Source organism: Sceloporus occidentalis, unplaced genomic scaffold (assembly GCF_023333645.1).
Source record: "Sceloporus occidentalis isolate IW3139 unplaced genomic scaffold, rSceOcc1.0.p SCAF_60, whole genome shotgun sequence".
In the NCBI taxonomy this organism is placed as follows: Eukaryota; Metazoa; Chordata; class Lepidosauria; order Squamata; family Phrynosomatidae; genus Sceloporus; species Sceloporus occidentalis.
In genome coordinates, this window is record NW_028317040.1 from 17,491 (window position 1) to 130,413 (window position 112,923).

The 112,923-nt window shown below is 41.0% G+C and overlaps 1 protein-coding gene across 1 annotated transcript; it reads right to left on the reverse strand.

The window, feature by feature from the left end:
- Window positions 1-16,955: 16,955 nt before the first annotated feature.
- On the reverse strand, window positions 16,956-89,248 carry LOC149287446 (ectodysplasin-A-like). Its single transcript, XM_089492813.1, has 10 exons — window positions 89,002-89,248; window positions 76,266-76,287; window positions 74,071-74,116; window positions 58,162-58,267; window positions 33,623-33,652; window positions 24,307-24,486; window positions 24,196-24,230; window positions 23,468-23,519; window positions 21,240-21,370; window positions 16,956-17,207 (listed from the first exon to the last, which is right to left on the reverse strand). The coding sequence occupies exons 1-10, from the start codon at window positions 89,246-89,248 to the stop codon at window positions 16,956-16,958; spliced, it is 1,101 nt and encodes a 366-aa protein (XP_089348939.1).
- Window positions 89,249-112,923: the final 23,675 nt, after the last annotated feature.

Genomic DNA, 112,923 nt, shown 5'->3' on the forward strand with positions numbered 1-112,923 from the left:
GTAAAACATTTTTCCTATAGGGTCGTCTTATATTCAGGTTTTTTCTTTTTTTCCTAAATTAATATTCAGATTTTGGGGGGTCGTCCTATAATCAGGGTCGTCTTATAATCGAGCAAATACAGTATATATATTTATATATATATTTTGCTATTGCATTTTTTGTCCAATTTTGGTGTGTTACTTACTTTTAATAAAAATGGTTAACACACCAAAAAACATTAAATAACAATATTATATATATATATAATGTCGAACAGCAATCACACTCCTATCATGCCCAGGCAGCCAGCACATGCTAGAACCCGGGCATGATAGGAGTGTGATTACAGGCTCTCTATGCCATGCCATCCCACACACACACTCATATACTCATTCATTTACAGATACTCACTCATTCCCTTAATCACACATACTTGCTCATACAAACTCCCCCACACCCCCTTACCTGAATTGCAGATCTTTCTCAGACTACTGCAGGGGCCCTGCTGCTTCCTCTCGAACAACTTCTCTGGCCACGCCCCCAGGGGAAGAAGGAACGGAGTGCATTCACGTGACTCTACGAAAAATCTAAAATTCTTTGTTTTGCGCGTCTTTGTCTACGTTTTGCCGCTGCCATGTTAGTTTCTTCATTATTCAGTTTGAGAAACAAAAACGCACTATTCGTGTTCGTTTTCATGCCCGCCCGAATACGAATACACAAGTCTAGTTACCATGTATCAATAGCAAAAGTTTTCAATTTCTAAAACACCAGAAGAGCTTATGTGAAGTACTGCAAGAGAAGTCGAATAACAAAAGTCTGTGGTATAAGAAAAAACTCAATTGAAACCAATATAGAATAATGAAACACTCTTTCCATGAGCAGAATGATGCTGTAAATAATTTTTAACCTTATCTTTAACTAGATATTAGAAATCATGTATGTAAAGGAAATTATTAAAGCTCAAGGAGTGGAGATGGAAATATGGAAAAACAGAATAGATGAGCTGAAAGTCCTTATCTGCCACCAAAATGCCGTGTTTCTGTGTTTGAAATGAATAAACCTGATCTAAATTCAAGAAATGAAGACAAATTTTAATTGCCATGTAGAGGTGCTATTCTATTTAATCTATACATCCATTGTACAGTATATGTGGCACAATTATTGGCACCCCTTTAGTGAACTTTTTTTTTTATTTATAAACCTGTGTTGTGTTTGCATTTTGTGTATATTTCAAACAATAAAAACAATTATTCAAAAGCCTTCTTTGCGCATAAATACCAAGGATCCCAATATTAGTGGAGGGCATTGTATTTACAGTTTCAAAAGAAACTGAAAAAAAAATCTATAAATCTATTTGTGTAATTAAATTAAATGAAGGTAATTATGATTGAAAACAAGATAGGAATATAGCAAAAACTCAATAATTAGGGGAGGTGTCCATGTAGTTTTGGTCCTATAGTACACATTGAAGAGTTAAAGGAACAGCCATGTAATTACTTTTTTACATGACTGTTTCTTTATATTACCCCCCCTCCCCAATCTTCTCTTTGCTCTGCAGAGAAGTTAAGAGCCACCACTTTTGGCACAATGCATAATAATCTAGCAATCTATTGGCTTGGTGCTGGCCAGGCTCTTTCTAGAACACTGCCACAGAAGATACCGTTTAGATCTGCCTCACCCCCAACTTAGCAGCAGCTGGGAAATCCAAATAAAAATATAGTAACCTTTCAGTCTATTACAATATACCAAAGGAAGTTTAGATAATGCTTTAATTTATGGCGGTCACAGGTGTGTAACTAGGGTAACATTTTTGCAGTTTGGACTTTGCGAGATTTCTTTAAAAAAATTAATCCTGTTATAAATTTTATGGAAGGGTAACCTAGCATCACTGTAAATAAACTTGGCATGCATAAAGATCAAAGACATTAAAAGAACAAACCATGTAAGCCCTGAGGGTACACTTAAATTAGATGTGAATATTATCTGGCAATTACAGCACATATGCCCTAAAGCATGTTATACATACACATACGTCCACAATGTAAGCTGGAGTACTTTGGAACAGACTCTGAGAATGTGACACAATTTCCCAGCCCGAAGCAAGGAATCCATGCAATCTGTGCGATCCCTCTGTAAACAGAAACCTTGCATTAATATGTTGGACACTGGACTTTCATCTTTTTAATTCCTTAAGTGGCATAATTTCAACGTATTCTATTAACGTTTTTTCTGTATTTCTAATGTCCTTTCTCATTACACTGCCTTTCAATGCCCTTCCAAAAACAGCCCCTTTAACCCCTTAAGGACAGAGCTAATTTTTTTTTTATTGTTTGTAATCTACATGACAATGGCGGTTTTAGCATTTCTGTGGTGCTCATGTTTAGCTGTAATTTTCTTTTCTCTCATTTAATATACCCACATAAATTATTTATTGGTTTTTTTAGGACAAGAAGGGCTTTCTTTAGATACCATTATTGTGATCATATTTATTTTACTATAGAAGACATATATAAAATGATGAAAAATAGATTATAATATTTGTTCTGAGTTTAGAAACATCCAAGTTATAGGGCAATAAGTAGAAGAAGCATATTGCTATGTCAAACCTTTTAAAAAAATCTAGATATTCTGCCTCCATGCCCTACTTGGGACACCTTTGAAGCTGGTATGTTCAATTTCCACTACTAATCCTACCACGAGCCTTTGTCAAACTTTTTTGTGTTTCTTCCACACTCATTGTATGTATTTACAGCTCCTGGTATATGCCACAACCAAACAACACACCAATATGAGTTATCTTCCTCTCACATCACTTTGCTAACGTCTCTCCCCTCTGTCAGTCTCTTCACTGGCTGCCAAAATCCTCACTCTTACTTTCAAAGCCCTTCACAGCAGTTCCCCTACCTACATCTCCTCACTCATCTCTAAATACACTCCTAACTCTCGACGAGCATGGTTCAATGCAGTATCTGTATTCAACCTGGAGGGGGAGCTCAGAGTTCTCAGGAGGGTCTGGACAGACCCTCTTGGGAACTTGTTTTTTAGTGGGCACTGCCATCTTGTAAAAGGCAAAATCTCTCACTATAGTGTTTGTGGCTGCTCTCCTGATAGGTCACAGTGCGTCCTGGGGTGGGTTTTTTGGAGTTGCTGAATTCCTTGATAGCGAGGCATTTCAATAACACCATTTGATTGCCTCCTAACTTTTTTTAAAGCAGGCTTCTTGCACCATATTTAATATGGCGCACGTTGACATGCCACAATGGTTTGATACAATAGTATTGTAAGGATCGTCTTACCAGAAGGAATCCGGGATGCAGGAAAGGAACACGCTTGCTCAGTAAAGGACACGCACAAGGGGCCTGAGGTGGATAACAGGGCACTTGGCGGTGTTACTGTAAGCACGGGTGATCAGGACAGCGCCGTTAAGCAGACCAGGGTCAGGATACCGGAGGTTCTCAGAGTCGTTAGGAAAGCCAGGGTCAGGATACCGGAAATACACAGGAGCCGAAATGGAAAGCCGAGGTCAGGATGCCAGAGATACACAATAACCGTTTAGCGGACCGGGGTCAGGATGCCAGAGATACCCAAAGTCGTAAGAATAGCCAGGGTCAGGATTCCAGAAGTTCACGATAGCCGTTGAGCAGACCAGGGTCAGGATACCAGCAATAGAACAAGATACAGGTAAAAATACGAGGGGCTCAATAGGTACGGAAGCACCAGTACAACTGAGCACCGGTGGATAGGTTTGGGAAGTTTAAATAGCCCGGGGAGGCGTTCCCCGGCGTCCCTGACATAACCGCGTCCACCGTCGCCATAGCGACGCAGCGGAATCCAGGCGGCGGTCAGCCGCATAAATATTCATGAAGTGGCAGCGCGTGCGAGCGGCTGCTTCATGTAGCAGGGAATGATGCCGGCGTTTCTGCCGGGAGGACGGAGAGGAACTTCCCCGCGTCTGCCAGGTAAGTGCCTTACAGGATCCCCCCGCAAGACGCGACCTCTGGGGGCGTGGAGAACCCGGCTTGAGAGGATGCAGCTTGTGGAATCTGCGAACACAGACGGGGGCATGCACCTGATCTGCCGGTTCCCAGGTTCTTTCTTCTGGGCTATACCCCTTCCAGTGTATCAGGTATTCCAAGTGTCCACGATGGATCCTGGAGTCAACAATTTTTTGTACCACATACTCCTCCACCCCATCGATAACAACAGGAGCAGGCGGAGGAGGTACACGACCAGGAAAAGGGTTAGCTACCCATGGCTTGACTAGAGATACGTGGAACACGGGATGGATCCGACATGTAGCGGGCAGTTTCAGCTGCACTGTTACTGGATTGATGATCCTGGTGATGACATAAGGACCGATAAACTTGGGTCCTAATTTTTTCGATGGCACCTGCAGGCGCAGGTTACTTGTGGACAACCAGACTTTGTCACCGCAACGGTAGGTTGGTGGGCTGGATCTATGACGATCTGCATATAATTTGTATGTTTTACGAGCCTTGATCAGGTTCTCTTTCAGGGTTCGAAATTGTCTGGCGAGAGCGGTGACTCGGTCCGTAATTCCAGGAACCGTAGGTCCGGTGGGTAGGCCCGGAATCATGGTAGGATGGTAGCCGTAGTTTGCGAAAAATGGTGACATTTGTATGGAACGTTGTTTTTGGTTGTTGTAGGTAAATTCCGCCGGGGGGAGGAACTGGAGCCAATCATTCTGGAGGTGAGTGGTGTAACATCTCAAATATTGTTCCAATATTTGGTTTAAACGTTCTGTTTGACCGTTGGTTTGAGGATGAAAGGCCGTGGACAGCGTGGGACGAATGTGCAGATTTTAGTAAATCTGTCTACCACCACCATTATTGTGTCGTGTTTCTTTGAGGGTGGTAGATCCACAATAAAGTCCATAGAAATTTTCGACCAGGGGACCGATGGGATAGGTAATGGGCGGAGGAGGCCTACCGGTTTCTTGCGTGTGGTCTTGGTTCGGGCACAGGTGGTACATGAGCGGACAAACGAGGTAACGTCTCGATCCACTGAAGGCCACCAAAAATGACGTCGGACGAGATCTAGGGTCTTCTTAATGCCCCCATGTCCAGAAAGGAGGGAGTCATGACAGGTTTGTAATACCCTTAGACGGGCCAGTCGTGGTACAAATATCATGTTACGGTAATAGAGAAGGTTCCTGGTACGACGGATAGGAGGATGTGTTCTTGGTATTGGCACGCCACGGGATGAAGTACGGATGTAGTCTATAAGGGGTGGTTGGTGAGTGAGAAACAAATTGGATGGGAGAATGGTATCGGGTGATGTGAAGTAACTGGTATTCGGGACAAGGCATCTGCTTTAATATTTCGGGATCCAGGGCGGTAGGTGATATGTAAATTAAATCTTGTAAAGAAGAGAGCCCACCTTGCCTGTCTCGGGCACAACCTACGTGCAGAACGAAGGTACTCGAGGTTCCGATGGTCGGTATAAACCGTCACGGGGTGTATGGTACCTTCAAGAAGATGACGCCAAGCTTCTAGTGCCTGCTTGATGGCCAACAATTCTCTATCCCCCACACTGTAGTTCATTTCTGAAGGGGTGAGTTTGCGAGAGTAATAGGCTACTGGGTGTAGACTCTGTTTTTCTCCATGTCTCTGAGATAAGATTGCCCCTACGGCTACATCCGAAGCGTCTACCTCCACATAAAAGGGTTCAGCAACGTTGGGTTGGATGAGAATAGGAGCCGTGGTAAAATACTGTTTCAAGATGTCAAACGCCTTCTGAGCGTCAGGTGACCATGCGAAATGAGAGGACTGGCGAGTAAGTCTCGTGATGGGTGCGATGACATGAGAGAAATTTCGAATGAATTTGCGATAGTAATTCGCGAAACCGATGAAGCGTTGGATCGCTTTTTTATCAGAGGGTATCGGCCATTCCAGTATTGCTGACACTTTCTTAGGATCCATTTGTAGACTCCCTGGCGTGATAATGAACCCCAGGAATTCCACTCGGGAGGATTCGAATTGGCATTTCTCTAGTTAAGCATAGAGATGATGTGAGCGTAGGCGTTTGAGGACCAGTTTAACCTGGTTCCGATGTTCAGACAAAGTTGATGAGAAAATGAGGATGTCATCCAAATAGACTACCAGGAAGATGTCAAGGTAGTCCCGGAACACGTCATTTAGGAAATGTTGAAACGTCGCGGGGGCGTTACATAAACCGAAAGGCATTACGAGGTACTCAAAGTGTCCATAGCGACTTCGAAAGGCGGTCTTCCACTCGTCTCCCTCCCGTATGCGAACTAGATTGTAAGCCCCCTGGAGATCAATTTTAGTGAAGATGTGTGCATCTTTCAGTCGGTCCAGAAGTTCAGGAATAAGTGGCAACGGATATCTGTTCTTTATAGTGATTTTGTTTAATTCACGATAGTCGATGCAAGGGCGTAAACTGCCATCTTTTTTTTCTACAAAGAAGATTCCTGCACCGGCGGGGGAGGTAGACGGACGAATAAAACCCTTGGCTAAATTTTCTTGGATATAGTCTTTGAGGTAACGTAGTTCAGGTTCCGACAACGGAAATATTCTGCCAAAGGGAATGGGAGCTCCTGGGAGAAGATCGATAGGACAATCATAAGTCCTTTGGGGAGGAAGAGAGTCGGCTCCCTTCTTATCGAACACATCACTGAATTCTGCATATTGCTTGGGGAGACGTAGGACCGGAGAAGAGGATGAATCGTCAGGGAGTAGCAGGAGTGATTGGCGATTGGAGAGACGAGTGCGACAAAAAAAAGATTGGAAGGAGAGGGTGCCTGTGGCCCAGTTTATCGTAGGATTATGAAGCCTCAGCCAGGATAGTCCGAGAATAATTGGGAACATAGGTGATGGGATCAAGTCATAGTTCAGATGTTCCATATGATTATTTCCCAGTAGTACCTGGAGTCGTGGTGTTTCTTGGGTGATGGGTCCAGAAGATAGCGGAGTGCCATCTACTACTTGGATATGTATTGGAGCTGCTTTGGTCAATGTTATTATGTGCAATTGCTTGGCAAAATCTTGATCCATAAAGCAGCTACTGGCACCGGAGTCAATGATGGCAGACACTGTAGTAGAATTACTGGTCCACTGCAAAAACAAAGGAATGGATTGGTGAGGAGACCCGTCTCTAGGAAAGGAACTCAAGCAAACTGTAGTATGTGTGGGCTTACCCTTAGGAGGGCGTCGAGGACAGGAGTGGATCAGATGCCCGGGTTCGCCACAGTATAGGCACAGATTGTTCCTCCTCCGACGGGTTTTCTCAGCTTCGGATAGTGGGCCGCGTGCCAATCCGATCTGCATCGGTTCCTCCGGAGGGGGCATGATCGCTGGTAACTGGAGAGGAGGAAGGGTAGGAGCCGTAGGAGCAGTATGAGCCACAGGAGGGAAGTGGCGTCTCGGGGCAGGAACGGCTGAAGCTGCGCGTTCCAGGCGTCTTTCCCGAAATCTGCGGTCAAGCTGAATAGTCAGATATATTAAATCCTCTAATGAATTGGGGATACCCACACGGGCCAGTTCATCCTTTAAGCTCTCGGATAAACCCAGACGGAATTGGTCCAGAAGTGCTGGTTCGTTCCATGTACTTTCAAAAGCCAGGCTCCGGAATTCTGTGACGTATTCCTCCACAGGTCTTTTGCCTTGGTGTAACGCACGTATGGCTGCTTGTGCAGAGGTGGAACGAAACGGGTCATCAAACAAGGTATCCATAGCATGACTGAAATCAGCCCAGGAATTCAGGACGGAGTTATTAGTGTGAAGCAGATGATGGGCCCACAGTTGGGGTTCACCAGAGAGCAAGGAGATCACAGTTCGTACTTTAACATGGTCAGAGGCGTACGTTCTAGGTTGTAGTGAGAACAGGATCTGGCAGGATGTCATGAATGTGCGATAACGAGTTCTGTCCCCAGAGAAACGTTCAGGTAAAGGCACCTTAGGTTCAGGAGCAGTAGCACCGATTTCCTCCATCACCGGGGGCGGAGCTGTTCCAGAAGGGGATTCCCCGGAGGCAGGTAGACTTGTCTGGAGTTCATGAAGTTGACGCTGCATGTGTGCGTGGCTAGTTTGGAGGTCTTGAAGAGAACGAGTGAGGGAGGCAATTTGTCCCGTGAGAGCCGAGAGGGCGTCAGCAATTCCTGCGGATTCCATGTCTTGGCTCAGTTGTTCTGTAAGGATCGTCTTACCAGAAGGAATCCGGGATGCAGGAAAGGAACACGCTTGCTCAGTACAGGACACGCACAAGGGGCCTGAGGTGGATAACAGGGCACTTGGCGGTGTTACTGTAAGCACGGGTGATCAGGACAGCGCCGTTAAGCAGACCAGGGTCAGGATACCGGAGGTTCTCAGAGTCGTTAGGAAAGCCAGGGTCAGGATACCGGAAATACACAGGAGTCGAAATGGAAAGCCGAGGTCAGGATGCCAGAGATACACAATAACCGTTTAGCGGACCGGGGTCAGGATGCCAGAGATACCCAAAGTCGTAAGAATAGCCAGGGTCAGGATTCCAGAAGTTCACGATAGCCGTTGAGCAGACCAGGGTCAGGATACCAGCAATAGAACAAGATACACGTAAAAATACGAGGGGCTCAATAGGTACGGAAGCACCAGTACAACTGAGCACCGGTGGATAGGTTTGGGAAGTTTAAATAGCCCGGGGAGGCGTTCCCCGGCGTCCCTGACGTAACCGCGTCCACCGTCGCCATAGCGACGCAGCGGAATCCAGGCGGCGGTCAGCCGCATAAATATTCATGAAGTGGCCGCGCGTGCGAGCGGCTGCTTCATGTAGCAGGGAATGATGCCAGCGTTTCTGCCGGGAGGACGGAGAGGAACTTCCCCGCGTCTGCCAGGTAAGTGCCTTACAAGTATACTTTAAGAAACACTTGGACACACAGCATGTTCACCAGTCCCTGCTTTGGCCTGCCTATTAATTATTAACAGCACAAATTTATTTTAATTTCCACAAAAATATGAGGCTTCACTGCTAATGTAAGGGTATTACTGAAACACTAAGGAAACTTATTTCAAGAAATGACACTACACGTGCACAGCCCCCCCCCTTCCTGGCCCGACAATTTTTTTTTTAAAGCTTGCAATAGTGGAGTTAACTCTGCTGGACACAAGTACAGTTGGAGGACCATTTGAACACACAGCATATTCGCAACATCTTTGCTTTGGTTTGCATATTAATCATTATTAAAAACAAACTTATTTTTACAAAAACATTAGGCTATTCTTGCAGTGTAAGTGTATTATTGAAACACAAGCCAGGATCAGTATTTCAAGAAATTACATACTGCTTGTGCACAGTCCCATGCCCTGGCCTGCCTCATTTGTTAACAAAATTATCTTGTTGTTTTAAAAAAATAGGTTTTGCTAGTAGTGTATTACTGAAACACAACTGACGAACAGTATTCCAAGAAATGGCTTTTAATTTTAAAATTAAAGAGTCAAAATAATTATCTAACAGAAAATGGAAAAAAAAAGCCTTCAGCTGCATTCCCAGTAGGACCATTTAATGAACTAGTAGTAGGTGTACAGCTTCTAAAATGTACTCTCTCAGTTAATCTGCATTAATAGTACACTGCCTGTAGAATGGGAGATAAGCTTCAGTCTTAGCTAAGTCCAGCACTCTCTGACACTTCTAACTCATCTGTTTCTGGCTGCTACGGAGTTAAAATGCCTTGGCCATTTCCCCTTATTAAATATACTGTTGGATTTAACATTTCTATAAGAAGACAGATTTCGGTAACAAAGCAAATAATGCAAGGCAGAGCCAAAGAAAGGGGGTGGCTATATGTTTTCAAACGGAAGTACTGATGTACTTTTTGGAGGAATTAGTAGTAGTGTTCCTGCATTCTGTTCCACGATTAAAATTACTTGAGCATGGCATGTTTAACTGCTGGAAAACCATCCCAACTATTTTCAACCACCATGTGTAGGCCTGTCATGAAACCCCTCAAAAAAAATATCACAAATTAATTGGCAAATCACAGGATAAATAAGATTTAACAGCGTTTATTAATGCCAGGTTATTCTCACAAATGTACTGAGAGTAATTCTCGTGAGCCACACTACCAATAGCAATTTTTGCATTTAGAGAACATCATCTTTGTACAAAGCTAATGTTCTTATACCAGGGCTCAATGAATCCCCGGCGCCTAGGTCAGGGGCGTCCAACGTGCGGCCCTGCTCACGGTGCAGCATGGTGCGTACACCGAGCTTTTGTGACGGGGAACCAACCAGCCAGCACCAATAGAGAGACAGGGGAGGGACTATCTTGCAATCTACCATCTCTCTCATTCTCCCAGCCACTCCCCCGAGTGTCTCTGTCTTGTGTGATAGGAGTAATGAAAGTGAGTTGCGATAGGTCTGCTGGAAGTGAGGTTCGGCAGGTCAGTGTACCAGAGAGAACTTTACTAGGGCTGCAACTAACGATTATTTTCATAATCTATTTGTTTTTTTGTTTATTTAAAATAATTTAAATGAATAAATTGGGTGAAAAACAAAGAGCCGAATAAAAAAAACCTTTGATTTAATTTCTTGTTTTTATGCACATCTAAGCCCAAGCTTGCAACACTGCCTCCCTGATATGCCTTATAATCCCCATATATGCCACTCTGCCCCCGATATGCCTTATACCAGGGCTCAACAAATCCCAGGTGCCAGGTCGCCCTAGGTCAGGGGTGTCCAACGTGCGGCCTGCCGGAGTTCAATGTGCGGCCCGCGTGAGCAAGGCCAGACTGGCCCTGCTCATGGTGCACCACGATGTGTGGCAGCCGGCCGCCTAATAAAATTACCACCTCACCCCGCGGCCGCACCACGTGAACGTTGGTCTGCAGACCCCGTGCCTCAGTGAGGCTCTTCGTCCCGCCCCTTTCAAGACGTGACACTCAAGGGGGCGGGCTCACAGAAGAGTTTCTCGTGGCAGGGAGAGGGTCGTCACATTGGAGGAAAAAAAAGAAAAGCGAAAATGTATTTAAAAAAAATAGGGGTTTGAGGTAACCCCTAAGGGAGAGGGAGAGTTTTCCTTGGGGACATCATTAATTTTTGTCGTTGAAAATAAAACTTTGTAAGTTAAAAAAAAATCCTGGCTCCTAACTTTTTAGCTGGCTCCTAGATTCAAAACAAATTTTTCAAGCCCTGTGTTATACGCTTATCCATAATGTTCACCTACTAGGAAGTTATCTCTAATCTTGTAATCCATACTGTCCATTGCCCGAGATCTGCAGTGCAGTCAGGCATCACATGGAGTTCAGAAAGTCAACTGTTATCCCAAAGGTCCAAACGCTTGGTATCAACATAGCAAACATCAGAAAGAACAGTATTTACATTTACTTTAAATTAAACTTAAGTAAAAGATGTACATTAAGTAAAAATGAACATCTTACTTGTTTATAGAGCATCATCTTTTCAAGATCTGGCTTCCCTAAAATGCATTCAAGACATGTCAGCTTGGTGTATACATTTTAGCATAAAATCACCCTGTCTTGCACAGCTTTTTTAGTTTGCATTCTCTTGAGGTTCAATTGTGGCCAAGTTATTGGTATAAAACATGCAGCGTGTGTAGCAGTAATTGATACTACTGGTCCTATACGCACAGAGCAAGGATGGAGACAAAAATCTCCGGCTCTGCATTTGCAAGATGACAACTTGGTTATAGAAATCACAGGACAAAAAAGCAAGATGCCAGGGTGATTACTTATTTTGCATTGTAAACTTCTTTCAGAGCTATGCATCAAGGACAACTTGTCCGTAATAACAGGTGTATCAAAATGTTTTTACACCAATCTACACCAATCCCCCCAAAAATAATCTGGCAGGCTTTTGGTAACGTTGCGTTAATAATATAATAATCAATGAAAGTTATGCGGACACAGACTGACCTCAGAACATAGTTTGGAATGTTGATGAAAATGAAAGCTTTATTTGCAAGTCAAACACACTCAATTTACATAAACTTACATCCTAGTTTATATACACTATATATATATTTACAGATGGGTGTCATAATGCTGATTTAAAAAACAGCATTACTATAGCTTGTTCAGCCCATGAAAAACACAACACTGGAATATTTCACCTTTGTGGAAAATCACTACAGCGAGGATGAAAATCAAAGTGTAGTATTGTGAATAAAAATACTATAACACTATAACCCTTTATCAGCATGTCTACGCAGTGGTACATTACAAGGCAAATTTATATTGATATTAATATTGATTATACGTTATCAGAATTTTTAACTCATGTTCGTTTTGTGTTTTTTACCTCTCCAAGTAAATATCAGTCTATTTCAGATGTTTAACTGCCTGTATGGTATCTTACCTGATGCATGGATGTTTTAAACCATATACATAATGTTTAAGGTCAGAAATATGCTTTCCTTGGCCTTGGAAATCATCTTGTAAATTTGTAAAGCTCTCTCAGATCATACATGTAGTAGCAATACATTATTTGTGTTCATTCATCATCAACTTATAATAGAAAACATTAGTACCGTATTTGCTCGATTATAAGACGACCCCCAAAATCTGAATATTAATTTAGGAAAAAAAGAAAAAAGCCTGAATGTAAGACGACCCTATAGGAAAAAAGTTTTACCAGTAAATGTTAATTCATCTAAACTATTTTTTTTTAATAAAAGCTATGATTGCGAAAAATATTTTGGTTTTATTTCCTTCTATTTTCCAACCTGCCCCCCAGTTATGAACATCTGCCCCAGAAATGCCTTATACCCCCCTATATGCCACTGTGCCCCATGATATGCCTTTTAACCCTCTAACTGCCACTGTGCCCCATGATATGCCTTTTGACCACCTATGTGCCACTCTGCCTCCAGAAATGCCTTATACCCCTATATGCCACTCTGGCATCTAGAGGGTTAAAATGCATATTATGGGGAAGAGTGGCATATAGGGAGGTTTAAGGCATTCAGGAGGCAGAGTGGCATTAAGCGGGTTAAAAGGCATTTCACAGAGCACTCTGCCTCCAGAAATGCCTTATGCCCCCCATTTAACACTCCCCCGCCCCCCGCCAAACTTACTGGTGCTTCTGACTTCCCTGTCATGTAGCCTGGGGCAGCGTGTAGATCCCACGCACTTACGCTGCAGCCGGAAGGAGGCGTGGCTAGCAGCGGGGGTTGTCTGCGTCCATCGCGCAGACCTTTCCCGACTGTCAGAGATCAGAGTTCCCCACACCGGGGCGGGGGGGGGGGGTTGCAGGAGGATCCAGGTCTGGATCTTAGGCGTCTCATAGTCATACCAGTGCGGCGAACTCTGATCTCTGACAGCCGGGAAAGGTCTGCGCGATGGACGCAGACAACCCCCGCTGCTAGCCACACCTCCTTCCTGCTGCAGCGGAAGTTGTCTACGCGAATCACGTAGACATCTACACGCTGCCCCAGCTACACACCGGGGACTCAGAAGTACCGGTAAGCAGCTGCGGGGGATCTGGATCTTAGTCGTCTCATAGTCAGACCTTATAACTAAGGTCTAATTATAAGACGACCCGATTATAAGACGAGGGGTATTTTTCAGAGCATTTGCTCTGAAAAAAACTCGTCTTATAATCGAGCAAATACGGTATTTTTTTGACCATCAAGCTGGAATTTGTTTTACAAATTTTACAATTTCTTGTACAATTTAACAATTCAAAATACATTTTAAATGTTTTTTTAAATTGTCATTTAATATGCAAGATGAGAAATACAGAACTGGTATGTAATTTTATCAATGTACTTTGTACAGAATGAGCCAATCAGTCCTTGTTTTGACTTCCCTTATAACAATGCTCTTTTATCACAGTAAAAGCACAATACAACAAACGTCTTTTCTTCAACAGAAATTTCAAGTTTCTAGGACTAATAGGACACGGTCTCCATTCTTTGTTGCACCCAAAAACTATGTTTATTTTTAATGCAGAGGTTTGGTCCCCTTCAGTTAAAAATCTCTGCTATTACTAACATTAGGGCAAACATACATTTGCATAATCAAATAGCAAAATCAAACTATACGGCAGGTTAGTTCACCTACATTTATTTATAATATCGTTACTACCACAGTTTGATAGAGACACACACTTTACTATAGTTCACAGAAAAACCTTATTTTAACATGCTTATTAATTTTTAAATTATAATAATTGAAGGGTGAATTAATCATTGGACATTTCAACTTACAGACTTAATTAAGCCCTGCATAATGCAGTCGCTCAAGTATCATTCTGACTTTATGATTTATAGGGGGGCAGGTCAGACCTTACAAGACATGCTGCACTACATTAACACCCACATTTCTTCCTCATCCTTTCACAAAAGGGATGAAGAGGGGATCCTAACAAACGCAAAACAACCGCTGTCCATATCCAAAATGTGAAGATATCTTGCTTTAATCCGCTAAAACATGACGCCTGGAGAAAATTCACCTTTCACAAGGACAAAAGGTAGCTCTATCAAATATGTGGGGTTGAATAGCAAAACTTCAGTATTTCAATATACTAGTATACAAGTGTATACTAGTGCACACGCACTTTATTTCTGCTTACTCTTGAGAATATATTTTAGGTTTCACTAAACCAACCACACTTCATGTTTGTGGAAACATAAAATCGGTTTTCCCATCAAAATGTGTGCCTTTCTGACAGGGAAGAAAACAAAGCGAGATGCAAGACAGAGAGAGAACTGTAGAGGATAATTTAAAGTACCGTATTTGCTCGATTATTAGTCCCCCCCCCTCGTCTTATAATTGAGGTCGTCTTCTAATCAGACCTCAAATGAGGTCTGACTATGAGACTAAGATCCAGATCCCCCGCAGCGCTGCAGGGGACCCGTATCAGGGAGGCAGAGTGGCATATAGGAGGGTATAAGGCATTTCTGGGGGCATATGTGCATAAGTGGGAGGGCAGGTTGGCAAATAAAAGGAAATAAAAACAAAAAGAAATATTTTTCTCAATCATAGCTTTTATTAAATAAGAAAAAAATTGTTTACATGAATGAATATTTACTAGTAAAAATATGTTCCTATAGGGTCATCTAATATTCAGGGTTTTCCTTTTTTTTTCTAAATTAATATTCAGATGGGGGGGTCGTCTTATAATCAAACAGATACGGTATATTTTAACAAGTTCTATGTAGGTTTAAGTGGAACATCTTTAGTACACAATATGTTCTTTCATGTTCCAGGAAAAGACATTTTTCCTTAAACAAAAGGTCATGTATTTTTCTTACAGTGAAGAATGCCATGCTTTTTGGTATGTGCTTTTAAGAGATATAACTGAATGATGCTCAATTTATGTTTGATACATATGCCTCCGGGATTGCTAGGCATTTGCATATGACACACCTATATAAACAGGACACAAAATCACTATGTAATCCTTATACATTATTATTATTATTATTATTTTTTTTTTTAACGTTTATCTGATTGTTTATAAAGAAACACCAACATAAAGACCAAGGGGTTGTATACACCATAAAACCTGAGTTGCTAGTAGACTTGGGATGATGCATTCTCAATTTACTAAACAGTATCAAAGACTGATCCCCCCAGTTAATTCCTCTTTTAAAAGATTGGCCTTTCTGGTTTAGACAATGTTTTTGGGATAACACTACACAGGAATACACACAGTGTAAGCTGGAAAATTTATAAAATTGCACTATTTATGGTAGTATCTGGGAATAAATATATTTTTAGAAAAAAATAAACATTATTGGACCATTAATAATGGTTGGATGAATGATGTCCACTATACAAAGTATATTCCAATTAAGCACCATAAGAAATATTCTGGTATCGCAGCAAAATTTATTAAAATCAACCAAACCTAGTTATTACTCCAAAGAACATGCATGACCTTTTAAATCTCCTTGTGGAAGGATCTATGCCAAGAACATCTAATACTGCCATTTAATTGTTATTTTATGAGATTGTAAAATCACGTGCACATATGTACCCAAGCATCGCTGTTTGGCTTCGTACCAGGCAAGTTTATTCATGTTGGTCCAAATTAAGTTGTTAAAATTAAAAAAAAAAAAAAAAAGCTGGCAGTCACAAACAAACCTGTCGCTAGGAAAAAAATGCTTCTCTGATGGCATCTGAAATAATAAAAATAGGATATTTTGAGTTTTGTTAACGTCATAGTTAAATATGGTTCTTAACCCATCTCATAAATGGCAGCAGAAATAATTACAAAAAAGTATGATCACAATTGATAGAGCCTTTAATTTGATGAGGAGAAAAAAAATAAGACGTTAGGCCCAGTAGATTATGTTGGGTACTGCCTTAGACTGGGACCTACCACTGCTTTTTACTGAGCACCATTTGATGCAGTGCTCTTCTAAGAAGGATGAGATAGCGTAAAAGAGGCTGTGTTGGCTAAACAGAGACCTCCATAGTATAAATAGGCCAGTTGGGAGATTGGCGATTTTACCTGTAATTGTCAGTAGCACATCAATACAGTTGATGGCCATGATAGGTCCTGGTTTGGAGGAAGGTCTGCTGTCCTAGACTAGAATGTGCCACTCATTATTCCCCAACACATATAATGTAAATTCTCATTTCTGTAGTGTATATATTAAGCACTTCAACTAAACATACATTTAGCTTTTTCCATCTCTTTTTTTCTTAATAATCACCAGCTTTCATATTCTCTTTGCTGTTGGTGACAGCCAACAAGTGCAAAAACATCCTAGTATGTCTTTCACTAAACAGCCCTGTGTCCACAGGAATAGTTCTGCCCCACTGCTTTGAATGATTTCACTGTCATAGTTCAGTTGGAACACTGTAAATTAACCACAACTATCAAGTGTTCCTCTCTGTATCTTTGGCAGGAGTATCTGTATCTTCATATTCATCAACACATCGCACGGCTGTAAGAAGACGACTGGCATTTCTCCTGCTGCATTTTAGCAAGCTCCAAAAACAACCAATGTGTTTCTAGCAACACAGTGCAGGTCGTAATCAGTATTATGCTTATGAGCCAGGTGCTTCTCCTAAACGGATGACGCCAAAGAATGTTGCATGTTTGTTCATGTTGATGGAGATGTCTGCGTGGACCATCTTCACTGCAATCTTCTGCTTGGCTTTTAAGAGGCAAACCCCGGCTGTGTAGCATGTATTGAAGTTGGTCTTTCCAGGTTCTATGCTTCGTGTGCACTGCAGGAAGGGCTTTTCATCCACAACCACCTCATAGCTGGCAAAATCTGTGAAGTTGATATAGTAAACCTATAAAGGAAAACAAAAAAAGTCACCACTGAACATGCGTACTCTTGCAAGGCTAAAATGATCACAGTTAGTATGTGGCATGACATTAATTAGGAAAGATGGTTTCAGAATCAGGATACTGAAGGCTAGCATTTGCTAACAGATGAAAAGCCATGCTTGCAATAGAACAATGCTATTCTGTACTGTTATGACATAAGAAGAAAGGTATCCTGGGTCAATCCTGTCAACTTTTTGATCTTCAGCACTGTGGATGTTCATAGACTCACGTACCACATAACAAACATTATGAGTCTTTGTGCATCTTAAACACAATGTTTAAGTGGATAAAAAAAAAAGGTTTGGAGCAAATGGTGGAGCAAACAATATCTACTACATTCATTGTTGAGGGGAGGAAAAAAAACAAAACACTGCTTCAAGTATTTTTAGTTCTGTGGAGTTACCTCCATGCTCGTAGACCCACAACAGTATAGTAACCCCACAGAGCTCACAATACTGTCTTGTTTTTCATCACTTTGTGATGAAATTATGGTATTTGATAGATGTCACTACACAGAGCTATTGTTGTATATTTAAACTTAGACATCTGGTATGTCCTGCTCTTTTCCATTAGGTGGTGCTAAACTTCATGATTTAAATACACCTAAGCAAAGGTACATTACCAGTCGAAACGTGTGTTTAGAAGCACTTCAAATTGTTATAATACTACTGATAAAAAAGACAAAAGCTTTACTGAACAGATTACCTGACTCTGGATACCATCAACTGAAGAACAAACAGGGGAAACAAAACAGTTTTTCTTGATCAGAACTCTGCCTTGAGCTACTCAAAACTGCATCACTGTCACCAATAAAAAGACATGGTAAAAGTGTTCTCATTCACACAAAACAACTTTTCTCACTTTCTCCAAAACATGCTTTATGTATGTGTATTAAAGAGGTATGAACTGTGCTGCTTGCGAGACTGACTCTCTAACAGAGAAACAATGATGTACAACAACTATGTTGAAGTTTCAATTAATACTCTTTGGGCAACCTTTTAGCTGTAGAATGGCTACACTAGAAGTTTTCTTAACCATTACCCTATATTCTCATATTTAATGGTAGCAGAAAGAGTTTAACCTGCAGTAAAATATCCATACAGGGAAAGACACACAGGGTTCTCCCAGGATCAGTTATGTGTTCAATAACTACATACAAATAGATCACTAAATGAACAAAAATCTTTAACATAGTTATCTACTAAATCCTACAGCCAAAGCTTCATTACATACATCAGAATACTTTTGAAACAGCATTCTTCATTTTATGCATTTATTTGTATACCACTTGAAAAATCTACACTGATGAAAAAAATTGAGAATATAGGGTATTTAAATGTGTTTACTCAAATAAAAACAATGGTAAGGTCTTTCTTTGAACTTTGATTCTCAATGAAACCTTTGCTGTAGTATCCTCTGATTTGGTCTACGCACAATTGATGCAGATGAGGCTCTAAATCAGGGGCATCCAACGTGCGGCCCGCGGCACCTCGGGGTGCGGCCCGCGTGAGATCGGCAGCCAGGGCAACCGGGATCACAAGAGCCCGGCTGCTTACCTGTGGGAGGGTCTTTTGTACTGCACAGAGGAAACGGAACCCAGCAGAGTTCACGTGACATCACATGACTCTGCTCCAGTTCTGCTTCCTCTGTGCAGTACAAGAGAACGAAGAGGGAGGCCACACCCCCTGCTGAAGTCTGTGAGCGGCATTTGAGAGAGCTGCAGTGCAGGTAAAGGGGTGGGGGAGTGTGTTTGAATGAGTATGCGTGATTGAGGGAATGAATCTGTGAATGAATTAATGAATTAGTGTGTGTGTGTGTGATGTGATAGCATGGATGTGCTATCACATCCATGCTGTTGGCAATCACACTCCTATCATGCCAGTACATGCTGAAACCTGGCTAGCTGCCCCCCTTGTGTATTGATGCTGCCAGCAGTATGGGGTCTGCACATCAGTTACAGCCACCCTGTACCAGCATCTACGGGCTGACTTAGCAATCACACTCCTATCATGCCAACAGCAATCACAGTCCCATCATGCCTAGGTTCCAGCATTTACTGGTTGCCTGGGTATAAAAGGAGTATTGTTGATTTTTTTGACCAATTTTGGTGTGTTACTTACTTTTAATAAAAGTGTGGTTAACACACCAAAATTGGACAAAAAATACAATAACAATATTAATTTATATATGATTGTTGACAGCAATCACACTCCTATCATGCCCAGCCAACCAGTACATGCTGGAATCTGGGTATGCCTGAGATTGCTGTTAACAATCATAATATATATATATATATATATATATATATATATATTAACATTGTTATTAGATTTTTTTGTACAATTTTGGTGTGTAACTTACTTTTATTAAAAGTGTGGGATTTTTTTTATTATTTTTAAAGGTGGTGGTGGGGGGTAATTTTCAGTTTCGGCTAAGTGAACCCTGAATTTTCAGTTTTGGTCCAGAATTTTCATTTCAGTGTATCCCTAGGATAAATAGAACTATTTAATTTTTACTTATCCAGAATCCTGAATTTGTAGTCACAAAACTTTCTAGGTCCAGACATCAGTGAGAGGAAAAGTAAAGGTTTTGTGTCATTTACTTTACTTTATTTTAATCTGCATATCTTATTAAAGGGCATATTTTCTCATAGAGAATAATGAGTGCGGCCCTCGCACTTATACAATTCTGATGAAGTGGCCCACTGCAGAAAAAATTTGGACACCCCTGCTCTAAATGGTTTGATGCATTTTCAACTGTCTTTGGTAATAGGTAGACATATAATGTAACTTGTTAGAAATCCCAAAAGAGGAAACATTTGCAGCAGCTAAATCATGACACATTAGGTTCACATTTGGTTTAAAATTGTTAATTCAGCTCTCATTTCAAAAATGGTTGATATTAAAATCCTGAAGGGAAACATGCATGTTCTATCGGCCTGCTTAGTAATAATAATGTGATACAAAATTGCAGTATTTTCTGATTATCTTAACCTCCTTCATGACTAAGACTATCTTATACCCTAATGACCAGAGTCTTTTGGCATTTTTACCATGTTTGATTAACCATGAATCTCTCCTTTCATGGTTAAGTGCACCCACAGAACAGGGCAAAAAAGACTCTCCTTCGGTAATACATATATATATATATATATATATATATATAACAATATATATATATATAACAATATTTAAAGCTGAAGTATACAAGTGGGATAATATAGCACATTTTAAAATTTGGCTCAGAATCTCCACAGTACAGTAATAAACCTCATGCATTTTTACAACTCCCTTTTTGATTGATGGAAGGGTATTTTTTTAGGTTTTTTTATTGTATATTTTTGTCTAGATGAGGGTATAAAATGTTTGTGGAGGGTCTTTTATGCTTAATGTAAACAAGTAAATACAAATTATTATTTTTGAAAGAGACCAGTGCCACATGACTTGAGGTCCCAGGGATCCCTCTGTAACCAGAGGATGTCATCACTGGGGCTTGTGCAACTACCTTACTCTGGATGCAACAGAACATCACAAGAGTGGGATAGCGTTAATCATGACAACCTTTTGAAAATTCCCTGAACACATTACTTCAACCCCCGAACAACTAACAAAGATACTACAGTTGCGATGGTTAAACAGAGATTTGTAATCAGACAGTGGCCATGTCCAACCAGACATTTGATGTAGGAGTGTGGTCCATTGCTTACATTTTAGAGAGGTTAAGGAATCTATGCAACACACAATCTTTCAACAAGACTGGATCCATGAAGCCTATTTACACGCAGTGAGATTTTGATGACTTTTTAAAAACTTGCTGAACAATCGAACTAGAAGCAATCTTTAAAGAATATGTTCATATACATCAACAATAGAAAATATATTTTACAATAATTTAAACTAATAGCATAACAAATTAATGACATGAAGGAATCAAAACAAATGGCATACAGCTGATCACATTTGGAAAATAGGAGCTGGGCCCAAGACCGTACTCACTTCTACCTGACTATAGATGAGGTAGGTACCATCCACTAGCACCTCCAGTTCACCACTGCGTGTATGCAGCTTAAACACCCTGTGATTCATGGCAATCCGGGACCAGTCATGTAGGATTCCACCTGAAAGATCTCAGTGTGAGAGAATGGCAGTCACTCAGTACGTTATCTATAACAGCTGTGATATCATTGCAAATAGGACATTGATGGCAGCACAAATGAGTATACAATTTGTACATGCAACATTAACATTAATGGGTTTTTTGTTGAATATTTGTTCAAATTACTACTGAAAAGGTACAGATGAAGTGTGCCCCATAATTTCACAGAAGACCAAATATTTGCTGTTCTAACAGCTATTGAACACCCACTGGAAATATGTCAATTTTTTAACAAGTAAGTGTAATAAACCTTACATAAAGTGAGTAAGAATGTAAAAACCTGATGTACTATGGCAGCACCATAGCGCCTCTTACAATCCAACATAACAATGCACATCAATACAAAATTAATACAAAATAAGTCAACACTAAATGTAAATCATATCAGTATTACTTGGCATACCTAGGGTAGTGCTGACTGTGGCTTGAACAACCCCCCCCCCCCCACCCATCTGACTCTACAGAATACCTACAGTTGTTAAGATGCTTTAATTTTTGACTGGCCTGTACCTTTTATTTATACACACAATCTCCCAAGGGAACACGATTAAAACCCTCATCAAGGCATAACATTAGATATAGTTACAGACACATACACGCAGTACTGTGCAAACGTTTGAAGCAGGTATGAAAGAAATGCTGTAAAGTAACAATGTGTTCAAAATAGACACGTTAATAGTTTATTTTAGCTATTTAACAAAATGTGAGTGAACAGAAGAAAATCAAATCAAAACTAAATCAAAGGAATACTTGATCTGACCACCCTCTGTCTTCAAAACAGCATTAATTCTTCTAGGTGCACTTGCACAAAGTCAGGGATTATGTAGGCATTTAGTTTGTATGTATGGTTAAACAACTATACCAAACAGGTGCTAATGATCATCAATTTAATATGTAAGTTGAAACATGATGTGTAGGAGGAATAAAACTGGTTGGGGAGCAGCCAAACTCACCAACAAGGTGAGGTTGCTGAAAAATGTCAAAAGTCATACACCATGGCAAGACTGAGCACAACAACAAGACACATACTGCATCAGCAAGGTCTCTCTCAGACAGAAATTTGAAGGCAGACAGGGTTTCCAGATGTTCTGTCAAGGCTCTTTTGAAGCACAACGGCAACGGTCAGCCAAGGAAACTTATTGCAATCGATAAAAGACACATCATGCTTACTCTTCGCAATCTGAAGATGTCCAGTAGTGCCATCAACTCAGCATTGGCAGAAAACCGTGGGATCATGGCACACTCATTTACTCTCCAAAGAAGTCTGGTCAGAAGTGGTCTTCATGGAGACTTACGGCCAAAAGGCCTCCAACACAGAAACGAGAGCAAGCGACTTAACTGTTCACAAAAACACGTGAACTAAGGTGCAGAAAATGGCAGCAAGTGCCCTGAACTAAAATTTGAAATGGGCTGGAGAGAAGTACAAGAATGAGTGTTTGTAGGCAACAGTGAAGCATGATGGAGGTTCCTTGCAAGTTCTGGGCTACATTTCTGCAAATGGAGTTGGGGATTTGGTCAAAATTAATGGATCTCCTCAATGCCGAGAAGTACAGGCAGATACTTATCCCTCATGCAGTACCATCAGGGAGGCATTTGATTGGCTCCAAATTTATTCCGCAGCATGATGACCCCAAACATAAAAAGTCATTAGGAACTATCTTATAAAGATAAAGAAGAACAAGGAGTCCTAGAAGTGTTGGTCTATCTGGGATAGAGAGAGAAGCAACTGAGGCTGTCTAAATCAGAACTGTAGATACTGGTACAAGCTACCTGCCAAGTTACTTAATAAACTGTGTGCAAGTGTAACTCAAAGAATTTATGCTATTTTGAGGGTGGTCACACCAAATATTGATTTGATTTAGATTTTTCTTCTGTTCACTCACTTTGCATTTTGTTAAATGATAAAAAAATAAACTATTAATATGTCTATTTGTGAAAGTATTCTTACTTTACGGCATTTTTTCAAACCTACACAGTATACATATATAGTTTACACAGTTTATATATACTATATATAAATTGTAGGTATATAGAGAATAAAGAAATCAAATTGCTTTTTGATTCTTACCATTTTTTACTTGGATTGCAGATCCTTGCCCCTGAAGGTGCACCACAGCAGGCTAAGAGTGAAACAAAAACAAACAAAAAAGCAGAATAAGGTACATAATTTGTAAAGTTTAGCATATATATAGAAACAAAATAAAGTAGTGAATACTCATAAGGGAGCTTTCTATTACAGCACCCATTATGGATTAGTTCTCAACAATGCCGTTTGTATTAGATTGTTATATATACACACACATATATATTACATTGCAAAAACTATGTAGATGCCTGCTCAAACAGCTCAGTGTAAAGTCATGGTCAACAATATTTGTTGTTTCTTTGCTGCCTTAACACAGTCCTCTATCCTGGGAAGAATCTCCACTAGATGTTAGATCACTGCTGCAGGGATATGATTCAGCAACAAGGGCATTAGTGATATTGGGCAGTTGCTGCACAGAAAACAGCGATGGGTGTGGAAAGGGGTAAGTAATTATGGGGATATCATGGTAACTTAAGGGACCTCTCAGCTATCATATGCATTACAGTACGTATGACAGGTGAAATTTCCCTTTAAGAGGGGGAGGGTTCACATATTGTGGAGTTCACTTACTGCTCATACACTCTTTATACGAAATCTATATTTTGCAGAAAGTTGAATTAGGTATTGATTACTTTGATTATTAGACGGGATCATGGGTAGTGATCATGGGTTTGTTTTCTATTCACTATATGAAGATAAAGGAAACTAACCTGAGTTTCTCTGGGACCTGTCTTCTCTGTTGCACCTGAGGGGAGAAAAAAACTTTAATAAAGTTTTAAGTAAGAATTCAACTGCTTGTTTGATGGTTTTAAGACACGTACCTGTAGGTCCCTGAAGGCCTGGTGGGCCTTGAGGACCTGGCGGTCCAGGAGGACCTGGAGGCCCCATCACAGTTGTTCCTGGTATTCCTGGGATACCTGGAATTCCTGGAGGTCCTGGTGGTCCAGGAGGTCCTGGTGGTCCCGGTGGTCCCAGAGGCCCAGGAGGTCCAACTTTCTTGCCTGAAAAACAAAGGCATCTGTTCTGTGTTGGATACAATTTAAGAAATGAACACAGAAATAGGTTATGACTGAAGGGTGCAATCAAAACATAAAATGCAGTTTAAACCACATAAGTTCTAGGGCACAGTTTACAAATTATAAACACATCAAAACTATGTTTTACTCTTTAATCATAATATTCAATAACATTTTGCCAATCCTTGTGAAGACAAAACAATTAAGTAATTATTTTCATAATATTTTAACTTAACATTTTAAATATATATAGTATAGTGCTCATAACGTTTCATTTATGGGACTATACAATCTTTAGCTTATAAAATGGGGTTTCGTTCCTGTCTATAGTTCCAAAATCTCAAATAGAAAGAAAAGAAAAAAAAGTTTAGTAATCATCCTTGGAAAGCTCTAAAATGAGAATAATTACCTGTACTCACAACTCAAACTGCAACATTTACTTTTATTTGCTTTGGCCTTTTATGCCTCATACCTGAGGTTTGTTTTAATTTTAATGGACACATTATGGTCTGATCATTCTCCAATAACATTAGCTGTTCAGGAACAATACCATACTACTATTACTATTTAATGTTTTATACAGTACCATCATATTCTGCAGAGCTGTACAATACTAAGGGAAGAGGCCTATGGAAGCTCAATGATAGCCTATTAACCAATCCTTCTATGAAGTTATCTATTGAAAACCACCCTACTAATAATAAATAATACCTTAAGCATAAAACACTGTGTTGTATATAGGAATGTAGCTTAGCACCTACAGAAACTTTTTCTCATTTTGCTTTGACCTGAAGGTTGTCAGAGCAAAATGAATTATCCTCAGTAGCGACATTTTAGGAGCCTTTGCCTTTACCTTTATGTCATTAGCAATGGAGTCCTGTCTATACAATGAAATTATTTCTTTCATAGACTTTCATAAGTCTTAATGTCAGGATGGGTAAATTAACATTCAGCCATTCTATTGTTTACCACAAGCTATATGGTAAATAATCCAGATTTAGAAATTCTTTCAGAGCATTAAAGCTATTTATTACTGCCCCTGTAGTAAAGTCCAGGGGGTAGGCTTGTTATTTCCATCTTTTAAAATATCAAAGTCTGGGGTTCCCCTTGCATCTGTTATTGTATGTAACGGCCTTAGAATCATTAGGCAACACCCATACATTATAGGATATTGCCATTTGAAAAGTCATCAGAAATAAGGGTGTAACATTCCACCCTTCGCAGCCCGGAATACACACAACCTTGTGCTGCTCATTTCTGTCAGCATCCGCTAGTGGCCGCCCTTGTCACTCTGAACCACTCAGAGTGATCATGTACAGCTGCACCTTGTTACCCCATCAGCCTGCCTATATAAACCTGCCCAGTCCTTAAGTCAGGGCCTTTGCATTGATGTTAGTGAACCATTTTGCTTTGGCCATGTGTACCTGTTCCTGACTTCTATCTGGCTTCCTGAGTTCCTGATCCTGACTTGTCCCTGCCTTGAGCTACCTGTTGTGTGCGCCCCATCCAGAGGGCTACCTGTGGCGTGCGTACCCAGGGCCGGCCTTTGGGGTGTGCGACCGCACAGGGCGCCACACTCCAGGGGGCGCCGCCGCCGGGTCCGACGCCATCGTAGCGTACCGCTGCCGTCAGCAGCGTACCTAGCGGGGGGGCGGTCCGCACCGGGTGCTGCTCATCAGGGGGGCACCCGGCACCCCTCCAGAGACAGACAGTAATGTCCGCCGCTGGAGGAGCAGGCTCGCAAAAGAGCGGTATTGGAGGTCTTTAACAGACCTCCGGCTCCCTTGAGTGATTTTAAGCCGGTTCTCTCCGCGCGGGAACAGCTGCTGTGCGCCGGGGTTTGTTGTCAGATCCCGGCGCACAACACTGAAGCCGTGCCCACCGCTGTCCGTGCCCTCTGACCCGGAAGAAGACAGAAGAACTGAAGAAGAGGAGCGAAGAGAAGGAAAAGGAGCTGTAAGGAGAAAAGAGGAAAGGTAGGAAAGCATTCAGTGAGAGTGAGAGTGGATTGGTATATATGTGTGGATTGGTATACGTGTGGATTGGTATGCGTGTGGATTAGTGTATGCGTGTGGATTAGTGTATGCGTGTGGATTAGTAAGTGTGTGAAAGTGATGGGTGTTATGCTGTACCATTTCCAATGTCTTTTTCATGATCTAATTATGCTCTAAAAGTACATCATAACTCCCATCATTCTATACTGTTCCATACAGTGGCAGAGCTGGGAGGCAGAGGCCTTGCACCCCCACCACAGGACTCCTGAAAGGTAGGTGAACTTCAAAGAGGGAAAGGGTAGATAGTTAGGAGGGGGTAGATAGGGAGAAGGGAGTGAGACAGGGGAAAGGGGGTAGATAGGGAGAAGGGAGTGAGAAGCGGTAGATAGGGCAATCATACTCCTATCATGCCAAGTCTGCGAGTACATCCTGGAATCTGGGTATGCCTGGGCATGATAGGAATGTGATTGCTGTTAATCATTATATATATATATATATATATATATATATATATATATATATATATATATATATATATATATATATATACACACCGGATTGGCTCGGATATAGGCCGCCCCCGTATATAGGCCGCACCCTAAAAGTTTGGTGCTTTTTTAAAGAAAAAGTTTTTTTCTTTAAAAAAGCACCAAAAAAAACATGCTGCCACTCCGAGATATGCTGTCACTGTCCTCCCTCCCCGAGATATGCTACCACTGTCCCCCCCCCCGAGATATGCTGCCACTGTCCTCCTCCCTCCCCGAGATATGCTGCCACTGTCCTCCTCTGCCCCCCGAGATATGCTGCCACTGTCCTCCTATGCCCCCCGACTTACCGGAGCTGACTCCCGGGTGTCTTGCGAGGCCGGCGGGGGACATCTACGCAATACGCGTATACAACTTCCGGTACCGGGAGTCTGCTCCGGTAAGTCAGGCGGGGGGCCAGAGGTAAAACGCATCGTGCGGTTAGACAACCGCACGATGCGCTTAGACAACCTCCCGTGCCGGCACCCCCCCCCGTGGGAAGTGCTGGCAGGGGAGGCTGTCTGAGCGTATCGGGGAGTAGGATGCAGGTCCCCTGCACCGCTGCGGGGGATCTGTATCCTAACCCAGCTGCCTGCCCGAATATAGGCCGCACCCCCACTTTAAAGACGTAAAGTGGGGGGAAAAAGTGCGGCCTATATCCGAGCCAATACGGTATATATATGTATATATATAATTGTTATTTAATTGTTTTGTCCTATTTTGGTGTGTTACTTACTTTAAATAAAAGTGTTAGATTTTTTTATGGTGTGGGGGGGTCATATTCCGTTTTGGCCAGGTAAATGCTGCACTTTCGGTTTCAGTCCAGAATTCGTTTCGGTGCATCCCTACTACTAAGCCAGACAATGAAGTGGTAGGCCTACACCACATCAATGTTTGGCGTAGTATATAGTGATTGGGGTTTTGTTACAAGTTTTGTTACAAGTTTTTATTCCTTTCTTTTTTTGGGATGGGGGGGCGCCAGAGGAGTAGTCCGCACAGGGCGCCAGAACACCTAAGGCCGGCTCTGGGGCTACCTGTCACGTGCGCCCCATCCAGAGGGCTACCTGTCGTGTGGGCTCATCCAGAGGGCTTCCAGCTAAGAGACTTACCACCTGTACCTGTTATTCCTAACATCTGCAATACAGATTTTATCTACATATTCTGTCTGTGGTTTATTTCCTGCGCCTGTCTGTAACAACCCCAAGCCACCATGCATCGCAGGGTACAGACGGAGCCCCTTGTATCCCCTGCACCTGGGTGCCTACCAGACCTGTTTACCCAGTTCATGACAAAGGGTCTTTTTGCAAATGACTTTTAGTAGCTATCACCCATGATTACTATACCTAATCTATTGCAGATAATTTAAAAAAATTGTCAAATTGTCAATTGTCACAAAACACCTACAAATCAAATTCTTGATTTAGGATATTCTTTGCTGGTAAGAACTAAAATTTCATTCAATTGGGCACTTTATTGTAAAAACAAACCAAACACAAACATTGCAGACTTAATATCATTCATTATTCCTACTTCGCCCCCGATGTAATTTGACAATAAACGTCTGCAAAAGGGTGGAGCTTCTGGGCATAGCCTCTAACCTGTTCCTCCAAATCGGGGGAGTATGTAAGCCTGGGAGCTCCGTTATATTGCACAAGTTTACTTGGAGGTCATGTTATGTTATCCACATACATGCGGACTAAGCAATAAAAAAAAAGAGAAGACAGAAGAACAAGAGGTTGCAAGATAGGAAGTGGAGCTACTCAACACAGATGCAGTGGGAGGAGAAGTTAGGGAGACATTCCTAGAGAGTGTAAGAGAGTGAATGAGTGAGTAAAAGCACCAACAAAATTCAAATGAAATTTGGAGCTCTTTGCTTCATTTTCATTTGTTTCATTAAGGGGGTCCCTTCACATTTTCGGATGTTCGTACAAACTGTTGAAATAAAAAAGCACTTTAACCAAAGTAAGGAGAAGATCTTGAGTGAGTGCAGTCACACTTTATGGCTAGGCCACTTACACAAGATTTGGTTCAATTACTGTGCCTTCCGTGTACCAAAGGCCTGTTCCTCGAAATTATCAAAAAGATAGTATAAAAAGATAGTATTAAAATATGTCGTTTATATTCCGTTGTCTGCAATTAAGGCCAGTTACATTCATGGACTTGTGCTTCCTACAGTTTAAATAGCTGATATTTAAAATAATGTTGTAGGATAATTGTCTAATACACTAATAGTTCAATACTAGATGAAACTAGATACCTTAAATATAACAGTGAGGTTAGTGACATATTAGATTAATATTGGAATTCACTGCCATGAAATGAGAAATCTGAGGATGTGCCAAAGAAATTGGGGGAAAACTCAACTCGGGACAGCCATTATTTGATCAGGTATTTACTGAGGTCAGGTAGTTGCCCATTAATCATTATCTAAACATTAAGTTTAGGGGTGTACTCACTTTTGTTGCCAGGGTTTACACATTAATGGCTGTGTGTTAAGTTATTTTGAGGGGATAGGAAATTTACACTGTTATACAGGCTGTACACTCACTACTTTACATTGTCATTTCTTCAGTGTTGTCACATGAAAAGATTTAATAAAATATTTAAAAAAATGTGAGGAGTGTACTCACTTTTGTGAAATACTGTATATCGAGTATGTTGGATGAAATTGTGGACACTGTTGGTCCCGAAAATGCAGGCAATGGTGATTTTTTAAAGACTTTATCTCTTTAAGGCTAGGTTTCCACTTGTTTGTTTTTTTTTTGCTAAAAACGCCCATAAAAACGCCAATTCAGCCACACGGTGTTTTTTTAGTGAAAAAACACTGCAGCCAGATGTTAGCTGTTCTTCAATAGGAAATCGCACAATGCCATATCCACTTGGCGTTTTTCTGTTTGGCGTTTTTTTCAGTCCTCTTTGGCGTTTTTCTGTTTTTTTGGGCTCTGTGGCAGTTTTTCCAAATCGCAGCATGTTGACACTCTGGGGTTTTTTGCAAGGAAATCTTGGCGGTTTTCTCCAATAGAAGTCTATGGGAGAGAAAAAACACCATGAAAAAGCCATGTGGGTTTTATGCCTTGGCGTTTTTTATGGCGTTTTTTCCACAGTTACAATGCAGAGGATGGACCCAGTATCTGTGTGTCCTACGAGAAATAGGCTGGAAACAGTTTCACACAAAACAAAGTTCACATTGAATTTTACACCATTTGGAACAAACATGCCATTACAAACAAACATACCCAACTGGATCCTGCATGCCAAAAGCAACAGCAAACAATTTGCACCATCATTTGGGGCCAATCTTCCTAGAGGAGCAGACATTCGGAATAAGCATGCCTTACAAACCACAGAAAAGAGACAAAAGGGTCCGCCGGGGGGTGTTTAAGTAGAACTCTACCAAGTAAATGACATCAGGAGGGGGCAAATACTTGCCATTTATCCTAATCCCTTTTAGCTGGGTGAAACTTCTAACTTGTAAAGGCTGGAAAACCTGCCTAAGGTCAAAAAAAGCAATTTCCACAGAAAGGCTAAAACGCCAGAAAAAACTCCAGAAAAAACGCCAAAACGCAGGTAAATGCAGTGGCAGTTTTCTTGGCGTTTTTCATCAAGAAAAAAAACGCAGGACAAAAACCCAAGTGGAAACCTAGCCTAAGACCAAGGCAATTGTAATATATTGGTGTCGCAGTAAATCACCTTATCCAAGTTAAGATGATATGAATAGAAATCAAAACTGTGTTGTGATGTATAACTAGTTCAGACATTTAAAACAGATCATGTAAAACAATAGATGGTCATGTGCCTTTCCTTAACATTCAACCCCCCCCCCCCCAATACTCAGCAACGTGTGCCTGCATAAAATACTGGGCAGAGCAACAGGGTTCCCTCTCTATTGGCTTGATGACACATTGGTCAGATTAGCAGGCTATGGTAACAATGCACTGGGAGTCTCTGAATGTGCAGGCAGTGATGGTGCATTGAAATTAGCCAGTACACATTTGTCATTTAAATAATGTTTAAATTCACTTATGAATGCCGAAAAATAAAACCCTTTTAGAGAAAAATCTCTTTGAAGTTGTTTTCTTAGCTGTTATTTTCACCTCTGTCTCGCTTGTTTTAATATAGATGTTTACAACTGCAATGCTCAGTAACTCAAGTAACAGCAGTTGTATATTGCCAACATCCCACCAAAAAGCAGTGTTTTGTTTTATGCAGTTATTTTGACTGTGATGGGGTCTGTGATACATTTCAGTTGCAAGTTAAACTGTAGGGCACCTCCTAGCAAACACTTTCTAATATTTCACTTTTGGCATGAAATTAAATAAAAACCCATCAACCACAGACACGGACGATTCCACAATTATGACTACTTTTGAACACATGTTTTCTGCAGATTGTTATTTCTAAAAAGAATTATTGAATCTGACAAGTTCCAGTTGGGTTGCATCATTGACAATGCAGATGGGAAACATACTGATAATATCTAAACAACAGAATCATTTCCATTCAAAGAGGACTCTATCAGTGCAATTATATAGGGGAAGGGGACAGCAGGTCCACCTACAGCTTCAGGGATTTCAGCCTAAAAGAGTTTTAACCTAAGTATGCAGAAGCACAGTACGAGGCTTAAGATTTGAGTTTAATGAGTGCCAAAGTGTTTACAGGTAGACTCATCAGGAGGAATTTCACAACATCTGGAGAGCTGTTACACTGGCCTGCCTAGAATTTGGACCACCTCCAGATTTTAATGTTCGCAAATACACGGCATTCTTGGCAATAATTAATTCATAACAAGGCAGGTATCACAGCAAACTAAGGCTGCAACTATTCAAATATAAAAGAAAAGTATAGTTAACTATACTTTTCTCATGTTTTCTCAACTAACATGGTACAAACCCTTTTATTAATTTTAAAATATAAAAAAATTAAAGCTGTTTAACCCCTTCAAATCTCCTATGGACGTACCAGTGCGTCCAAAAAACGCATTCCAAGAATCCACTATGGACGTATCGGTACGTCCAGCCCTTCTTGCAGCGTCAGGGACACATCCCTGCCGCTGCACGGGAGATAAGGCTGTCCTTTGACAGCCTGGACTCCCCCCCTGACAGCAGCTGGAAAGCTGTTACATTTCAAACTGCCTGATCTCGCGATCGGGCAGTTTAAAATGCCCGATCACGCGATCGGGCATTCCCTTCTGGGTTGCATCACTGCTGACGTAACCAGGAAGTTCATCTGCAGGGGATATCCTGTCCTCTGATGAGGCACAGATGCTGCAATCTCTATGCACGTCTGTGAGGACCTGCATAGAGATCACAGTGTGATCGGTGCAGGGGGATCGCGGGGAGGGGAGTGAGAAACCATGTCTCTCACGCCCCCTCCCATCCTGAAGCAGAGAAGGAGAAAAAAAAACGTTATTCATTTATAAAAAAAACAAAAAAAACATTAAATAATATAAATAATAATAAAAAAAATTATAATGTGAGCTAAGTGATGTCATTGTGACATCACTGGCATGTTCAGGAGGTCCCTAAGAGGACCTCTAACCATTTAAAAAAAAAATATATATATATATATAAAAAAAGATAATCATAAAAAAATTTAAAAAAAACTTACATCCTGTTGCCCTAGCATAACATCTACCCAGTATAACCCTCCTGCCCCTGTTCACAACCCCCAAACCCCTTAAGCCATAAGCATAAAAATACTACAAAAAATGTACACTTTATAGTATGTTTCCTGGTGCTGGGAAAGTATGGAAAATTTATATAAATTAGGTATTTCTGAAATCAGGACACCTGAATTGATAAACTTGGAGGGGATTTTCCATCACCTAACTTTGTGAGGAGTCAGAGGGAAAATTTTAAAAAAAATTAGGTGTTCTTTTCTAATTTTAGCTAGTTTTTACTAAATTTCTCATTCTAAATTTTCAGCTAATCATCCAACTACGGTATCAAAAGAAAGCGCTATCTCTCCTTGAAAAAACAATATATAGTTTACATGGGTACACTATTCACAGGAAAAGAGAATAATCGCTGAACCGACATAGCGCAAAAATGGCAAAATTGCTCTGGGACTTCAGGTACCAAAAACCCCTGGGATTGAAGGGGTTAAATTGGGGGGGATTTCGCACTAGGACCCTTTGGTTTCTAATTATACCCCGGCATTCTCTATGTATTTGTTTAATCATCATCTCCCTTTCACTTGTTTATTACTATTTTATATTGCACCACCATATTCTGTTGCACTGTACAATGGGTAGACAACACATAGAAATTTGACTTACAAAAATAAGTGAGGAGGGCCCTGCTCAAACGAGTTTAAAATCTGGGATTAGACTACCCACATTTACACACGGTTTACATTTTTTTTTTAAAGAAATCATACTTTTACTGACTGATTTTGTTCCATTTTTTCCTCGCTATACTTTAGGAGCCACTTGGGATGTCTAGCCTCATCTTGTGGATGTCATCTTCAGGTCATCTTTTGTTATTTGTAATATATTTAAAATAATTCCTTTCATGTGTATTTGAATATTTACATTGGTCTTTTGTTTAACATTTGTCATTTTACAATTAATTTTAAGAACATAAAGGCATAGCTAAAACTTACCTTTCTTTTTATTTCTGCTAGAACTTGGACCTGCAAAAACGAAAAAAGAAATGAAATTAGAAAACATCATTAAGCTAGCTCACCCGCTGTCAAATTTGCGAAGGCATCATTTAGGATTGAGGCATGCTATACATCTAAGTGAAAATTTCAATGAACTACTAATGTAACGAGTTAATTTGGCTTGTTAAAAAATACAAATTTAACCGCTAAACCATTCAACCAATAAATCTAACAAAATGAAACAATTGCAGTAACTGTTCTTTGTTGCATACAAACAATTATATCAGTTAAACATTACATTATAATGGTCCATGTTTTGGGTTTACTACTTCATGACAATTTCATAACCCAAAAATCAAAGCTTTCATGACGTTTTTTTTGTTTGTTTGCGGTGTGTTTGTTCAATTATATTTTCCTCTATCTGCTGTACTGTATCCACACAAAACAAAGAGGGCTATTTTGATGCTACATTGCTATATGTATGTAACCTATAATTTAGTTTAAATAAAACAAAGTATACATTAAAGACTGTTAAACTGGCACTGTTACACAAATGGTGGTCTCAAAACTAGACATTTTTTTGTAGCAACACCACCTCAGTACACCAATGCCCCACATGCACCACCTCTGATGTTTTAGGGAAGGTATGGGCTCTAGGTTGCAACCTACCAACCTAGAGAGCAGATCAGTTGGGGGGCACCTCCTCTACGGTGGACTACCGGCTGCTGGAGGAGCAGGGCCGGTTGGGGATATCATGGATCTTCCTCTAATGAGTGGTCCACCTAACCACACTGCGGAGCACTGGGATAGAACATATGTCAGCACTCAGTGTTAATCACAGGCAGCTTTACTCCCTTGCGATGCTGCCAGAGATTAATGCTAAGCACTAGGATATGATATCATAACCAGATGCTCAGCAGTGAGGTCCGGCGCACCACAATGGAGCCTGCAAGAAATAGACATCCTCCAACCACAAGACATTTGAATTTTTGCCCATTCATCCAGTAGAGCATTTGTGAGGTTGGGCACTGATATTGGAGAAGAAGGCCTGGCTCACAATTTTTTATTTATTTAGGGCCAACAATTTACGCAGCGCTTAATACAATACATATACTCAAGGGGTATGACAGGACTACAATTGACAGACTACGACAAACCAATACATCAGGTGGAGAGGGCCCTGCTCGCAAGCTTATAGTCTTGAGGGATTGGGGTGACAAACATAAGGCGCAGAGAAAGGGTAAGAGGTAGCGTGGGGTTGTATCAGTGACAGGGAAGTTCCAGCAGCTAAGATGGTGCGGCTTCTCTAAAGAAGTGGGTTTTGAGATGTTTCTTGAATATTGGGAGGAAGGGTGAACGCTGAAGGTTTGGTGGAAGTAGATTCCAGAGATACGCGGCAACCCAGAGTGAAATCTTGTAGACGGGAAGAGGAGAGCCTTAGCCCATGAGAAGAACATAAGGATCGAGTAGGAGAGTATTTGCTTTTGGAGGGCAGAAATGTATGGAATAGCAGTATTATGAAGGGCCTTATATGTTAGTACCAGGATTTTAAATTTAATTCTAAAGGTAATAGGGAGCCAGTGGAGGATTTCAGAGTGGGGAAGCAGAAGAGGAGCGGCGTGCAAGGAAGATCAGCCTAGCAGCAGCATTTACGACAGACTGCAGAGGAGGAGAAAAGAGTCGAGCCAGTGGAATGCCAACCAGAAGAGTGTCGCAGTAGTCAAGATGGGAAATAAGTGAATGAACCAGAGTTTTTGTGGATTCTCGGGGGAGGAATTCCACATACAAGACATTTTGGACAATGTTATGCTGCCAACTTTGTGGGAACAGTTTCTATTCCAGCATGACTATGAAGCAAGGTCCATAAAGACAAGGTTAGATGAACTTGAATGGCCTACACACAGTCCTGACCTCAAACTCATCGAACACCTTTGGGGTGAACTGAAATGGAGATTGCAAGCCAGGCCTTCCTGTCCAACATCAGTGCCTGACCTCACAAATGCTCTACTCGATAAGTGTTGCTTAGGAAGTTTTGCCCACTCCAAAATCTTGTGGAAAGTCTTCCCAGAAGAGTGGAAGCTATTATAGCTGCAAAGGGGGGACCGAGTTCATATTAATGTCTATATATTTAGAATGCAATGTCATAAAACTCTGTGTTGGTGTAATGGTCAAGTGTCCCAATACTTTTGTCCATATATTGTATGTGTTTATAGGCAGTGTGTTTATGGGCAAGCATTTACAAGGGTAGTACCGTATTTGCTCGATTATAAGACGAGGTTTTTTTCAGAGCAAATGCTCTGAAAAATACCCCTCGTCTTCTAATCGGGGTCATCTTATAATCAGACCTCAAATAGAGGTCTGACTATGAGCACCGCTGCAGGGGACCTGGATCCTTCTGTCTCCCCCACCCCACACACACTTACCGGTGCTTCCAATTTCCTGCTGTATACCGGGGCAGCGGGTGGACGTCCACGCGATCCGCGTAGACAACTTACGCTGCAGCCGGAAGGAGGTGTGGCTAGCAGCGGGGGTTGTCTGCGTCCATCGCGCAGACCTTCCCCGACTGTCGGAGATCAAAGTTCCCCGCACCGGTGACGGTGCCGCACCGGTGCGGGGAACTCTGATCTCTGACAGCCGGGGAGGTCTGTGCGATGGACGCAGACAACCCCCGGGGCTAGCAACACCTCCTTCCGGCTGCAGCGGGAGACAGAAGGAAGACTGCTGCCCCGGTATACAGCAGGAAATTGGAAGCACCGGTAAGTGTGTGTGGGGTGGGGTGGGGAGTGTTAAATGGGGGGGGAGACAGAAGGAAGACTGCTGCCCCGGTATACAGCAGGAAATTGGAAGCCCCGGTAAGTGTGTGTGTGGTGGGGGAGGGTTAAATGGGGCATAGGGCATTTCTGGAGGCAGAGTGCTCTATGAAATGCCTTTTAACCCCCTGAACGCCACTCTGCCCCATAATATGCCTTTTAACCCCCTAAATGCCAGAGTGGCATTTGGGGTATAAGGCATTTCTGGAGGCAGAGTGGCACATAGGGGGTTAAAAGGCATATCATGGGGCACAGTGGCATATAGAGGGTTAAAAGGCATATCATGGGCCACAGTGCCATATTGGTGTGGCACAAACTGGGGGGCAGGTTGGAAAATACAAGGAAATAAAAACAAAAAAATATTTTTCTCAATCATAGCTTTTATTAAAAAATGTAACAGTTTACATGAATTAACATTTACTGGTAAAACTTTTTTCCTATAGGGTCATCTTATATTCAGGCTTTTATTTCCTAAATTAATATTCAGATTTTGGGGTCGTCTTATAATCGAGCAAATACGGTATATAGTTGTTTAATCTGGACGGTCTATCCATTACTGTTACTCTGTTGGGCCTTAAGGGTATAGAATGAATAAAGGGTGCGCCTGAGGCAGACAGAGGAGACGTGAGCTTTGGCTATTCTTGTAAAACATTATGCACCCAAATACTTATTTTTATTTGTATAAACTAGCATTTAAAGGCTATGTAAAGCATTTTGAAACTGGAAGTGATTATAACGATTTAGCAAATTATTTTTTTATGCTTAGAGCAAATCCACAAACACAGTTTTAGAGGTGCAAGAGGCCCTTTTTAGTTGGAATCACAAATGCCACACCTAAAGAACACAAACTGTAAAATACAATGTTCAGAATTCTTGGTGCCCGATGATTGCTTTATCACCCTCAAGAGTACTATTCCGAAGTCACTTATTGAGGAAACAACATGCTTGTATAGTTTTTAAATCACAAAATATAACGTTTTCATCAACAAAAATGTGTTTTTGTTTGAAATTCCAGCATATTTTCCTTTTTATGACTGGATTCAATTTATGGGAAAATTCTCTAGATAATACTAAGCATCCAATAAAGTAACTAAAAAGCAGAATAAATTATACAATAATTCTTAAAATCCAAAGAATTTTTCCAAATAAATAATTCGGGAAAACAGCAATCTAAACCATTTAGAAATAATTTAGTAGAAATTGTAAGTAGAAAATCTCAAACGTTTTTACTGGCCTGAAAAGATCTGTGCATGGTTGGGGGGGGGGGGGGAGGGCTGAAAAATATTATGCTTAGCTGGGAAGAAAATTTCATACAGCTAGAAAAAGACTAGGTCATACATACAGACCAAACATTCTTACTACTTGCATGCAGCACTGTCTGCATAATATATATATCGGGACATTAGATCAGCAAACACTGCACAGAAATAATAACTTTCCAAAGCAAACATGTGTGAAATGGATGGAACCAATTAGCTTCAAAGACCAAACAATTAGGATGAAAAACAAATGACAAGTCACTGTTTATTGGTAACAATTCAGCTGTTGTGTGCTATGGGGGCAAGAAACAGTAAAAATAAATATAAGCATTGAAAGCAGAATGAATGTGAGTAATAGATGTGCTGTTTGGTTAAAATAACATTTGGCATAGAAAGTCAGCATTTTGGTCTTGATGCTCAAACCTTTATGTCTTTGGAAATGCAGCAGGCTTTACAACTACATGTTCACGTTATATGTTGCATGTTAATTATTTGATTTAGACTCCCTTTAATCAATATAGGAAAGGGGCAGATTTTTATGGCAATACTGAAGTAACAGACACAAAGAAAATGAAGATCTATGCCCCAAGTAAAGTATAGTATAGGAAGGGATCAGAGGCCCCATCAGCTTCCCTGAGAAGGTTCTTGTAATCCAATTTTGGCTGTCTGTGTTTTTCAGAAAATTCACTTCCCGCTGGGGAGGGTGGGACGATTTTCTAAAGACATGCGCATATTATTTAAAAAGGCCCACAACTCTGTTGGTCACAGGATTGGACTTGGTGGACACACAAGTTGCCCTCCATCAACATACAGTACTGTGAAAAAGTATTTGCCCTTTCCCAATTTTTTCTATTTTTGCATGTTTTTCCACACTTACATTTTTCAGATCAAACTAATTTTATTATTATACCAAGAAACACAAAATAAACACAAAATGCAACTTTGATTTCATGTACAGAATGAAAAAAACAGTAAAACCAACTATCTAGAAACAGAGAAAACTTGGAACCTTCCCAAAAGTGGCTGGGCTACCAATAGTCCTCCAAGAGTGCATCAACAACTCATTCAGGAGGTCACAAAATAACCCAGACTAACATGTAAAGAACTTCAGGCCTCACTTGCCTCAGTTAAGGTCAGTATGATTCAACAATAAGAAAGACTTTGCAAAAATGATATCTATGGGAGAATTGCAACATGAAAACCACTGCTGACCAAAAACACAATGGCTCGTCTCACATTACATCTGGAGTAAAGCTAACACAGTATTCCAAAAGAAGATCATACCAATAGTCAGACACGGTGATGGTAGAGAGATGGTCTGGGGCTGCTTTGGTGCTTCGGGACCTGGGTAACTTGTCAAAATTGATTGATTGAGTGAATAGTGCCCAAATACCCCTGATTCGATAGTCTGGGTTGTCTGCTTTACAGAAATATACACTTTTGTGGGTATTTTTGGTTTATTTGTTTAATGTAAATGTAAACATTCTACAGCTTTGTAAAGAATAATGTACACCTTATAGTATGTTACCTATAAGTGCTGGGAAAGTATGGAAATTCTATAGTTTTCGCTAGTTTTTACAAAATTTCTCATCCTAAATCTTTAGCTGATTATCTAACGATGGTATCAAAAGGAAGCCCTTTCTCTCCTTGGAAAAAAAACCAAACAATATATAGTTTACATGGGTACACTATTCGCAGGAAAGGGGAATAATTGCTGAACCGACATACCACAGAAATGGCAAAATTGCTCCGGGACATGAGGTACCAAAAACCCCTGGGACTGAAGGGGTTAAATTGGGGGGGGGGGATTTTGCACTAGGACCCTTTGGTTTCTAATTATACCCCGGCATTCTCTATGTATTTGTTTAATCATCATCTCCCTTTCACTTGTTTATTACTATTTTATATTGCACCACCATATTCTGTTCCACTGTACAATGGGTAGACAACACATAGAAATTTGTGAGGAGGGCCCTGCTCAAACGAGTTTAAAATCTGGGATTAGACTACCCACATTTACACACGGTTAAAATAAGTTAGCTTATGTGAAACATTTAAATGTAACAAAGAAAAACAGTAAGGGGGAAATACTTTTCCACAGCATTGTGCAAGACTGAAGTGGATCAGAGGCCCCATGACAAGGTCCCAAAGTGTGATCTTGTAATCCAATTTTGGTTTGTGTGTTCTCCAGGACCCAATGCTGAGCTCAGTCAAAGCATTCACTTCTTGCTGCAGTACTCATGTGCAGACCATTCACCAGAAAAGAGGCCTGGAAAGTGGGCTTTGCTGATTTTTCTAAAGACCTGTACATATTTAAAAGACCCACAACTCTGGTGGCCACCGGATTCAACTCCGGCACATTATTAGTTTAAAGGCATGTCTGCTGGAATTAAGGAGGAACTACCTTAAAGAGGACTCGAGAACTTAATTGCCCAGGTCAGATTGCCAGTCTCCTTGTACAGCAATTTCATTAGGGACTTTACAAACAATTAACCACCTACACGCCAGCTGCCCTCTGTGACGGGACGCCCTATAATGCGACTGGTACTCCCGCCAAACGTTGCTTCCTCCTGCTGGGACACCAGCGTTTAACCCCTTCAGCACCAGACAGAACCAGCGTTGTAGAGAGAAGGGGTGATGTAGTTGTATCGGAGCTGAATTGGAACTGTGGCTAGCCGAAGCTTAGCTACACAATGTGCAGTGGCGGAACTACTGGGGTTGCGACTGCGACCGGGCCCTGAAGTTCTCCCACTCAGGGGGGCCCAAGCAGGGCCGGACTGGCCCACAGGGATACCGGGAAACTTCCCGGTGGGCCCGACACTGAGCGGCTGGGAGCGGCATCGTAAGCCGCCTCCAGTGCCAGGGGCAAGCTGGACAGGGGGACAACTGCCCCCCAGGCCGGCCGAAATCTAATCTAAACGGCCACTGCGTGCTGATGCCGCCGGCCGAAGCTACTTTAATACTTTTTTTTTTTTTTTTACATGGCAAGCCGATCCGACATATTAAAATTAAAAAAAAAAAAAAAAAAGGATTCAAGCAGCTCTGGCCGGCGGCATCAGCACACATCGGCAGTTTAGATTTACATTTCCAGCAATCTGATGGCCGCCTAGTGATGAAGAGAGTGAGAGCAGGGTGAGGGATCAAAGCTCCGCCCCCTCGCACTCAGCCTGCTGGAGTGCCGGATGGAGACCCGACATCCTGTTAGCATAGAAAACGGCGGCCTGCAGCTACCAGAGGACAAGATGAAAAAGTGGAAGAAGTAGGTCAGTAAACGAATTTATTTTTTTAACAAACTGTTTAATATTTTTTTTTATTTTTTAAAAACAAAAACAATCGGTATGTGTGTGTATTTAACCCCTTCGTGACAAAGGCTGATTCTATTTTTTGTACCCTTCGTGACAATGGCTGTTTTATCGTTTCTGCGGTGTTTGTGTTTAGCTGTAATTTTCTCTTAACCCATTTACTAAACCCACACAAGTTATATATTGTTTTTTTCAGGACAAGAAGGGCTTTCTTCAGACACCATAATTTTTTATATATGATGTAATTTTCTATAATAAAAATAATAAAATATGACGAAAAATTGAAGGAAAAAAAAAAAACATTTCTCACTTTTATTTGAAAAATCTTTTATTCATCATAAAAAACTACTGAAAAAACCTGCTAAATAGATTCTACTATTTGTCCCGAGTTTAGAAATACCCAATGTTTTTATGTTTTTTTACTTTCTTCTACACGTTATGGGGCAATAAGTACAAGTAGCGTTTTGCTATTTCAAAACCATTTTTCTCTGAATCTGGTAATTCTGTCTCCATGTGGTATTTGGGGCATCTTTGAAGCCAGCAAATTAAATTTACCCCACCAAACCATATATTTTTGAAAACTAGACACCCCAGGGTATTTTAGATGCTGATAGTTTAACCCTTTCCATGCACTAATCCTACCACCAACCCTTGTCAAAGTTTGTGATAGTAATTGTTTTTGCTGTTTTTTAAACATACTTTGTACTTCAGGTGTAAAATTACAGCTCCTGGTATGTTGTTGCTGTCACACAACACCCCGATATGTGTTCAGCAACATCTCCTGAGTACATTGATACCCCACATGCATGGGTTTGTCAGATTGTTTGGGGGCAAAAGGGCCAAATTTGGAACATGCCTCCTCAGCCGTATACCGCTGCATGGCAACAATTGCAGCAAAAATAGTGGGGAAGGAAAGGGTTAATGGCTCTAATAAAAAAAATTAAAAAAACCCTAAAAAAAAAGTAAAAAAAAAAGTACAAAAAATGTAAAAAAAAAGAACCCCAAAAACAATTGCCACTATGCAAGATCACTGTTTATGCAGTGATCAATGGCAATGAAGGGGTTAATATTAAATGGGTGGCTCTTATAAGAGCCTTTGGATCAATATATATATATATATTATTGAGAATACCTAAAAACACACTGATCTGTCTCTCTCCCTCACTAGAAGCAAGTGAAGGAGGGAGGCAGATCCAATACTGATCAAAGGCAATGTTTAGAAAACATTGCCTTTGATTTATCAAATCATGATCACTCTTATGAGTGATCTGACCACTAGGGGTGTTATTCACTGGATGTCCATGACATCCAGCAACACCCCCCCCCGATGATGACAGCAGGCTCCGCCTGTGTTTCGCATGTGTTTCGAAGACGCCGGCACCGGGAAGGTAAGTTGAGCATTTAGGAAGCGATCGCGAGTCGCTTCCTTTGCTAAACAGGTGTTGCAAAGATGCCTCGATACTGAGGCATCTTAGCAACACCAGCTAAGCAAAGGAAGCGACTCGCGATCGCTTCCTAAACCCGTTTTTCGGCGGCGGGCGCCGCCATGTTTGAAAGACGTGCAGTCTTTCAAACATGTTTTTTTATTTGCTCCTAGGAGCGATCGGGGGGGGCCGGGAATGTTTTTTTTTGGTGTTGCTCAATGCCTCGATGTCGAGGCATTAGAGCAACACCATTTGAGTGAAAAAAAATCGATCACGGATCGATTTTTTCACCCGTTTAAAGACGTGCCGGTCCTGGCACGTCAATTGTCATAATCGTCACGATTTTCGGTGACGTGCCCGGACCGGCAATTGTCATCAAGGGGTTAAGTGTGTCCGTGGGGGGCAAACATAATGCTTTTTTAAATTAATTATTTTTAAATGATTAAACAAAAAAAAAGAAATCTGTCTGTATGTGTACAAGTTCAGCTCCCCTGTGCCACCTCTGCCCCCTTTCAGCCCCCCCCCCTGTCATTGCTGTCCCAATTCAGCCCATGTAATCTCTGTCCCCAATGAGCCCCTCTCAGTGTCACTCCTGTCCCCATTCAGGTTAAAAGGCATTTCTGGAGACAGAGTGGCATGAAGGGGATTAAAAGGCATATCATGGGGCACTCTGCCTCCAGAAATGCCTTTTAACCCCCTATATGCCACTCTGCCTCTATAAATGCCTTATACCCCCCTATATGCCACTCTGTCCCATGATATGCCTTTTAACCCCCTATATGGCAGAGTGGCGTATAGGGGTATAAGGTATTTCTGGAGACAGAGGGGCATATAGGGGGTTAAAAGGCATATCAGGGGGCAGAGTAGCAAGCCTGGGGCAGATGTGCATAACTGGGGGGGGCAGGTTGGCAAATAAAAGGAAACAAAAACCAAGAATGTAGATAGTGAGAAGGGGGGGTAGGGAGAGGGTAGATAGCCTGAGAAGGGGGGGGGGTTGAATGGGTTGGGGGCCCTTAACAGATTCTCGCACCGGGGCCCTGAGGCTCCTAGTTATGCCCCTGACAATGTGACTATTGTCCTAAAAAGGACAATAAAGTGCCATAGCAGTCCAACCCAAGCATTAGACAACACTCATGTTGAGGTGAAAACAGGACTTTATTAGGATTAGGGGTTTAATCCCATCAAGAGCCTGGCGCCTCCATACCGTTCTATGGCCAGCAATGTCCACCCGACAATGAGTCACTATTTTGGGGTGATCCCGAGTGAGCAGCGTCAAACCCGGCGTACCAATGAGAGCTCAGGGTTCAAGGATGTTCTGATCCAAAAGCGACTTGAAATGTCCCCAGGAATAGTCCGCTCGGTAACCGGGCCAGAGTTCCATAGCCGCGGCTGGGTAAACCCTGGTCCTAAAGATTGGTAATAAAACCAGGGTTCCCAAATGAGCTCCCTCTCTGTAACCACCGAGTGTTGCCCACCACGAGCATAGTGTCACACCACGTCGCTCTTCTGTAGTTACAACAGGTGTCTGTAGCGACACGGTTCTAATTGTCGGTGGAAATCGCTACAGATTTGCAGCTAGGTCCCGGTCAGGCGTATGGAGCGTTTCCGGCCACGTAGAGCCTTCATAGCCGGCTAGCTCATGAAAGTCTGGTTATGGCAGACCAGACGAGGTTTCCCGTTTCTCCCCAATGAGCACCAAAGAAAGTGCTAGGCGGGCAGGCAGGCGAGTCTCCTGAGAAATCCATCAGTATCCACCTCCCAAACTCAAATCTACCCCCATGTGTCCTCAGCGGGTTACCGTGACAAACTCCATTAACATAATACACTAGCAAGTTGTGTATGACCTATGCCCCCCCCCCCAACAGGCACTGTCTACAATGCTGCCAGAATCATAGGGCTCTTCAACCCTTAGATTTTTCACAAGGCCTGCATGTGAGTGAGTAACAAATAACCACATGCAAATTAGAAGCTTGAAATAAAGGTCACAAACTCTTGTGGTTGAAAAACTAGGCTGGAGAATGTAACGATAAATTACATGAGTAGGCAAATTATTTGGTCCAGTAGGATGAAAGTCTTTTCCTACTCATGTCATCAAAAATCAACAGCTAATAATCTTGATTCTTCCTTGGCAAATAGGCTGCTTCCTAAAAGTGTTAGTACCGCTCCCGATTCACTTAGAAATGTTGAGGGTTGAGTTATAATGTAACTAGTGGAAATTCACCAAGTCTTCGCCTTTTTATTATTTTTTTTTTATATACACTATATAATAATACCCATTTGTGTTTCCAGAAAATCAAGCTCTTGGCAGAAGACTGGAATTCTTGTCTTCACAGTTGCTTCCTACATTGCTTTGTGATCAAACTTTTCCTGATGAGCACGGGAATAACATATATATGTTAAAAATGTGGGGAAACAAAAAATATCTGTCAGATGGTACCTAGACTGTGTGGAACATCAATTTTGAATTTGTCAGAGCCCTTAAAACACTGAAAGTGTACATGTGTGTGTGAACAACAGGAGTAGTTCACACACACACACACACACACTACTCTCAACCATGTCATGTATAGAGGCTCTCTTAATTGCTAACAATCTTGAACCCATGGAAACCTCCTTCTGCTAAACAGGGCATTTAGAGGATATTAAGATCCTTCCTAATCAAAAGTTTGCACTTTTTCATTAAGTACAATATAAGCCCTTACAAACTTAGCCAATTCACTGCCCACCCGACACGAGAACTCCAATGCACTTCACATATGTAGTTTTCATAGAGGGGATTAGCTACTCATGGTCACTTTTCTCATCTATATGAATAGTAAATTCTCTATGACTTGAGCATTAAACACCTAAAGCAGGGAATAAGAGTCTGCTATTTTACATTGCTGATTGATGCAAACCAACAAAGCTCAAAAAAGCAACTAGATCAAAACATTTCCTGATGAGCACGGGAATAACATCTCTATGTTAACAATTTGGAGAAACAAAAAATATCTGTCAGATGGTACCTAGACAGTGTGGAGCATCAATAAATATGCGTAACACATGGTGGGCTTGTCCTTGCAGCCGATGTAGCATATGGAATCTGCTAATATGTTGGATCTTGTCCAAACAAGACCAATCCCAGAAATAGTTCCGCTATATATGTTCCCGGATACTTTACTACCAGCAACTTTGCCTGCTTAGATAATAAATACCAGAACCCTTATAAATTTACTCACAGTGAAATATACAATCCCATCAATGACAAAGGTGGATGGAACATGTGTTTCATGTACTAAATAGCCTGAAGAACTGCAACGTTCTTTCCTTCTGTTACTTACAAATCATTATGACATCTTCTAAACCAAATAAAGTAAAAATCACTTCCTGGGGCCTGGGAGATATGCCTGGTACAGTGGGCAAATGCCCCCCCCCGACAGATGACGATACACTCTGTAGGGATAAAGAGGTAGAGTCCCGACACCTGGACTTACCTCTATCTCCTTAATTTCAAAGAATTGTTGGGGTTGAGCTAGTGTCACGTAGCATCACTGTGGGAGTAGCTAAGGCCTTGCAGGGTGAGTTAGTTTCATGTGTGTGGGCATGTAAGTGTTATTAGTGTGCCTAGGTGTATTAGTGTGTGTGGGTATGTCAGGGTATCCGTATGGGAACATGCGTATTCAGGCATGTTAGAGTATGTCTAAGTATGTTAGGGAAAGTGTGTGTGGGCATGTCAGTGTGTGAACTTTGGCCAGGCTAGCATGTGTAATTTAGTGAAAGTGTGTGCCAGTGTTAGTGTGACTGACTGGGTATGTTAGTGTGAACATATCTTTGGGTATGTTCATGAGCGTGTGAACATGTGTCTTTGGTTATGTTAGCCACACATGTTCACACACACTGTGTATTATGGTGTCTGGTTGTGTTAGTGTTGAATGTCTAGTTGTTTTAGTGTCAGTGCGAGTATCTGGATATGTATTAGTGTGAGTACCCCCTTCCTGAGATCAGACTCTGGTGTATCAGGCTCATCTGGGCCCCCCTGCTTGGCTATAGGGGGATGCTGAAGCAAGTGCAGTGACCGCACAGCACCTGGGTGAATAACACGACCTCGAGAGGCGGCTGTGGATAAGTTTGCACGCAGACAAGACTACTGTCCAGTTTCCCTTCTCCCCTTGGCATCCAAAATGCTGGAACTATTTCCTTATAATCAACTAAGTTTCTCCCACCAATTCCTGATGCAATCACTTGAAAAACATCTCCCAAACTTGGCCATTCCTCTCACAAACAGCCAAAATACTAATCCACTCCCGTGTGATATCTCGTCTGGATTATTGCAACTCCATACTAATTGGTCTCCCCTTCCCCTGCCTTTCACTAATTCAATCCGTCCTCAACAATGCAGCTAGATGAATCTCTCCGTCACTGTTCCTCATTTGCTGCTCCACTGTGCCAATCACTCATTTGGTTCCCCATACCTTCCGGAATCAGACAGCCCTTAACAACTTCGCACCTCCCTATATCTCTACCCTCCTATGCCACCCTATTCGTTCCACAAACGACCTGTGTCTTCTACCATTATTACCTCTTCGCACTTACGCATTCAGGATTTTACCCATGTTCCTTCTCTGGAATCCACTTCTGGAATCCTCCTTCTGTCAGCCTTTTTCCCTCGTATACCACTCAAAAGCTCTCTGAAAACTCACTTTTTTTCAAGAAGCGTACAACAACAAGCCATCTCAACAACCAACAACCTCTACAGATCATCCTGACTTCACCAACTCATCCCCATCCAAGGAGTCGTCAAGTAGATTGGAACCTCCTAAGAGCAGGGCCCTCTTCTCCTTTTGTACCAGTTGGTTATTGTGTGTGTGTGATTTTAAAATATTCTACTGACTCTGTAACATCGCTGAGGAATCTGCTGGTGCTATATAAAGAGCGTCAGAATAAGTGTGTATATTTTCTATATGTACAGAAGTCAGCACATGTGTCGGTGTATGTTATTGGATAAGTGTGTGCAAGTATATACAAATGTGGTGTTTATGTGTATGAGTATGATGTTGTGTGTGTTATGTATATAGTGTTAGAGTGTGTATTAGTATATGGTATTAACACACATGTGCATTATTGTCTGTTACTGTATGGTAATATATGGTATATTACTGGTCTGATATAAGCCATTATTTATATTGTTTCCTTAAATTTTCATGTTGCTATGAGCTCACAACTAGACTACTTCATGGTATAATATATAAGGTTGAGAAAAGTGACTCATATTATAGAAATCACAAAGATGCACACCTCCCAAATGTGGCCTTTAAGCCCCCAAATAACCAGACAAACCAATGCATGGGTGGTATCACCGTTCTCAGGAGATGTTGACATATGTGATGCGACATATACCAGGAGCTGTAAATTTATACCCGAAGTACAATTTGTGTGAAAATAATAAACTACTACCACAAAGTTTGACAAAGCCTTGTAGTAGAATTAGTGCATGGAAAGTGTTAAAAATACCAGCATTTAAAATACTCTGGGGTGTCTAGTTTCCAAAAACATATATGGCAAAACACTACTTATTGCCCTATGATTTGCAAAAAAAACACATTAGGTATTTCTAAACTCAGGACAAACAGAATCTATTTAGCAGGATTTTCTATTGGCTTTTGTTGATGAGAAAAGGTACTTTTAAAAAAAAAAAAATATTATGAGATATGACCAAAAAATTGTATCTAAACAAAACTTGTCTTGTTCTGAAAAAAAAATAAATATATATATATATTGCGTATATACACTAAATGAGAGAGAAGAAAATCAGACACATCATTAGCCTTTTATACTTCTCCAAAGAAGTAACCAGACCCTCATCAATTCCTAATATTTTAAAATGAAAAACAGTATGAGACAAGGATGCCCATTGGCAGAAAAAATAAAATCAAGAAAATAAAATTACTCTATAAGCTGATGGTATGCTTTTAACTTTAATTTCTCCAGTTAGGTCAATAGGGAAAGTTCTAACAATTATACAGGAATTTGGTTGTTTTTCAAATTATTGTAAAATAGTAAAATTAAGTAAAATATTGCTAAAACCCAGGTGATTTTTTTTTTTATTTAACCCCTAAACAATATGACCTACTTTAAACCAATTACCCATTTGACTGGTCAAAACCAAAAATGATGGAGTACTTAGGCATAAGAATTATGTTTGATCTGCAAGAAACGCAAAGATTGAATTATTCACTCCTGATTGAAAAGATTAAAGAACAAATTCAAAAAAGAAAGGGCACTGAAATTTCATGAATAGGCAGTATAAATATAACTAGGGCCTACCTTATCCCTAAGACTTTATATCTGTTTAGAGTATTATCTCCTATTACAAGTCTCTCGGGGAATATTAAATAACTAGAACTTATAGGCATCAAAGAAGCCAAGACTAGCAAGAAATAGCATTGGAAACCTACTAAGCAAGTTGGTTTAGGGCTTGCTGATTTGGATTTGTTACACGAGGTGGTAATGTTTTCTCACGTATTAGCTTGGGATGTTTAATATAAGATATAAACCAACCTGTTTTAGAGTTTCTACGAATTTCAGTAATGTAAAAATCTACACCCTTTTCTTCTTACTTTGGGTCAACCCTATCGGGATTAGATCTTTAGATATTACAAGCCTGATTATATGAGAACGATTACATTTAGTTAGTTATATTACAGTTGGCACTCCATTAGAAGCCCTCCAGATACATATTAAAGATTCATATGTAAGTACTTGGTCCGTATATAGGATTAATATTATTGTAGACCTTACTAAGGATTACTCGATCTTATCCTTTAGAGAAACCAGCGAGAAAACGTGCCCTCCCAGTTCAACAGGTATATACATATATTAGAATTAGAAATGTCTTTAATGCTTAGCCAGATATTGGAAATCCCACAAAACTCCACGTTGGTTAGACATGTATTATCACATCTCTTATCAGACAAGTGGATTTTTTTTAAATCAATTATTTTAATTTAGGGCTCCATTTCTAGATGGAATCCCTGGTTAACAAATGAGAACCTAATATTTCCCCCTTAATGGGATGTCTCATTCTCTCCAATTATATATTAAATCACTTTGTAGACAGTACTGTAAGTTGCTTATTTATTATATATGGGGTTTTTTTGTCATACGATATGACTGTGATACTCATATGGATAGATCCTTTAACGTTTGATGATTAAGTAATTGTAATCTAACTTGTATATCAGTATACTGGAAATTAATGCCCTTTCCTGGAATTTTGTCTATTTTCCTTTTATAAATATTGATCTCAATAATTAAACAAAATAAATTAAAAAAAAAAGGAAGGGGCAGACCAGTCCTTAACAGGTTAATATTTATGTTTTAATATAGCTGTATGGTATTTTCTGGTCTTCATCTATATCAAACTTTTTTTTGTTATTTGTTGTTGTTTGCTATAATGGCATTTTACTGCCTCTGGTTTGTGCTTACCTTGTGATATGTCACAATTCGATTGCTCCCACAAACACTTATTATAAACATTCCCGCGAGTCTCTAGGTGAAGTCCTGTTTCTTTGGGTCAGTCATTTTTCCCTGCCAACTCCATGCTTACCCACCACACTATAAAGGCTGTCTGGGGCTAGTCAATGCCCTATGCAACACTTTCATAGCCTTTATAGTACTAATATGTGTTGTGTAGGGATATGGTTTCAAAAGAAGGCCATAAAGTAGGTTAAATATGGAATAGGGGAATGATTGTTTAAAACATGGTAAAAGCTGTGGCCTTTGGGATATGGAAAATCCTTGGTGACTGAGGGGTTAACAATACTAGTACATTAAGCAACATTTCAGGTTCTATGGCAACCTATCAGTGTCTTATTTGGTGTCACATGAGAATTGTTCCTTGCGAAATTATGAATCTGGGGAATTACCGTATTTCACAATTACTGGTAAAACTTTTTTTCCTATAGGGTCGTCTTTTATTCAGGTTTTTTCTTTTTTTCCTAAATTAATATTCAGATTTTGGGGGGTCATCTTATAATCAGGGTCGTCTTATAATCGAGCAAATTCGGTATACGCTTAAAGACATTGCTTGGAAGGGGTTGGGTTACCAGTTTAAAAAAAAAAAAAGTGTGTTTACTTCAGCAGAATAGGTAGAATTTAACATTTAACACTACAAAATATAAATATTTGGAATGCATGCACACAGACATACTATTCAAATGAATCAGAAAATATTTTGGAGCTGTTTTATATCTAAATTCGCATTAAATTTGTTTTTTTTTCTTAAAAATGTACCCTTTAGCAGTTACTCAGTTTGGCATCAACCGAACAAAAAATAAACTCATGTGAGTATGTAAGCAAGTGCTGCACAGCTTTTATTACATCTGTGCTTGCATCAATCAATGTAGACCTTCAAAGAGGTCACTTGTGAAAGAACATCTTTATCATATAAAGTCAAGAAATGGACTTGCTTTAGCTTAAAATAGTATTACTGTTTACATTTTAATTTAAACAGAATGTGCAAGTTCTTTTGTTTCTGGAAAATAAAAAATAAAACAACATAAAGTAATAGTATTTTGGCCTGATCTGATAGAATACAAGGTCCAGCTGATGCTTTTAAAATCACCAGTGCTGTGCTGAAATGCTCCCACCAATGAACCAGGAACACATCAGCTAATTAACTACCAATACAGGTTACAACTGTAATAAAACATCACTAGAGTCAAGCTAAAGAAAACTAGACATGATATTGTATCGCTGGCTCTTTCCTCTGCAGCCGTATTGGAGTTTGGTTGTCTATATTGTAGCCATTTTTCCCGAAATATCTCATTTTTACATGTTGACCACCATGTAAAGTTTCCGTATCTGAATTACGTGGGATGTAGACACTTGATTGTGATTGTTCTCCTTCTGTGAGTTTATATATTCCACAGGCAAGGATGTGATCAGCATCTTTGTGTGTCATTGACAGTAATGTCAATATAGCAAACCCACAATAGAGATTTTTTTTTTGTTACATGCAGTTATTACTTCTTTTTCACACATAGATGCTGCTGATCAGTATGTAGAATGCACAAACTGGCAGAAGGAAACCCGTTACTAGGTGGCATTTTACATGCGCTGGACAGCAGAATTTGAAATTAATGCGAGTCCTGTAAACATGGCTGATGTTGTCACTTTATAGCAGTAAGATCAAACAAAGGTGATACTATTTATTGGCCCAACAAAGATGATTGGAAGGTTTCAGAGCCTTAGAGGTCGCTACTTGAGATGAAAGCTCAACCAGAAGAAGAGAACCATGAGGTCAATAAAAATACCGTAGTTTTATTTTATTTGTAGCTAGCTAATGCTGTAAAATACAATAAAAAATGATCAACCAAGAGCCTGCACTTTTAAATTCTATTTACACTTGTGATTAACAGGTACAAAACGTATCCCAAATTGCCTGGGAAGTAGAGATATGCAGCATATAACAATACATCTGTTCTTCCCTTTGTTCTGAAAATAGAAATATTTGATATAAAACTTTTTGGGAAATTGTGGAGCAAAATCAGATGCATTCATGGAATGGAATTCCTGTTTAACGTAATAAATCAAAGCAAGATGCTAGTATTATTTCATCTTTTTACTGACTGATTTATAAGTATTTTATTTCAGAGATGTAACGCTATTCGCTATTTTTGGATATTAGACGTTGGAAGGATCATAGCACATTCAAACACCTCTTCACCTTTAAAAAGCCCAGTTTGTATTATGGTTAATACAGCCCAATAAATAATTAATCCATTTGCATACAGTAGTGCCAATGGTTCTCTCATTCTTTATTCTGGTGACAGCATTAGAATGCAAGCAGTAAGAATCTCTGTAACAGCAACAAATGTAACCATTATTCCAGTTTCTATTTTGCTCACACAGAAAATGCTAAATGTCTCAAGAAAATTACCCTGAAAGGTCTTGGTTGGGTTATAGCTATCACAATCAAAATGCCTCAGCCATCACACTAGATACATTTTGACAAATTTTAGGGTAATAGTATTACGCTATATAGTATTTAGGAGAAGTGTTAGGACACTTTACTGTATGTTGCAAACAACTTGCAATAAATGGCACACAAAAACGAAGCGGACCTTTCCATAACATGCTTTAGGTGTAGCTGAGCATAGTGACAAACGCTGGAGAAATTTCACAATGCAGAGCTTTGGGACAAGAGGAATTTTCCCCAGCTATTTGCCATGAAAGATGTGCCAGTGAAACACATCTCCCCGCACGTGATATATCTACCGCCAGTCATCTCCAGTGCTACTGTACCTTTGCGAATGCTTTCAATGGGAGGACTCTGCCACTGATTGGCTGCTCCAAGCCAAATCCATTTTAAATACTTTTGCCAAACTCATCTTTTCCCATCACTATTCTGCAGCCCCACTGGGAAAGCCCTTCCTTTAGCTGATCATACCCATTAGGATTAAATCTAACACCTATAGTAACTTCTAAAAGTGGACATGATAAAAGAAAGCCATGTGGCAGAAATGCAAAAATAAAAACTTACACAGCAGCAAGTGGAAGAGGCCAGCTATATTTCTCATTGAGTCATAAGCATGCTGGAAATTTTTTTTTGTGGTAAATACTAAGTTAGATAAGTTATAAGGGTCTGGCAAAAAAACCTCAGGATCTCAACGAACCTTAAAGAGGGTGGCTCAACTTAAAGGGACACTCCAGCCCCTTTAATATGCATATAATAGCTGTGTGGCCCCATTAAATCGTATGGTGTCCCTTTTGCAGTGTAGAAGGTACAGCGCCGGCCCGGTGAACTCTCTAGGCAGGGGTTTATTATTCAAGTGATGCTGAAGCAGCCAGTCAGTGGCAATAATCTTCTGCCACTTATTGCCCACTTTCTCCAAAATGTGTGAAAGAGGCAAAAAATGTACATGCCCACCTGAATTTGTATGAAGCATTGATTTGATGTGAACCATTTCAGAAGTATTTGGTCTGGCTAAATTGAACAATGGGAAAGTGAATTAAATTCAAGTAAACTTTATATTGCAGTGAAGCAAAAGATGACATGATATTAAATCTTGGTTAGCTAAAGGGACCAGAACCAGATACATCATTCGCTTTCACGGACACGGGTTCACAGATTCAAACATCATGTTTGCAATTAAATGAACAAATGGATATTGCACATTTGATGGACATTGCACCAGTTAGGAGTAATCATTTCCAGAAAGTTTGAGTTGATTTAGTCTTTTGGATATACTGATCTTAGAATTAAATATGTAATAAAACTAATTTGGACTAATTTCAGGAGAAAGATTATAGCCACATGTTTGCTTGCATATATCATTCCTATGTAAATGTTTGTCTGGTAAAAAGCCAACTATAATTGCAATGGATACGCCAGATAACCATTTTTCAAAATGAGTAATGTCAGTCTTTAACTGATTGCAATATAAGTGCCGTCTGGTGGATTCAGAGCATTCTTCAAATTCTATCATCAATTTAACATTTTATCATGTGATAAAAAACAATGACATTACTAGTTAAGATACTTAAAAGTATATCATTGCAATTCTGTTCCACTGAACTATTACCACATCATTCCCTTTAAGCAGGATGAAAATGAAGATATTTGCAATGTATTAAAATCCCTAAGTAATAAGGATCAAAGTTCAAATAGAACAAATAAGCACAGAGTTGTATTTTCTTTGCAGAGCCTAGCGTATCAGGAAACCAGGGCTAGAACCGCTGGCTTTAAGCCAGACAGAGCTATCTCAGAAATATCATAATGAAACAATTAGCTCTAATTAAATACACCTCACAATATGATCAATGGGTCCATGACCTAGACCATGGGTCTTCCCATCATACTGCCGCAGCCAGATGCTTGCCACCCATTTCAGTTACAAATACAAATATCGCACATCTGTTCCTAGACCTGGATTTTTTCCAAGGTCCAGGTTTTTATTGGCAATGATCTGTTGCAGCCATTAGCAGCTTAGACTGACCTAATTAATCACACCCATAAGCCAGGGCTAGTGGAGGATCCCTTTTGGCTTCAGAGCTAAATCTTCTCTCTAGGTTAAAACCAGAAGGTTTCACTTAGACAAAACATTAATTGGACCCTCTAAAATATTACGCAAATAAACCCTTAACAGATCTGTTATTTTATTCTCTCCTCTTAAAGTTTTATCACATAAAAACACAAGCCTGTAAAAGCTAAATCATGTTTATGGAAACAATTTAGGGACACTCCAGCCATTTATATGTGCTTTAATGTATATGATAGGTGCGTGATCCCTTAAATATTCATGTTTTATTTCACAAATGCATTGGGGAATTCTGCAGAATCCCACCAAATGCATATGTCCTTTCCCCCCCATCAAAATGCCCTGCAAAGATTCATTTGGTGGAATGAGTCTCCCCGCACGTGATGCACTCACCTCCAGGGCTAGCTCTGCCGACCACCGGGCACAGGGCCTGTTTATGCCCCGCCACGCATGCGTAAAGTCTTTCCACTGATTTAAGTGCGAACACCTTACTGCCACTGATTGGCTGCTTAAGCTGTCAATCAATGGCAGGCCATACTCCCATTGATGTCATTGGAAATACTTCATTGCTACTGACTGAGAGCTGTGGCAAGGATTCTTGGATCATGGAGCAATAAAGAAGTTTCTGCAGCACGGCTATATGTATTTTTTGCCCCATTGTGGAAAAATGTCTATTAAAGTACTCAGATAATTTAGCATTATTATTTTGACGGGAGCCAGGGTTGCAACAATCTTTCTTCCAGGGTCCCAGCGATGTGCTCCCGGGATTAGCTACATGGCTCTTCATACCACATTGTATGCCAGACAAACTCTTTATTAGGGGAAAAGCCCAGCTTATTATCTGGTAGAGATCAAATGAGGCCCAGAAAACAGACACCTATTTCAAATTTGTTATTATAATTGAGAGAAGCATCATCGACCATTTTCGGTTGGGACCGGCACAGGCAGGACGGCTTAACCTTTATTTTATGCAGCGGCCTTATCACAATCCAAGGGCCACCATCACTACTACACTCACTGCACCCCAATTACATCACCTTGCAACCTTTTTTTTTATTATTATTTTTTTTATTACCAATAACAAATGAAATACATTCTAATTATTCTAGTTATTGCATAATATATATATTTGGTGGGAAAAGCAACAAAACACAACCGTCTACCATATCACATCAATTATAGTATTCCAATAAGCAATTTAAAAACAGACAGATTCACACAATAAACATAATTTTTTGACCATACAGCATGAAACATGTAAACAACCCGAACAGGCAAACTCACTTGACATGACAAGATCAATGTGATGTGTGTGTCATACTAAAAGACCAATTAGATTGTGGAAGAAATAACGCAAATGTTTAACAAGGTTCTACATGCATAAACGCAACATTTGGTTAATGCTGCCAACTTGGGCAGAAGCTTGTGTGCTAAAAGTAGACCGCATTCTAGCAAAACTGTCTATGGGTACATTTAAACGGCATTAGCCAGCTGTGGCTCTCTAGCCTCCATATGGTGTTATAAACGCCCTCTTATTTTTAAGCTAATAACTTGTAGTGAACCTCATAGTTTGTTGTGAACTAGAAGGAAAATCTTACTGAATATGAATTCCTGATCACATAGCACCAGAATTGAAAGCGCAAGCTGCCTAAGCGGCGCGCTAATTGTCCATTGCTGGACATTAGTTATATAATAAGGGTCACTAAAAGGTCAGGATAGTTAAGGCATAAAGTTTTGGTGGGCTAGGCTAGCTAAATTATTATTATTATTATCTTTTAATTCTAGGTTACTGGGCAGGCAGTTTATTTAGCGCAGCTGATTGGTTTATCAGCTGTGCTGCAGCACGAGGTTTGATTGGGCTTTCTGTGCGGCGGGAAAAATAAGCACAGCTGATTGGTACAGTCAGCTGTGCTTACAGCGTGAGGCAACTGTAAAATAAATAAATAGCTGCTCGCAGGGTGATTAAATTCACCTCAAGAAAAATCTTCAAGGAGCTGTTGCTGAGCAAGCGTCCCACCCCCCCTCCCTTTTGTTTTAAATGTAAGGTATGTAATATGTTATATTGTCGTAGTTTTATAAGGGGTAAAGGTCGCCTCTGTGTTGAGGTGGACAGAGGCTTGGTGTTACACAATCTGGCTGAGAAAAGGGGCGGATTGTATTTGGTGTATTATTTATAAGAAGTTATTTGGTTATTACGTTAAATGGTTTGTGTTGTTAATGCCTCTTATACCCTTTTAAATAAAGCTACGGCCAATTTTATCCAATTTACAATTCTGTGTCTGTGGTTATTTTATTGATTTGTTAGAGGTTAATATGTACATGCAATGGGCAAAAGAACACAATACGTTACCACACTTTCTGCAATGCATATTCCTCGCGCGCAACTTCAAAACAAAGAAGCCATATGCTTTGAATCTAAAATTACAATCTTTTAAGTAAAAGCAGCATTATCAGAAGTAATGCCAATATTTGTCCTTTAAGACCCTCTCAAAATCTCAAATCTCAAAATGGAAAACAAAAATATGCATCCTTTATATTATCTCTATTAGTGCTAAAAAAAAAAACCCTTTAGTGGAGCCGTTAAAAATATTTATAGAACTATATAGGGCCAAAACAGCTTGTTGATCTTGACATTCGCCAAGGAGAATATGTAGCTTTACAGTTTTAATTTTCAGGATAGCTTCATTGTCGTTAGTTGCAGGAACAAGATCACCTAAATATTTTGACTAGTCCCCGTCATAAGTTGCTTAGTAATAAGATTCCGGCAGGCCAAAACACTGCCTATCATGTACAGCCATCATGGAAATAACATTTTTATATCTTTGGTCAATTATTTACTCTATATATAATTTATATCGATGCAACACAATGCAAGGTTTAGTCTCCTTTTGCATCTATGCATTATCTCTTGCCTGATATTATCTATATTTATAAACTCTCACTGAGAGAACTTTCCAGTGGTTCATTATAGATTCTTTTGGTGCGGTGCCTCTGCCCCATGCCTCTATAACAAGCGGTATGCCCAGTGTCTCCCTCTTTGAAAGCATCCCTACCTTCCAAGATAACCATACAGGAATAATGCATTTAGTTATTTATGAACACCAAACAATTTTCCCCAGTGGAAGATGTTAAATATAAAGTTGGTCATTACAGGTCTTCATCAGCAGGCTCCTTCCCTCATTTTATCACGAATGCAGCACAGAAATAATGAAACTGTGTTTGTAAACCAAAACAGCTGTCGCTAGGAAATAATTTAAGATCCCTGTATAATTCGAGATGAATCATTAATCTTGGGCTCAATAAATAGGCTCAATGCATGAATGAAAGTTCTAAATTCTACATTTTAGAAAATCAGTACAGAATCTGAAGACAAAAAGGCAAATCATCTGCCAGACAGCTGAAATATAACCATATACCTTTTTTATTGATCTCATCAAACCCACAACACAAATAGAAAGGCAAAATAAGAATTTGTTTTCCTTGCTGCATACATTCTGAGCAGGGCTCCTAACTGACTACATAGGTTGACTATTATCTTTTAACATGAACGATAAGAAGGAAGTGACTCCATCTTACCTAAAGCGTGATGTATCTTTAGAAATCACCCTTAACCATTCCCCGTCTTCTTTTAAAATCACTGAGCTAAAACATTCCATGTTCACCCCTATCAAATTATGTTCGGGTCATGACAGCATGAAAGCCCCGGAGTAAAAGCAATACTTACTCTCAGATGCTTCACTGCCTTTGTTCCGTTTTGTTCTCCGTAAATCCCTGCTTTCTTCTTCCAGATGTGATCTGTCTTCGGTGTTTAACGTATTTAAAAGGGCCATCTGGAGGAAAATGAAAAGTGTTAAGAACTTTTTCAACTATTTCAGACAAGGTGTCTACTTTGCGATATGAGAACTATGATTCTGTGTACCGCTATGCATACCCAATGACGTTCAAAGGTATAATTTTCATACATTACATTCATAAAGAGAGATGACATGGAACATCATGCCTTAAAAGTGCAGTATGCCGCTGCCAGTCGGTTCCGAGTGTAGGGGACTCGAGGCAGTCCTGCTGGAACCAAAAGTGCTACTCTTGCTCAAGTGATTTCCATGATTAGCAATCACACTGATTAGTGTTCATGGGTGCTGTGATCACAGTGATCCGCGAGTCTTCCTCTTTCCTTCCCTTGCACGGATTGTGAAGCAGAGCATTTTTTATTGTTTTGGGCTTATTGGTTTATAGGTTGAGGGTTAGTTTGTACAGATATCCAAAAAACAAACATACCGATCACCGTATTACACGGTTACATTGTTAGTGAGATTTAAGAGACCTAAAAAGTTCAACCTTTTCAAGATATCCTAGGTGAACACACAAAAAAAAAAAAAAATACATACATACATATACTTACAGAATTAGCAACCTACAGATTTTCACAGGTTGCAAATCAATTTAACACACAAAATATGTGAACATATTAATCAGTGCTTTTCAAAGGGTTTAGTATAGCTTAAATGAATTACGGGTGTTCTATTTACTTCATAAACCTTTAGTTATTAAATATGACATTCATTTGAAATGATTAATTGCTTCTGGAATACATAGGTATGGGAAGGGGTTAGATAAGGTTACAAAGAAAGTGGATAAAAGAGTGCCTTGATCTAGTAATAATTATATAATGCCTGATATTCACTCACAAACCTACCTGCAAACAATACACATTAAACATTCCCAAGGAATACTGTGCAATTCAGTGATAACCACATGTATAAGTTTAGGACTATACACAGTGATATAGGGATATAATATAATCCCTGGGTGTTGTGTAGAGGACTGCATTGGGAGGCAGGTCCCACGGGACCAGCCAAGAAAGTTGCGGGCGGCATGGGCGTAGGAACCGGGGGGGACAGATCCCCCCCCCCCAGTAACTCATGCGGGGGGAACCGATAATGAAGAAATCCCCCCCAGGGCCGTAGGACACCCCCCCCAATAGAAACGCCGCAAATGCGGCCCGCGAGACCTCAAGGTGCGGCCCGCGTAAGATCGGCAGCCAGGGCAACCGATCTTATGCGGTCCGCACCTCGAACCCTGCTACCTACCTGTGGGAGGGTCTTCTGTACTGCACAGAGGAAGCGGAACCCAGCAGAGTTCACGTGACATCACATCACGCTTCCTCTGCGCAGTACCAGAGAACGCAGAGGGAGGCCGCGCCCCCTGCTGAAGTCTGTGAGCGGCATCGAGGAGCTGCAGTGCAGGTAAGGGGGTGGGGAGGGTGTTTGAATGAGTATGTGTGATTGAGGGAATGAATCTGTGAATGAATGAGTATATGAATGAGTGTGTGTGTGAGATAGCATGGATGTGTAAGTGCTGGAACCTAGGCATGATGAGACTGTGATTGCTGTTAGCAATCACACTCCTATCATGCCAAGTCATATTGCTAATTTTTTTTGTCCAATTGTGGTGTGTTACCTACTTGTATAAAAAATGTTAATTTTTTATTATTATTTTTTAAAGGTGGGGGGTCATTTTCCGTTTTGGACCGTGAATGTTTTGGTCCAGAATTTTCATTTTGGTGCATCCCTAGAATAAATAGAACTATTTAATTTTTTATTATCCTGAGTCCTGAATTTGTAGTCACAAAACGTTCTAGGCCCAGAAATCAGTGAGAGGAAAAGTAAAGGTTTTGTGTCATTTACTTTATTTTAATCTGCATTTTTTTTTTTTCACAGTGAAAAATGAGTTCGCCCCGCGCACGTATACAATTCTGATGAAGTGGCCCACTGCAGAAAAAACTTGGACACCCCTGGGGTAGACAGTGAGAAGGGGGGGTAGGGAGAGGGTAGCTAGTGTGAAGGGAGCGGTAGGGAGAGGGTAGCTAGTGAGAAGGGGGTAGGGAGAGGGTAGATAGTGTGAGAAGGGAGGGTAGGGAGGGAGTAGATAGTGAGAGAGATGGGGAGAAAGTGGGGATCTGATGGGGAAAAATGCTGTCCCCCCCAGATTTTAAGGGGTTCCTACGCCCATGGCGGGCGGTCAAGCACTGTACCTGCGGGTCCTGGTAATCCCGCGCAGTCCCGCAAGGCTGCCTTCTCGCTGCTCCCTTACATTGTCTCCTCTCTTGCAGGAACAAAACTGAGTCACGTGATGCGACGTCACTTCCTGTGACTCCACCTTGTTCCTGGGCGGAGCAAGAGAAGCGATGCTGTGAAGGAGCAACTCGAGGGCAGCCTTGCGGGACTGCGCGGGATATCTGCAGTTCACGTAAGGAGGTGGGCTTAATTGGCCACAAATGTGGCGGGAGCAGGCGAGACTGGCCACAAATGTGGCGGGAGTGGAACACCCACATTGCGGGAGCGGGCGGAATTGGTCAGAAAATCAGCGGGAGCCCGTGCAGGGCTCTAGTGTTGTGTATACCCTATATCAGTGCAACTTGTCTGATGTTGAATACAGCATTAAAAGCCTATTTGGTAAGGGGGGTTCCCCCAAAACATTTGTGGCATTCTAAATTTAGAATTTTGGTATTTATTGGGTATATTTTGGATGTTTACCCAGATTTCAGGGTTAATGGACCTGTTTTGCATTCTTCTTCACTGGGGCTGCCAGGGACATAAAACGGTTGCCTTAATGCACCTCTCCTATCACATGGATGCCTTATTAATGGGTCTCTCTGTGTTAAAAAGCCAATGTAGTTCCACCGATTTAGCTCCATGGTTTGCAATACAGCCATTTCAGGATTAGATAAGACTCAAAGTTGGAGTAGTTTGAAAAAATGGTGAGCTAAGTAGTACATTACATGAGCATAAAAACCTACAGCTGGCCTTAAAGGTTCACGGTTACCCCATCAATGCCATTCCAGCCCTGTCAGTACACCTTGCCTGCTGTCCAACATATCATTGACCAGCCCTTTTGGCTTGGGAGATTAACAAAGGGGCTGTTTACCCCAAAATATTTGCACCACTGATGCATACTGAATAAATGGGATGATGCATTTACTGTTGCAAGTGGCCCTTTCTAATTGCTCTTGATTTTGTTAATTGGCATTTGGTCCCCCATATAACAGCACAGATTGGGTGTTAAGGGAACACTGTCACAATTGATTATAAAATACATCACAACCTGTTAAAAAAACCAGTGCACCAGTTAAAAAAAAAAGCCATTCCTGTAGGGCAGCTCACCATTTTTAGCTTTCAAGGATGCAAGTGGGCCATCAGTAACTGAAATCCTCTGACATGGCAGAGATTTAACATCTTACAGGGAGAAGTAACACTTGCACAAAGGGTGGTCACATTAAATACTGACTTTTTTCTTCTGTTCACTCACTCTGCAGTTGTTAAATGATACAAATAAACAATTAACATGTCATTATACGGTAGTATTCTTTCACACCTGCCTAAAAAACATGTGGATATCAATTATATAAGAAGCCTGTTGGGATGTACCAGTACTTTGTTGCAGCACTACACAGGAGATCAGACTGTCTATTGACTGTACACCGCGAGGGCCAGTATACCATCATTCAAGGAATCCCCAATTGCATGCTTTCCAGTAGATATCACTACTGATGCTCACGGAAGGTTCACTTGAGAAAAGGGCTATGGAGCCCTGCTTGCTGATCACAATGTGATCAGCACAGACAGATCAGAAGCAGGAGAGGGAGAAAAATTGTTGAGATGCCGAAAGGGATCTCAAACCATGGTGCATAAGAGAAAGTGCCAAAAAAATTAAAATAAATAAAAAATAAATAAAAAATTTTTTGTATTACTTTTCCTGAACAAAATGATGTATAGTTCATCAGATATAGGAAAAGGAAATATAACGTATGCTAAAAATGACAAACATATTTTGGTCCTTAGGTGACAAAAACCCCAGACCTGACCGTAAGGCGGCACTATCGAATTTTATAAAAAAGAAAAAAAATACTCTGGTCCGAACGGTAGAAGATAACTTTGGTCATGAAGGGCGTAATGAACTTGTGGGTCAAAAAATCTGTCCAATCAAAAGCAGTAAGGATGATATGTACGTCAAAAATTTTATTCATTTGAATTCCAATCTAACATAATGAAATCATGGAAAATTAAAAAGGGTTGAACACTTTTGGGATGGCTATGCATTGTACAGCGCTTTGGTATACAACCTGTCTGTGGTGAGCTATTAAGTTTGTGGTCAGCAAGGTTTTGGCTCTGTTGTAAGATATTGCGAAAGATAAGAACATGAAGCATACTACTTGTTCTGTCCTGTCTACCCATTGTACAGCGCTATGGAATATGAAGGCATACATAAAACAATATTAATAATAATTACAGCCAGCCAGTGTGTATGTAACATTACTCAACATTTCAAATTACTCCTATATTTGTTCAGGTCTACAATAAAGAACTTGTGAAGAGGGTGACCCCTTGTGGTTGAATATAGTTAAAACAAACACTTTGTACGTATCTGTATACAAATGTAAAACAGTTTAAGCTGCGTGTCTATAATTTGAAAGCATACTAATGCAGAGGAAGCTATATTTTCTCAGGCAGAGTAACGCAACACAGATGTTTTTCAGTGTTTATCCAGTTATTATCCAGTATTACAGTACAACTAGATTTTGGAAAATGCAAGAGTTAAATCGTCAACATTTGCACATGAGCCAATAAACCATCAGTGGAAACTAGATTTCTTTTTTTTCTCAAAAGGCAAATGAGCAGAGTCTCTGTCCAAACTTGAATCATTTAAAGACTGGGAGCAGCTTGTTGTTTTAATGACTTACCAGCACAGAACATGGTGCCGTGGGCAGAACTGTACCCTGGATGTACGTAACTAAACACACAAAATACTACATTATTGAAAGCCCATGCATCCACATCTTGAAATTCTTTTCGGTTTGGTGAGCAGTTTAAATATCAGAGTCTTTTAGGAGTCAGCTTGATTTTATCCTTGAACATAGGTAATAAACAATATAACAGCTCAGTCTTGATCATCTAGCCAGATGCACCAACTAATGAGTCTTTGAAAGAACATACATCATTAGCATTCCCAAAAAGAATCAGCCCAGAGTGGTTTTTGGGCAGGTAAAGGCATCTAAAATTTCACATCACTGATAATAATGGCAGCCTCTATGTCTGCAGGTAAAGGATGTATACTAAACAATCCATGTCAAAGCCAACATCACTATTTACAACATTTTATGCCTAAAGATAATACAACTTTCCATGGGATTTCCCATTGGAAACAGCACCAAATGCTAGGCAAGTTGCAGTAGAATTTAAACATCATGGGTACCTGGCTCATGTGATTTGCCCTGTCAAGTATATGGTTCTCATAGTTTTAATAATAAAAAAAAAAAAAAAAAAAAAAAAAAAAAAAGACTCCTCTCATTGAAACTCTTTACTTCATTCTGTCACACTCTCCACTACTTATTCTACTAAAACCCACCTGATCAGGGAATCATATAATCTGCCCTCCTAACAGCACTCATAAGCATTCTGGAAGGGAAAAAAAGCCACGGACTTCTCTTCCCTGCCTGTCCCAGTATATTGTCAATGCTGTCCCTATTGTAATGGAACCACGGAATCTGCTGGTGACCTCTAAATAAAATGTAATCTAAATGAAATCTCTGGCACCTGTCCATCAACAGGTGTCTACAGAAATAAATGCTTCAATTCTTAATATTCACTCAAATGTTATATTATTGATTAGTGATAATACCAGCAGATTGTAAGATTTGGCAAGTAGAATTTTAAATTACTTCAGACTCAATTATAATGTTATAACACAAGCACAGTGAAGCAAAAGTTTTGGAGTCTACAGGAGATAGGACAGTATTATTGTTTGACTAAAGGCATACTTGGATTTACTCAGTAAGAGTTGGTAGATTGCATTTATTCTCATAAGAATACTACCAAGTTGATCATAATAAGGGCATAGTTGAACCATAATTATGCATACATAGCTAATGTAGTTCACTGTTAAAACCATATAACTAATTAATGGCATGGTACTTAAACCATAATACTTTAGTGGTAAAACTTGACGTGAATGCATTTCATTTTAGGAATTCTCCTTGCTGGATAAACTAAGCGGCTCTATACCGAGCTCATTTTACATCCTATGCCGTGGCCGGAGCTCTACAAGGAAGTACAGCAGCAGCTTTTGTGTTTTGTGGCCGACTCTTGAAATCTTTGACAAGCACTGCCATACATCTTTTTCGGTCCCCCTTCTCTCTCCCCTTTACTTTCCCCCTTACAGTATTCGCAATTCTGTTTTGACCACTTCCTCCTTAGTGGAGTTTACCTCTTTCTAAAAAGGTAAGAGATGCATAAAAAAAAAGTACAGGCCACTGCATAGTCAATTGTATAATGTGGGAGTCATGCAACACAGAAAGTCTATAAATATTCACCTTGCAGGGTTCTTGAGTATTACCTGCATGTAATGGGGGGTGGGAGTTTAGCTCTACCCATGTACACAGCCTATGCATAACATTGTATTCTTAGATTTTTGGTAATCCTGGAATTATAGCTCCAATACCCGACAGTCCCTAAGAGTATCATTGCAGAGCCCAACAATCCAGAACGTGTGGCCGCTGCAGACTATGAGTTAACAAGACTTGACTGGGAATGCATCTCAAATGTGCTGTTTGCCAAGCATCTCCCAGCTTCCATGTATTGTTCCAGAGTTTGTTTGTTTTTTGATTCGTAGCTCCAAAGGAAAACATCCAGCATGTTAGGCAACTCTTTATAACCACACATCACCTCCGACAGAGGCTGTCGAGATCTGTGCCAGCAAGCTGTCCCCAACCACCCCAAGCTAAACCATAATTTATTGAGTAGCCAAAAGATGAAACTGTCTTCTCGAGGCACTTCACAGTCCAAAACAGTCCATATTAAGTAGTAGTACTATGTAACATTTTAAGGTACCTTGAACATATACAACCAATACACAGCGCAACAGTCTGTTTATGTTGACATTTATCAGAAAAACATAGCAGGCCGCATTAACAAATTAGAAATGTTTAATCAATCGGTGGTTATGTGTCGTATAAAACATTTGCATTTCTGACATTTGTAGCCTTGTACAACTAAAACATGTTTAAAACTGCCACCATGGAGAAGTATCGTATTTCATAGGAATTTATTAAGCTATATGTAATGAAATAAAAGATATACCAAAGTAAATTTCATTACTAATATAATACTAGCCTTAGGACACATGATTGTGTTAAACAGTTTCCAAGTCCATGTGATTCAATAACCTTCATTGCCTGCAGTGGAAGTGTTGCAATCTTCATCAGAGTACAGAGGGTGCGCCTCATCCCGGGATGAGTTAATGCTTGAGGTGAAAAGCGAGGTCAAGGAGTAATGTTGTATCATGCCATGGTTTCACTAAATATGACATGCGCCTCTTAAGCACAATTTTAATGTCCATTTAAAGAGGGCTAAGAGTGACAAAACTTAATTTGAATTTAATCCAAAATTATCCATGCATTGCAAAGGCATAACCCAGATTGATTTCACCTGAAAGAAAGGCCATGGTGGTGCTTAATACACAGATAATCTCACAAATCAAAGGGTTTCTGTCAGTGGAGTTAATTCAGAGACATCATGATACAGCAACACAATAAAACAGCACACAAAAGCAAACATGCAAACTCACTGGCAGGCAGGCAAATTACAGCCAAGTGTCTTGGGATTCCATTGTCTCAAATAAATGTGATACCATCAAGAGTACTTCTATTGTCCTGCCCATTAAAGCCATTTTAATTTGATCTGCCAAAACACAACTGATGTATATTTTAAGATATGGAATATGTTATTTGGTGATATTTCATGTTTAAGTCCAGCTAACATTTCAGCATTGTTTTCTTCAGATAGTTTTTCCTTTGGAATACCCAGCAGTACAACAAACGAGACTTCTCCTCCGGGACGAGGGCAAAACTATAAAAGTTCTCCAACTCTATCTGGTAAGGAGTAGTCATATTTAGGAGTCATCACCAACAAGTGATCCACCTTCCCTATTCTTCTTAGAGGCGAGAGCACTGGTTAAACTAGTTGGATATTAAATGCTGCATCCTTATTTGCCGGGACAGGACTAGATTGTGGTACAAGGACTCCAATCTTTTTGGTGGCTTCTGCACGAGCAACAAAGGGTGGTCAGATTGCGCCCAGATTTACGTTTGCTTGATGGAACAGGCCTCTGATGCTTATACACCCGGGAGCCCATTCTACCAGATCAGGGTCTGGAAGAGCCTACATACCTTCAGATGAACAGTCTTAACACTAATTCTACAAAGCAAAAAAAATTGTTTTGTGCCCCCCCTTTTAAATGGCTGTTTTCATTTACTGCCAGGGATGACAATAGAAAGGATACATTTTATTTACCAGGAATTCCTCTCATCTTATGTTCATCGTAGCTTTATTAAGAGTAGCAGATCTTATTAATATACACAATTTATAGTGTTCATGACTCCATATTTATTTCTAGTTTAGTGAAGTTAATAATACTGTTTCAGATGTATATTGTAACATCAAATTTTCTTCAATTGTGACAAAGTAACTCAGTAAATGTTTATATATATATATATATATATATATATATATATATATATATATATATATACATATACACACACACACACACACACACACACTGTATATATAAATACACACGAACATACACATATATATCCAATGGGAAAAAATACTCAAAGTATATTACATTACATGGCCCTGATTTTAAATCTATCCTATATGCCCAGGATTTTCATCTATTTTGTAGCATATAACATAAGAACTTGACTTACAGAAACAGGTGAGGAGGGCCCTGCTCAAATGAGTATTCAAATTTTTTTTTTTATTATTATTTTTTAATTATTTATCCTGGTGGGACTCTTCAATAGTAGTTACATATCTTGAAACCATTCCATAAAAGTATACGTTTCTCAAAAGAAGACAACCCAGGGCATTTACTAGGGCCTGTTGCATCAAGAGGATTTCCTGGCAAACTGCTTCTGTTCTGGCATTTAAGTCCCTGTAGAATGTAACGGCGTTTAATTGAAGCACTGTCACAAATCGATCTGACTGCTCGGGGACAGAAATTTTGTCCCCAGCTGTCAGGGCGGAGACCAGAGCCTGAACTAAGCACTGAGTAAATTGTTGGCGCTTTATAAATAAAAGATAATTATTATTATTATTATTATTATTATTATTAATAATAACTCCTGCTCACAGGCAGGGATTTAACCCTGTCAGTGCCAAAATCCCATGATGCAAGCAATACATTTTTGGTCCTCAAGGACCAGTTTTTCATGACTTATCCCCTACGTCAGTGGTTGTTAATAGGTTAACATGTATTACTTAATGATCCTATGGAGATAATAAAGTCCCCTTGAGCATGAAATACAGTGCTTTATACAATGATGTAGGTCAGCATTTTGACAAAAACCTGGTTTTATCTTATTTTGCTCCAATGAACATCTACTATCTGCAGACCCAGAGTTGGCCATTGTTGGTATTTTGGTTTACTTTTACTGACTGTCTTCAGTCAGAGTGTCAGACTATATTAAAGCTGTTCTATATTAAAGATTAAAGCTGTTCTATTTTTTGCCACAAGGCAGTATCATAAGGAGTCGTCGGTTTGTCTCTTAAGAAAACAAGGCTTTAAGAAATACAATAAATATGTAGTCTTAAAACAATACATTAAGAAAAAACTAGAAGTGTCAAAAAATAAAACCTCAAAAGAAAACCATGTAATACTCATTTGATATTAGTAAGTAAAAAATGGTGTGAGTTCCCTATTAATTCACAATTAAATGAAACAAGGAAATATAGTTTTATGAAAAAAGAATTACAGACACTGAAAAGCTATAAGTAATAGCAGGAGGCCACATTACTGTTTTCTACAATTTTGGTCTTGTTCAGTGAACTGGCGTGAGAATACAGCCTCCTCTTTAAAAACATACCAGAAGACCTACACAAATACAATCTCAACAAAAAGACGTTTAAAAAAGGTGTTTGGGGGGGCGTGTCTAGCCGCCGAGGAAGATGGCCGCATAGTCTCCCAGCTCCGCCGCTACTCGCCCTTTTTCAGCCTGAAACCTGCCTTTACTCGTCTCTGTTCTCACCATGGGACGCAATAGGAAGCAGCCCGCGGATCCTTCTACCCCGGGTGCCCGCTCCCGCTCGACTTCGGCTTCCCTGCGGGAGTTTTTCCGCACCCCGGCCGATCTGGCCACGCAGGCCTCTGGGGACCAAGAGGCCCGGTCTCCGGCCAGCTCGTCTTCCTTTGAGGATGGCGCCACTGCACCACCCCCTCCTCCTCTACCTGTTACGCCTGAGGTCCGTCAACTGTTCTCCTCCGCTCCCTGGCGTACGGACTTTTCGACGCTGATTCTCGAACTTAAGCAGGTGGTGAGGGACGAGGTTTCCGCGTTGCGGACAGACTTAACTTCCCTGGAGAGCAGGGTGGTTGCTCTGGAAGCCGCCTCGTCGACTCAACACGAGGCTACCCGCCGGACTCAGCAGGATACTCACCAGTTTCTCCGGTACCTGGGCATTCTTCGTCGTCGGGTTGAGGACCTGGATAACAGAGGTCGCCGTCATAATATTCGGATCCGGGGTGTTCCTGAGTCTGATGCCTTTGAGGACCTGCCTGTGCTGCTGTCATCCCTAATCTCCGGCCTTCTGGGACGCCCGTTTGATGCTGCTGGGGCTCTGGATCGTGTTCATCGGGCCCTGCGGCCCAGAGGTAACCCGTCCGGCCCTCCGAGAGACATAGTCTGCCACTTCACGGACTATGCCCTCAAGGAATCTGTTATGGTGCGTGCTAGAGAGGTGGGCTCGTGGCCTTGGCAGGGGCATCAGATCACGTTCTACCATGATGTCTCCGACCTCACCCTCCAGGTGCGGCGGGCCCTACGGCCATTGACATCTGAGCTGCAGCGTCTGCGTATCCCCTACCGGTGGGGGCACCCCTTTGCCCTGGTGATCCGCCATGCCAACGCCTCCCTTGCGCTTCGGTATTATCATGAGCTCCCTGATGTTCTGCACGCGCTTGGACTGTCTACCCTGCACGTCCCCGACTGGACTTTCCTGGGCCTCGAGCCTGATGGCGGGTCTTCGCTATCCTCCCGCCCGCGTGGGACCCCGCGCCCTCGTCCTAGGGGAACCCCGCTGGACTCCGCTGCGATCCCGGGAGCGTTGCCTTCCTCGCGGGCACGGTCTGCTGAGGAATAATCATGTACGTTCCTGCCTCATATGTTGCTTCCATGCTGGGTATAGGACAATGTTGTTGTGGTTTGTTTTTTTTTTTTGTTTTTTTTTAGGTGCTCTGTGCCACACCCCCTATGACACTCTGAACCTGTCCCCTTTAATGGGTTTATTTGAGTCCAACTGGACACGGGGTAAAAGCTTTGCTACGGACAGGAGCTCTTAAGCAGGCACGAGTGCTTCTCTACGGGAAATATCCCATGCTGTAGAACGACACCACTGGTTGCCTCCTATTCGACAGGCTTCGCTAACTTTCTTACACCTGTTGCTGTATATGATTGTGCAACACCGAGTACAAACTTCTGGCTTTACATAACGAGGTTCACCTTTGGGGCTCAATTTGTTGCTTCAATTGACGTCACAACGGTCTGGGCATGCAAGATACCATAGCCAGTTACTGTCTTGTTGTCTGTTTCACCACTTTGCAAATTTTGACAGATTACCACACATGCTTTGGGATGTTCCCTTGGCCACCTAGTTGTTGGTGACTGAACCCCGAGTGATCTGGTTTGATGGTACCTCCATCTTGTTTGGTTTGCTTATATTGAGGCGGAATCAGTGTCTGTGGTGCTATATTCTTTCTTATGACTCTAAATTTATTTTTCATTCATGCTGTGTTTTGCGACATTTTAGCTCAAAAGGAAAGGAAGATTGGTATTAACACCCTCTATTGTATGTTACCGGAGGGGCTCATGCTCTGGAGAGGTTTAGCTGTATCTTTCTTGATTGCCCTCGCGTGCCAGCGCCTTGGCGCGGTCTGGCTGCCAGCTCCCATGCGCACACACTTGTCTGTACACACGAGGTTTTTTTTTTTTTGGTTTTTTTTTGTTTTTCTTTTCTTATATACATATACTCTCTTTTCCGCGCATGCTCCTCGGCGCAGGTTGCCATGCGCTTACAGGGTGGCCCGTTCCTTCACGGGGCTGCCTGCTCTCACGCACACACACATTTGTTTCTATACGCATATTGAGGCCCTGGCGCCTTGCGGTACCTACTTGCGCCCTCTCTCCCGGTGCTCTGCATGATGCACTCGCGCGTCTCCCACTGCTTCATGGGAGCTTCTGTGTGCTGTTCCACCACTCGGTGGTCTGTTTTATGTACATTGTGACTGTACCCATGGATGTTTTTTCACTTATGCCTATGCTGTTCTGTATTCTCAGGTTATTTTGTGTTTCGTTCCGCTCAGGTTTCCTTTCCGCACGCATATGTTCGCGTGTGGCGGCGGGAAGGGTCTCTCTTCCTTGTTTGGTTGTTCACCTCCCCGCACGTATCGCCTTTTTTTTGCCGACTCGGCCCCACCTTCCCTCTTTTGGGGGTGGTTCCTTTTTTGCCGTCTCGGCAGGCGTTGGGTGTGTTTCAGTCCCCTACCTGGGGCTCCTGGTCCTTCCATCTCCCCCCCCTTTTTTCTCCTCCCTCCCTTTCCTCTCCTTCCTCTCTCTCTGCTAACCCCCCTTCCCCCCTTTTTTTTTTTTTTTTTTTTTCTCTCTCTCCCCCTCCCCAGTATACTGTCCCCACTGCTGCGATGCAGGCTCTCACACTTCTCTCTATTAACGCTCGGGGTCTTAATATCCCGGAGAAACGTTCCCACCTGCTACGCGATTTACGTAGGGAAAAGGTGGATATAGCCTTTATTCAGGAAACGCACTTCTGCAAAAGTCGAGCCCCTAAGCTTTCTGACCGGTTCTACCCTACTGGTTTCTTTAGCTCTAACCCTGCCGCGAAGTCGAAAGGAGTTGCTATCCTTCTCTCTAAATCTCTCCCCTTTCAGGAATTGGGTGTTTGTGCTGATCCGGGCGGGCGTTATCTGTTTGTCAAGGGGACTCTGGCGTCACAGACCTATACTTTCGCCAACCTTTACCTCCCTAACCGGAGTCAACATGTGGCTCTGAGACAGATCCTAGCTTGGCTGCGGGACTTTGCGGAAGGGGTGCTGGTGTTGGGAGGTGACTTTAATGTGGCTCTACACCCCTCTGTGGACACCTCCTCTGGCCACTCCCGTGTCCCTCGCCGTGTCCTGCGCTCCCTTCTCTCTCAGCTTTCCGCGTACCGCCTTGTTGACTGTTGGAGGGCTCTTCACCCTTCTGATAGGGACTACACTTTCTTCTCCACCCCCCACAACTCCTATTCCCGTATTGACTACTTCTTCGTCCCCTATCACCATGCTGATCTTCTGCGCCGGGCTGATATTGGACTGACGACGTGGTCCGACCATGCCCCTGTGATGTTATCCCTGTCCTCGCCTCTGACTCGCCCTATGGAGCGCTCCTGGCGTTTGAATGACGCAATCCTTTCCGATGAGGTGGTGGGCGCCGAGACCGCTCAAGCTTTATCCCTTTACTTTGATGAAAATGCGTCCCCCGAGGTCCCAGCGCTTACAGTCTGGGAAGCCCATAAAAGTGTGATCAGGGGTCACTACATCCGGCTCTGCTCCCAGCGAAAGAAGGCGGCGGGGGGGGGAGATCAGCTCCTTATGTGCGCGCATCGCGGTGCTAGAACAGGCCCATAAGGCCTCTCTGTCCGGGGACGTCTTGCAGCAACTCACGCTTCTTCGTGGGAAGCTGGCCACGATCCTTAACGATAAACATCACTGCTCTTACTTACGGAACAAAGCGCTGTTCCGCGAACACGGGGACAAGCCTGGTAAGTATTTAGCTCGTGCCCTCCGTGGCTCCCGCCGCCTCACCTATATCCCTAGAGTTCGTTCGGCTACTGGCCGTCTCCACCTCCTCCACTCTGATATCTCGAGGAGTTTCCTTGATTACTACACGGGCCTTTATAATCTCCCGTCTTTGGATGGCGACCCCTCCCCGTCCGGCGGCCATTCGGGGTTGAAGGACTATTTGGACCGTACCATCCATACGGGCATCCCCGCGGCCGCTGCGGAGGCGCTGGATGCTCCTATCTCTCTGCCTGAGTTTGTTCACGCTGTGAACTCCTCTAAAACGGGGAAGTGCCCGGGGCCTGATGGTTTGCCTTTGCGGTATTATTCTCGATTTCGGGACACACTTGGCCCTTTTTTTGTTTCGGCCTTCAACTCCATCCTGGAGGGCGGCCAGATTCACGCGCATACTTTGTCGGCTTCCATCTCCCTTATCCCTAAAGAGGGTAAAGATCCGGAGCAGTGTGGCAGCTACCGCCCCATTTCGCTCCTCAACTCCGATCTGAAGCTGTTTGCGAAGATCCTCGCTACGCGCCTAAAACCGTTGCTGCCCACTCTGGTCCATACGGACCAGACCGGTTTCGTGCCGGGCCGGGAGGCCCGGGACAGCACCATTCGTGCTCTTAATTTATTGCACTATGCGCGAGTCACCTCTACGCCTACGGTCTTTCTCTCGACTGATGCGGAGAAGGCTTTTGATAGAGTTGACTGGTCATTTCTACTGGCTACTCTCCGCCGTATGGGTTTTGGTCCGGGGTTCCTCGCTTGGGTCGGCTCCCTCTACACGCGCGTCTCCGCATCAACGGTTCTCTTTCTGACGCCTTTCCTATCCGCAATGGGACCCGCCAGGGTTGCCCTCTCTCGCCGATGTTATTTGTGCTCTCCCTGGAGCCTTTGCTGCAAGCGATACGGTTGAACCCTGATACCTCTCATAAGCTGTTGGGATACGCGGACAATCTCCTTTTTACGGTCTCTCAGCCTCGGATTTCTCTTCCTTCTATATTGCGGGAGCTTCAGTTGTATGGCGCACTCTCCCACTTTAAGATAAACATGTCCAAGTCGGAGATCCTTAATGTCAACTTGTCTCCACGGGATTGTAGTGCTTTGAGTGCTGTTTTTCCTTTCAAGTGGTGTGCCTCGAAGTTGCGCTACCTGGGAATCTGGTTGTCTGCTGACCTCACTCAGCTTTATGCTCTCAATTTCCTACCCCTGCTGGCGTCTCTGAGATCTGATCTGCGACGGTGGTCTGGGCTTGCGATCTCTTGGCTTGGGCGTGTTAATACCTTGAAAATGACTGTTATGCCCCGACTCCTATACTTGTTTCAAACCCTCCCCATACATATCCCTCTTTCGTTCTTTGCTGCTGTCCGCTCTGCTTTTCTTGGATTCGTGTGGGGCCGCCGTTCCCCTCGCGTTAGCTTTAGTACGTTGATCCTCCCCAAGTCGAGAGGGGGCCTCGCGCTCCCCTGCCCTCGCACTTATTATAGAGCCTGCCACCTTCTTCGAGTCTTGGAGTGGGTGCATCGCCCGCCTCAGAAGTTGTGGATTGGAGTGGAGGAGGCTCTTTTGGGCTTCCCTGCCCGGTCCCTGCCCTGGCTGGCGATTCACGCAGCTAACGGGCGGGCTTCACATCATCCGTTTCTCAGGGCGACGCTTCGTATCTGGCACTCCTTGCTGCGAAGCACTACGCTGTCTACCATCCCTTCGCCGCTCACCCCAGTGCGGGATAATCCGGATTTCCCGCCTGGTATGGGTGTTGACCTTTTTCCCGCGGCCGTTGCGGTGCGGGGCTCTGGTATACGTGCCTACCTGTCTCGTACTGGTCTTGCGCCTTTGGGGGACCTGGTGGCCCCTGGTCCTCCGACCCTCTTGGCCCGGTTCCGCTATTCGCAGCTTCTTCACTTTTTTCGGTCCTTGAGTCGGCCCCATCATGTCCTCAGGGACCTTACCACGTTTGAGCGCTTCTGCGTTACTGCCTCGCTCCCTGCACATGGCGTCTCCCTTCTCTACGGTCTCCTCCTGACAGTCTTACATCCCACTCCTCCCCCCTTTATGGGCAAGTGGGAGTCGTCTCTGCACGTTGTTTTCTCGGAGGGTCAGTGGGAGAAGATGTGTATTCTTACGCACCGCTGCTCCATCAGTAATAGGGACCAGGAAATGTGCTACAAACTGCTTGCTCAGTGGTATCGATCTACTGCACGCTACAATCCTGCTATGTCGGACGCGTGTTGGCGGTGTGGCTTTTCGCCTTGTACCATCCTCCACCTCTGGTGGGACTGCCCTGTTCTACGCCCTTTCTGGACGACTGTGCACTCGTACTTGCAGACTCTATCGGACGACACGATTCCCTTTACCCCGGAGTTTTTGCTCCTTCATCACATGTCCTACCCGATTTCTTGGTATAAAGCCTCTGTGATCCGCCACTTAGTGACTGCAGCGAAGGCCCTGATCCCCTTGCACTGGGGAGATTCTGCCCCCCCTACGATACAGGAGTGGTTTCAGCGTGTTGAGAGGACGCGAACCCTTGATGAGCTGGTGTGCTCCGCCTCGGGTGCAGTAGATAAACACCTGCGCACTTGGTTCTATTGGATGCGGCTCCTTTCTGATTCTCCGGTCAACTCCTTATTTGATTCTCCCCCCGTGTGAACTCGCCAGCTCCTAACTGGGCCTCCCCCCCCCTTTTTTTTTTTTTCTTCTTCCCTCTTTTCCCTTCCCGTCCTTCCTCTTTTCCCCTCCTCCTCCTCCTTCTTTTCCCTTCCCCCTCTCCTTCTGGGAACCACGCACCTCCATGTTATGCCCCGTTTTTGCAACCGTATGTCCTACTTTATGTGCATTGTATGCCGTACCATTTCGAGTGGTCTGCTCCTGAGCTGTGAGGTCTATGTATGGGTTTGGCATTCCTCCCTTACTGTACTGCTATTCTCTGCTGCTCGTGGGGGTCGCACCCACGTGTATCTGTATTTCCCACACTTGTGGGCGTCATGGGTTATTATGCGCATGTATGCTACCTACTGTAACCTCTGGCATGTTGTATTGCTGCCTGTGTTCCCTTCCCCCTCTCCTTCTGGGAACCACGCACCTCCATGTTATGCCCCACTTTTGCCTTCGTATGTCCTGCTTTTTGTGCATTATATGCCGTACCCCTCCCGGTGGTCTGCTCCTGGGCTGTGAGGTCTGTGTATGGGTTTGGGATTTCTCCCTTACTGTACTGCTATTATCTGCCGCTCGTCTGGACCACGCCCTCATGTCTATGCTTCTTTGGGATGCCTCAAATGTATTTCCCACACTTGTGGGCGTCATGGGTTATTATGCGCATGTATGCTACCTGCTGTAACCTTTGGCATAATGTATTGCTGCCTGTGTTCCCTTGTTTTCCTTTCCCTTCCCTGATTTTTCCTTTCTGTACCCCTGATTCCTTAGAAAATCTCAATAAATATTGATTTACCCTAAAAAAGGTGTTTGAGGAAAAAAAAAAAAAAAGTGTAATTGCATAGAAAATTATTTTCAGCAAAGCATAACTAATAAAACCTCTTCTTTTGAGACATGTGGCGGTTAACAGTATTATAACTTTATAAAGGTCTACATACACCGATCAGCCACAACATTATCACCACCTGCCTAATATTGCGTAGGACCCCTTTTTGCCGCCAAAACAGCCCATCGAGGCATGGAATCCACTAGACCTCTGAAGGTGTGCTGTGGTATCTGGCAGCAAGATGTTAGCAGCAGATCCTTTGAGTCCTGTAAGTTGCGAGGTGGTATAGAAGCATCCTGGTGCCATGTGTTCTCCAGGTAAGGGCCGCACACACACCCAGCCATCCACCGATGTAAAAGAAAACGTGATTCATTAGACTAGTCTACCTTCTTCAATTGCTCCGTGGTCCAGTTCTTATGCTCACGTGCCCATTGTAGGCGCTATCGGCAGTGGACAGTCCACACGGACAGCCTGGCAGGTCTGCAGCTACGCAGCCCCATACACAACGGATGCACCGTGTTTTCTGGCACCTTCTTTCAGAACCAGTATTAAATTTTTAAGCAAAATGAGCTACAGTGGCTGGTCTGTTGGATTTAATCACACGGGCCAGCCTTCGTCCCAAGGTGCATCAATAAGGCCCATGACCCTATCACTGGTTTACAGCTTTCCCTTCCCTACATCCTTGGTACTGACCACTAGGAGACCAAGAACACTCCACAAGAGCTGCAGTTCTTGGAGATGCTCTGACTTTTGTCAAAGTCGCTCAGATCCTTGTTTGCCCGTTTTTTCCTGCTTCTAATACATAAACTTCAAGCACAAAATGTTCACTTGCTGCCTAAGATATCCCACTCACCGACAGGTGCAATGTCCCTTTACAAGGGACACTGAAAATAAGACACTTACCTGACAAAGAATTTTCAGCAACGCTGCAATAAAACATCCTTGCTTGATGATCAAATTTGGCCGCTCGCGGGCTGTTTCAGCTGTTAATCAGTGTCAGTATAGTACTTCCAATCAGTGGCAGGTAAGTGCGCCCATGGAAATCAATAGGAAGACTCTGCGCACGGTGGTCAGCAGAGCTAGCGCTCCATCTGACTGCAGGGAGACACAGTCATATGCCTCTCCCGCAGGGCATCACGCTGGAGTGCGTGGAAAGAGGCAAAAGCATTTCTTCAGAATTCCTCCAATACATTTGCATAACAGACTACACAAAAATGCGTTAAAGTGCATTTCATGACTCCAGTGTCCCTTTAAATCCAAATCAATGGCACAAACATTGTAGCGCAAGAACGTGCATTGTTAAAGCAACTGTAGAGCATCACGCAACCTTAATCTCCACCTTCCATTACACACTAACAATTAGGTCAATGACTATTCCCCGGTGAACAATGGAAACATCAACAAGAAAGAGTAATATCTACGTTCGAGAAACCCGAACAATAGCAAACTGAAAGAAAAGTTCACCGATACACAAACATGGCTTTATAAAAACATGCATGTCGTATTTAAACAATTTCTAACATTTGTAAACGTGTTGGAATATTTTAAGTAGTTGGTCTACAAATGACAAAACATCTTTCTATAATACATATGTTTTGATATATGTATATTAAAATATGCAATGCATACAACAAAAAATATATGTTCTTAACCTCCTTTTCCATATATATCTAGAAAATTAAAACAAAACAAACTGAAATTAGTATTTGCCATATCTCAGGTGTTAAGTATTCAGCTGCTAAAGGTTTTCTTGCTCATCGTACTTTGATTGCTATATAGAACCAAAGCACAAATGCATAAATTAAAGAAGAATCCAAACACCTCAGCTGGGAGGCAATTCCATGAACGTGCCAAGCATTTTGAATGGTGATGGTTAATCAAATAGCATGAATTACATCTACAATGTGAAATTTGAATGCTTCGTCTTACCAGTAACTATGCATTTCATAACTGTACTTTACAGCATGGTAATCTATTCCAATTCTCATTCATACTCTCTATACAAGTGTGCTTAGAAAAAGCTTAAAAAGGACATCATTAGAACCTTATGAAGGAGTTAAAAACCAGATGTATCTACAGGATATGTCTCCATGGTAAACTGCCATAACAGTCTCCATTTGTGACAGAACTGAACTTAAAGGGACGCTACCATGTTCCAGGAAACACCATAGAACAATTGAACAATGTGACAGCAGAGACCCATGAACTGCATGAACCAAGGTGAGTTCCACTGGGGTCCTGACAGATGACTACTGCATCCACAACTCTAGGAGAAACGGAGCTGTTCTCTCCGACTGAACTGGTTGCAGACAGGTTGGGTCTGGCCCCAATTCAGTTTTCTTTTTAGAGGGGAGATATGTGACAGAATGACCTGTCATGCAGAGCCACAAGGTAGTCAGAGATGGCCCCAGCCTGGCTGTCAAACAAAGATAGCACAGGTAGGAACGCCATTGTTTAACTAATCCCATCAATAGGATTGCTGCCATGGGATTAAAGGTTGGGTTGAATACATGTATCTGGTTATCTATGTTAATACAATTCTGTGGATATATGAGGCTATGTTTTACAATAATAAAATGTTCATTCTTGCTGTACTCAATTCAAGGTAGTTGTGTCTACTTATTGGGTACACATGGCAGGGTTCCAACATGTGCATGATGGCTGGTGCTGGAAGTGATTCCGAGGAGAACAGGAGGATAGATCTGGATGATCTCTCGGAGTTACTACAGCTCTCTTGGCGAACCCGTTACAGTATGTAAACTTCATTAGGAACATTTGGGTGAAATCTGTTATTATGATTTTAAAAGAAGGAGACATACTACTATGCGATAAATGGTATCATATGATCACAAGCCTTAAATGAAAGACTGTTTGACAGGGTATGCAAACTTTGAAGCACAACTGTATAGTTATATGTATTTCAAACCACTTCCTTTATCATGTTTAAATAGATAACAAGGCTTCTCCCAAGTTGCTAAACATCACGTAAAACACATATACAGACACAATGTAGTTATTGCTTTTATTTATATTGATAGAATCATACAGAGACAAAGTCTAAAGCCTTGTATCTTATGTTGCAAAATACAAAAGCTTTCATTTTGCATTACAAATTATTTATGATACAAATTATTATTAGGCAGAGAGTTTTTGGGACATGGGAAACAAGCTTTCTAGTGCACCAAGCAGGAAACTGAGTCACCACCTGGGCACACATGTGGATCTATGATCTACCTGTAGCACATGATGGATACAATTTGCAAGGGTATTAATATACTTGGCATAATGTGAGGGCTATCGATGCTGCAGGCTAGGATGTCATACTGTCGGGGTTAATGAGGAGGAGTCCAGAAGCACAATACAGTGAGGTCAAAAAAGGATAGCCAGGGTCAGAGTCATGGAATGCAGCAAAACATATAAGCATAGCCAGGGTCAGGTTCTTGGATATCAGCAAAGTCCAGTAAGAATAGTCAGGGTCAGGTTCACAGGGAACAAAATAGAAAACAAGACTGCAAGCAGTGAGGAGCTCAATACGGCACAATAACTGAGCACCGAGTAACACTCGATTTTTAAACTTGTCGCTTGTGGAAGCCCCGCCCCCTGTGCATGACGCCACCGAAGCGCGTTCCCCGTCATCTCCATAAGGCTCAAATAAAGCTAAGCGAGAGCGCGGGAACAACCATGCGGGAGGCAGCGGAGGAGGGAGCAGAGGAATCGGAGCTGGACCCGGCAGTACTCAGGTGAGTGGCTCCATTGGGGTCTTGGGCAGGGATCCTGACACATGCCTATTTTTACTCTTTAAACTAAATGAACACTTTGCTCTAAAGGCTTGTGATAATCCCATTGTTCACTGAGGAACATGCAAGTAGTCTAAACACCTTTATATCCAGGGCCGGCCTTAGGGGTGTGCGACCTGTGCGACCGCACAGGGCGCCATGGTTGCAGGGGCGCCTGACCGGGACTTAGATTAAAGCATCGTTTTTTTTTTTTTAAACTTTATTTAACATCATTCATGTTAAATAAAGTTTTAAAGAAAAAAACGATGCTTTAATCCAAGTCCTGGTCAGGGGCTCCGAGCGGTTGCTCGTGAAGTTCTCAGCAACCGCTCGGCGCCCCTTACTCTCCGTGACTCCGTCACTGTGCCGGCGCTCAACATGAAATGCCGGCAGAGCGAGAAGACGGATGCCTCCCGCTCTCACCGCAGGACTCCGGCAACAAGGTAAGTGTGGGGGGGGGGGTAGTTTGAAGGGGGAAAGGGGGGGGAGTAGTTTGAAGGGGGGGTGTAGTTTGAAGTGGCGGGGGGGTGTAGTTTGAAGGGACAGAGGGGGGGTGTAGTTTGAAGGGACAGGGGGGGTGTAGTTTGAAGGGGCAGAGGTAGTTTGAAGGGGTAGAGAGGGGGAGTAGTTTGAAGGGGCAGAGGGGGGGGGCGCCAGAGGAGTAGTCCGCACAGGGCGCCACAACGCCTAAGGCCGGCTCTGTTTATATCCATATGTTAATGGAGATTTAAATATTGAGTAAGCATTCCATGAGAAACACTTTTATATTGACACCTTTTCATCACTAGCAGGCTAGCATAATGATACAGATAAGCGAAATTAGCATGCAGAATAAAGGGACAGTGGGCAGTCTAGTAGAACAGCATCACGGCATAGAGCCCTCACTGGGTGGATTTAGGAACCACGTTCTTTTAGAAACAGGAACATCTGATATCCTGTGACATTACATTTTATGGAATATAACCAGTGTTCAACAAATTCAATTTAGGTATTAATATGCAGCTACACCAAAAAGGGCAATGGATTACAAATTAGATAATATGATCAACAAATGGTATCTGAAGAAAGCCCCTCTTGTCCTGAAAAAAAAATAAAACAACTTGTGTGGGTACGCTAAATGGGAGAGGAGAAAATTACAGCTAAACACGAGCACCACAAAAGCGTTAAAACAGCCTTGTTCCCAAAGGATACAAAAACTAAAAAAAAAACACGTCCACTCCTTAAGGGGTTAATAATGCACTTTCAACACAGTCTTGTGACTGCGGCTGAAATTTCTGTATTCATTTCTACATATCATAATAGGCTATTAAAAGGAAGAAGAAAATTCCTAACCCACAAGGGTTTTACAATTCTGATCATTCTTAATGAAAGCCTTAGTTTTGTATCCATTAAAATCCACAGGCAGAATGCGACAGACAGCAGGCACCACAGTCAATTAAAACAAGCAGCTACATACACATTGTGGCATTGAATGCACTCTAAGCCATCTAAGTGCCTAATATAAAATAAAATATACCGTGCAGGGGTCAGCCTTAGAATTATAACCCAATAGAACCAAGAACAGGGGTAGAAAAAAGGCAATCTTAATTATAAACCATAGAGTTAAAAGAGAAACACTCCAAAAAGTTTGGATGGAACAAAAGAAAAGCCACTGAGACTAGAAATTACAAGAAAAATAAAATGCTTTGGTGACTCATTCCAAAATGTTTTAATTATTTAGATCTTGCCAGTTATTTTTCAATCCTTCTTTTTCATGGTACTATCCACAAGTTGAGATCAGATGTCAAATATCCAGACATTATGATTGAATGTACATGATCGCTTCGCATGATATCAGTCCTCATCATTAAAACGTGAAAATTATGTAACTGAATAGATACAGAAACAGTCATTATTTTATGAGTAAACAAACAAATGCAAGAAGACTTTCCCTAATCTCCAAGTCAACAAAGAAACAGCAGATAAGAACCATTGCCCATTTTTTCCTGATATGAAGACTCAATCAGTCCCTGGTCTTGGCTTAAATTCAGAATAGTTTTATGTCTCCCCGATGCATGTTTAAATTCACTCACTGAATTAGCCTCTATCATGCGCGTTTTGAACACAAAAGTTCACTAGCAGGACACTTATCACAAAAACAGTGCTTGAATAACCATATGTATTCCACTTTTCAAGTTTTATTTCTGGATTTCCCTAGGTACCATGTAGTTCGTAAATCCCGATGTCACATAGTATATGAGTCTGAAAAGTCTGTCATGACAAACGTAATATCGCAGAGGACAAATTGAGTAAATGCGGCAGTCTTACAAAAGCAAGACCCGAAATCTGCCTTAACAGTTTTTAAAGAATGGGCATGATGCATTGAAAAGGTCCAGCTATCTGAAAGCACTCAGTCTTCGATCACACTCCCATCAATACACATTACTCAACTATGCAGTCATAGCAAGGAGCGCTCCCTCACCCAGGTACAGTACTATGAGAAGGTATAGCATTAATCTAAACCTATATCACCCATGTGAAAAAGGAATTTGCCCCTAAACCTAAAAACTGGTTCTGCCACCCTTGGTGACAACTGCAATCAAGCTTTTGCGATAACTGGCAATGACTCCATTACATCACTGTGGAGGAATTTTGGCCCTTCCTCTTGGCAGAATTGTCTTTTCTTGGCAGAATTGTTTTAATTCAGCCACACTGGAAGCTTTGAGGATGAACTGCTTTTTAAGGTCATGCCACAGCATCTCAAATCAGATTCAAGTCAGGAATTTGGCTAGGCCACTCCACAACCTTCACTTTGTTTCTTTTGAGCCATTCAGAGGTGGACTTGCTTGTGTGCATCAGGTCATTGACCCTACTGCATAACAAGTAGCCCAGGTCCTGAAGCAAGAAAGGACCAGCTGCCTATAAGAATGGGGCTGCCTCCCAGCTATCTCCCATGTATTCGATATACCGTATTTGCTCGATTATAAGACGACCCTGATTATAAGACGACCCCCCAAAATCTGAATATTAAGAAAAAGCCTGAATATAAGACGACCCTAAAGGAAAAAAGTTTTACGAGTAAATGTTAATTCATGTAAACTATTTTTTTAAATAAAAGCTATAATTGAGAAAAATATTTTTTTTGTTTTTATTTCCTTGTATTTTCCAACCTGTCCCCCAGTTACGCACATCTGCCCCCAGGCTTGCCACACCAATATGGCACTGTGGCCCATGATATGCCTTTTAACCCTCTATATGCTACCGTGCCCCAGGGTATGCCTTTTGACCCCTATGTGCCACTCTGCCTCCAGAAATGCCTTATACCCCTATATCCCATTCTGGCATTTAGGGGGTTAAAATGCATATTATGGGGCAGAGTGGCATATAGGGAGGTAAAAGGCATTCCAGGAGGCAGAGTGGCATTAAGGGAGTTAAAAGGCATTGTATAGAGCACTCTGCCTCCAGAAATGCCTTATACCCCTATATCCCATTCTGGCAATTAGGGGGTTAAAAGGCATATTATGGGGCAGAGTGGCATATAGGGAGGTATAAGGCATTTCAGGAGGCAGAGTGCTCTATTAAATGCCCCCTTAACACCACTCTGCCTCCTGAAATGCCTTATACCTCCCTATATGCCACTCTGCCCCATAATATGCCTTTTAACCCCCTAAGTGCCAGAGTGGCATATAGGGGTATAAGGCATTCCAGAAATGCCCTATGCCCCCATTTAACACACACAAACACACACACACACTTACCGGTGCTTCCAATTTCCTGCTGTATTGCCGGGGCAGCGGGTTGACGTCTGCTTCCGCTGCAGCTGGAAGGAGGTGGAGTTGGAAGCGGGGGTTTGTCTGCGTCCGTCGGGGATACCTTCCCCGGCTGTCAGAGATCAGAGTTCCCCGCACCGGTGCCAGGGAACTCTGATCTCTGACAGTCGGGGAAGGTATCCGCGACGGACTCCGACAACCCCCGCTGCTAGCCACACCTCCTTCCGGCTGCAGCGGACGTTGTCTACGCGGATCGCGTAGACGTCAACCCGCTGCCCCGACAATACAAAAAAACCTCCTCTTATAATCGAGCAAATACGGTACTTCAGTATGTGGCTCGCAAACACTATGGAGGAAGAGAGCAGCTGGAGAGCTTCTATCTTAGTTTTTTAAAGAATGCATTCTTTAGAAGGGCTCTCTGGGACATAAAACAATCCCTTTAATTAATCCACTACACATTATTTAATGTTAATGGTTTGTAATCTATCAGTCCAATTGTTTAGCACCTCAGAAAAACTTGAGGCTTTACTATAAAAACATTTGTTTCCTGTTTTTGTTACAAACCCATTGGGGCATTAAGTTTTTTCCTATGTGCATTTCCATGCTCCCCAACTATTTCCCCAACTATTTTCTGCAACGTTGATATACTTCAGAACTCAGTCTCCAAGTCATCACCACAGATGTCAAAAGTCACTGATTTGGGGGTACAGTGTGGACAATGGGAATTATGCCCCAGTAATTTTCCCCATTTAGCATGATCACGTGAAGCAAGAGAGGAGGTGACAAGGCATGGTGACTCCACACATGCACCAGTGTTCTACATACCACTCCTGGGTGGAGGCAGCTATAGGCTTATGTAAAAAAGAACTGTAAATCTCACACCATCATTTGCAAAAGGCACAGACAAACACAAGACTTATAAATAAGTCACCATGGTCAGTAAGCACTATACTATAAGAGCAAAATCAATTAGAACAGGTTTACACATTTTAATCACATAAAATGTCCGTTTTTCTGTGGTATGTAAATGCCTCCTCCGATGTAGATTAATATCATTACATAATACGCAGCATATAAATTGTTTATTCACAAATATTTAATGCTACATTTTACAAGTGTATCAGTGAATTTTGTGTTGTTGGTGCCAGATGGCATATAGATTAATTAATTGCTCACATTTTTCATGTGCTTTTACTGATGTTTTTATTACATTGCTTTGACAGCTTCTTTAAGATCAGGGCTCAAAACACATATAACCATTCCAAATCAAACTCTTCCAGCCACAAAATTAGCCTGAGGACTGACAGCAAGATCCCTGCTTATATTGAGGATTCCCTTTTGACTCATCTGAAGGGTCTCCGACTTTCTCAGATAATGAGATTCTCTAATTATAGGAAACCATCAACATGGAACTAAGAAATCTGAAACTCATTCACTATGAAAGGACAGAAATTAAAAAACAGGTTAAACAAAGAAAATCATCCATAATTTTTGTACTTTTTTTAATTTAGTTTTTTTAAGAAAATGTGAGGGAGGAAAATTGTGTTGTCTGTAATGGGTGGGTTCAAAGTTTGTATGATGTAGTAAGTCAGAAATTGTTGATGCTATATAAATAATACATAATAAGTCACATCTCATTCCTCTTCAAATAAAAAGTTAACCACTAGAGTGTCAGCTACACAGATAGCTCCTACACTCCGAGTCTGAACCCTATAATAAGCAAACAGTTTTCTGGAGTGTAGTGATTTCTGTTAAATAGAGAAAAGGAGCTTTTGATTGCTCTGTGACTATAAAGAAAAAAAATCTGATAGCTGCCTTTAGCCCATAGGTCCATGGAGCTCGCTGCCATGGTAACCAATAAAAAAAGTTCAAGCATGTCAATGCGCTTCCATTATGAGATCAGTTGGCAGGCATGCAGGAAATAACCCCAGTTGTAAAGTCACTGGTGCCCCCCGCCGCTCCTTCAATATAAAATAACAGAGACAAGGGCAAATTATTTAAATTCATTTTTTTTGTATTAAAAAAAAAAAAAATTGACAGATGAGCTTTTGTGGGCTAGAACCTCCATCAACTTCAGCCAGTATGAAGAAGACGATGATATCTGTAGCCTTCAAAAGCAGGTGGATGTGCAATCAGTACAGTCATTGTTTGCTGTAGTTGCGTGTAACTTTTCCTAGACTGACTTCGGATATTAAGAGGCGTCACAAGGCTGAGCTGACATGATAAGAGCCGTTTATGAAGCCAAAGTATTATCACAAATACAAGGGCATTCTCCCATTTTGTATTGATATGTGGCTTGCGTATGGACATTTATGCGATTACATTGTCCCCAGCATCAAGTGTGATGCAATCAGCACTATGTTCTCAAGAAGGCATCCAGGGCATTTCTACGAAGGTCAGTTTAATAGAGCTCTACAGAATATGTGCAGGAAGATGGGTAGTAAGAACAACATTTTTGGTTTTCCTTTTTTCACTTAAAATACCTGAATAATGTTGTGTCACACTTCCGGGTTACCTTTTAATTCTTCCTTATCTCTACACTTCTGGTAATTTGGTTTTAGGCTGTCCTACAGAACTTCATAGGCTTTTCGTGTTATGAACGTGTATGACAATGTGGTTAAATTCCATGTTAATATTAAATTCTTGTCAGAAATCAGCCTAACATGTACACATTTGAATGTGGTTAAACTTTGCATCTACCAAAATACTAATCCGCGCCGGATGATTGCTGCAGGTTTTCATTGTATCCCTATTTGCAAGCGTCAAACGTAATATCAGTTCCCAATCAACTGGTATAGCAATGAACTCAAAAATAAACCTCCTTCTTGCTAACGCAACAAAAGGGCCCCTCTAATGCACATCTGGCTTATTGAAGTGACCCCTAACCCATGACATCACCTCTTCTACTAGATCCTCCTAAACAGCATATTAATCCAACAACCTATAGTGTCTTTTATACATTCCATATTATGTTCAGCAACATATATATACATTTTTTTTTTTTAAGTATTTGTATACAAACCACAGAACATTTGTGGCATATTAGCCCATTCTAATTTTACCCAAAAAAGCTACAGAGGTTCTTCAATTTATCATAAAATGTTACAATCTACACCATCTTCTCCATCAGTTTACAGACTTTATACAGTATTGAATGATTGATGAATGAACACACTATTACAAACAAATAAAACATCAAAGTCTAAGGTATAATAGAACAATAATGTTTTACAATATGTAACCAAGTATATTATACAAAAGCGAAAAAAATAAATAAAACAAATGTATCCCTGTGACACTGAGTGTAAGCAAGTGTTAACACACGCCACATTCCCAGTACCCGAAGCCGCTCAGAACTATTGTTTTTAATGGTCAGACAGGGGCACTTGTTTAGGGGGTGTTGAGAGAAGTATGCACTTCTTAAAATACCGTAACTGCCGCCTAATTATAACCATTTGTGTAACAGAGGCATGTATTAGCGTTATGTACTTATGCACATTTGTGTATGCAATACACTTAGACCCACCGAATACTCGGATTTTTCTTAGAAAGAAAGAAAAAAGGCCATCAGGCAAGAATAGAGACAGAAGGATTTGGGTAGCAAACAGCCTGCCCATACACTTTGGAGGTGGTTTTCTGTTTGTGATGTAAACCTGCTGTGGTTTAGACAAGCTTAGTCAAAAGGATGTTGAAAATGAATACTTGTGGTTAAAAAAGCCATAATAAATTGGCTCTTTACCATTATTTTGAATAGAGTCCTACGGCTGGTGTAGTGCGTTTGGTCCTTTCGCATACCAAAACCCTTTACATATAAGTTATTTTTCATTTTACGTTAATATTTAATACTTGCTTAAATAACAGTTGACATGTTTATATATGGATATTCAGTTTGTAATAATAAAAAATAATTGGTTCACATTTGAAACAATTTGAGATGTAAGCTTGGAAAACATAAATTAGGAAACGGCAGGGATAATTCCAATGTGTTTGTTATATGTGGACGTATATGAATTAGGATGTAGAGTCACATAAGCCTCTGCGATCTCAGAGGTCAGCGGTGTATAGGATGTCCCGTTAAAGCGGTACTACCAACCCGTACAGAACATGTCCTTACCAACACGTATATGACATTTTTAATGAACCCCACTGTAATGAAGAGCCAAACTAATTATGAATGAAAGTGCAGGTTCATTGGTAAACAAAACCTACCTCAAACAGATACTTACAACATGCGTTACTTGATTTGATTGATTTAGAACTACAATGGTTTTATTTGTAATACACACTGTTGTTCTGATGTTGTAACAAAACATGTATTCATTCATTCATGGACAGAAAACAAAATGTAAATACACTGTTGGGACCTCACCAACTCACTGCCTAGAGGCATGATCAGGTTAATCTATGTAGAACCTTTGAGTAAGACTGAAGAGTATTTAAGTAGCCAGAAATGAAACATCCATATAAAGTAGAATATAAAGCGGCATAAAACAATAATAATCGCCATCATTCCACAAGTGCATAAAGCTAGACTTATTGGCTTAGGGACAAAACATTTTCATGTTGGTACCACGTCCCTATAAAAAGAACAGCGAGATGACAAGAGATGCTACTGCTTTTCATTTCATGGCACATTTAACGCCGCCATCTGGTTACTTATCTGTCAATCATGATAACAGCAGTAGTACTATCCCTTCTGCGTCCACAACTTAATGGAGTTACGCCAAGAGGCTTTAAGTCCCTGGAAATCACTCCTGAAACATTTAGTTGTTTAGGAATTACCTAAATGTATGGATTCCAGAATTTATCCTCTGAGCAGACAGAATATTTGCTTGTATTAGTTTTACATCAGGAAGGGCTTAGATCTAGCTGAAGTTTGTGTGTATGTGTATACACACACACACACACACATATATATATATATACACACATATATAATGGGTGGGCAATATGTAGCAAAATGCGGTTATCTAGAAAGATAAGTATCCAGAGCGGTTTTATCCTGTAAATAAGCAGTTTGTGTAAAATCCTTCATAAGGTGTTTGCCCCGTTGCTTTAAGGCACTTCTTCACAGCAGGGACCAAAATGTGACAGCTTTACGAGCAGCTCACACCCGGGACAGCACCTCCAGGGCCAAATAGAAGGATGCTGAAGCGCTACAACAGCACACATCAGCTCGCTGCCAAATCCACCCAAAGGAATGTGTCAATAAGTGGAGGAATCCGCGTGCGATTACATAAGAAAACTCTCAGAACATTCATCAATTACAATCCTGTACTCACAGGAACTGCCTCCCGTGCCAGATGATCATCACCATGTCATGTGGAGCCAGCCTTAGAGGGATGCTTTACCCCTTCAGGAGACGCATCAATCCCCGCAATGTACACACTATCAAGTGGGGTACGCATGCGTATGCACAGACTGCAACTCCCATCATGCTCAGCTGACATGTGCCACTGAGAAAAGAGCGTAACGTATAGGTTGCTGGGGTGACAGTTCGGATCATGCCCATTAATCTGTCGAGTGAGGATGATGCGAGTTGCAGTCCCAGATTACGCCTTTAATTTAGTTGACATTATAGGGAGGACATAAGGCACTGACCTGACGCCCCTGTGAAGTCGCCGATAGCTGCATGTCACTAAGCTGAAGTGCCGTCCTACTCAGTTGGCTGATGCCCACTTCAGCGTCCCTTGTCCCTGGGCCAGAGCCCGTATCCCTCCGCAGCTCAGAGCGGAGCTCCAGATAGCAGCAGATAGTCACCAAGTGCAGCGACAGAGACAGGGCGAACAGTGCCAAAAAGAGCCGGCAGCCACCGCAAACCTTCGGACAGCCGCATCCCGAGTGCGGTGGCGGCGTCAGAGAGGTGGAGCCGGTGTCCAAGGAAAGGGAGGGGTCCGTCCCAGGCTGGCTTCGGGGTGCCATGCTCGCAACGGGTTAAGGAGCGGTCAAGACACCGACGAAGGAAGTTGCAGCCCGGCCCCGGGACTGTTACGGTCCCTCAGGAGCACTTTTGGCTGGTAAATACAACACCGGCTACAGAGCCATGAGCGGTGCAGAGACTGTGAGTGACCGACACGGCTCGGCGGCGAACACCACATCAAGTAACTCTTCACAGCAGGGCAAAGAGGAGGCGCGGGACACAGCACAGACTTCCAACACATAGCCACGCCCATTCCCCGCCAGGCCCTCCCTCAAAGCCTTGGCACAAAGCTTACACGCCTCAATCGCCCTTACATCAAGCCCCGCCCATACGCAGTATCATACCTCCCACAGAGAAAATGTTTGCCCAATCGCAGAAACGCCTTGTAAGTACACACACATCCTCAAAGTGAGCTCCTCCCACACGTAACAGAAACAAGGTCGCCACCTGTGGGCCACAGGGGCGCACTGCAGGTACACTGACGCAATGCTTATGTGGAACAAGACAGTGAATAAATACAGATACTGTACCTTTCTAGATAGGAGGAAAAGTCTCTCATCTGGCCAGTAGTTTCTTCTTCTGATGTCCCACGTCTAGTGATATCATTTTGGTTGACGGTTAGAAGTGTATCACAATTACTTTTGAGTCCCAAAATACTTTTCATTAATTTGCTTCCATGGCCTTTGCAAGATCATCAATAAAAAATGTAAACAGAATAAGACCCAGAATGATCTGTTTTTTTTTCAATTCAGCAAACTCAGCCAGCTTTCGCTGTAGGTATCGTTTCCTGCACATTTACATCTCTTCATATTGCAATCCTTTGTGTGACACTGCATCGAATATTTTGGCAAATTTATGTTGACCACATCTACTTTGTATTGTTGCTCAATTGGTAACAGAATGCAATCAAATTAGAGATGAGCTATCCTTAAAGGTGCTGTCCCACGTACACAAAACATTAACTGTCCCTACCAGGATTTTCAGAAATTAAACCTTAGTAGATCTGTCAATTTATTCTTTCCTCTGAAAGCTTCATCACATAAAGACGACACAGACACTTCTGTGAACTTTTTGTTTATCTGTTTCTATGGTAACAACCCATCAATGCCTTTATTTGGGTCACATAAAATGTTAGTGTTCCAAGCAAAGATTACAGAATTATTTCCTGGTAAGGTACGAGCATATAAAAGTACTAAAACTGATGTTTGTAATGCTACATTAATTATAAAAGTGTTAAATACAGATGGGCAGGTGGCACAGCACTTTTAAACAAATGTGTCGGCTATGATTAATGTCGTTGTATAATGCATATTAATGCATATTATTCTCTAATATATATATACACATTTATGAATTCACAGAAAAGTTGTTAAACTTAAACTGTTTTCATTTTAACATACACTATATGACCAAAAGGATGTGGACACCCCTCTAATTATTGAGTTTAGGTGTTTCAGCAGCATCCATTGCTAACAGGTGTATAAAATCAAGCGTATAGGGAGCCATCTCCGTATAAAAACATTGGCTTTAGAATGGGTCATGCTGAAGAGGTCATTGACTTTAAACGTGGCACTGGCAGAGGATGCCACCTTTGCCACAAGTCAGTTTGTGAAGCTTCTACCATGCTTGATCTGCCCCGGTCCACTGTAAGTGTCGTTATTGTGAAGCGGAAGCATCTAGGAGTAACAGCAGCTCAGACATGAAGCAGTAGACCTCTCACACTTACAGAGCGGGACTGCTGAGTGCTGAAGAGCATAGAGTGTAAAAATCACCTGTTACACTCACTACAGACAACTCTGGAAGCAACATCAGCACAAGCACTGTCCGCCAGGAGCCATGAAATGGGTTTTTATGGCTAAGGAGTGAAATAGGTTTCCATGGCCGAAGATCACTATGCGCAATGTCAAGCGTCAGCTGGAGGGGTGTAAAGCACACTGCTGCTGGACTCTGGAGCAGTGGAAACATGTACTTTAGAGCGATGAATCACACTTCACTATCTGGAAGTCTGATGGATGAATCTGTTTTTGGCGGATGCCTGGAGAATGCCACCTACCGGAATACATAGTGCCTACTGTAAAGTTTGGTGGAGGAGGGATAATGGTCTGGGGTTTGAGCTAAGCCCCTTAGTTCTAGTGAAAGGTGATATTAATGCTACAGCATGCAAAAACACTTTAGACAACTGTATGCTTCCACCTTTGTGGCATCAGATTAGAGAAAGTCACGCAAGGATTTGAGCAACCTGCACAGAGCCCTAAAAAATTAATGTAATAAAATTGCAAATCATATGCAGGTCACTGACCTTAACCACATTGAACACCTTTGGGATGAATATTGGTATCCAAGGCTTTAGAATGGGATATCTAACCAGCTTATATGGGTGTGTTGGTCCCCATACTTTTGATCATGTAGTGTAAGTTTATTAGATTTTGCTTTTTAGTATACAGAATATACATATTTTACCTTTGTTCTTTCAAGCATGAAGAGAAATTCATATTTGTTGTCATATTTCACGTAAACCTTGCAACCTCTGAAGCATAACAAAACGGTGGCCCCCTACTAGTTGATTTGCAATCCTGTATTAGTTGTAAATGGCTTTGTCCTGACATATGTCACTGTGCATAGGTGAAATCCGTTATAAATCTGGTAATAAATAATTACAGAATTAGTTACATTGTTAATGACAACGTCAAAGGGTCCACAAGTGCTACAAAATAACCATGGAAACCCCCTGACCCTGCCTACTTATGTTTTTGTAAATACCTATGTATTACACCTATGTAGATAGATAGATGATAGAAGATAGACAGACAGATAGACATGTATAGAAAGAAAGAAAGAAAGAATTCAGGCTTAATAAAGTGCTTTAATCTGCAGCAAGTTGCCAATAGTATTGCTTACATCAGGAAAAAAAGAAAAAGGCTAAACTACCGTTGCTTTTTTGAGATGTGGGTGGGGTGGTCTGCTGACATCATTGGGTGGTCCACTGGAGACCCACAGGCAGAAAAAAAGTAGTGGCGTGGAGTGGGGCATTCCCCAACACCACTCTCACGACCTGTAGATTCTCCATGGTGACCTGGAGACCAGGAAGTGGTGCTTCACCCGAAGTCTCTGAGCAAAACCAGGAGTGTTCCCAGGTATGATGATACTACTACTGTGAAAGGTACATACAGGCCCGGACTGGGACAAAAAATAGGCCCGGGCATTTAAGCCCAAGCAGCCCATTTTTATTTATTTATTTATTGTTAAAGCCCACCCTTCATGTACCATCTTTGCACTTACTCATTCACACAAATCATTAACACATTCATTAATGCAGTCTCACAAATCATTCAAGCAATTCATCCACACATGAATTCATTAATTGTCATACGCATTCACACAATTCATCCACACATTTATTCATTCTCATACGCATTCACACTACCCCTCTCCCCATCTTATCTGCCCCTTCTCACTATGTTCCCTCTTTTCACTATGTACCCCCTCTCACTATCTATCTCCTCTCCCCATTTCTCACTATCTAACCCCCCTCTGCCCCTTCTTAGGGGTCTGCGGCCGCACAGGGCTTCCATTAAAACATCGGGGGTTTTTTTAAACTTTATTTAACATCCTCCATGTTAAATAAAGTTAACAAAAACTTTATTTAACATGGAGGATGTTAAATAAAGTAAAAAAAAAAACCAAACGATGTTTTAATGGAAGCCCTGTGCGGCCGCAGACCCCTAAGGCCGGCCGTGGTGGGGGCTTCCTGGCCCCCTAGAGTGGCGGACCCGGACGCAGTTGCGGCGGGCTTAAGGGGCAGGTGCCCCTTATGCCCTGCGTTAATGCGGCCGTAGAGGGCGCATAGGCCCAGTCAGTTTGGTCCTGACTGGGCCTATTTTAAGGTAGGGGCCTGGAGCTGCAGCTCCATCAACCCCTAAGTCAATCCGGCCCTGCTGCGGCCCGGCCCACCGGGCAAACCGATGGCCAGTCCGGGCCTGGGTACATACCATATGGGAATAAAAGAGTCAGGAACAAGAGAAAACCAATGTGGATAAATAAAAATGTAAAGGGGGCAATAAATGGCAAAATAAGCTACATTTAAGCTACTAAAACAGGAAGGCAGTGAGGAAGCACTAAAAAGCTATCGGGAAAAAAATTAAATATGTAAAAATCAGATAAAAGCAGCAAAAGTGGAGACAGAAAGACTCATTGCCAAAGAGAGTAAAACAAACCCCAAAATGTTCTTTAACTATATAAATAGTAAAAAGGTTAAAAATGAAAGCGTTGGCCCCTTAAAAAGTAATGAGGGAGAAGTTATAGACGGGGATCAGGAAAAAGCTAATCTATTAAATATATTCTTCTCTGCTGTATTCACAGAGGAAAATGAAATGCCAGGTAATATACAGCAGGATGAGATAACTGCCCCAGTACATGTCGCCTGTCTAACCCAGGAAGAAGTGCAGTGCCGCCTAAAAAAAATCAAAATAGACAAATCACCAGGTCCAGATGGCATTCACCCCCGCGTTCTAAGGGAGTTAAGTAATGTAATAGACAGACCCCTATTTCTAATATTCAAGGACTCTATAGTGACAGGGTCTGTTCCCCAGGACTGGCGCATAGCAAATGTTGTACCAATATTCAAAAAGGGGACAAAAAGTGACCCGGGGAATTATAGACCTGTTAGTTTAACTTCTGTTGTGTGTAAACTGTTTGAGGGTTTCCTAAGAGATGCTATTTTGGAGTATCTCAATGAAAATAAGTGTATGACTCCATATCAGCATGGGTTTACAAGGGATCGGTCCTGTCAAACTAACCTGATCAGCTTTTATGAGGAGGTGAGCTCAAGACTGGATCGGGGTGAATCGCTGGATGTCGTATATCTTGATTTTTCCAAAGCATTTTATACGGTGCCACATAAAAGGCTGGTACATAAAATGAGAATGCTTGGGCTGGGGGAGAATGTGTGTATGTGGGTAAGTAACTGGCTCAGTGATAGGAAACAGAGGGTGGTTATTAATGGTACATACTCTGAGTGGGTGACTGTTATTAGTGGGGTACCACAGGGGTCAGTTTTGGGTCCTATTCTTTTTAATATATTTATTAATGACCTTGTAGAGGGATTGTATAGTAAAGTATCAATCTTTGCAGACGATAATAAGCTCTGTAACGTGGTTAACACAATAGAGGACAGTGCACGATTACAAATGGATCTGCATAGGTTGGAGGCTTGGGCTAGGATGTGTCAGATGAGGTTCCACACAGATAAATGTAAGGTTATGCACATGGAGAAGAAAAATCCAGGCTGGGAATATGTATTAAATGGGAAAACACTGGGGACGACTGACATGGAAAAGGACTTAGGAGTTTTAGTTAACAGTAAATTTACCTGTAGCGACCAGTGTCAGGCAGCTGCTGCTAAGGCAAATAAAATCATGGGGTGCATCAAAAGGGGCATAGATGCCCACGACAAGGAAATAATTCTACCACTGTACAAGTCACTAGTCAGACCACACATGGAATACTGTGTACAGTACTGGGCACCAGTGTACAAGAAAGATATAGTGGAGCTGGAGTGGGTTCAAAGACGGGCAACCAGAGTAATAAGGGGAATGGGAGGACTACACTACCCAGAAAGATTATCAGAATTAGGGTTATTTAGTTTGGAAAAAAGACGGCTTAGGGGGGACTTAATAACTATGTATAAATATATAAGGGGGCAGTACAGAGATCACTCCCAGGACCTATTTATACCCAGGACTGTATCTATAACAAGGGGACATCCTCTACAGATGGAGGAAAGAAGTTTTCTACACCAGCACAGACGGGGATTCTTTACAGTTAGAGCGGTGAGATTATGGAACTCTCTGCCAGAGGAAGTGGTAATGGGAAACTCAATAAAAGAGTTCAAAAGGAGCCTGGACGTGTTTCTTGAAAGCAATAATATTACAAGTTATGGATATTAGATTAATAAGGACAGAACGTTGATCCAGGGATTTATTCCATATTTGGAGTCGGGAAGGAATTTTCCCCCTGGTATGGGGCAATTGGTATCTGCTTCATAAGGGTTTTTTGCCTTCCTCTGGATCAACACAGTAGGGACACAATATGTATATAGGTTTAACTTGATGGACTTTGGTCTTTTTTTTTCAACCTTATGAACTATGTTACTATGTTACTACATTAGTAGTTACACTATTTAATAGATAAACACATTTCCTTGAATGCTGCAGGGCTCTCTCCACCTAATGTATCGGTTTGTCTTGGTCTGTCAATTCTCGTCTTGTCATACCACTTGAATATATGTATTGTGTTAAGTGCTGCGTAGATTGTTGGCGCTATATAAATAAAAGATAATAATAATTTTCTATACAGATTATTGGGCTTTTAGGCCTTAGGGTAATAGGACATTCATATCCACCAAGTGTTCCAAGCTTCTTGAAAAAAGGGACATCAGGGGAAGAAATGTTGCTGTCCCTCATAAAGAAGGACCCCATGGGGTGTATGGGTACTCTTTGTTAACAATTAGCATTTCCACAGGATAAAATGATGGGTAGGTGGGGGGAGAATCAAGTCTGAACCAAAGACTGAACTAAAGAAAACCCCTTTATGATGTATACTAGAGGAAGTAAAATATCCATCTCAATGGGTATTCAAATCCATTAAATACAGGATTATGTAGCATGATCATCCTATTTTTCTTACCAGCAGGTAGTGCAGTAGAGGATTCTGCTTTTTTTAACAAAATTGGGGAAAAAAGGAAAGCCCTGAAGCTACAAGGGCAGCACGACTAGGGATCCAAAACTATGCTTATATCACCCTTGTAAGCAGATGTAACAATCCATAGAAAAGGAAAGCATAACGTTAAGGAAGGATGAATGATGTAGGGGCAAATTATGTCAGAAGAAATTAACAGTTTAGAGTCCCTGACCAGACCAGGTTTTATCCCACCCTTATTTTAATATTTTTTTTCCCCTTTTTGTTGATAGGGTTAGGAGGAGGTATTTTATAGCACTCCTGATTGCATTTGTTACTCAAGATGTTGTAAACGGGTTCTGTCCCTAAACTTGTATGTTAAAAAATTTAATAAATAGAGATTTCTCATAAAGTAATTCACCATCTCATTTGGGAATGAGTGGCTATAGCTGGAAATGGGGTGTGCGGGTTGCCTTCATCTGGGTAAATCCTAAGTAATTTCTTGGATCGGTTAAAGTTAATATTGTTTTCCAAACCTGTATCACTATGTAACATTTCATGTACCTATAGTACATTTCTGATGTTTTGCTTTTATACTAAATGTCAGGCAGCGGTAGGGCCTTGAAAGAAAATGAGAAGATCAGATTAGCAGTTGGAGAAAGGAGGCTATCCACCATTTCTATATGGTTGATTGATTGAGAGAAATTGCCATCTCATTGTGACACAACGCAGCCATGATGGATGGCTGGGATTGTAGAGATTGAACAGCCCAGGCTTATGGTTTGGGGCTGTGTTCTCTCATGGATAGATGCAGCCCTGCTACTCACCAGTGGATGTGAGGGCATGGTGTTGCCCTCACACGGTGGTACAAGTGGCAAAAACCTTAACTGGAAAACGTCAGTGCCTAGTAATGTATCTCACAAATAATTAATTTTGATATTTGTAATGTGCTGATAAAGTCTTATTATTTTGTGTATTATGAATCAATGCTGTGGTCATTATTATCCGCATTTTGAGTAATTTATGCATAAATGTATCAAGTGAATTTCAGAGGAGTGTGGCCTCAAAGCGGAAGGGAGGTTGAGGATTCAACTGGTCACGAAAGAGGGTGAATGGATAAGTTTATTTTCTAAAGGATGTACATAAAGAGCTGATATAAATCTCAGTTCCAGTGGTTGGTCATTTATTTAAATGGACTCTCCAGCCATCATATGGACTTTAATGCAACAGTTGAGTGTCTCCAGTAAATCCTCATTGAGTCCCCCTTTCAAATGCATCAATGAATTCTGCAGGAAGGCAGTATTTGTCTCTTTGATGAGTTGATGAGAGGCAGCAAACAGTAAAAAAAAAAACATTATTACCATATATTACAAAGACCTTCATCAGGATCATGTCAGCTCTGCTTGTTGCATAGGTTCACAGATATCAGCTATACATTTCCTGATCTACTTTACTATTAAGTAATCTATGGTTTTCCTATTCCATGTGCTGTTTATTTAATTCAGCAAAGGATTACACTGTGCACCAAAAAGAAAAGAAAGAAGTACATAAAGTATTGCAGCTTTCCTGACCATGGCATACCATACCCCAACACCCTCCACTGACTAGGCTAAGGAGCAATGTTAGTGCTTTACCTTGTAAACATGCAGGTAGATGGGAAGGTGGCTTTCTAACAAATTCTTAAATAAACTAGTTTATTTGATGTATGAACTGTACTTCTTGTTTGTGAATGTACTGAAAAGTCATGGGTATAACACTAGTGCAGACTGTGCATGCATAATGCAGACTACAAGTAGTACGAAAATTAGTTTATTCCATGTTTTTTTACATTTATAATAGTAAAATATGTATCTTAAAATGTCATATACTTAAGACTTTGCAGTACTGACGCCCAGTGGGCAAACAGAGGAACAGCAATTTACTTGTTAAGTCTACTTACTGGAAATGGGTTTCAACAGGAACAGTTACCAATTCCGCAGAGGAGGATTCCCCTGGAGCTTGATGATCTGCTAAGGGTAATGCAACAAACTTTTAGAAAGTTCTTTAGGAAGTTAAGCTTGGTTTTATTTGTGTTAACAAAAAAAAAAAAACCCAGCCCAGCCCAGCCCAGCCCAAAATCTGTTTGGATACCTTTAAGTTAAAGGGACACTTCAGCCATCATATGCGGCCATATGCATATGTGGCCTTATTACCATAGAAACCATGGAATGGTTTTGTTGTCAACAACATTTCATAAATTGGTGAAACAATGGTGAAAGGACCACATTTCAGGTGTTCACTCCTTATACACAATACTCCAATGACCTTTAGTTAATGGATATTATGTATAAAGGAAAGTTTTTTTTATCATCATAACAACCAAGAGATTGGCCCTGCCGATCAGATGATTCCATTGGTTGTTATGGCATTAAGACCACTTTATAAACTTTGTCTCTATCATTTTTCATACATAATGCCCAATATATTAACAAGAGGGTCCAAAGAATACCATAAGGCTTTCATTTTACTTTTCTACCCATAGGGAACTTATCTAGGACTATCAAAGGCACATTACAAGGTTTCAATATTTCATTAATCACAAGACTGTGATAAGTTGTTTTGAGTCACAATTTAGATCGAACACTGTGGGTCTCATGACAGATTTGTGTATTTTCTCTATTGTACATAAGCACAGAACTGTCATTGTTCAAACAAGAATAAAAGTATAGGAAAGTATAACGTTATACATTATTGAAAGTAAGATATATAGTCCCATCATTTCATTTATGTAATGAAATAATCAGTGTTGCCATTTAGGGAACGATGTGATGCTTTTAAGAACTAATATCCTTTATGGAAAGGATGTCAAGGTAAATATCTGGGTGAGATATTGTGAACACTTAGGGAAGTGTACTGTATGAGGATAATTCATAGTTCACTATGGAAACCAAACGAATAGAACAGTAATAAGACAGCAAGTACCAGTAACCCAGGCAAGTGAATGAAGGCAGAGTATAAGGATTCACTAAAAGCCAAATAGAATAATGTAAAAAGGTTTTCTATCTGCTTAATACATATAAATAAATCAAATCTATATAAAAATATAAATAAAATCTCTATCTGAATGTTAACATTTTAAATGGTTAATTGCATTAAAGCTAAATTTATGTCACAACTGGGCAAAAGTAAGCATTGGGACTTTAAGGTTTACATTTGGCGTTGTAGATCGTCTTGGACTTCGGGATTCTCGAGACTGTAAGCTCTTCTGAGCAGGGCCCTCCTCACCTGTTGTCTCTGTAAGGCTAGGTTTCCACTTGGGTTTTTGTCCTGCGTTTTTTTTCTTGATGAAAAACGCCAAGAAAACTGCCACTGCATTTTTCTGCGTTTTGGCGTTTTTTTCTGGAGTTTTTTCTGGCGTTTTAGCCTTTCTGTGGAAATTGCTTTTTTTGACCTTAGGCAGTTTTTCCAGCCTTTACAAGTTAGAAGTTTCACCCAGCTAAAAGGGATTCGGATAAATGGCAAGTATCTGCCCCCTGATGTCATTTACTTGGTAGAGTTCTACTTAAACGCCCCGGCGGACCCTTTTGTCACTTTTCTGTGGTTTGTAAGGCATGCTTTATTCCGAATGTCTGCTCCTCTAGGAAGATTGGCCCCAAATGATGGTGCAAATTGTTTGCTGTTGCTTTTGGCACGCAGGATCCAGTTGATGTGTCGCGTATGTTTGTTTGTAATGGCATGTTTGTTCCAAATGGTGTAGAATTCAATATGAACTTTGTTTTGTGTGAAACTGTTTGTTTCCAGCCTATTTCTCGTAGGACACACAGATACTGGGTCCATCCTCTGCATTGTAACTGTGGAAAAAACGCCATAAAAAACGCCAAGGCAATAAACCCACATGGCTTTTTCATGGCGTTTTTTCTCTCCCATAGACTTCTATTGGAGAAAAACGCCAAGATTTCCTTGCAAAAAACGCCAGAGTGTCAACATGCTGCGATTTTGAAAAACTGCCACAGAGCCCAAAAAAGCAGAAAAACGCCAAAGAGGACTGAAAAAACGCCAAACAAAAAAACGCCAAGTGGATATGGCATTCTGCGATTTCCTATTGAAGAACAGCTAACATCTGGCTGCTGCGTTTTTTCACTAAAAAAACACCAGGTGGCGCTATTGGCGTTTTTATGGGCGTTTTTAGCTAAAAAAAACCAAGTGGAAACCTAGCCTAAGGCTTGTTTTTTTGTCCTGCGTTTTTTTCTTGATGAAAAACGCCATGAAAAACGCCAAGAAAACTGCCACTGCATTTTACTGCGTTTTGGCGTTTTTTTCTGAAGTTTTTCTGTGGAAATTGCTTTTTTGACCTTAGGCAGTTTTTCCAGCCTTTACACGTTGGAATTTTCACCCAGCTAAAAGGGATTAGGATAAATGGCAAGTATCTGCCCCCTCCTGGTGTCATTTCTTGTAGAGTTCTACTTAAACACCCCCCGGCGGACCCTTTTGTCTCTTTTCTGTGGTTTGTAAGGCATGCTTTATTCCGAATGTCTGCTCCTCTAGGAAGATTGGCCCCAAATGATGGTGCAAATTGTTTGCTGTTGCTTTTGGCACGCAGGATCCAGTTGGGTTTGTTTGTTTGTAATGGCATGTTTGTTCCAAATGGTGTAAAATTCAATGTGAACTTTGTTTTGTGTGAAACAGCCTATTTCTCGTAGGACACACAGATACTGGGTCCATCCTCTGCATTGTAACTGTGGAAAAAACACCATAAAAAACGCCAAGGCAAAACCCACATGGCTTTTTCATGGCGTTTTTTCTCTCCCATAGACTTATATTGGAGAAAAACGCCAAGATTTCCTTGCAAAAAACGCCAGAGTGTCAACATGCTGCGATTCTGAAAAACTGCCACAGAGCCCAAAAAAGCAGAAAAACGCCAAAGAGGACTGAAAAAACGCAGAACAGAAAAACGCCAAGTGGATATGGCATTGTGCGATTTCCTATTGAAGAACAGCTAACATCTGGCCGCAGCGTTTTGTTCACTAAAAAACGCAGTGTGGCTGAATTGGCGTTATTATGGGCGTTTTTAGCAAAAAAAACAACAAGTGGAAACCTAGCCTAAGTCAAATTGTTACCTTACATACTACTTGTTATGTCCTGTCCACCCATTGTACTGCGCCATGGAATTTGATGGCGCTATATAAAACAATAAATAATAATAATAATTCCCCCCAAAATGCCAATGAATGAGAAAATACTTTTATACAATATGCATGAAATGAATGCTACCTGAGATACCTGAAATAAACCTCGCAGATGTAAAAAAAATGTTTTAGAAGTTTCGGTTATATCCACATATGTCCATCAGATATAGGAGTTTCGGGACTTATTTATGACAAGTTATTCTATAGCGATTAAGTTTGATCCAGTAGTTAGTAAAGCCAGAACAGACTATATAGCCAGCATTCCAGGAGGCAGTGAAACACAAGAATTATTGTGGTTTGAAGGGTAATATTGTGTTTCAGGGCTCTTTTTTTCTCCAAGCATCTTATGAGGCTATGCTCAATGCTATGCTTCCAACTTTGTGGGAAGAGTTTGAGGAAGGCACTGCCCCAGTGCCCAAAGCAAGGTCCATAAATGTAAGGTTGGAGGAGATGGAGGAGTCCGGTATGCAGGAAAAACACAGAGGCGAGGTGCAACAGGAACAAGTGAACTGAAAGCAGCGAAAACTGTACACGGAGCCGGGATGGGTTAACGGAGAGCAGCGTAGTGCAGTATACAAGCCAGGTTCACGTTCATCGAGAGCAGCGTAGTCCAGTATACAACCACAGGGTTCAGGTTCACGGAGAGCAGCGTAGTCAAAAACAAAGCCAAGGTCGATACACAGGAAATCGGGAAAGCCGTTAAGTAGACAAGGGTCGGGATAATAGAAGGCAGCAATGTCAGAGGAATAGCCAGGATCGGTAACAGTAGTCAGGAGAAAATCACAAGGAACGCTATACTCGGCAAAATAACTGGGCACTGAGCCAAGCTCAGTGCTGGGTTTTAAACTTGCCGTCATTCAGTTGCGTTCCCCGACTTCTCCACTCGGGGACACATAAAGTTTGTTGAAGGCGCGCGCACCCGGAGCTCGGACCCTAACAATAAATATATGGTTGGTGAGTTTGGTGTGGAAGAACTGGCCCAAACAGAACCCTGACCTCAACTCCATCGAATACCTTTGGAATGAACTGGAACGGAGATTAAGAGCCAGGCCATCTAGTCCAACATCAGTGCCTGACCTCACAAATGCTCTGCTGTTTTAAAGGACAAAAGTCCCACAGAAACACTCCAAAATATTGTGGAAAGCCTTTCCAGACGAGTGAGAGATGTTATAGCTGCAAAGATAGGACCAACTACGTATTAATGTCTATGTATTTACAACATGATGTCCATACCTGGGAACTTGTGATTTCGGACTGCCCAGAGCCTACCCTTGCAGGACACGGCCAGGACTGCCCACTGACCCCCATGGGTGGGGAGTGGGGCGTGTCAAGACCCCTTTCCCGCAACCTGGAGGATTCGGGTGTTGCCAAACTCGGAGAGTTCCCAGGTATGGTGATGTTATAAAAGTCTCTGTTGGTGAAATGGTCAGATGTCCAAATACTTTTGTCCATATAGTGTACATTGAAAAAAATGGTACTATGGACAGACATAAGGATCGCCAAATCAATGTGAATAAAGTGTGTAGTTTGTTGTCTTTTAATGCCTGTCCCTGATATGGCTAGTACATTTCTTTGAAATGTATCATTTGGAAAGGCGGACACACACCATGCATGCAGGATGGGAGCATTACATTATAACGTATTGGGTTTCACTTGGTATATCATGTACATGGGAAATCTGTATGCATTTTTAACATTTTTCTCTAATTGCTTTTTTGCAGGTGCCAAACGCTAGCATCTGGTACTGCATACAAAATAGTTTTATCCTAACTATAGTTCTGTAAAATCTGCTTTACCCTGCATGAAACTACCAGAAACCATAAAGAAACCACAATTAACAATTAAGCAAATTAGAGGCACTATTAAATAAAATGCAATTTTGTGGCATGCCTATCACCCAAAAGCATGGTAAGTAACTACTTCTAACTCACTTTTCAGTCTTACCATTGTAAAAAGAACATGCCAGTGGGCACATAAACCAAAAAGTCAGCAGGGTAGTTCTAGGATTTCAAGGGTCCAAGGGAAAAACATTTATGGGGTCCATGTCTAACTGATAAAACTAAACAATTCAATACACATGTTCAAGCTGTTAGTTCCTAAAGCTTTTTTAAAGAAATATAAAATATAGTGATATAGTAATATGATATATCTGTGTCACACTTTTGTAAGCCTTCTCCTCCATAGTCTGATGGAGCCCCATAAAACAATGGGTTGACTAAGCAGCTATGTACGGTAATCTTCTTATATTGTAGCGCCACTTACAGTACCGTCCATGGTGTTAAGGGGAGAGATAAGGGATTATGAGCAGCACGGAGCAAGAAGTTCAATTCTTCTAAATGTGGGAATAGGCTGACCAAGATGCCAGACCAATGTTGCTTCTTTACAATCAGATTTCATACCCAGTCAAGAATGTCCATCCCCTTGGAGTCTGTATGAGAAGAAAAGCTTCCACTGTTAACAAAAATTCATTAAGAACATCATTAAAAACTCTAGGGGAAAATAACAAATGAGAGAAGCAACTCTGAAACAGCCCATGCAACCCACTAAAGGAGGTTAAAGAGGTACTTTAGTGTCCCGGGCCCCCTACTATAAGGAGAATGCATATTAGAGTACTCTGAGTATTTCTTTTCACTACACTGTATTTCAGATCCATCTGATGGCATTTTAATGGACACAATTTACCTTTTCAAAAAGGGAATTTCTAAGTGACCCGCAATCGTGTATATTTGTGTAGTAGGTAATATAAAAATAAAACAGTGTAATGTAGGGGTTCTTTGTGGCTATTCAAAACATAACAGACCTACAGTTGTGCTCAAAAATTTGCATACCCTGGCAGAAATTGTGACATTTTGGCATTGATTGATCATGACTGATCATGCATCTTTTATTTAAGGCTAGTGATCATATGAAGCCATTTATTATCACATAGTAGTCTGGCTCCTTTTTAAATCATAATGATAGATTATTTATTGTTTTATATAGCGCCATCAAATTCCGTAGCTCTGTATATCCCCCAAATTGTCCTGATCAAAAGTTTACATACCCTTGAATGTTTGGCCTTGTTACAGACACACAGGGTGACACACAGGTTAATGACAATTAAAGGTTAATTCCCCACACCTGTGGCTTTTTAAATTGCAGTTAGTGCCTGTGTATAAATACTCAGTGAGTTTGTTAGCTCTCACGTGGATGCACTGAGCAGACTAGATACTGAGCCATGGGGGGCAGAAAAGAACTGTCAAAAAACCTGCGAAACAAGGCAATGGAACTTTATAAAGATGGAAAAGGATAAGAAAAGATATCCAAAGCCTTGAAAATGCCAGTCAGTACTGTTCAATCGCTTATTAAGAAGTGAGAAGTTTGGGGATCTCCTGATACCAAGTTCAGGTTCAGGACGTGCAATTGGTTGATGCCAGAGGAGGTCCCTGCAGGTGACCAATAGAATCGTTTGCACGGCCCTTTAACTCCTGACGCCGAACCTACGGATTCCCGCTTCCGTCAACCCCTGCGATGCTGAGTAGATAAGGTAGGCTAGATGGGGAAGGGATCAGGGAGATTAGTAGACGAAGACAAACACGAAGATTCTTCGTGTTGTGTGTCTTTGTCTTCGTATACGTTTTGCCGCCGCCATGTTCGTATGTTCAGTATTCAGACTGAATAACAAAAACACACCCTTTGTTCATGTTCGCCCAAATACAAATGCACAAGTCTAGTTCTGGTAATACTAAAAAGTTATTGTAACAGAATGACCTGTCATACAGGGCCCCAAGGTAGTCAGAGATGGCTCCAGCCTGGCTGTCAAACAAAGATAGCACAGGTAGGAACTCCATTGTTTAGTTAATCCCATCAATAGGATTGCTGTCAGGGGATTAAAAATTGGGTTGTATACATGTACCTGTTTGTTAATGTTAATTTATGTTAATGAAGTTCTGTGGATATATGAGTCTATGTTTTACAACAACTGTTCATTCCTGCTGTACTCAATTCAAGGTAGTTGTGTCTACTTATCGGGTACACATAGCAGGGTTCCATGGTGCGCATGCTGGCTGGTGCTGGAAGTGATTTCGGGGACAACAGGAGGATACCGGGTGATCTCTGGGAGTTACTACAGCTCTCTTGGTGAACATGTTACAGTTATATTTTCTTTAGATTTAAACTGCCAATAATTTGTGGAACTGGGAAATGGCTAATGAAAAAATGACCACTTAAAGAACAACTCATCAAGCTGCAGTCCATTTTTTAAGCAGGTATTCTTTGGTTACCTAACTTAGCAAATTAGACTTCTCATATCCTCCTGCCCAGGTTGCCTCTACAGAAACCAAGAAGCTTATTTACGTACCATCCTGTATGTAGCACTCTCACTGAAGTCAATGTATAAGGGAGTTACATGTATAAAAGCTGAACATTGGTGTTTAACTAGCATACATGCACTTTCCTGCCACTACCACTATTATTTTTCATTGGGAGCAAACTGTAGAGCATGTGCAGGAAATTTACAATGGCATTTTGTTCCCCTTGAGCATAGAAAACAATGATGTATACAGTAAAATATGTTAGGATTGACTAAAAATGGTTTTATCTCATTTTGTTCCAATAAACTTCCTTTATCTGCAGACATGGATGCTGCCATTGTTCTTAGTCATGTAATACTTTTGATGGCTTTCCCTGCTCAGCACTACTTTGAATTGATCCTTTTTGGCAATGCTATGGCTTCATATCCCGACAATCCATTGCAGGAGTAAATTATGAGAAAATTAATGTATGTATATCTTTTTATTTTATTAATCAGAATAATTAACCCTTGCATGCTGGTTCTTTTGATGTATTTTTTCTTTTTTTTTTACTGTATATTTTACCATTGTAGCAAAGAGCCATATTAGAGTACTTGCTCCATGGACCAATCCCAAAATATCTGGAACGTTCTTTATATAAACCACCGTAATAAAGTCCACAAGGCAAAAGCTATCATCAATTGGTAACATTTTATTTCTTTACTGGGTTAAACAGGGAGCAGAAAGTGTCTGCTCAAAATACAACAGAACAGAAAGCATTACAGGTACAGATAAGGACCATTGAAACACAGACAGTATTAGTATAATTTTTTTTAAATACAACTCAATTATAGCATCTTTATTTTTAAACCATCTCAGAAAATAAAAAGAGGATCTAGTGCAAAAAGGTTCTAGAACATTAAGCACAGTGTATAAAATGTCATAAGAACAAGTTCCTCAGAAAGAGGACACACCATCCTCATCCTTATGAAATTATAAGAAAACAAATGAAATAGGGAAATACAGTTTAGGACCGACAAAGATAAAAGGAGGGGAAAGGAGCAAAAAAGTAGAAAGACCTTTTTTTTTTTTTAACCCCTTCCAAGTTGGTTGGGGCAGCTGCATTGCATTGCCCTGCAATGTATTTTAAGCCTGGATCCAACAGGGAAAAGGTTAAATTACGCATTGCATTTGCAGTTTTATTTTTCTTAGCTTTTCACTTTGTGAAAAGATTTTTCTTCTCCCATGTCTGACATCTACTATCCTCACAACATCTTGAGAAGGGTTCAGGCATATCCAGCTTTAAAAACAGCGCATGGTGTGCATTTATGTGGAATTAACAGCATCATTCCAGCTCCCTCCCCATATACTCCAAATGTGACATTTTTGGAGGGGGGGGTGGAATTTGAATGCTGCCCCATTTTATTTTTGCATTGCGCAATTATACTGAGTTGTACCTACACACTTGTAACCTTATATTACCACTTTTTTTTCCCAACCAGAATCTTAACCCTTTCACTTACAAAGAGCATAACAATACATTTAAGCACTATGCACTGTGTGCCAGGAAGTGAAAGAGTTAATGCACAATCCGTAAAGTGACAGTATTATTGTAATACTTTTTACACGTGTTGTGCGTGCAGTTAAACTCAGTATTGCTTTGTGTAACTTCTCAGGAGAGAAAGCAGTTGCTTGTGTTAATGCACTTTAACCCTTAGTACCCCCAGGCCTCTCCCTGACACAGCAGGGGATATGTATTCACACCAAAATAACTTTGGTTTCATTTGTATATCCTTTGTGCACACTGGTGGCTCGAGAGGCCTTTTTTTGCATACGTAGAAAATATACACTTTATGCTCTCTGACTATATAAGATGCATTGTTCCTACTATTAAGTTACTTTCTGCATTGGCAGGACGCTAGATATATTACTCCAAATTATCACACGTTTAGAGACAGTATTGCATCACAATTGTATGGTACAGACTGGCCTAATATGAGTTCAGTATCCCTCAAAAGTGCTATTATGTTTTCAGTGTTCTCTGAGATATGGAAAATGATGACATCCTGAATATGTTGTTGGTGTTTGTATAGAAGTTGAGTTCAGCTGGAACTGCAGCCCAATTTAACCTTAAAAAGAGCCACCAGGGTCACAGCAGAACTACAATCAGATAGGCTGAAGGCATCTCTCTTTCTTCTCACTTTACCAACCATGGCTGCCATTATCAATCAGGGGAAATGGATATAGGCAGCTTGGCTTAAGAGAACATTGAGTATTTAGTGGACGTTGATACATTTTACTCGGCCAACATAAGTTACATAAGCTTTAAAGACCTCCACCTGAAGTAGTGACCTCTGAAGTCCTGAATGTAACTTGGCATCTTTTCTATATGTTGGTCCAGTAAAAGCAACCAACTTCACCTACAGACCAACAGGAAGAAATAATAAAAGTTAATGAACTGCACAATTCCTGAGAATGGGATGCTAATATGGTTGTTCTCATCAAAAATTGAGATGTAGGGAAGCCTTTTCTGGGACAAGTCCCTCCAAAACAAAATTAGACTGTTAATATGTTATTATATGTTATTATATTCTGCAGGGTTCAACTAGATGTTAGAGCAAATAAAATAAGAGAGATTATTCACAAAGTAATATTATTAGTTCATTGTTTTTATAGGATGTTCTTTTGAGGGCTAGATGCACCGAAGAGCCAGAAAATTTGGGGTAAAACATGGGTTATATAGAATACCGATTCTAGAGTAAAAATAGAACATTGATTATGAAGTCTTTAACATGTCGATTGCACATAAAATGTAGTAGTTTTTGTTGAGTGGCTATGACCTGGGGATAATATATTTCAAAATCTGGGTTAAAAGGATAATAATAATAAAGGGAATATTACCAAAGCAATCTTGAACGAGTATACCTAGCAGGACGGGTGTGTTTAAAGTATTTTTCTAATGGTTGGTGCCATTATATCCATTTAACATTAAACCTAAAAAGCAGTAAAAAAAAATATGATATATTAGTCTCTTAATTATTGCTGGGTTTTTTTTCCATAATTTCCTCAATCAGTACAATGATTTTCCAATTTTAGCTGGCTAGTTTAAACACATTTACAGTTTGGCCAATGGAGATTTCCATTTTTTGAATGCGAGTTATCTTTGTATACAATATTAAAAGATGAAGACATGTTTCTCTTGACAGCATCTTTAAAAGAAATGTATCTCTATACGTTGTGTGATTTTTCATTGGAAACTAGCCATGGTAAAATTGATACGAAGTGAAACGAAACAGTATTGCGCACACAATGCATATTGTATTGGCACCTAATAAAACCCCAGAAAAACACAAATATACTAAAAATGCCCTTACATTTCCAGTCTGAGAAGAGGATCACAGTATATAATTGGCCTATTCTTTCATATAGGAGTGAGTTTAACATAGTTTGCAATATTTGTGATGTATTTTAGAACCTGTACCGAAAATAGGATATTTAGATGAATGCCCAGAGAGCTCCGTGCCCCAAGTATGATAAAAACTGCACTATGACATTAACACAACACATAGCTAAATGTTATCCGCTATTGATAAATACCAATAACTCAAAAAAGAATAGAGGTTACGTATATAGACAATACTTAATAAGTAGAAAATTGGCTCTTGGCCCATAATAAGCATGTATAACCCTAATTAGTAACCTAGAAACGTATTAAAGAGTGTAGTAGGATAAGGGCTTGTTTATTTTAAACAGCACAATGAGATTAAAGTGTTCAAATCCACGTAAATAAAGAAAAAAAGTGTTAGATGTTGATGTGGTTGTAAATATTGTTTATTTCATGCAAAATCCTGACAACTTTTTACAGGTTGCATATGCCCCCTTTTATGAAAGATTTTGCACGTTTTTAGTCAAATGTACTTTTTGTTCATAGATTTATCTACAATATTCTAGAAAATATTGTCAAAATTCTATTTTATACAGTGGCGCAATTTTCCTTGTCTGGTGTGTTTTTTCTACCCGCTACAACCCTTATATCATTTTATTAATCCCAGGCATTTGTGCTGTAAGGTTATTCTGCATACCCACAGCCCTATCGGACGTAATCCTTTCTTTCATTACATCCGACAGGGCCCTTCTAAATGATATGGGTGCCAAAACAGACTGCTAATTGTTTACAGTAACAATCATTCTCTTAGGTTTAGATAAATAAATCTTTGGGCGCAGTTCAAAGAAACATATTCTGTACGTAATACACTGTTATTTTTATGGGTTGGGTCTCTAATTGGTTGGCGTTTAGATGGAGGAAACATTCAGTCTATGCGAACCTCCTGTCGCTGGGCCCCAGTTCTCTAATTGCCCAATACGTTTTATTTGCAAGGGAGGCCATAATTAACAAAAAATGAGACAGCCAATTTAGGTATAATTAGGACCCTGTTTAAGCAAATGCAGTGGTTGTTAATCTAAAGTAGTCTTTTAATGGGATCAGTTATGGTACTAGCTATTAAAGAAGCACCCCGTGGTGTTCTATGTTACTTTAATATGAGCTGTACAGTCACTTCTAACAATCTATCATTATTTAATCTTAAGCTTTTTTATGTCTTTCCATTCCGTTGTTAACGGCTCACGCGAAAAGTCAGTCTGGAATCATAAAGAAAAGTAACAGGTAAGACAGAGGTGTTCTCCTGCAGCTGTGGCACTGCAGCTTCTACTAAAGGTTAGTGATATACAGAGTATGGATATAACAGCACTTACAGTTGACTTTAATATGCATTCTTTGTTGGGGAGGCTGTCTGGGACACTGTAATGATTCTTTAATAGTGCTGAAGTTTGTTATTCAGATTCCAGTGAAATTGGTTATGTTTTAGAAACATTTAGTGCTCTCCTTGAAGCAATATTTAGATGTTCCTCTTACAGTGTTACTTAATGTCCCTGACTCTCTTACTTTTAATAATCAAAGTCTTCCAGGTAAAAAGTGGATGCGCTGTATGTTTAAGGCATAGTTCAGTATTTAAAGGGGAAGGCCATAAAATAATCTTTCAGGAATGTGGTGTAGAGATGCGTAACATGGAATGAATATGCTTATTTCTTTTTTTTAATCTTCATGTTGTGTTGAAGATACAAAGTTATTGTTTACAAACCCAGGCAGCATTGTCGGAAAGCCATGGTGCGACTAAAGAATTCAGTGGGAAAAGAGCGTGTTTATTTTACACATCACAATGAGATTAAAGTGATAAATGCAAGTAAAAAGAACTCTAGCACAGTCACAAACACTGGAATTAATAAGAATTAGCACTATATTTTAACAAAAAAAAATCTTTTACAGGCAGTCTGTAAGAAGGCACCACCAACATACAACGTGACATCCCCTTTTAAGTGGTGTCTCCACCAAGAACATAAATGAGACAAACAAAAGTGAGGATGGAGTGAGAATGAATACACGTGGATGAATAACGTAATGGGCTTTGCTGCTGAAACGGGCCCACACAGTGAGTGCAAAGACCATCCCTACTCAAGAACAGGTTCCAACTTTAAATCTGCTGATAGATGCTTATTTACCAACAATTTGCCTCAATATTAGGCGTCACACGCATGCATATGGATTACCCATAGCTGAATACCCAGATGATTTCACAAATGTTAAGCACTCTTTACACTGTCCCAAAGTAGAGAAAAATGTCATATAATACATATATATATATATATAATATATATATATATTTAGTATATATATGTATGTATATATATATATATATATATATATATCTCCATCCCCATTGGAGAATGATGCTGGCGCAGTTTCATTCACAGATGTTTGGGTCATTTCAAGGCAGCTGTAATTCAAGCTTGTTATGAAGCCTCATTCTAGGAGTCATGGAGAGCAGCAGCAGCAGCAAGGAGATCTGGGAAATACCAATAGTCACAGACGTCAAGAACAGGAGAGTGTGCAGCTGAGCGGGAGACGCTCAATGAGCATTGTGTATAGTGGCTTAGAAAGCAGGGGCTACGGAGTTGCTGCCATATTTTGGATATCACTCATCCTTAACTTCACAAACCATGACTAGGTTTTGTGTTCTCAGGGGAGAGGGTTTAACTTGACAGAAAACCATATGTAAAGCAATGCTTGTGTGACCGCCCTATATGGATTACATCTGTAAACTGTAAGGCACATGCACGCAGCTGTCTGTACACCTAAATCCCTCCTTTAACTAGAAGTACATTAAAACAAGATTCCTGTGAATACACCCTGAAGTTAAGCAACTGTTTGGGTGAAATATTAGAATTCCAAAATGTGCTGGATGAATAACACCCCCCACAACGGTTTAGTCACCCATATGCCACATCGGACGATTTGACATTTATACTTTACTAAAAAAGTAATAGTCCTTTTAAGAAGAGAATAAAATGTATCATGCAGCGTAGTGATTGTAATTGCATCCCTGCCGTGTTTACTCTATATAACTTGAAGGGACAGTTCTAATGGTGTATATATATATATATACATATATATATACATATATATATATATATATACATATATATGTATGTGGTCATTGAGAATCCTCACACTTAGGGCTGGATCCTTAACCTAAGATATATTTCTTGTTTTATAATCATAGATTGTAAACTTGCTTGCAGGGCCCTGTTTACCGAATGTATCGGGTTTGTCATACACTTTGAATGTACGTACTATAAGAAGCTCTACATAAAATGTTGGTGCTATATAAATAAATGAAAATAATAACAATACATCCTCTAACAGACTGGAAAAAAAATCTTAGAAGTGAAAAACAGTCCTGAATGTTATCTCGGTTATCTCCTTAGATTCCATACTTAGGACGACCTTTCTAATATACGTCTACAGCTGGGATGCTCAAGCCAACTTTTGGAAAAATGGTCTCTATTTTACTCCTATAGGTGGATGATGCTTGCGTTTGTTGAATGTAGATAATTTAGTGAATGTCTATCACACAACTTTTCCACCTAGTAATATCACCTTGAATACTTTTCTGGTTTTTTTACTGATGGCACTTAATAAAACTTAATGCACTGTGATTACCCTGCCTTGGACATAATTCAATATATATATATATATATATATATATATATATATTTGTTCGAAAGCTAGGCTTTTAAAATAGGACACAGTGAAGGACTCTCTTGGACAGGTGCAATCCTACAGTTTGTAGAATTCACACAGAGACTTAATTTATATAAATTCTACAAACATTCTTCATTGACCAAACATAGTTATTCAGACTTACAGCAGGTCTCCATTTCAACCATGATCCCAAGTTACATCATGACCGCTTAAGACAAAATCATATGGCTGCCCCACACTGTACTGTTCTGTATACTGCATATGATTTGTGCTGTTAATATAGCCGAGTAAACATCATTTCTCCAGAAGGAAACTGAATCAGACATTCCAAGTCGAGTACATGACATCATTTATATTTCAATGTAAAAATCACACAACTTACAGTTTATATCACCTTTCAGTGTTTCAGTTTGTATCAGCTTTTTTTGGAAACTAACATGATATAGGTGTGAGGACCCCCTTTTATT

Excerpts from the sequence above, each read along its gene's own strand:
- LOC149287446 (XM_089492813.1), bottom strand. The coding sequence starts at position 89,248 with ATGGCACCCCGAAGCCAGCCTGGGACGGACCCCTCCCTTTCCTTGGAC. Across the intron at positions 33,653-58,161 it reads AGGCAGTGAAGCATCTGAGA|GTCCAAGTTCTAGCAGAAAT; the intron begins GTAAGTATTGCT and ends TCGTTTTTGCAG. Across the intron at positions 17,208-21,239 it reads TCATCTATAGTCAGGTAGAA|GTTTACTATATCAACTTCAC; the intron begins GTGAGTACGGTC and ends TTTCCTTTATAG.